General features: G+C 38.0%; 1 protein-coding gene, 2 long non-coding RNA genes and 1 pseudogene across 5 annotated transcripts; 3 read left to right on the top strand and 1 right to left on the bottom strand.

The window, feature by feature from the left end:
- The first annotated feature begins 2,506 nt into the window (after nucleotides 1-2,506).
- On the top strand, nucleotides 2,507-11,331 carry LOC144379216 (uncharacterized). The gene is made up of 2 exons (XR_013441721.1): nucleotides 2,507-3,935; nucleotides 9,236-11,331. It is a non-coding gene; the product is annotated as an uncharacterized LOC144379216 (long non-coding RNA).
- Nucleotides 11,332-15,920: 4,589 nt separating this feature from the next.
- LOC118525436 (uncharacterized) lies at nucleotides 15,921-20,939 on the top strand. The gene is made up of 2 exons (XR_004912160.2): nucleotides 15,921-20,221; nucleotides 20,576-20,939. It is a non-coding gene; the product is annotated as an uncharacterized LOC118525436 (long non-coding RNA).
- A 1,475-nt stretch (nucleotides 20,940-22,414) lies between these two features.
- CHMP3 (charged multivesicular body protein 3) lies at nucleotides 22,415-82,731 on the bottom strand. 3 transcript variants are annotated; one of them, XM_036076176.2, is made up of 6 exons: nucleotides 82,539-82,725; nucleotides 59,807-59,867; nucleotides 41,473-41,652; nucleotides 26,953-27,074; nucleotides 24,142-24,256; nucleotides 22,415-23,022 (listed from the first exon to the last, which is right to left on the bottom strand). In XM_036076176.2, the coding sequence occupies exons 1-6, from the start codon at nucleotides 82,581-82,583 to the stop codon at nucleotides 22,880-22,882; spliced, it is 666 nt and encodes a 221-aa protein (XP_035932069.1). In that variant the 5' UTR covers nucleotides 82,584-82,725; the 3' UTR covers nucleotides 22,415-22,879. The 3 variants fall into 3 exon arrangements, with proteins under 3 accessions (XP_035932069.1, XP_035932068.1, XP_077912458.1); XM_036076175.2 differs by lacking the exon at nucleotides 59,807-59,867 and having other exon boundaries at nucleotides 82,539-82,731; XM_078056332.1 differs by lacking the exons at nucleotides 41,473-41,652; nucleotides 59,807-59,867 and having other exon boundaries at nucleotides 82,539-82,731.
- LOC118525423 (small ribosomal subunit protein uS9 pseudogene) lies at nucleotides 61,141-61,521 on the top strand (annotated as a pseudogene).
- Nucleotides 82,732-110,253: the final 27,522 nt, after the last annotated feature.

Here is a 110,253-nt window from a genome sequence, read left to right as displayed (position 1 = left end):
TTTAGAAAAAAAAATTTTTTTCTTTTAGAAATTTTTTAAATTTGCTTATAGTTGACCCAATGTTACATCAGTTTCGGGTGTACAACATGATGATCGGACAACTCTCTACGTTATATGTGCTCACCACCAGTGTAGCTGTGTCCGTCACCATGCAGCGCTATTACAGCATCAGTGACTACATTCCCTGTGTTATCCCTTTTATTCCTGTGACTTAATCATTCTACAGCTTGGAAGCCTGTATCTCCCCCTCCCCTTCACCCATTTTGCCCATCCCCCACCTCCCTCTCCTCTGAGGATCATCAGTTTATTCTCTGTATTTATAGGTCTGGTTCTTTTTGTTTTATTCATTTGTTTTTTAGATTCCACATATGCGTGAAGTCGTAAGGTATTTGTCTTGAGAGAAAAAGTTTTAGCAATCATAAAAGGGTCAACTCAGTGGGAAGATACTGGGTACACACCTAATAGCAGAGCTTCAAAATAAAATGAAGCAAAATTTGACAGAATTAAAGGGGAAAAGAGTTGGTGATTCTCCCTCTTTCTGTAGTTGCTATAATCAGACATAAAACCAGTGTAAGTACAAAATAATTGAACCTATCAACCAAATCAACATTTATTAGAACACTAAAGCCAGTGCTATAAATAACACATTTCTTTCAAGTGCATGTTGATTCTTCACCCAGGAAGACCATACACTGTAAATAGATTTCAAAGGACTATGTAAATTGAAATTGTATAGAGTATGTTCTTAATGTGATGATAATGGAATTTAACTAAAAATCAGTAAAAAGATTTACTTTTTTAATCAGCAAAATTCCCAAATGCTGAGAAAATAGGCAGCTTACTTCTAAGTAACCCATTGATCAAAGAAGAAATCAGAATAGAGATTAAATATTTGGAACTGAATAATAAAAATACAACACTTAAAAAATAGTGGGATTCAGTCACAGCAGTGCTTAGGAATGTATAGTTTTCAGTGTATATATTAGAAAAAGAAGCCTTAAATTACACATAAGTAATATAGAATATTTTGGAGATTTTTGCATCTTTGTTAATGTAAGGGTATCGGTCTAACATTTTGAAATGTCCTTGTAATGTCAGGTTATGATATCAAAGTTGTGATCATCTAAAACAAGTTGGGAAATGTTTTTAGCTACTCTCTGAAAAAAATATATATAGTTGGCCCTTGAACAACAACAGCCTTTGAACTGCACATGCCCACTTACACATGGGTTTATTTCAATAATTATATTGGAAAATTTTTTGGAGATTTGCAACACTTTTAAAAACTCAGATAAACCCTGTAGACTAGAAATATAAAAAAAATTAAAAAGGTCTGTCATAAATGCATAAAATATATGTAGGTACTAGTCTATTTTTTCATTTATTACCATAAAATATACACAAATCTATTATGAAAAGTTAAAACTAAAAAAAAAAAAAAAAAAAAAAAAAAAAAAAAAAAAAAAAGTTAAAACTGAGGCACATAGACACAGACTGTATGTGCTGCCATTCCCAGTCAAGAAAAGTAAACATAAAGATGCAGTATGAAACTAACTGCACAAAATTAGTTGTAGGTATTGTACTACTTTAATAATTTTGTAACTGCCTCCTCTTGCTGTTGAGGTGAGCTCACCTAAAACACCACGTGACACTGGTCTTCTCTGCATGAGCAGTTCACGTCTTCAGTAAATTGTATATTGTATTACAAAGTGCTCTCAGAGTTGCCACGTATTTTTGTGTTTAGCGCAATACCATAAACAGTAACACCAGGGGACCCATATGAAGTGCCACTAATGATGTTGGAGGTGCTCCCAAGAAGCAAAGTCATGACATTACAAGGAAAAGTTGAATTGCTTGCTATGTACTGTAGACTGAGATCTGCTGCAGATGCCCACCATTTCAAGATAAACGACTCAAGCTTAGGGACTGTTGTTTTTTTTTGTTTGTTTTTTGTTTTTTTGTTTTTTTTTTTTAATTTTTTTATTGTTATGTTAATCCCCATACATTACATCATTAGTTTTAGATATAGTGTTCCATGATTCATTGTTTGTGCATAACACCCAGTGCTCCATGCAGAACGTGCCCTCCTCAATACCCATCACCAGGCTAACCCATCCTCCCACCCCCCTCCCCTCTAGAACCCTCAGTTTGTTTTTCAGAGTCCATTATCTCTCATGGTTCTTCTGGGACTGTTGTTAGAAAGAAAAGGAAATTCATGAAGTCATGGTTGTGCTACACCAGCTTGTGCAAAACATTTTTTGTGAAATACCTTTTTAGCTTACTGAAAATAAGCATTTATGTGGGTGCAGGATTGCTATAAGAAAGGCATACCTATAGACTAATATCATTTGACGACAAAAGGAAGCAAAAGGAAGGCAAAGGATTTAAAGCTGGAGACTTTAGTGCCAGCAAAGGATGGTTTTAGTTTTAGAAAGGTTTGGCCTTAAGAATTCTAGAGGGGAGGGGGGTGGGGGATGGGTTAGCCTAGTGATGGGTATTAAGGAGGGCACGTTCTGCATGGAGCACTGGGTGTTACACGCAAACAATGAATCATGGAACACTACATCAAAACTAATGATGTATGGTGATTAACACAACATAATAAAATTAAAAAAATATATATCAAGATAAAAGCAGTTTCTACTGACCAAGAGGCAGTAGAGGAGTTCCCAGGAGTCATTGAGAAGATCATTGAGAGAGGATATCTGCCTGAGCAGGTTTTTAGTGTAGACCAATGGCACTATTCTGGGGGGAAAAGTCACAAAGGACATTTATTAGGAAGAGAAGGACCAGGATTTACGGCAGGAAGGGATAGATAGGCTAACTCTACTGTTACGTGCAAATGTGGTTGGATTTCTGATCAGGACTGCCCTTACCTTTAAAGCTCCTAACATCCAAGCATTGAAGGGAAAAGATAAATACCAACTACCAGTCTTTTGGTTGTACAAGAAGGTCTGGACAAATGAGAACCCTTTTTCTGGATTGGTTAATTCATACTTTGCCCCTGAAGTCAGGAAGTACCTTGCCATCAAGGGACTGGGTTTTCAAGTTCTTTTGATACTGGGCAATGCCCCTGGCCTCTCAGAACTCTGCAAGTTTAACACTGAAGGCACTGAAGTGTCTACTTGCCCCCAAACCCAACGTCTCTAATTCAGCCTGTAGATCAGGGAGGTATAGACATTTATGGCTCATTACACATGGCACTCTATGGAAAGGATTGTCAATGCTATGGAAGAGAACCCTGATCGAACATCATAAAGTCTGGAAGGATTACACCATTGAAGATACCATCGTTGTTACCGAAAAAGCTGTGAAAGCCATCAAGCCTGAAATAATGACTTCTTGCTGGAGTAAACTGTTCAGATGTTGTACATGACTTAATGGGATTTATGCCAGCCAATCAAGGAAATTATAAAAGAGATTGTGAATATGGCAAACATGGTAGGGGTTGAAGGGTGTCAAGATAAGGGTGTTGGAGAAATTCAAGAGCTAATAGATCCTGCATCAGAGAAATTATTGAAGACTTGATAGGAATTAACAGTGCCAGACATTGAGGAAAAAGATGCAGACAAAGCAATGCCAGAAAACAAATTGACATTAGACAATTTGCCGGAAGGGTTCTGATTATTCAAGACTAATTTTGCCGCCTTCTGTGACATGGACCCTTTGATGATACAGGCACTGGAACTAAAGCAAATGGGGGAAGAAGGATTGGTACCAAAGAGAAACATTTAGAGAAATGAAATAAGTTAGACATTGTGATGTATACCCATAAAGTCACTCTGAGTGTGCCTGCCTCCCCTGCCTCCCCTTCCCCCTCGTCCCCCTCTGCTTCCCCGAGACAGCAACAGCACCTCCTCTTCCTCCTCCTCAGACGACTCAGCATGAAGAAGAAGATGAAGACATTTATGATGATCCACTTCACTTCGTCAGTAGTAAGTAAGCATGCCACACAGTTAATAAGCTTATCTGTTGTGTCTGTGTCTGTATTCGAGAATATAATAACCTCATGCCAAGAATGGTATTAGGCGTTCTTGAGTCATCATCATCAAGTACGCATTGCGTAGAATGTCATGTGTAAGACTTGTATGGAAGTGGACAGCCTCTCCTTACATAGGCATAAGGTGAGTAATATTTAATATGAAATTAATGTGTTAGTTTTTTTACTGTTCTATAACTGCTTTCAAAGACTTACATTACTGTATAGTATGCCTGTAATCTGAGAAACTGTGTATCAGCCCATCATCACAGGTAAATGGTTTTAATGTAACATTCCCAATACTATGAATATGACTATAATACTCTATGTCATGAAAATTTTATAGTGATTCCTTCATTAGTGCGTAAGCTAGGGTATTGTGAAGCATTTGTATCAATTACACTAGGCGACCATAAAGCAATCATATTGCTGCTTCATTATCAATGCATGAATTGTTATACTTGTAAATATATATGAATTTTTCACAGCGTTTCATTTTTTATATCTAAAGTTAGTAATATGTATAACATTTACAGTGTTGTGTATCATATGAAAGAATATTGATGTAAGTACTGACAAATGATCCCATCTTGTAAACAGATGACAAGTTTACAGTATCCATAAATACTGTATGGTACTGTAAGTGTATTTTTTCTTAATGATGTTCTTGACATTTTCTTTTCTCTTACTTTATTCTAAGAATGTAGTATATAATACAAATAACATACAAAATCTGTATTAATCAACTGTTGACATTATAAGGCTTCTAGTCAACAGTAAGCTATTAGTTTTTGGAGAGTTGAAAGTTACATGCAGATTTTTGACTGTACTAGTAATATTTCTTTCTTGAATATTTAGTAGAAGCACTTCATTAGTGAAGATATGGGGTAGGAAGACTTTTTAACTATGGATTAAATTTAACAGATTTAGGACTATTCAGGTTTCATATTTTATAGTGTTTTATTTTAGCTACTGGCTTGTCATATATGGCTTTTATTGTGTTGAGGTATATTCTCCGTATACGCACTTGCTTGAGAGTTTTTAATCATACATAGATGTTGAATTTTATCACATGCCTTTTCTGCATCTATTGACATAATCATCTGATTTTTAAGCTTCATTTTGTTAATGTGTATCACGTCAATTTGCAGAGGTTGAATCACCCTTGTACCCTTAGGATAAATCCCATTTGATCATGGTGTATGATCCTTTTAATGTACTGTTGAATTCGGTTTGCTAATATTTTTAAGATTTTATTTGTTTATTTGAGAGAGCTCAGGCACAAGCAGAGGGAATGGCAGAGGGAGAGGGAGAAGCAGGCTCCCACTGAGCAGGGAGCCTGACGCTGGGCTCGATCCCAGGACCCTGCGATCATGACCTGAGCTGAAGGCAGACGCTTAACCAACTGAGCCACCCAGGTGCCCTGGTTTGCTAATATTTTATTGAGATTTTTGCATCTATGATCATCAGGAATATTGGCCTGTAATTTTCTGTGGTGTCTTGTCTGTTTTTGATATCAATGTAATGATGGCCTTGTAAAATAAGTTTGGAAGTGTTCCCTCCTCTTCTATTTTTTTGGAAGAGTTCGGAAAGGATAATGTTTCCAAAGGATAATCCTTTGGAAAGGATTATTAATTCTTCTTTGAATATTTGGTAGAATTCACCAGGGAACCCATCTGGTCCTGGACTTGGTGGTGTTGGGTGGTTTTTGATTATTAATTCAATGTCCTTACTAGTATTCAGTCTGTTTTGATTTCGTGATGTCTATTTCTCCATGATTCAGTCTTGGCAGGTTGTATGTTTCTAGGAATTTATCCATTCTAGGTTGTAAAATTTGTTGGTGAATAGTTGTTCATGGTAGTCTCTTATGATCCTTTGCATTTCTGTGGTATCAGTTGTAACATTTTCTCTTTTATTTTGGATTTTTATTTATTTGAGTCTTCTCTTTTTACTTGGTGAGTTTAGCTAAAGAAAGGTTTATCAATTTTGTTTGTCTTTTGAAAGAACCAGCTCGTAGTTTCATTGATTTTGCTCTATTGTCTTTTTAGTCTTTATTTCATTGATTTCCACTCATCTTTATTATTTCCTTCCTTCTACTAACTTTGGGCTTTATTTGTTGTTCTTTTTCTAGTTCCTTAAGGTATAAAGGTAATGTTAGGTTGTTTGAGATTTTTCTTGTTTCTTGATGTAGGCATTTATTGCCATGAAATTCCCTCTTAGAACTGCTTTTGCTGCATCCCATAAGTTCTGGTAGGATTTATTTCCATTTTCATTTGTCTCAGTTATTTTTTGATTTATCTTTTGATTTCTTCTTTGACACATTGTTCATAGCACGTTGTTTAATCTCCACATTTGTGAATTTTCTAGTTTTTTTCTTGCAGTCGATTTCTAGTTTCATACCATTGTCACTGGAAAAGAAGCTTATGATTTCAATCATCTTAAATTTATTAAGCCTTGTGACCTGACATATCTATTCTGGACAAGTTCCATGTACACTGAGATGAATGTGTATTCTTCTGCTTTTGGGTGGAAAGTTTCTGGTATATATCTGTTAAGTCCATCTGGTCTAATGTGTTGTTGAACACTGATGTGTTCCTTATTGATTTTTTTGTCTGGATGATATATCTATTGGTGTAAGTTGGGTATTAAGGTCCCCTTCTACTATTGTATTGCTGCCTATTTCTCCCTTGAGATCTGTTAATATTTGCTTTATATATTTAGGTGCTCCTGTGTTGAGTGCATAAATATTTACGAATGTATATCCTCTTGTTGGATTGACCCCTTTATCAATATGTAATGCCCTTTTTGTCTCTTATTACAGTATTTTTATTGTGTAATATATTATATAATTATTAATATAATATATATTAATTATATCTATGTGTGTATTACATATAGATATATTTAAAGGGTAATATGACCATGTGCAGTTTATCCCATGGGTGCAAGACTAGTTTAATGTTTGAAAATCAGTGCATTAGCAGAAGAAAGCGGAAAAACTATTGTCAGTAGATCAGAAAAAGCTTTTGATAAAATTCAGCCTTTTTTGATAAAAATTCTCAGTAAACTAGATATGATAAAGGGCATTTATTAAAGACTACAGCTAAAATGATACATAATGATAAAATATTTTGCACTTTCTCCCAAGGGCAGGAATAAATCAGTTATATTCTCATTCTAACCATATGCACTCAGTATGGTACTAGAGATCCTAATCAGTTCAATGAGGGAAGAAAAATATTTGAAAGTAAGGAAGTAAAATTGTCTTTATTCACAGATGGCATGACTGTGTACACAAAAAATCCAAAAGAAACTATAAACTACAATAAATTAATTTAGAAGTCATAATAACAATATATAAAAATCAGTTGTATTTCTAAATATTAACAATAAACAAGTTTAAGATGAAATTTTTTTTTTTTAAGATTTTATTTATTCATTTGAGACACAGAGAGAGAGAGAGAGAGCATGAGCAGTGGGAGAGGCAGAAGCAGGCTTCCCGCTGAGCCAGGAGCCCGATGTGGGGCTCGATCCCAGGACCCCAGGATCATGACCTGACCCGAAGGCAGACGCCCAACCATCTGAGCTACCCAGGCACCCCTGAGATGAAATTTTTAAATGACATTTACAATAGCAGCAAAAGAAAAGTAAAATTCCTCAGAAGAAATATAATGAAAGACATGCCAGATTTTTACATTGAAGACTATAAGTATGACTAAAATTAGAGACTTACGTAGAAGGAAAAGTATACCATGCTCCTGGGTTAGAAGACTCAGTGTTGTTCAGATGTCAGTTTCCCCCAACATTGTTAGAAGACAACACTTTCTGGTTCTCTCATGTTTCTGCATACACTGTGAGTGAGGCACTGACTGCCTTTGGGACTATCTTCTCAAAGCTGTTTGATAGTAAACAGCCTTATGAGAGAGACTGCATCCCTCTGGAAGAAAACTGCCCATTATAAAAGATTTGGATTCCCTAAGCTCAGTATCCCTCTCCTATTAAACAAAACAAAAACAAAAAAAGCTCTGTATATGGAGGTATCATCTGGCCCTCTTGACATCACTGTGGGAATTGGGACTTGCACTGCCCACCCCCCCCCCCAAAAAGTGAATATTGAGTCTCAAATCCTTTACTAGCATCCATGAAAATGTGACAGGCTTACTTGTTAGTGTGTACATAGGGTAAGATACTTGTAGAATGCAGCTGAATAATTACACAGAAGGAAAATATGTCACTTTAAAAGCACTTACTAGAAAACAAAAAGGACAGTAAAAAAGAAGAGTTAAACATTTAACTCAATAAACTAGAAAAATAAGGTAATCTCACAGTACACAAAAGGAAGAGGTTAATACAAGCAGAAGTTAAGAAATAGAATGAACGACAAAATTGAAGCTGAATTTGAGAAAAATTAGTAAAATAGACAAACTTCTGGCAAGACTGATGAAGAAAAAGTACAAGTGAACAATACTAAGAATGAAAATGAAAATATAACTACAAATATGGAGATTTAAAAAATCTTAAGTGAATTATTGTTAATATTTTAATTTAAAACAAATGAAATAGTATTCTAAAAAAATTACCAAAATTGACTCTGAAAATCTGGATAAATAGTATTAAAATAACAGAATTGTTAATTAAAAATTTTGCACCATCCATATGCCCAAAAGGCAGCAGGCACAGAGAGTTTTACAAGGGAGTTTGTACCAAGCTTAAAAAACAATCCTTATTTTATGTAAAATAGCCTAGAGGATAGAAAATGGAGAACACTACTTAGTGGATTTTATAAGGCTAGTATACCTGATACCAAAATCTGACAAGAGTGGTAAAAGAAAAGGAAATTACAGGCCAATATTACTTATAAACATACTGGAAAAAATCCTAGATAAATTATTGGCAAGTTCAAATCTAGCATGTATAAAAAATGGTGTGTCATTACCAAAAAAAAAAGATTAAGGAATAAAAGTCTAGTTTAACATCAGAATATTTAGATATTTACCACATTTAACAGAAGAAGGCAAAAATCCATGTGATCATCTCAAATACACAAAAAAAAATTTAGTAAAATTCAACATAGATTTATATTTAATTGTACAGTTGAGTGGCATTCACAGATCTCTGTAACCAGCACCATTTTCTATTTCCAAAATATTTCATCACCCCAAACAGAAACTCTGTACCCATTAAGCAATAACCCTTTTCTCCCTTACCTCCAGCCCTTGGTAGCCTCTAATCAATTTCTTTTTCTTTTTTTTAAAGATTTTTATTTATTTGACAGAGACACAGCGAGAGAGGGAACACAAGCAGGGGGGGAGTTGGAGAGGGAGAAGCAGGCTTCCCACCGAGCAGGGAGCCCGATGCGGAGCTCGATCCCAGGACCCCGGGATCATGACCTGAGCCGAAGGCAGACGCTTAACGACTGAGCCACCCAGGCGCCCCAACCCTCTAATCAATTTCTATCTATGAATTTGTATGTTTTAGATATTTCTTATAAATGGAACCATATAATATCTATGCTTTTGTGTGTAGCTTATTTTACTTCAGCATAATGTTTCAAGATGCATCCATATTGTAACATGTTTCCGAACTTCATACTTTTGTATAGCTGAATAATCCATTGCATAACAGTTGTTTCCACCTTTTGGCTATTGTGAATAATGCTGCTGTGAACACGTATGTACAAGTATCTGAGTCCGTGTTCTCAATCCTTTGGAGACTATAACCTGTGAGTGGAATTTCTGAATCAAATGGTAATTATATATTCACCTTATTGAGGTACCACCAAACTGTTTTCCACAGTGGCAGTACCATTTTACATTCCCACCAGCAGTACATGATGGTTCTTTTTTTTTTTTTTTTATCACCAACATGTGCTATTTTCCATTTTCTCAAAGTGTAGCCATCTTCATAGGTGTAAAATGTCCTCTCATTGTTCGATTTGCTCCTCCCTAATGATGTTGAGTATATTTTTGTGTGCATATTGGCCACTTGAATATCTTCTTTGGAGAAATGTCTACTTAGGTCCGTTGCCCATTTTTTAACTGGGTTGTCTTTTTGTGGTTATGAGTTCTTTATGTATTCTGGATATTAAACCATTAACAGTTAAGACATGCCATTTGCAAAAATTTTCTCCCATTCTGTGGGTTGTCTTTTCATTCTCTTGCTAGTGTCCTTTGATGCAAACAGAAGAATAGGTCTGACTTACCTATTTCTTACTTTTTTGGCTGTGCTTTTGGTGTTATATTTAGGAAAACATTGCCAAATTCAGGGTCATAACATTTGCTCTTACGTTTTCTTCTAGGAATTTTATAGTTTAACTCTTAATTTAGGTTTGATCTATTTTGAGTAAAGTAAGGTTCAAAGTTCATTCTTTTGAATATGGATATTTCAGTTTTCTAGCACCATTTGTTGAAGAGATTGTTCTTTCCCCATTGAATGGTCTTGACACCCCATTCAGAAAACAGTTGACCATAGATGTGAGGGTTTACTACTAAGCTTCCAGTATATTCTATTAGACTATATATCCTTATGCCAGTGGTGCACTGTTTTGATTCTTGTAGCTGTGTAGTAAGTATTAAAATCAAGAACCATAAATCCTCTAACTCTGTTGTTCTTTAAGATTTTTTTTTTTTTTTTAATTCAGGGTCCCTTTAAGTTCCACATGAATGTTGAGTTAGGTCTTTCCATCTCTAAAAAATAAAACCTGTCTGAGTTTTGAAAGCGATTACACTGAAACTACATATATTGGTTTGAGTAGTATTATCTTAACAATGTTAAGCCTTGCAATCATCAACATGAGATGTCTTTCAATTTGTTGGTGTCTTCTTTTCCCTCCCAGCTTTTTTGAGACATAATTGATATATTGTGTAAGTTTAAGATGTGTGAGGTGTTGATCTGTTTACATATTCCTAAGTGATTACCTAGTGGTGTCTTTAACTTTTTTCAGCACTGTTTTCTAGTTTTCAGTGTACAAGTCTTATGCTTCCTTGGTTAATTTAATTCCTACGTATTTTATTCTACTTGATGTTATTAAAAGTGGAATTGTTTTAGTAATTTTCTTTTCGGATCATTCCTTGATAGTATATAGAAATGCAACTGATTTTTCTTTCTACCAATTTTAGCATGATTTTGTGTCCTGCAACTTTGCTGAATTTATCAGTTCTGACTGTGTGTGTGTGTGTGTGTGTGTGTGTGTGTGTGTAGAATACTTAGAGTTTTCTACATATAAGATCATATGAGCAAAGATAATTTTACATCTTCCTTTTCAATCTTGGTACCTTTACTTTCTTTTTCTTACCTATTTGCTCTTGTTAGAACTTCCAGTTCTGAGTTGAATAAAAGTACTTCAAAGCAGGCGTTCCTTGTCTTGTGATCCTTTTTTGCTTCCCTGCTCATGCTCTTATATCCAAATAAATCCAAACAGCTCTCCCCTTGCTCTTTTCCCTGTATTTTTGTGGCACACTTTCTTACCTATTTCAGACAGTTAGGAAGGCTGTTTCCCTGGAGGATTAACTCTGGACTCCATTTTGCACTTAACTTTGTAATCCCATAGTTTTTGTTTTTTTTCCTCCCAGACTTACAGTTTCCTTTTTTTTTTTTAATTGTTTAAATTTATTTTTTGACAGAGAGAGGGAACACAAGCAGGGGGAGTGGGAGAGGGAGAAGCAGACCTCCCACTGAGTGGGGAGCCCGCTTGGGGCTCGATCCCAGTACCCTGGGATCATGACCCGAGCCGAAAGCAGACGCTTAATGACTGAGCCACTCAGGTGCCCCTAGACTTGCAGTTTCCCATCTTATCATCTTGATTTTCAGTGTCTGGTTAAACAATTTTCTTTCTCTAGGACCTGAGGCTGGGAAATTATTTTACTTTTTTCTCTAAAGGGAAAACTAAGTTTGATCACTTAACAAGTGTGCTATGTGTGGAAGATGCAAGAGGAGTAACCTAGTTCAGATACTAAGATACTAGTTCATATACTAAGTGTGCTGAGTGAAATCAATAGCAAGGTTTTTTTAAAACCCCTCATCACTTGTTTTATTAATTTTTGTTTTGTTCCTTTTACTTGTGATGTCAGATTCAAAAAAAAAAAAATCCTCGCCAAGACCTATGCCAAGTGGCTTACCACCTATGTTCTCTTCTAAACATTTTATGGCTTCTGGTCTTATGTTCAAATCTTTAATCCATTTTGAGTTAATTTTTGTGTATGGTGTAAGACAGTGGTCCAGTCTGATTCGTTTGCCTATGGCTGTCAAGTTTTCATAACACCATTTATTATATATTCATTTTTCATCCTTTTAATGACTTGGTTTTATTATTATTTTTTTAATATAAGCTCTATACCCAACATGGGGCTTGAACTCTCACAACCCCAAGATCAAGAGTCACATGCTCTACAATTGAGCCAGCCAGGCACCCCAAATTAAAATTTCAGTCTGATAATAATATAGGTACCCCATAGTGTATCACATTTGAGTACTATTCATATGGATTATCTTTTTTCCATTTTTTGCCTTTTTTTAACATTTGTACTGTTCAACACAACACTGAGTTTTTTTCTTTTATTCCACTATAGTTAACATACAATGTTATATTCATTTCAGGTTTACAATATAGTGACCCAACAATTCCATCCATCACCCAGTGCTCATCGTAGGTGTACTTCTTAATTCCCATCACCTATTTTACCCATCCTGGTAACCATCAGTTCTCTATAGCTAAGAGTCTGTTTCTTGGTTTGTCTCTTTTTTCCCCTTTGTTCATTTTGTTTCATAAATTCCATATATGAATGAAATCATATGGTATTTGTGTCTCTCATTGACTTATTTTGCTTAGCATTATACCCTCTAACTCCATCCATGTCATTGCAAATGGCAAGATTTTATTCTTTATTATGGCTGAGTTAATATTCCATTGTGTGTGTGTGTGTGTGTGTGTATGTGTATATATATGGCACATCTTTATCCATTCATCTTATTGATGAACACTTGGACTGCTTCCGTTATTTGATATTGTAAATAACACTGCTATAATCACAGGGGTGCATGTATCTTTTTAAATTAGTGTTTTTGTATTTTTTGGATAAATACCCAGTGGTGCAATTACTGGATCATAAGGTAGTCCTATTTTTAACTTTTTGAGGAACCTCCATTCTGTTTTACAGAGTGGCCGCACCAGTTTGCATTTCCAAAGTGCAAGACGGTTTCTTTTTCTCCACATCCTCACCAACACTTACTTGTTTCTTGTGTTTTTGATTTTAGGCATTCTGACAGGTGTGAGTGATATCTCATAGTTTTGATTTGCATTTCCCTGAATGATGAGCATCTTTTCATGTGTCTGTTGACCATCATCTGGATATCTTCTTTGGAGAAATGTCTGTTCATGCCATCCCATTTTTTAACTGGATTATTTGTTTTGTAGGTGTTGAGTTGTATAAGCTCTTTAAAGACTTTGGATACTGGGGTGCCTGGATGGCTCAGTCGGTTCAGCGTCTGCCTTCAGCTCAGGTCGTGATCCCAGGGTCCTGGGATTGAGCCCCGCCATCGGGCTCCCTGCTTGGTGGGGAGCCTGCTTCTCCCTTTCCTTCTGCCTGCTGCTCCCCCTGCTTGTGCTCTAAGTGAATAAATAAAATCTTTAAAAATACATACATACATACATACATACTTTGGATGCTAACCCTTTATCTGATATGTCATTTGCAAATATCTTCTCCCATTCAGTAGGTTGCCTTTTAGTTTTGTTGATTGTTTCCTTCATAAAGCAGAAGCTTTATGTGCAGAAGCTTTTTATTTTTATGTAATCCCAATAGTTTATTTTTTGCTTTTATTTCCCTTGCCTCAGGAGATATATCCAAAAAAATGTTGCTATGTCCAATGTCAGAGAAATTACTGTCTGTACCCTCTTCTAGGATTTTCATGGTTTCACATTACTTCTTTAAACCCATTTTGAGTTTATTTTTGTGTATGGTGAAAGAAAGTGGTCCAGTTTCATTGTTTTGCATGTAGCTGTCCAGTTTCCCCAACACCATTTGTTGGAGAGACTTTTTCCCGCTGGATATTCTTTTCTGCTTTGTCAAAGATTAATTGACCATATAATTGTGGGTTTATTTCTGGGTTTTCTATTCAGTTCCATTGATCTATGTGTGTGTTTTTGTGTCGGCACCATACTGTTTTGATTACTACAGCTTTGTAATATAACTTGAGGTCTGGAATTGTGATACCTCCAGCTTTGCTTTTCTTTTTCTTTTTTCTTTTTTAAAGATTTTAATTTATTTGACACAGAGAGAGAGATAGCGAGAGCAGGAACACAAGCAGGGGGGAGTGGGAGAGGGAGAAGCAGGCTTCCCGTGGAGCAGGGAGCCCGATGCAGGGCTCAATCCCAGCACCGTGGGACCATGACCTGAGCCGAAGGCAGATGCTTAACGACTGAGCCACCCAGGCACCCCTGCTTTTCTTTTTCAAAATTGCTTTGGCTATTTGGGGTCTTTTGTTGTTCCATATAAATTTTAGGATTTTTTTCCTAGTTCTTCTAGATCTGTGAAAAATGCTGTTGGTATTTTGATAGGGATTGCATTAAATCTGTAGATTGCTTCTGGTAGTATAGATATTTTAACAATATTTGTTCTTCCAATCCATGAGCATGGAATGTCTTTCCATTTCTTTGTGTCATTTAGTTTCTTTCATCAATGTTTTATAGTTTTCAGAGTACAGGTCTTTTGCTTCTTTGGTTAGGTTTACTCCTAGGTATCTTATTATTTTTGGTGCAATTGTAAATGGGCTTGTTTTCTTAATTTCTCTTTTGGCTACTTCATTGTTAGTGTATAGAAATGCAATATATTTCTGTATGTTGATTGTATCCTGTGACCTTACTGAATTCATTTATCAGTTCTATTTTTTTGTGTGGAATTTTTAGGGTTTTCAATACATTGTATGTCATCTGCAAATAGTGAAAGTTTTACTTCTTCCTTACCAATTTGGATGCCTTTTATTTCTTTTTGTTGTCTAATTGCTGTGGCTAGGACTGCTAGCACTATGTTGAGTAAAAGTGGTGAGAGTGGACATCCTTGTCTTGTTCCAGACTTTAGGGTGAAAGCTCTGTTTTCCCCCATTTGAGTATGATGTTTGATGGGGCTTTTCATATATGGCCTTTATTATGTTCAGGTATGTTCCCTCTAAACCTACTTTAGTTGAGGGTTTTTATCATGAATGGATGTTGTACTTTGACAAATGCATTTTTCTGCATTTATTGAGACGGTCATATGGTTTTTTATCCTCTTAATGCTGTGATGTATCACACTGATTTGCAAATATTGAACCACCTTTGCATCCTGGGAATAAATCCCACTTGATCGTGGTGAAATTTGTTTTAATGTATTGTTGTATTTGGTTTGCTCATATTGAGAATTTTTGCATCCATGTTCATCAGGGATATTGGCCTGTCGTTCTCCTTTTTTGTGGTGTCTTTATCTGTTTTTGGTATTGGGGTGATACTTGCCTATGAATGAATTTGGAAGTTTTCCTTCTTCTATTTTCTGGAATAGTTTGAGTAGAATAGGTATTAATTCTTCTTTAAATGTTTGGTAGAATTCACCTGTGAAGCTGCTGGTCCTGGCCTTTTGTTTGTTGGGAGTTTTTTTGATTACTGATTCAATTTCATTGCTGGTAATCAGTCTGTTTAAATTTTCTTTCTTCCTGTTTCAGTTTTGGGAAGTTACAGGTTTGTAGGAATTTGTCCATTTCTTCAAAGTTGTCTAATTTGTTGGCATATAGTTCTTCATATTGTTTGTATTTCTATGGTGGTGGTTATTTCTCCTCTTTCATTGGTGGTTTTGCTCATTTGAGTCCTCTCTTTTTCTCTCTCTCAATGAGTCTGGCTAGAGGTTTATCATTTTGTTGATTTTTTTCAAAGAACCAGCTCCTGGTTTTATTGATCTATTCTTTTGTTTTTTTGTTTTGTTTTGTTTTTTGGTATTTTTGTTGTTTCCTTATCATTTATGTCTGCTCTAATCTTTGTTATTCCCTTATTTCTGCTGGTTTTGGGTGGTGTTTGCTCTTTTTCTAGGTCCTTTAGGTGTCAGGTTAGGTTATTTGAGCTTTTTCCTGCTTCTTCAGATAGGCCTATATTGCTATAAACTTCCCTCTTAGAACCACTTTTGGACCATTGTGTCTTCATTTTTGTTTCCATGTACTTTTTGATTTCTTCTTTGATTTCTTGATTGACCCATTCATTGTTTAGTAGCATGTTATTTAACCTTCATGTATTTGTGGTCTTTCCAGATTCTTTTTTGTGGTAGATTTCTAATTTCATAGCATTGTGATCAGAAAAGATGCATGGTATGACTTTGATCTTTTTCAATTTGTTGAGGCTTGTTTTGTGGCCTAATAGGTGATCTGTTCTGGAGAATGTTCTGTGTGCACTTGAAAAGAACGTGTGTGTATTCTGCTTTTTTAAGGGTAGAATGTTCAGAATATATGTGTTAGATCCATCTGGTCCAATGTGTCATTCAAAGCCAGTTTCCTTTTTGTTTATGGATGATCTAGCCATTGATGTAAGTGGGGTGTTAAAGTCCCCTACTATTATTGTATTACTATTGATTAGTTCCTTTGTTATTAACTGTTTTATGTATTTGGGTGCTCCCATGTTGGGTGCATATATGTATTTACAATTGTTACATCTTCTTGATGGATTGTCCCCTTTATTATTATATAGTGTCCTTCTTTGTCTATTACAGGCTTTGTTCTGACATGTGTTTTGTCTGATAGAACACACTCTGAAATCAGTATAAAAGATCTCACTCCCGTTGTGGAAGCTATCACTTCTACATTGCCTCTTGTTGGGCTGTTGTCTCTTTCACTGGGCTGGGACCCCCAGCTGTCATTCACTCTCCCAGCTTACCCAGGGCTGAGTTGGCTGACTTTTAAAGTTCCAGGCTCCAAGTCACACTGGTTATACCAACTCCTGGCATTCAGCCCCTCTGGTTTTCAAGGCCAGTCATTATGGGGATTCCTTTTCCCTGTGTGGGCTCCCTGGTGCTTTCTCCTGTGACTGCAGCTCTCTCCCTGCTGTGGGCAGCTCCCAACCACCATTTTCTGCCCTTCCTAACCTTTCTGATGGGGCTTCTTCTCTAGCTTTAGTTATGGAGTTTATTCTGCCAGTCTTCAAATCACACTCTGGTTTATTGACTTGGATGTGAGTGATAATATAGTTGTAATTGTGGGACAGTGTGGGCTTAGCGTCCTCCTACTCCAACATCTTCCCTGGCAGCACCCCCTCCATTTTTTACTTTTAATCTTTTCTTTGTATCTAAAATGAGTCAGCATATAGATGTTTTTTATCCGTTCTCCCAAACTCTGCCTTTTAGTTGGAGAGTTTCATCCCTTTATATTTAATTACTCATAAAGGACTTACTTCTCCTGTGTAGCTGTTTTCTGTGTATGTAATTCAATTCCTTTTTTTCATACTTATCTGAAACTTTGTACTGTGCCATTTTTATTCCCTTGTTCTGTATTAGGTATAGTCTAAGTAGTTACTTTTGTGATTACAATTAACATCTTATAACTATCTAGTTTGAATAATGCCAGTTACATTTCAATAGTATCCAAAAACTCCTTCTATATCTCTGTCCCTCTATATTGTTATTGTCACAGCTTACATCTCTATCCATTGTGTGCTCATTAACATGGATTTATAATTATTTCATATGTATTTGCCTTTAACTCATACGAAAAAAGAAAAGTTACAAACCAAAAGTATAAAGCTGGCTTTTATTTTTCAATGAAGTTGCCTTTACTGGTGTTCTTTATTCATATGGCTTTAAGTTATTGTCTATTGTCTTTTCATTGCAGCCTGAAGGACTCCTGTTATCAGGGAATACCTTAATTTCTCCTTCATTCTGGAAGGATAATTTTGCTGGATATAGAATTCTTCATTTACACTTTTTTTTCTTTCAGAACCTTAAACAGGTCATCTCATTGCCTCTGACTTCCATGGTTTCTGATGAGAAATTAATCTTACTGAGGCTCCCCTAGCACATGAGGAGTTGGTTCTCTTCTGCTGCTTTCATTATTCATTGTCTCTACTGTTAAACAACTTGATTATGTGTCTCAGTGTGGATCCCTTAATTTTATTGTTTGTAATTTGTTGAGATTCTTGGATGTGTAGATTGATATATTTCAGATATGGAAGGTTTTAACCATTCTTCCTTTAAATATTGTTTCTTTCTCTCTTCTCCTAGAACTCCCATAATGCGTATGTTGGTGGGCTTGATGGTCTCACAGGTCCTTTAGGCTGTTCGCTTTTCTTTCTCCTCCTCAAACTAGATTTCAACTGTTCTATCTTCAAGTTCACCAATTCTTTCTTCTGCCTACTCAAATCTGTTGAATCCCTCTAGTGTATTTTTTGCACTTTAGTTACTGTACTCTTCAGGTCCAGAATTTCTATGTGGTTTCCTTTTTATTTTTATTTTTGAAGATTTTATTTATTTGACAGAGAGAGACACATCGAGAGAGGGAACACAAGCAGGGGGAGTGGGAGAGGGAGAAGCAGGCTTCCTGAGGAGCAGGGAGCCCAATGCGGGGCTAGGCAGACGCTTAACGACTGAGCCACCCAGGTGCCCCTGTGGTTTCCTTTTTAATAACTTCTAATTAATATTCTTTTGTTCATTGTCTTACTGGTTTTCTTTACCTCTGGAGTATTTTTAAGGCAGTTGGTTTAAAGTTTTTGTCTAGGAAGTGCCGTGTCTGGGCTTCCTTGAGGATGGTTTCTAATTAATTTTTTCTTTTGAAGGGGCCATACTTTCCAATTTCCTTGTATGCTTTGTGATTTTTGCTGAAAACTGGACGTCTGAATATTCTGGAATAATTCTGGAAATCAGAATCTCCCCCTTTCCCAGGGTTTGTACTTCTTAATTTAAGGCTTTGCTGTGTTCAGTCAGTATTTTGACAGAGATCTCTTTGAATGCCAGGACCTGAAAAAACAAACCAACAAAGACACCTGTCCCAGTCTTTATGGACTGGCCCTGTGCTGGGACACACTTAACACTTAGCCAGACTATTGACAGTTCTGTCTCAGCCTTCAGTTCCTGTTTGCACCAAGCCTGCAGATCAGCCAGTGGTGAAAGTTTGGGGTCTTCTCAGATCTTTTCTGATATTTCCTGTGCTGGACATGCATGTGGCTTTCTACATGCTTTTGAATGTCCTAATATCCCAAAGAAATCCTCTCTCTGGCTTTTCCTCCCAGGTTTTAAGCAACCTATTGTATGTCTCAACTGTAATATGTTGCCCCAGGTGGTTTCACTTTTTAAAAATTGTTTCCTTAACATGTTTTCAAGCAGTGCTTGCTGCTTTTCCACCCTGAGTAAGTTACAAGATAGGCAAACCAGAGATGAGCACCTTGTGTTAGCCCTTCAGGATGGCCCATAGGTAAGGGAATTCAGATAATTTGTGACTAAGTCTACTCTGTTTCACTGGAACTAGGGACCAGAATCATACACTGAGAAAGTGAGCTCCTATCTGTCTTATCTTCAAGACAGCTACCAAGTTGGGAGAGGGATTTGGCAAGGGCAAGTAAAATGCCACAAGGCTTTCTTACTGTTTTTAAGTTTCTTTTTTCTAATACAGTGTTCACTTGGTTGAGGTAAACCCTTGCTTTCTAGTTCTGACAAAGTTGGTTGGTTCTGACAGTTTCTAGTACTTTTTAAAAATGTTTCTCTGGGTATGGGTGTACGGAGCTGTCTACTCCACCATTTTGCTGATGTCACTCTATATTTTTTAAAACTATAATTAATTACATGTAGAAGAGAAATTCATTAGCTTAAAAAAAGGTATTTCCCTACTGTGGTTTAGATTTGCATTTCTGAAAAGGTTTCAGTGGCTAAGAAAATGCTGTTTGGCATCTCAAAAGAAAACTGTTTTGGTCGAATAAATTTGGGAAAAGCACATGAAAGGCTCTGAAAAGTTGTAAAGAAACCTGCTTTATGTTTATTTGAACCCAAAATTTCCCATTTATTTCATTTAAGAGCCTTTCCTATTGACAATTAGCATCTGACGAATATCTGTGTCACTACAGTAGGACAAGAAAAGTGGTCCTAGTTCTTCAGCTGGGAGTTGGGTGGCAGGAAGAGGTCCAGAGGCAGGCATGGTTAATACTATTTAGGAATAAATATAAGTCATAACCCCTTCTCTCCAGAAGTTCTGAGACAGACACGGAAATATATGACAAGGAGGCCTAAGGTCATGTGAGCTGTAGAAGTGGTAAGTGCTCAGGAAGGCATGACAGACAACATGGGGAGAGTGGGGAGGGATGGGGAAAGGGAGGTCACAACCTGTCTAGAGGGAAATGGTGAGTGATCATCACAAGCTGGATGGTTATTTTTAGAGTAAGCTATATTTCCAAACAAAAAAAAAAACAAATGGATTGGTGGTGTGGGATGTTATTTTGGGTACTTTTGACACTGATTATTTTTTTTAGGGCACCAAGTAGATTCAGTCTGCAGTTGGGGTGGAAAGAGTGGTAGCTGGTGCTGCTAGTGCTGGACCTAAGTTGAGAGGCTGAGGATAGAGGAGAACTTTTACTGCAGGTATTTACACCATTATTTCCCTTCCTAGATTGTGGACCTTCCAGGGCCAGGACAGTATCTAACTCTCCTCGTTTCCAATGATGCCCAAAAGAATACTGAGGGAAAATGGACTACAGGACATGATAATCAGCCAACAATGCTCTTTCCTTAACCTGAAAGCAGGAATGGAGAAAACAGGACCTCGTCAAACAATGAAAACAAACCAACCCTACATTTAGATCATTTTATTTGAATGGCTGGAAGAGTGGTTGTAAATATTCTGTCCATCCATCCACCTGAATAAATTTTGATTATCCACATAAGACAAAAATGCTCAGGGATTATGAGCATCCCTTAATTCCATTATCATTCTGTGAATAAACTAGCCAGATAAATGCAATCATGAAACTATATCCTGTCAATATGTCAGTTTGTCTCAAGTTGATTTATAGATTCAAAGCAATCCCAATCAAAATCACAGCAAGTTAGTTAGTTTGTGGATATTGACAAATGAATTCTAAAATTTATATGGATAGGCAAAAGACCCAAAATAGCCAACACAATACTGAAGAACAAAGTTGAAGGACTGATGCTCTCTGACTTCAAGACTTACTATAAAGGTACAGCAATTAAGACAGTGTGGTATTGGTGAAAAAAGAGGCAAACACATCAATGGAACAGAACTGACAGCCTGAAACAGGCTCACATAAATACAGTCAACTGATCTTTGAAAAAGGAGTAAGCACAATACAATGCAACAAAGACAGTCTTTTCAGCAAATTGTGCTGGAACATGCAAAAAATAATAATCCAGACACAGACCTTAAGCACTTTACAAGAATTAAATCAAAATGGATCAAAACCTAAATGTAAAACACAAAATTCCTAGGAGATAACACAGGAGAAAATCTAGGTGACCATGGGTATGACCATGACTTAAGATCTAACACCAAAGGCATGATCATGAAAGAAATCACTGGGAAGCTGGACTTCATTTAAATTGAAAACTGCTCTGTGAAAGATAATGTGAAAGAGAAGACAAGCCACAAGTGGGAGAAAAATCTTCATAAAAGACATATCTGAGAACTATTACCAAAGTATGCAAAGAGCTCTTCAAACTCAACAATAAGAAAATGAACCATCCAATGAAAAATGGGCAAAAGACCTAAACAAACACCTCACCAAAACAGATATACAGATGACAAAAAAAGCACATGAAAAAATGTTCAGCATCATAAATCACTAGGGAATTGCAAATTAAAACAACGGTGAGATACTACTACATACCTGTTAGAATGGTCAAAATCCAAAACACTGATAACCAACTACTTGCAAGGATGTGGAGGATTAGGAACTCTCAGTCATGGCTGGTGGGAAAGCAAAATGGCACAGCTACTTTGGAAGACAGTTTGGCAGTTTCTTACAAAAGCAGACATAGTCTTACCAGTGATCCAGCAACTGTGCTCCTTGGTATTTACCCAAATGAGCTGAACAACAACAGCAGCAACAGCAGAGAAAAGCAATCAGAGGATGAGAGAATCCTAATCTCACAGCTGTCTGCTCTGGGTCCAACTTGCATTGGGAAGGAGGGCAAGGAAAACTACATACACACACCTGTTAGGACATAATACAGCCATCCAGACAACAGGACAAGGAGTCATAATTCTCGAGGATCCTTTTGCTTAAACAGATGACAAAGAAGAAGTGTGGCTCCCACACCACATCTGTGAAGGCTGGGGAACAGCATCCTCGGAGCAGAAGCCTCTTGTGCTGAGCGTCCACATCCCGTACGACTGGCTATAGCACCTCCTCTCCTTCCAAGGTCAACATATAATTTGAAACTGCAAAACACCTTGAAAATTCACTGCACATGACAATCTACAATGAGACCAAGTGTTAAAGCAGAAATTTATTAAAATCCATTTTATATAATAGTGTTTTAGGGACAAAAAAAGGTAGAGTCCTCAACATTCAGGCAGTCAACTCTATCCTCAGAAGTGCTTCGGGAGAAGACAGATTCCTCTGCCCTTTCCTCCAAAAGATACTTCTGTTTATATTCCTGAAAATGATGCATTGTGAGAAGACAGATTCCTTTGCCCTCCCCCCCAAAAGATACTTCTATTTATACCCCTGAAAATGATGCATTTATAACCCCACCTCTCAAGGACAATCCTGTTGAGATCCCAAAACCTCTGCAAAGAGTGAAAAGATAGGAGCAGAGAACCTTCTCAGAATGCAGTGCCTCATTTAGAGGTGTAGTGCAAGAGGTACATAAAATGCTGCTGCTTCAGAGGGGTGTACCCGCTCCTGGCAGGTGGGCTGGGAAAGAGCCCGAGGGCCCAGCGGGGCGGCCCCTAGCTGCGGAGTGTGGCCAGACGGGACTGCATGGCCTCCAGGGCCTCTTCCTCCTCCTCATCTTCTGATGCCGCCATCGCTCCTGGAGGTTCAGGCTCTGGAAGGGCGTCGGTCACTTTACTAGGTGCTTTGCCCAAGGCCCCTGAAAAGAAACAGCAAATAAATTAACCAAGTATCATTTTAAAGAAGTGGTCCCTCATCCTCTCTGCCTTTCGTGCCTGGGTCCAACAAGAAACAGTAAAGGGGCAATAAAACGAGCTGTTTGCATGAGGTTTTGCTCACTATGACAAATATGCAAACACCAGCTTGTGATGAGACCAAGGTTACAGTAACTGAGGATTCTGGTTTTTAGAATTTTGGTTCTGACACTCTTAGTCTAAATTCCTAAACACTACTGAATACTTAATTTTCAAGATGTTAAGTGTTAAGATGAAGATGTTAAATGTCTCTCAGTAAAACTAAATTGTTTCTAAACCTTCACAAAATGTTTTCCTGAAGCAACTAGTCTTTCTCCCAATAGTTTTAAAACAAAGAAACAATTTTAAAACAAACATAAAAATTAAATGTCACCATTTTTTTTATTAAGCCTAAGACCCAATATCCAGAAGTAAAAATAAAGTTTAAAACCTCATTAACTTTCAGAGATAACTACTATTTTTTGTTTATTCCCTTTCCAGACTTTTTCTATAGGCCTGGTTTTTACACAAGAGTATGGATTGCAGTAACAAGGCTTTTCTCACACATTATATTGTGGACATCTTTCCATGTCAATGAATGTACTTCCACATTACCACACCTATAAAGTATTCCATTAAAACAGATATAACACAATACAACCAATACTCTATTATTAGGCATTTAGCTTGTTTCAAACTTTTCAGTATGATAAATAATACTACAGACATCCTTGAATTAAATCTTTCATCACATCCTTAATTACAGAATAAACTCCCGGAAATCAATCTGTTAGGTCCAGGGCTTTTGACAGCTATCGCCAAACTGCTTTCAAGAAAGTCTATACCAATGTAAGCTCCCAACGGCAGTGTTGTGAGAGCAGTGCTTCTCCTTACCATTTTGAAAACTCTAGGAATTTTTAAAAAGATGTGATGGATATTGTGTTTATTTTTCAAGAACTAACTTTATAATCTAAAAAATGTAGAAGTAAGAGAGTCCAAAAGAAAAAGCTACTAGATAACTTAGTGACTGCAAGAAGAATGACCACAAAAGGAGGGGAGAAAGAGGAAGAATCTCAGGGCCATACCTGCTGTGATTTCAAACAGAATTTTGTCAATTTCCATTTCTGCTGCTTCTTCCATTTCTTCCTGATCATCCATGCTTTCAAAAGTGTCCTCTAACATTTCTTCTATGATGCCAGCCTAAAGACAGAACAGATCACATCAAATCTGTTCCCCAGAGACTCCTCTGTGGGTCCAGTTCCACCCGAGCCCTAGTGTCTCCAAGTCTAGACCACCCTTCTGAGGGCTAGTACCTAGACAGATGGCCACTAGAAACACTGATGCTGTCTCTCCTCTCTGAAGAAAAGCAAAGGCCACAGGGAAATTGTTCTCCATATTCAGTACCAGGGCTGGTGGGGGCCCTCTCTCAGCAGAGCCTCACATAGTAACCCAGACTGTAATGACAGCACTTGGGAAACAACCTACTGAAAATGAGTGTGCTCTGAGCTCTCTTAGGAAGCATGCACCCTGGGGCACCTGGGTGGCTCAGTCAGATAGGCGTCTGCCTTCGGCTCAGGTCATGATCCCAGGGTCCTGAGACTGAGCCCCCGTCAGGCTCTCTGCTTAGCAGGGAGCCTGCTTCTCCCTCTCCCACTGCCCCTCCTCCTGCTTGTGCTCTCTCTCTCTCTGTCAAATAAATAAATTAAATCTTAAAAAAAAAAAAAAATGGAGTGGAGTCTTCATGGACACTATGATTAACAAGTACTAAGAGCAGATGGGGTTCTATGGACCCCTGAAAAGGCCTGAAGAGTACTTAGCGTGTCCAGGTTACACCTGCCGGTACAGGGCCAGTCCAAGGGGTTCTGGCAAGGATCAAACAATTCACCAAAGACTGATCCTCCATTCCTGAGAGAACTGATAAGAAGGTTTCTGGACCCAACAAGGTAACGCCCAGACTTTACTGCAAGCCCCGTGCCTGGCAGCCTGAAGCCAGCCACTCAGCCTCCTGTGTCCTCAGTATGGGGCACAAGAAAACCATTCTCAAACACTGCCCAACACAAGCCGGACCCACTGTCTTCCCAAGTAAGACCCTACTGACTGTTTTTTGTTTGGTTTTGAAGCAAAAGGTCCTAACAGCACCCTCCAGTGACAGAAAGAGGCTCCTGGTATCCCTGAGTAGAAGAGATGGGAAGGGACTGAGAGGCAGAAGCAAAGTATGGGTTCAGGCTTCTGAGAAGCTGCCAGAAGAGAAAAATCCTAATTGCTTTGCCACTTGCAAGAGCTGAGCCCCTTGCTTTGTACCTTGACCCAGGGGTTCAAGGAGCAGAGGGGCACTTGTGGCAGCTCTGGCCCAGGCTCCCCCGCACTTAGCAGGGCACTTAGCAGGGCACGGCGCTCGCTGACCATGCTGATGGCATCAGATGTAAAGCAAGCCCTCTCTCCTGCCTGCCTTTCATGTCTTAATGACATGAATCAGACTAATAACCATATTCTACCCACTCTCAGATCTTTTCCTCCCAACCTAAATTTACAAATAAACAAATTCAATTCACACAGGTGGAGCCTTCTGACCTGAATGAATGGATGTCATCTTACTGTTGGAGGCTACCGTAGAGGAGGTTCAGGACATGCTCTGTAACTGGCTAAAAGAGCCTACTGGAATCCTGACTGTAATAGCCTTCCACATCCTGGAGGTAGAAGTCATTCACTCATTTATTCACTTATTCAGTCAGCAACCATTCATCAAATGCCTGCTCTGTGCCACACAACAGGCCAGGGTCTGGGAACAAATGGAATGACTAACATCATGTCCCTGCCCTCAAGGAGCTGGGCCCCTACCAGAGGCTTCAGTTTGTACTTGGGGATGTATCCTGGAATGAGTTCAGTAAATATTTATTATGTATTACATGCAAGCCTTCCTCCCAATCTATATTACTTTCAGCATTCAGAAACCACTGTGGAAAAGACCCCAGATTCTAAAAGGGTCTTCCCCTCAGATTCTGGTGGCTACATAAGTTAGAATGAGCAGGCCTAAAGTCATTCTAAGAATTACCTTTTTATCCAGTTCTACATGGACAGTCATCACAACTTGGGAAAAAAGATCCACACACCACTTTTAAAGGACACACGCTCCTGACCCCATTTCCTCCCTACTACTGCCCAAGCACTTCTCATTCCAAAGACCTGGGTTCTGGGCATTATGTTGTCGTTCCATCAATTTTTTCTCGTTCCTCTCTCCCACGCCCTAGAGCCCCACACAGAATTCAAGTTCATAAATGAAATTCCCCAGGAGGAAGAAAGGCAATTTCTATACATAAGCTAATATATAAGAATCTGAGGTGTACAATGTTGGCTCTCAGGTCACAAGTCCAAAGTGAGAAACACACCTGTCTGAGGAACTTACTGTCACCACCTCTAACACAGCTCAGGCAATAAGGTCAGACGTGTGCTCCAACCCCAGATCTGTCACTTACTGCCAAGGTCACTTAGGTAAATTACCTGGCAACTTGAAGACTCGACTTCCTCCTGTGTAAAATGGAGTAAAAAACCAGCTCCCCCACAGGGTCACCGGGAGGACTCTCTAGGACAGCACGTGTGACATAGCACGGGCTGCAGGGGCTCAGTAACGGTGTTCTCCTGAGCCTTATCCCTGTCTGAAGGCCACCAGCAGAAGACCTTTCTAGGCCCTGATCCTGGGACACTGGCAATCTGACCCAGCCTCTGCTCTCGTCAGCTCAGATGGTTTCAACCAGTGTTAAGAGCTGCTCCTCTGTCTTCAAAATCATTTCTGTCTGGCAACAGTGGTCCGTTCATTCCTGCCCACCCCTGGCCCTAGCCGCCTACCATCTGCTGGGAGTGACTGCTAGGAATGGGATGCAGGGGTGGCCCCAGGTCACCTTCATCATTTCTTTGGATAGTTCCCTCATGCTGGCCTGGATTTCTGGGATCTTCACAAGACTCTGCATGGCCTTCATCACTTCTGTGCTCTTCTGCAGGGAACCAGCCACTCGCAAAACCGCTGAGAGGGAAAAGTAACAGGACTCTTTAACAGAATGTGACGCAGAATTGGTATAAAGAGTAACAGTCATAAGGTATTCTTATAAAAGAGATCAGTAATAGGTGGACCCCCAAAGCTATTTATGAACTGGCAGACTACATTACTCTGCTAGTTGACCAAGAGACTGACTTTTCCAAATTGTATGTGACTTTGGCTACAATAGGTACACATTCTCTGAGCATGCACACAAACCGGCTGATCTAGAAAGCTGCCTGAAGGCATGCATCTGATCTTGAAGGAAGAAGTCAGCTAGGAATGACTGTGACACCCAAGACAAGTCACACATGGGAGGAACAACTCTAGACCTTGCCAGGCCACAGTGGAAAATTCAATACTTCAGGATACCCAACATGGTGCTCCCCATAGACCAGCTTATGGATGGCGACTGCTCTGTGAGAGACCTGTCACTGGTCCTCAGGAAAATGAGAGAAATCAGGATAAGATACACAGTGAGTCTATGTGTTGCAATATGGTGGTTACTGTTCCTTGTTAAGGAAACATTTTTGTTAGTCTGATCATATCCATACTATATATTCTATCTAAGAAATCACAATAATAGCAACTGATCATCCCTCTGCCCTGCCCCCCGGCCACACACACATCTTTAACATGTCAAAACAGAGATTTAGCACCCCTCCAAATCTGTTCTGGAATTTCATGAGACTTAAAGTTCTGAGCTGTTCAACAACAGCTTTCACATCTAAAGGAAGATGAGAGGCAAGGAAATAAGAGTGACCAGGAAATGACTGTCTAACATACACACAATTTTATGATTTTTCCAAAGGAGTCAGGAAGTTTGCTAGTTGCAGAGAATACTTCATTTCCCTTAACATTAGAATGGAAAACTAAAATATTGATCTATTTATTAAGATTATTGGGGTGCCTGGGTGGCTCAGTCATTGAGCGTCTGCCTTCAGCTCAGGTCATGATCCTGGGGTCCTGGGATCGAGCCCCGCATCGGGCTCCCTGCTCTGCAGGAAACCTGCTTCTCCCTCTCCCACTCCCCCTGCTTGTGTTCCCTCTCTCACTGTCTCTCTGTCAAAAAGTAAAATCTTTAAAAAAAAAAGATTAAGATTATTATAATTATAGCAGAAATACCAAGAATCTGTATGGTTGAAATAATTATATATGCCATTATAATGGTACAAAAAAGTTCTAAAATATTAAAGTTACTATTGATTATTGTAAAAAGGCAAGTGATGGGAAGAAGGGCAAAAGTAAAGCTAATTCCATATAGTTCTTTTTGAACTATAATGTTTGATGTCTACACAGGCCCATGTTTTATCCTAATTTGGATCCTGAGTCTATACCAGAGTGTGTGCCTGAATGTGACATGTGTTCAATAAACTTTTTTGAGCTGAGTTAGTAAAAACAAAAAGATGGGAGACAGAAAAAAATGGTGTGACAAGTGTTAAAATACTAAAACATTTGTACTTTGAAAGAGGTATAAATTTCTAATTGTTGAACAAGAAAGGGAAGAGTCAATATAGTGGGGAAAAGAAGAAGCAAAAATAAACTTAGAAATAAAACTAATTCCAAAAAATTTAATTTGATAACCAATCAAGACTGGGGTAAGTGGATTTTTAAAAGGCCAAAAATATATGTATGTGCTACAATGGAAACTCAAAGAAGATACATATACAGAGAAAAATAAAAGACTAGACTAAGATGTACTTTCTATGTTCCACAAGGAAAGAAGCAGGTGGGGCAGATAAAAATTATTTTATAATAAAAATAGTCACGCCTACAAGAGAATGAGAAGACAAGCCATAAGTTGGAAGAAAATATTTGCAAAAGACATATCTGAGAAAGGACTGTTATCCAAAGTATGCAAAGAACTCTTAAAACTCAACAATAAGAAAATGAACAACCCAATTAAAAATAGGCAAAAGACCTAAACAGATACCTCACCAAAAAGATATACAGATGGCAAAAAACAAAAACAAAAAAAGAGCAAACCAAAACACAACCACCAAAACCCACATGAAAAGATAATCAACATGTCATCAGGGAACTGCAAATTAAAACAAAGAAATACCACTACACATGTATTAAAATTGTCAAAATCCAAAAACACTGACAACACTCAATGCTGGCGAGGATGTCGAACTATATAGCTCTACTTCTTTGCTGGTGGGAATGCAAAATGGTAGTACAGCCACTCCGGAAGACAATTTGGCAATTTCTTACAAAACTAGACATATTCTTACTATATGATCCAACAATTGTACTCCTTGGTATTTACCCAAATGAGCTAAAACACATGTCTACACAAAAACCTGCAGATTAGAAGCTTTCTTCGTAACTGCCAAAACTTAGAAGCAACCAAGATGTTGCCTGAAAGTGAACAATAATGGATAAAGTGTGGTACATACAGACAATGGAATATTCAGCACTAAAAAGAAATGAACTCGCAAGCCATTAAAAAATGAAGGAAACTTACATGCATATTACTAAATGAAAGAAGCCAATCTGAAAGGCTTACACACGGGGCGCCTGGGTGGCTCAGTTGTTAAGCGTCTGCCTTTGGCTCAGGTCATGATCCCAGGGTCCTGGGATCGAGCCCCGCATCGGGCTCCCTGCTCGGCGGGAAGCCTGCTTCTCCCTCTCCCACTCCCCCTGCTTGTGTTCCCTCTCTCGCTGTGTCTCTCTCTGTCAAATAAATAAAATCAATCTTAAAAAATAAATAAAAGGCTTACACACTGTATGATTCCAACCATATGACATTCTGGAAAAGGCAAAACTAGGGAGACAGTAAAAAGATCAGTGGTTGCCAGGGGTTGGAGGAGGAAGGGGTGAAGAGGCAGAACACAGAGGATTTTTAGCTATGTATATTTCACAATAACAAAAGAATCTCTGGGGCACCTGGGTGGCTCAGTTAAGCAGGGGAGCATGAAGCCTGCTTAAGATTCTCTCTCTCTCCCTCTCCCCTCTGCCCCCCACCCCACTCACATGCACTTACGCGCGCATGCTCTCTAAAGAAGAAAAACAACTCCAAAAGGTTAAAACAATACAGAAAACATTAATAAGCTAGCATTATAAAAACTAGCTGACATCTAAAATTATAAAGATCAAAGTCACACAGAAGGGATCATGAAGTAAGCAGCATTTCCTGGTTGTAGCTCTTTCTGCTAGCCTCTCCCCAACCCACTGCGAGGCCTTCCACTGCTCTTCCAGTGTTCCAGGCTCCTCCCACTGTGGGGTCTCTGCACATGCTCCTCCCTCAATGTGCAGTGCAGGCCCCTGCTAATAGCTCTCTAGAGTGGGGACTTGATGGATAGATTTCTTTCTTTTTTTTTTAGTGGTATGCTACATGAATTTGTATGTCATCCTTATGCAAGGATCATCGAATCTTCTTCTCATTAAGGTTATCATTCTGGTAATATGTGCTTGCCCAAGAGAGGACAAGATTTCTTTTTTTATTTGAAATGGACTCATGATTTTACTCCCAGGGCCTAGCATTGTGCCTGACACAGCTGACACTCAAATATTTGTTGAAGAAAGCAACAAATGAACTCAGAAGACACAAGGAAAACTATAATATTCAAATACGACTTCAAAAAAATAAACATATTCATGTCTTAATAGCAAACAACACTGAGGTGGTTAAAAAAGACTCAAGTGCTTCTTTTTATATATATATATATATTTTTTTTTTTTTTTTAAAGATTTTATTTATTTGACAGAGAGAGACACAGCGAGAGAGGGAACACAAGCAGGGCGAGTGGGAGAGGGAGAAGCAGGCTTCCCGCAGAGCGGGGAGCCCGATGTGGGGCTCGATCCCAGGACCCTGGGATCATGACCTGAGCCAAAGGCAGACGCTTAACAACTGAGCCACCCAGGCACCCCAAAAGACTCAAGTGTTTCTACATATAATGACATATTTAAGTCAGAAATGTGTTTCCTTTTTTGTACTGACCATAAAAATTCCAGAACATTTTTTTATAGAAATAAAATCAATTTCATATGGCAAAAAGAAGGGGAGGGATTTCAACAACAGAAAGTAGTTCTCCCCAAGTTTTCAATTACAGACATAGAATGGCTACATATTAGTGACAATAACAGACCAAATGATCTCAGAAAAGAAACTAAAACCCAGAAATAAACACAAAAATGAAAAAAAGCATTTAAAACCCAGAAATAAACATAAAAAACATTGAAGTATTTAAAGGATTAATCTTTTAGCATTTCACTGTGGAAATTTCTAACATACACAAAAGTGGAGAAGTGTCATTTCACCAAAGAGGAGATATGGCTGGCAAGTAAGCACATGAAAAAAATATTCCTACTCATCTACCACTAGGGAAATGCAAATTAAAACCACGATCAGCTCCACACCCCCATCAGAACTGCCAAAATAAAAAATAGTGACACTACCAAATGTTGTGGAGGATGCAGAAAAACTGGATCACTCATACACTGGCATGTGGGAATTTAAAATGTACCGCCACTCTGGACAACAGTTCCTTATATACAACCATAAAACCCAGCAATTGCTCTATTGGGCTTCTAGCTCGGAGGAAAGATTTATGTTCTTGCAAAAACCTGTATACTTTTAGAGCAGCTTTACTCAAAATATCTGATAACTGGAAACAACCCAGAAGTCCCTCAACAGGTGAATGGTTAAACTGTGGTACAGCCATACCATGGAATACTACTCAGCAATAAAAAAGGAATGAACTGCTGATACAGGCAAACCCTGAGTTAATTTCCAGAGAATTACACTAAGTGGGAAAAAAAATCAATCCCAAGAGGTTACATACTGTCTGATTCCATTTATATAACATTCCTGAAATGATAAAATTATAAAATGGAGAACAGATTAGTGGTTGCCAGAGATGGGCTGGGAGGGAGATGCCAGAGATTAGGTGGGTAGGTGTGGTTATAAAAGGACAACATGAGGGATCCTATCCTTGTAGAGATGGAAACTGAAAACATTCTTCAGCTTGACTATATCAATGCCAATATCCTGGTTGGGATATTGTACTATAATTGGGGAAAACTGGCAAAGGGTACACAGATCTCTGTATATTACTTCTCATAACTGCGTGTATGTGAATCTACAATTATCTCAAAATAAAAACCTTAATTAAAAACTCTCATGGGGCACCTGGGTGGCTCAGTCATTAAGCGTCTACCTTCGGCTCAGGTCATGATCCCAGGGTCCTGGGATTGAGCCCTGCATCGGGCTCCCTGCTCAGTGGGGAGCCTCCTTCTCCCTCTCCCTCTGCCATTCCCCCTGCTTGTGCTCTCTGGCTCTCTCTCTGTCCAATAAATAAAATCTTAAAAAAAAAAAAAAAACCCTTGGAAAACAATATAGGTAGGGGGCGCCTGGGTGGCTCAGTCGGTTAAGCATCTGCCTTCAGCTCAGGTCATGATCCCAAGGTCCTGGGATCAAGCCCCTCGTTGGGCTCCCTGCTCAGTGGGGAGTCTACTTCTCCCTCTCCCTCTGCCCCTGTTCATGTTCTCTCTCTCTCTCACACGCTCTCTTAAATAAATAAAACATTAAAGAATATATAAAAATAAAGCAATAATATATTCCCATGCCTGCCTACTAAAAAAGATATACACAAAAAATACAAGTTCTGCTATGAATACTACTATAATAACCAAAGACGGAAACAAAAGTAGCTAAATACAGGCTTCACTTCATAATCAGCAATGCAAAAACTAATGTAGATATTCTGAAAAGAATTTGACACCAATAATAAAAGCAACAAAAGCACAAAACTCTACGTATCATAGGTTCTTGTGGAAATTACAGTTAAATTTAAAAAACAGAAAAGGAAATTAAAATAAATATAAAAAAATGGCATCAACACCAAAATTCTGCAGCTCCTTGATATCGAGGGCCCAGGGAAGCAAGACACTCACAAACTGGACTGACTGTGATTTTTAAAAGCCAATTCAAACATGGCAATCACAAACAGAATGAATACAATTTTGAGAAAATATGGAATCTTACAATATTTCACAATAACGACAAGTGAAAGCTCAGAGAAGTGACAAAAACATTCAAGCCTCAAAAATAAAGTATCTTTGAAGAGAGTAAGATACTCCTTCCTTATAATAGGGTTCAGAAAAAGAGTTAAAAGATAAATGATTTATAAGAAACATCCGATACATAATAAGAAATAAAGAACAGAAAGATAAAAATTAAAAGGAAAAGGAGACAGTACACATTCTATAACATGGGAAACTCAACCAAAGGCCATGAAAGAGAATTACAGTCATTAAAAATTATTGGCACCATGCACCTTTGGGAAACTTTTAAAATTTAAAATCAAGTTAGTTTATAATTTATATGCTACCACTTGAAAAAATAATTTGAAACGGTTTATTACAAAGACATTGCATTAGCAGGTATGATAAAATAAATAGAGAAAGCAGGACTCCTGGGTGGCTCAGTCGGTTAAGCGTCTGCCTTCGGCTCAGGTCATGGTCCCAGGGTCCTGGGGTGGAGCCCCGCATCCATCGGGCTCCCTGCTCAGCAGGAAGCCTGCTTCTCCCTCTCCTCCCCGCTTGTGCTCTCTCTCACTATCCCTGTTGCTAACTCTGTCTCTCTCTCTCAAATAAATAAATCTTAAAAAAAATAAATAGAAAAGCTAAAAAGGGTGAGTTGACTCCACAAATGTACGCCTAAGTTTCTCAATAGTGGCACTGCTGAATGGTTTGGGCTGGACAATTCTGCTGTAGGTGGCTGTTTTATGCATTCTAAGTGTTTAGCAGCATCCCTGGCTTCCACCCACCACATGCCAGTAGCATTTCCCCCATCCTCCAGTTGTGACAACCAAAAATGTCTCCAAACACTGCCAAATGTCCCCTGAAGGGCAAAACTGCCCTCTGTTGGGGATCAGTGACCTAGGCTGGCAGAGCTACTGCAACTGAGAATAAATTTAGCTTTAGCATCTCAACAGCTGGGGCACAAAGGCTAACCGTGTTCTGAGCCTTGGTAAGGAGGCTGGTAGAAGCATATTGTCTCGCTGGGAAAGATCATTTTTTTCCAGCACTGGGTTCTAACAGAAATTTCATACCCCAATCTTTACTGACTATACCAGTAATTGTATAGAAGTTATAGAAATAGTCTTCATATAGCTGTCTCTTTTCCATCAAAAAAACAAGCAAAGGAATACTATGCAAATATAGCTCAGGAAAGGCATTTCTGTGGGAAGCAAAGCTAAGAGGGATGAAAATGTGGCTTTCTGATGATCCAGCTTGCTCCAGACAGGACCTGGAAAATTCTAGGACAACTATGTCGTGTCATTCACTTAATGTCAATTATATATTCTTGTACACTCACAGCTCAGTAAAAGAAGTATTCATATCAACAATAACTAAAATTAAAAAGGAAACAAACAGAAGCAATTTGTTAGGGAGGTATGCTTTTACCCTTTTAAAAATTTCTATTACTGTATTTTGTGCAAAGGAAAAATATTTCATCTGAAAAAGACAATTTGCTCTATAGATTTTGAATTTGTGAAAGTTTTGAAGGAAAACATTTAAAACCACTGAATAAACACATGGACAATACATAACACAGATACATATTTTAGAAGATTATTATTGTTCAGCAAATCTTATAGAAATTGAATTTTTATCTTGTATATGCTAGATCACATTTTAAACGCCAAATAAAGGGAAAAATCTGTTCCTATGTGTTTATTTATGGGCTTGGACTTGGAGACCTGGGTAAGAAATATGTATGTATGCATATCTATTACTGTATTGCTCATTGTATGTAATACGTGTAATTATATGCTTATGTAAGAACAGTATGTCATTATATATACATGTCATTTATATATAAAATGACACACTATTAGAGTAAACAAAGCAAACTGCCCGCCACTCCAGATGGCGCTGTAACAGTAGTTATTGGTGGAGAGAGCTGAGGCCAAAACAAGGGAATTGGTGAACACTTACTTTTTATTTTATATATTTATGCAGTATTTTTTTTTTTTACAGTAAGCCTGCGTAACTTTTAAAAATTTTTGATTCAACATCAGTTTAAATTTCACAAACGTTATGTTTCACTTCAAAGATCTATACTTTGCAAACTCACTTTCAAGTGCTCCTATCAAAGCAAGGAAAACACGCCACAGAAGGAGATCGGAACAGGTCCCTAGGTAGAGGGGCTGCCCTAGCCTGACCCTCTCTTTTCATTGCCTTTCTTGCTCCTCTGGCCACTCTGCCCCAACTACCCACGGGCTCAGAGCTCCCTTTCAGTCCCTGCCTCCAGGACTCCACGATGGTTCAGCATCCAGGCCTGGCCCACCTTTATTTTTACTGTGACAAAATATGCATAACATAAAATTTACTGTTTTAACCATTTTTAAGTATCATATTCACACTGTTGTGCAATTGTCACCACCATCTCTAGAACTTTTTTCATCTTCCCAAACTGAAATTCTATCTCCATTAAACGCTCAATGTCCCATGTCCCCTCCTTCCAACTCCGGGCAACCACCACTGTACTGTCTCTCTCTACGCATCTGACTGTTCTAGGTACCCCACCCAAGCGACATCATACAGTTGTTACCTGTCCTTTTGTGACAGGCCTATTACACTTAGCATAATGCCTTCAGGGTTCATCCACATTGTAACAACGTGTCAGCATTTCCTTCCTTTTTAAGTTAAGGCTGAATAATATTCCATTGCGTGTACACACATTTTGTTTATCCATTCATCCTTCAATGGACACTTGGGTTAACCTTTACCTTTTGCCTACTGTCAGTAAAGTGACAATGAACATGGATGTACAAATATCTGTTTGAGTCCCTGCTTTCGATTCTTTTAGGTATACACCCAGAGACGGAATTTCTGGATCGCACGGCAATTCTATTTCCTGCCCCACCTTTGAACCTCTCTGTTAATTTACTCCCCCAATTAAAGCATACTCATCATCTGTCTTATTCTGCAAGAAGCTGCTGTCAGAAAGCGATCACTTGGAAAGCATCTAACCATGACAATGTATTAATAGCTGACAAGGTTTAACATATTACCCTTCCCAAGGACATCTGCATTTTAACTGAAGAAACATCTTAAGGAAAATGACTTCATCAAATGGTGGCTTTTCCAAGCAGCAGCAGGCTGGGGGAGGGAGGGGGGGCGGACATCGAGGGCAAGACCCTAATCTCTCAGGAACTCCCAGTACAGTATTCCTAATTTCCTCTTTTCTATTCCAAAATGTAGACTTCTCCCTCCTGCCCTGTCCTTGATGCCACCTTCAGTTACCTTCTCCGCTGTATTTATTAATTTGCCAACAGGAACATCCTACTATAGACCCTCTCAACAACCCTCCCTGGGGGTTCCTCCTACCAGGCATTGTGCTTAGGTGCTAGGGAAGCAGGGCGATCCTGCTGGAGTCAATCTGGTCAGCCCCAAACAGAATCTCCATTCTCTCTTCAAAGCCTCCTCCTTCGCCTGGGTTTCCAGTGTCTTTTAATGGCCCTGCATTCTTCAGGCTAGGGCTTAGAGCATTTCCAGCTTATTTATACCTTCACTACGTCCATTTAGTCTGCATCCAGACTGGGTCTTCCTAGCGTCCTCTCTTCCACTGCATCCCGTCGGACTGAGCTACTCAGGCCCTGCCTGCCGTGGGGGCTCAGGTCCCCCTGCCCACCATCCCGCTGTGCCAGGCCCTCGCGCACTGCAGTCTGGGCTCGCAGGCGGCCGCGGCGCTCCACTGCCTACAAGATGAATGACAGCTCCTCAGTTTAACTTATCAAACTGACTCCAAATTACCTTTGGAGCTTTACCTCCCACTGCCCCCCTTAATGTGCTCTTGTCAAACGGAATCAAGTGCTGTCTGCTGAACACAGCCTGAAATATTTCACCTGTGCCTTTGTACACCCTAACCAATCAACTGAGAGGACTCCGATTCTCCCCAAAATACTTTTCCTCTGAACTCCCCTTGCATATTATCTGCGCCATCACCACCGCCTGTCTCAACCGGAACTTGTCTCTGAAAACCCTTGCTCTCCTAACAGCTGTAAAAACCGTCTTCTTCACCTTCCTGCTCAGCCTCTCTGGCCATCCCTCCCCCTTGCTCTCAGGCACCCCAACCGCCCAGAACTTCCTTCAGTGCTTTAAGTGCACAGTTCTTTTTGACCCCAGGGCTTTCCGGCAGTCTGGTTGGCCCCGCCCCCATCCGCCACAACCCACGTCCTCCAGCAGGTACCATCAGTCCCTGAAAGGAGCCATCGCTGACTGCAGTTCCCTTGATCACATGAACAGTCCCCTGGTGCTTATTGCAAATTTGCAGGGCATCCACTCTTAAATTTATTATTTTTTAGGTATTTTTATTTTTGTTAAATTTATCTGATTATTTGCTTTCCACCCCATACTCTAGAGGGCAATGACTGTGCCTGTAATGTTGATTATTTCATCCCCTGTGCCCAGCAATATATCCGGCACATAACAGGGGCTAAAAAAAAATGCATTTATTAAATGTATTATCATTTCGCTCTTTGTAGCTTAGTCTATCTGCCTGAGAAGACTGGGGAAGGTCCTGACGCAGCCTACACTTAATCCAGCCCCCCCACCGTCTTCTCCCTCTCCCTTTCTTCCTTAAAAAAAGAGGAGACAGAGGGAAGAAAGGGGTGGAGAGAAGGAGCTCCGAGAAACAGTTCAAGGAACACTAGAACATTTCAGAAAGAAGACTGTCGATATGAGGAAAAAATTGTGTTCACGAAATAAGAATAGGATGATTTAAAAAAAAAAAAAAAGATCAGAGAGGGGCGCCTGGGTGGCTCAGTGGTTAAGCGTCTGCCTTCGGCTCAGGTCATGATCCCAGGGTCCTGGGATTGAGCCCCGCATGGGGCTCCCCACTCTGCGGGAAGCCTGCTTCTCCCTCTCCCACTCCCCCTGCTTGTGTTCCCTCTCTCGCTGTGTCTCTCTCTGTCAAATAAATAAATAAAATCTTAAAAAAAAAAAAAAGATCAGAGAACCCTTTTCTGTAAATAAAATTAAGACAGCCAAAATAAAGCATTCAAGAAAAGAACGGAAAATAAAGTAGAGGAAATTTCTCAGAAAGGAAAACGCAGTGACAAAATCAGTGACAGTGATATTCTGAACCCACATATAAAGCACTCACCACGTGCCAGGCGGTGAACAAGCCTCACACCTCCCCTATGAGGAAGGTGCTATTATGATTTTCAAAATGGAAAACAGGAAAGGTAAGAAAATTTAAGGGGGGCACCTGGGTGGCTCAGTCGGTTAAGCGGCTGCCTTCGGCTCAGGTCATGATCCCAGGGTCCTGGGATCGAGCCCCACGTCGGGCTCCCTGCTCGGTGGAGAGTCTGCTTCTCCCTCTCCCTCTGCCTGCCTCTCTGCCTACTTGTGCTCTCTCTCTCTCTGTCAAATAAATAAATAAAATCTTTAAAAAAAAAAGAAAATTTAAGGATCAGTCTGGGAAATCTGACAACTAAAATCTTTTGCTTCCAGAAAGAAACAGAAAACAAAATGACAAGGAAGTGATCACATGAACACATCCAAGAACTAAGAGAGCAAGGAACAGAAGGGACAGAACCCCTGTCTTTTAGGAATCCATGTGGAATTACTCACAGACGAAAGCGTGTGAGGTCTTGGGCTCCCAGGGGAAGATGCAGGCAGGAAGTGCGCGTACAGCTGAGGTCCGACCCGCCAAGATTTCTGCGCAGGCGCGGCAACTGTGCCATGCCCACTAAGAAGGGGAGATGCCACCCATACGCTAGGTGACAAAGTTGGGCTTGCACATGAAAATGTGGAAAGCAACATTTGGAGGAACAAGGTTAGGTGAGGTCACCTGGGGGACAGAGAACATGGAAAACAGCAGGGGATCTAGAACAGAGCTTTGGAGCACTTTGAAATTTAAAGACCAAACAGCAGATATTTTACTTTTCCATTGTGATAAAACCACAAACAATATATATTTGAAACCAATGATAAGATATATTATTATGGGTGGATAAAGGATAACAAGCTTCTGACTTCTCTCCAGTACATACGAGAGCTTTTGTTAGCTTTACTACTGAAAGAACATGCTACAGAAGAAGGGATTTTTCAGGCATATTGCTTGTGAGCTGTAGCCGTTTGAAAAGGTTTTTAGGACTCAGTATACAGAAAGAAAAGGTGAACAGAAGACCCTGATCAAGTACACTAGTTCCCTGAGAAATGTTATCTGCTATTAACAAGGTAACATTTCTCAAAAATTACAAAGTCTGACAAAGGTTGGTGAAGAGGTATGGAAAAAAGAACTCTCATCCGCTGCTGGTGGGAATGTAAATTAGTAAAGCCTCTTTGGATAGCAATTTTGCAATTCTACCAAAATTTAAACACAGTTATTTTTAACCCAACAATTCCACTTCTGAGTATATAACTGTCCTAAAGAAACCTTAATGCACGTGCGAAAGTGAAAAGACGTTCACGGCTGCACTGTAATAGCAAAAAATTAAAAACAGCCTAAATGTCCATTAATGAGAGAAGGAAAAAAATGTGACACATCAGTCGGATGGAACACCATCCAGTAGTTTAAAAATATATCATTATCGGTATACTTCAAAAACACAATGATAAATGGAAAAAAACAATGCAGAATTGTATATATAGTATAAAAGCATTTCTACACATTTTAAGATTCATGACAGCAGTTACCCATGGGGAGGTTGAGAGAGAAGGGACTGGAACTGGGAAGGCATATTAAAGGAGCTTCAACTTTAGTAATACGGCTTCTTCTATAATATAAAACTGAAGCAAATATAATAAGATGTCAAATTTTATTGCTTCTGGGTGACAGGTACCTAAGCATCTACTATATTATCCAGTGTACTTTTATCTTTGCAACTGGGGAAACGAAAGAGGCTGTGCATACGGTGCTTTATTCATGGGAGAAGTGGGGGAGCAGAGTAAGCTAGATGTTTTCTAATGTTGATTCAGTAAAGGAAATACTGAAAAATTTTAAAGTAAGTTCACCGTGGTCAACTGAACATGTATCTTACCCTTACAGCATGTTGCAGAAAGAATAAGAAGTAAATATAAAACCTTCCTTGCTGGCTATGAAAGGCAAGAGTATACTTAAGCTTTCAAACTGGCAGGTTAAGATTAGATTATTTCTTCCCGGTACTCTATGGTACTCTGGCTTCTTCAAAGGCATGTATCTAGATTACACAGCCAGTATTTAAATTTAAAGAGTGGGTATATATATGTATGTATGTATGTATGTATGTATGTATGTATGTATGTGTGTGTGTGTGTGTGTGTAATTACTTAGAGCTGAAATAACAGATTTTAAAAGTTAAGATGATGTGGTATGGTTGGGTTTTTTGGTTTTTTTTTTGGTCCTTCCCAATCCATTATTAGTGTCTTCAGTATCTGGAGAAAGAAACTGATGATATATTCATTACTAGGCATTTTTAACAACTACATCTAAATGTTAACATTGAACACAAAGGAGTACCTTCAGAGCCAAACACAACCAAATAATGGATTAGGTACTCATTTGGCACCAGCCTCTAAACTGAAATATTCAAGCCTCCTCGCTTTTGAGTGTGATATATCATCAGTGTCGTATCTGACAGAGAGCTGAAAACATTACTTAGTGAAAAATTTCACTGTAATTCCTGAGTCAGTACTCAAGTCTAAATATCTGACAGTCACTTGCTGCCATTCTCAAGGAATGATACTTTTGAGTTAGGACTTCTTAATTTAAAACCAGAAACCAACTGGTTGTAAAATTTAACCTATGACTCAAGCTGCCACTGACCTGAAGACTGATTCATGTAAAAGATCACAATAGTATTATACTGGACAATAAAAGAAAACTTAATTATGTTTATTTTAAATATTATAAAAATTTTTAGAAATTAAACTGATAATTCACATGTGTGCTGAATACCCATTACATAGTCTACAGATTCCTAAGATGTAAGGAAGCATTAGGTAGGCAGCCAGAGATAAGGCAGAAAAGGAGGTGGTGTGAAAGCCAAAGGCAAATATGGACTATTTTAAAATTCTGCCTAGGGTGGTCTGTACCCAGGTGAGGTGAACACTCTTCCTCCTCCTCTAACGCACTTCTTAACTCCCATGATTCAACGCTCAGGTCACTTTACAACACTGTTCACACGAGGGAAAATATTCTAAGTAAAGGAGATTAATATGCATATTTTGCCATTATTATAACAACTCTGGCAAAAGAAAATGAATCCTAATATGATAGTGATAATTATATTTTGCATTTGTGTAACACCCCAATGAAGACAATATAAAGAACAAAAACCAGAGCTGAGACTGTTTCTCCTACTCGAGGAAACCAGCCAGTACTGATAACAAGAGCAAGAGCATCAGCATTAATGAGGAAGCTATAAGGTAACTGCTCTCTTACCCAGCTGGTTCTTCATCCCCATGAGCACAGAGTTCATGTGAGCTTTGGAAGCATAGAGCTTGCTCACAGCCTTCCTTGACCTGATCATCTCCTTGGCTAGAACCACACAGACGTCCTTCTGACCCTTCTTGGCAGCATCTTTCACTGACCGTTTCACTTTTTCTTCTTCTCTTTGGATATCTAAATTTAGATCATAACACAAAACACCAAAAATTAAAGGTAAACCAGGAAATGTATTGGCACTCAAATCTGTTCTTATGGTGACCTAACTGTGTCTATTAAAAGGAAAACAGGGGCAGCTGGCTGGCTCAGTCAGTGGAGCGTGCAACTTTGGATCTCAGGTTTGTGAGTTCGAGCCCCATGTTAGGTGTAGAGAGTTCTTAAAAATAAAATCTTTAAAAAAATTAAAAATACAAGGAAAACAGAGAGGAAGATATAAACAAAATTAAAATAATTAATGTAATAGGTTTTCATTTTTTCCAGAAACAACATTAAAGTAACTTAAAAGTAAATCCTACTATAGCAATATTTCAAAACTGCTTTGGTAAGGGCATCTGTTGGTACTGGTACTAAGGAACTTTAAAAATACTGTAAATGAATATATTCCAGAGCTTGCTCTAATAATAGTGTTCCCACGATTATGGGAGTATAATCTCTACATTCATTAATGATTTATAAAATCCTGCAACTTAAGGAAAACCCAAACATATTAAAAGTATCAAAACATCATCAACTAGAGGTAAGATAGGTCTATATTATGTGTTTGATGAACAGGAGAGAGATTTTTATTGTGGTAAACACACATAACATAAATTTTCCATCTTAACCATTTTTAAGTGCACAGCTCAGTGGTATTAAGTACATTCATATTATTGTGAACCATCACCACCATCGCTCTCCAGAACTCTTTATAACCTTCAAAACTGAAACTCAGGCAATGTGCCCAGGGTGGCGGGGATCTGTCTCTTGCTCCAACAGTGTGCGGACAGAACAGCCTCCAACCACCTTTCTAGTTGCAATCTTTGGAATCGTCTCTCAGCCATCCTCCACCTAGGGGACCAGTCAACATCATTATTTCGATCTTAGCTCTTTACTGCCATCAACCGTGAGGGCCTAGATTGGTCAGAATTATTCCACTGAGGGTCTGTGATTCATAAGAATTATTCCGCCGTCAACCTCCTGGTCAACATTCACCTGCAGGCCTCCCATACCTACCTCTCTCCTCAGCTTCTATTTCAACCACTATGATGTGGCTCAGCAGGGAGGGGGCCACTTCCTCCACAAGTGGGCACCAAGCATCTCTTGAAGATGCAGAACCAGTGCCCTCTTCCAGGAGGTACAGAAGCCACCCCAAGATGAGTGGGGCAAAGTCCTGGATACCACAGAAAACACCATGCCCCTGGAGAAAAACCTGAACCACGCCCTTTGGCATCTGCAAGCCCCGGCTTCTGCCCATGCAGACCTCCACTTCTGGGAGAACCACTTCCTAGATAAGGAGGTGACACTCATCAAGAAGATGGCAACCACCTGACTCACCTCCGCAGGCTGGCCAGCCACCAGGCTGGGTGAGGATCTCTCATGTAAGACTAAGAGCCTGCAGCGCCTAGCAGCCTTTGAGGGGCCCTTCTTGCCCCCTCTGGTGTCTGGGGTTCTGCCTGAGCCTCTCCCTACAGGCACCTGGAGCCCTTGCCCAAGCCCTGGACCATGTGGAAACACTTTTCGTGGCAAAAACAAGACACCTGAAACTCACACCCATTAAACAATAACACGCCATTCCCTCCTCTCACCAGCCCCTGGTAACCATCATTCTACTTTCTGCCTTTATGAATGACTACTCTAGGTACCTTATATAAATAGAATCATAGACTATTTGTCTTTTTGTGACTAGCTTATTTCACTTAGCAGAACATCCTTAAGGTTCATCCATATTGTTGCATGTATCAGAATTTCTTTTCTTTCTAAAACTGAATAATACTCCATTGTGTGTATATACCAAATACCAAATTTTGTTTATCCATTCATCCATCAACAGACATTTGGGTTGCTTTGAACTGAGCTATTGTGAATAATGATGCTATGAACATAAGTGTACAAATATCTCTTGGAAGCCCTTTCAAATCTTTTGTGTACCTACCTATATTACCATAGACTGGGTGCCTTAAACAACATAAATTTATTTCTGACAGTTCTGGAGGCTGGAAGGTCTAAGATCAAGGTGCCAACAACCAATCTGGTTCCTGCTGAGAGCCTGTTTCCTGGTTTGCAGATGGATACCTTCTTGCTGTATCCTCACATGGCCAAGAGATACTAACATTCAGTCCATAGCATTCTGCCTCCACCCAAATTTATGTCCTTCTAAATGCAAAATGTATTCATTCCATCCCAACCACCTCAAAAGTGTTAACTCGTTCCAGCATCAACTTTAACTTCTAAAGTCCGAAGTCTCATCTAAATATCATCTAAACCTTACACCTGAAACTAATGTAACATTGTGTCAACTATACTAGAAAAATAATCAATCAATAAACATCTAAATCAGGTATGGGTGAGACTCAAGGTATGACTGATCCTGAGGCAAAATTCCTCTCCAGCTATGAACACATGACTGGCATAAGATAGACATTTTCATTCCAAAAGGGAGAAAAAGGAAAGAAGGAAGAGGTGACAGTCCCAAGCAATTCCAAAACCTAGCAAGGCAAACGCCACAAGATCTTAAGATTTAAGAATAATCCTCTTTGACTCAATGCTCTGCCTTCCAGACCCACTGAGGTGGCAATATCACCCCCATGTTTTGGTGGGGCACCACCATGCTGTGGCTTTCTGTGGAGGCCCCACCCAACCTGAGGGTCTGCCAGGCAGGGGGTCACACCCCCAGGGCCCTGCCAGCAGTCCTACTCTATGGCTTTGACTGGAGGCAGTCTGGATTACTAGAACCAAGATGGCAGCCCTGATGATCTCTGAATCAGCTTTTGGAACATTCTTTCCTTTCCTTGAAAAATAGTGCAGGTTCAAAGGCTAATGGTTTGTTTATCGTCCTGTCCTGTAGAATCTAAGTCTGACAGCCTTCCTTCATTCCAACCTGTATCCATTTCCTTCAGTTCAAATTGGCAGTGATCTTGCTGGGGTCGCTGAAGAAGTCCACGGTTAACACACGTTCTAATCTCCTTACCAAACAGTTGGTCATCCATACCCTTGTTGTCTTCTTCCAAACATGCTTTCTCATTTTCTGCAATATGTACAGATTGAGGCTATGCCAAATCTTTAAGTTCTGGTTCCTTTTTGCTTAACAATTCCTTCTTTGAAATAATAAATGAATTCAGTAACATTGCAGGATATAGTACGCAGAAATTGGCTGCATTTCTATACATTAATAACAAAATAACAGAGAAAGTAAGAAAACAATTCCATTTACACTTGTACCAGAAAAAATAAATACCTAGGAATAAACTTAACCAAGGAGGTGAAAGACCTGTATTCTGAAAACTATAAAACACTGATGAAATCAATGAAGATGACACAAACAAATGAAAAGATATCCCATGCTCATGGATTGGAAGAATTAATATTGTTAAAATGTCTATACTACTCAAAGCAATCTATAGATTCATTGCAATCCTTATCAAAGTACCAAAAGCATTTTTCACAGAACTAGAACAAATAGTACTAAAACTTCTATGCAACCACAAAAGACCCTGAATAGCCAAAGCAACTTTGAGAAAGAACAAAGTTGGAAGTATCACAATCCCAGATTTCAAGATCTATTACAAAGCTATAGTAATCAAAAGACTATGGTACTGGCCACACACAAAAAAGACATACAGATCAACAGAACAGAATACAGAGCCCAGAAATAAACCCATACTTATATAGTCAATCTATGACAAAGGAGACAAGAATATACAATGCAGAAAAGACACGATTTTCAGTAAATGGTGCTGGAAAGTTGGACAGCTACTTGCAAAAAATGAGACTACACCACTTATACCATACACAAAAATAAACTAAAAATGGATTAAAGACCTAAATGTTAAGACCTGAAACCATAAAACTCCTAGAAGAAAACACAGGCAGTAATGTCTTGGACATTGGCCTTAGCAACATTTTTCTAGATAGGACTCCTCAGGCAAGGGAAACAAAAGCAAAAATAAATTATTAAAACTACACCAAAATGAAAGCTTTTGCAAAGTGAAGGAAACCATCAATAAAACAAAAAGACAACTTACTGAATGGGAGAAGATATCTGCAAATAATATATCCAAATAGGGGTTAATACCCAAAATATATAAAGAACTTATATAACTCAATGCCAAAAAATCCCAAGCAAACACAAACAAAAAACCACCCCAAACAATGATTAAAAAATGGGCAGAAGATCTGAATAGATATTTCTCCAAATACATACAGATGGCCAACAGACCCATGAAAAGATGCTCAACATTACTAATCATCAGGGAAATGTAAATTAAAACCACAATGAGGTATCACCTTACACCTGTCAGAATGGCTAGAATAAGAAAGACAAGAAATGACAATTGTTGGCAAAGATGTGGAGAAAAGGAAACCCTCATGTACTCTTGGTGGGAATGTAAATTGGTGAAAATGGAGAAAAATAGTATGGTCCCTCAAAAACTTAAAAATAGAAATACTATATGATCCAGTAATTCCACTACTATTTACTCAAAGAATACAGAAAGACTAATTCGAGGAGATATATGCACCCCTATGTTTATTGCAGCATTCTTTACAATAGCCAAGATTTGGAAGCAGCCCAAGTATCCATTGATACACGAATGGATAAAGATGGGGTATAGACACACAATGGAATATTACTCAGCCATAAAAAGGAATGAAATCTTGTCATTTGTGACAACATGGATGAACCTAAAGGTTATTATGTTAAGTGAATTAAGTCAGACAAAGACAAATACTGTATTATTTCACTTATATCTGGAATCTAAAAAGTAAAACAAATGAACAAACAAAAAGAAACAGATCCATAGAGAACAAACTTATGGTTGTCAGAGGGGTGGGGGGGAGGTTGGAGGGTGGGCAAAAATGGGTGAAGGGGAGTGGTAGATACAGGCTTCCAGTTATGGAATGAATAAATCACTGGGATAAAAGGTACAGTGTAGGGTATTTTAATAGTGTTGTATGGTAACAGATGGTAGTTACACTCAAGGTGAGCATAGCATAATGCATAGAGAAGCTGAATCACTAAGTTGTAAACCTGAAACTAATGTAACATCATGTGTCAACTATACTTCAATAAAAGAAAGAAAAACAATTAATTCTTCAGTTCCTTTAAACAGGAAGAACCAAGCCTCCCCTCCAATACTTCGCTTAGAAATCACTTGAGCTAAATATATAATTTCATTGCTTGCAAGTTCTAACTTCCACAAAACACTAGACCCCAAACACAGTTCAGCCAAATTCTTTGCCATTTTATAAACAAACGCCTTTTCTCCATTGTCCAGTAACATATTCCCCATTTCCAGCTGAGACCTCATCAGAATGGCCTTTAACATCCATATCTTTACCAATATTATGTACACAGTAGTGTTCTCTAACAAGATGGAGGCTTTCTCTCCAGCTTTTTTTTTTTTTCCTAAGCCCTCCCCGGAATTGCCGTTGAAGTTCCATTCCTGGCAAAGTAGGCTTTTCTTAGCTTGCAACTCAACACTCTTCTAGCCTCTACCCGTTACCCAGTTCCAAAGCTGCTTCCACATTTTTACATGTTTGGTACAGCAGCACCCCACTTCGTGGTATGAGTATCTTATTAGGTCAGGCTGCTATAACAAATACCACAGATTTGGTGAATTAAACAACAGAACTCATTTCAAACCATTCTGGGGACTGGGAAGTCCGAGATGAAGGTGCTGGCTAATTCAATTCCTGATGAGAGCCCTCTTTCTAGTTTGCAGATAGACACCTTCTTGCTGTATCCTCACATCATGGACAGAGATTATCTTTCTTGTGTCTCTTCTGAAAAGGGCACTAATCCCATCCATAAGGGCTCCGCCTTCATGATCTAATTATTCCCAAACCCCCACCACCTCCATATTATCACACTGGGGATTAGGACTTCAACATATGAATTTTGGGAGCAAAACAAACATTCAGTCCATAGTAATACTCAAAAGTGTAATTGTGGAATCACATGGCAATTCTATTTTTAACTTTTTGAGGAACAGCCATACTGTTTTCCACAGCTGCTGTCCTCATTTTACATTCCCACCAACAGTGATCACTGGTTCCAGTTTCTCTATATCCTTGCCAACACTTATTTTGTTTTGATTAATAGCAGCCATCCCAATGGGTGTGAGGTGTTATCTCATTGTGGTTTTGATGTGCATTTCCCTAATGATTAGTAATTCTGAACATCTTTTCATGTGCTTATTGACCACTTGTATATCTTCTTTGGAGAAATATTCTAAAAGGCTTGAAAGTCTATTTGAGTCCTTTGTCCATTTTTGAATAGGACTGTTTTTTCAGTTGAGCCCTAAGAATTTTATATATATATATTCTGGATATTAATCCCTTATCAGATATATGATTTACAAATATTTTCTTCCATTTGGTGGGTTATCTTTTTATTCTATTTATTCTTTTTACTATGTTTTGCGATTCGTAAAGCTTTTTAATTTTCATGAAGTCCAATTTGTTCTATTTTTGTAACAACAAACAAAACCTGTGGCTTTGAGGTCATATCCAAGAAATCACTTCCAAATCCAATGTCATGATGCTTTTGCCCTATGTTTTCTTCTAGTTTTATTTACAGTTTTAGCTTTTACATTTAGGTCTTTGATCCATTTTGACTTAATTTTTATATATGGTGTTAGGTAAGAGTCCAACCTCATTCTTTTGCTGTGGATATCCAGTTCTCTCAGCACCATCTGTTGAAAAGACTCTTTTCCCCACCTTGGCACCCTTGTCAAAAATCATTTGGCCATATATGTAAGGGTTTATTTCTAGGCTCTCTATTCTATTTCATTGGTCTTTATGACTGTCTTCATGCAGGTAGTACACTGGTTTTATTTCTATAGCTTTATAGTAAGTTTTGAAATAAGAGGGTGTGAATCCTTTTTTTTTTTTTTTTCAAAACTGTTTTAGCTCTTCCTTGAGATTCTATACGAATTTTTAAATGGATTTTTCTATTTCTAAAAAAAAGTCATTGGGATTTTGATAGAGATTGCATTGAATATGCAGATCAGATTGGGTGCTATTGATATCTTAACAATATTAATTATCCCAATCCATAGACACAGAATGTATTTCCATTCATTTATACCTTTAATTTCTTTCAGTAATGTTTTTATAGTTTTCACTGTACAAGTCTTTCACCTCCTTGGCTAAGTAAATTCCTAAGGATTTCATTCTTTTTGTTGCTACTGTAAATAGGATTATCTTCATATTTCCTTTTCAGATTGTTCACTGTTAGTGTACAGAAATGCAACTGACTTTTGTGTGTTTTGTATCCTGCTAATTTGCTGAATTCATTTATTAGTTCTAACAGTTTTGTTAGAACTAATAGATTTGTTTGGAATCTTTAGGGTTTATACACATAAGATCATATTATCTACAAAGAGGTAATTTTACTTCTTCCTTTCCAATTTGGATGCCTTTTATTTTTTACTTAATTGCTTTGGTTAGATCTTCCAGTACTCTGTTGGGGAGAAGTAGCCAAAGGCAGACATCCCTGCATCGTTCCTGATCATAGAGAAAAACCTTTCTATCTTTCACCACTGAGTGTAATGTTTGCTGTGGATTTTTCACATATGGCTTTTATTACATTGAGGCAACTTCCTTCTATTCCTAGTTTGTTGAATGTTACCATAAAAGGGTGTCAAATTCGGTCTACATCAATTGAGATGATCATGTGTTTTTTTTCCTTTATTTTGTTGATATACTATATTACATTGGTTGATTTACATATATTGAACTATCCTTGCATTCCAGGAATCCCACTTGGTCATGGAGTATAACCCTTTTGAATTGTCTGCATTTTTTTTTTAATTTATGCATCAGTGTTCATAACGGATATTGGTCTATGGTTCTCTACTCCATTTTTTTTTTAAGATTTTATTTATTTGACATAGAGAGACACAGCGAGAGAGGGAACACAAGCAGGGGGAGTGGGAGAGGGAGAAGCAGGCTTCCCGCAGAGCAGGGAGTCCGACGTGGGGCTTGATCCCAGGACCCTGGGATCATGACCTGAGCCAAAGGCAGACACATAATGACTGAGCCACCCAGGCATCCTGGTTCTTTATTTCTGTAGTGTATCAAGGTAATGATGGCTTTATAAAACAACTAAGGAAGTGTTTTTTCCTCAATTTTTTGGAAAAGTTTGAGAAGAACTGGGGTTAGTTCTTTAAATATTTGGTAGAAATCACCAGTGAATACATAAGGTCAAGAACTTTTCTTTGTCAGGAGATTTTTTATTACTGATCCAATCAAGTCTGTTCAGATTTGCTCTTTATTTCAGTCTTGGTAGGTTTTGTGATTCTAGGAATTTGTCCATTTCAAAATGTGTTATCCAATTCATTGGTACACAACTGTTCATAGTACCCTTATATATATTTTTTAATTTCCGTAGAATCATAGTAACGCTCCCACTTTCACTTCAGATTTTAGGGACTTGAGTCCTCTCTCTCTCTGTCCTCCCACTTTTAGTCAATCTAGCCAAAGACTGGTTAATTTTCAAAGAAAATTAATTTTCAAAGAACTCACTTTTGGTTTCTTGTTCTCTACTGTTTTTCTATTCTCTATTTTATTTATCTCTGCTCTAATCCTTATTATTTCATTCTGCTAGTTTAGGTAAGTTTCTTGTTCTTCTAAATCTGTGAGATGTAAAGTTAGAGGTGGTTGATTTCAGATCTTTCTTCTTTCTTAATGTTAGCATTTTTATAGCTATAACTTCCCTCTGAGCACTGCTTTTGCTACATACCACAAGTTTTTTTTTTTTTTTTTAAGATTTTATTTATTTGAGAGAGAGAGAATGAGAGAGAGGGCACACGAGAGGGGGGAGGGTCAGAGGGAGAAGCAGACTCCCTGCCAAGCAGGGAGCCCGATGCAGGACTTGATCCAGGGACTCCAGGATCATGACCTGAGCCGAAGGCAGTCACTTAACCAACTGAGCCACCCAGGCGCCCCATACCACAAGTTTTGATATATTGTGTTGTGGTTTTCACTCATCTCTAAATACTTCGTAGTTTCCCTTGTGAATTTTTTTGACAAATCTGTTGTTTTAAGAGTGTGTTATTTTCCCAATATTTGTGAATTTTCCAGTGCTTCTTCTACTGATTTCTAATCAACCCTTGTAGTCAGAGAAGATACTTTACATATTTTTTAAACTGATCGAGACTTGCTTTTTGAGTCAAGATACATATGGTCCATTCTGAAGAATGTCCCGTGATCACTTGAGAAAAATGTGTATTCTGTTGTTGGGTATTCTATAGATGTCTATTAGATCTAGTTGATTTATTGTGTTGTTCAAGTACTCTTATTTCCTTATTTATCTTCTGTCCAGTTGTTATATTCACATTTTTAAAAAGACTTATTTATTTAGAGACTGTGCACATGAGCAGGGGGGAGGAGTAGAGGGAGAGGGAGAAAGAGAATCTCAAGCAGACTCCACACTCAGTGTGGAGACCCACTCGGGGCTTGATCTCACAACCCCGAATCATGACCTGAGCCAAAATCAAGGCTTAACCAACTGAGCCACTCAGGTGCCCCTGGCTTTATACTCACCTTTGAGAGTAGGTTATTGAAATCTCCAACTATTATTGTAGAATTATTTCCCCCTTTAATTTTGTCAGTTTTTGCTTCACATATTTTGACAATCTTTTTAGGTGCACAGATGTGTATAATTAATTATTATATCCTCTTATTCTACTGAAACCATTAGTAATATAGCATGTCTTTTTGACTTGTAATCTTTTTGATTTAAAGTTTGTTTTATATTAGTATAGTAACTTCCACTCTCTTTCGGTTACCATTTCCACAGGACATCTTTTTCTGTCCTTTCACCCTCAACCAATTTCTACTTTTGGATCTAAAGTGAGTGACTTATAGATAGCATAGAGTAGGATCATTTTTAAAAATCAATTTTTCCAAGCTCTGTCTTTCAACTGAAGAGTTTAATCCATTTACATTTAATTACCGACAAAGAGGTGCCTACTTCTGCCATTTTGCCAATTTTTCTGTAAGCCTTACAGCTTTTTTGTCTTTCATTTCCTGCATTAATATCTTCTTTTCTGTTTACTTTTCTTCATAGTGAAACTTTTCAAATCCTATTTCATTAGCTTTTTTGTATAATCAATAGCTATTTTCTTTGTGGTTACCATAGGGATTACAGTTAATACACTAAAGTTATAACACTAATTTGAATTTATATGAGCTTAACTTCAATAGCATATAAAAACTTTATTTCTACATAGCTCTGTCCCTACCCCCATTCAGTTACTGATGTCACAAAAATACATCTTTCTGTAGTGTGAGTTCAAAAACATAGCCTAATGTATTTCTTCAAATGCCCAAGTCTCCTAAATCATGTAGAAAACAAAAAAAGGAGTTACAAACTGAAGTTACAAAAATACTAGCTTTTATAATTGCCCATGTATTTACCTTTAACAGAGATATTTATTTTTTCATATGGCTTCAAGTTACTATCACACTTTAATTTCAACCAGGACACCCTACAGGGGTGACACCCTGACTTCCTGGCAGGCTGGTCTAGTGGTAACAAACTCCCTCAGCTTTTATTTATCTAGGAATGCCTTGATTTCTCCCTTGTTTTGCTGAATATAAGATTCTTGGTTGATAGTTCTTCTTTCAGCATTTGAATATATCAACCCACTGCCTTCTGGCCCTCAACACTTCTGGTGAGGAACCTGCTGAAAATCTTACTGAGGTTCCTTATATATGGTAAGTCCTTACTCACTGCTTTAAACATTATCTATCTAAAGTTTGACATTATAATGGGGCATTATAATGTGCATTGGCATGGGTCTCTTTGAGTGTACATTATTTGGAGTATGTGGAACTTCTTGGATTATATTCATGTCTTTCATAAAATCTGAGTTGTTTACAAAGTATCTGTTGAGTAAAATTGATCATCTCAAATGATCAAAATGATCTAAAAGTCACTGTCTTTTAAATCATCTCCCTGCCCCTTTCTCTATTTTCCTTCTGGGACTCCCACAAAGTGTACGCTGGTCCACTTCATGATGTCCTACAGATCCATCAGGCTCAATTTACTTCAATTTTTTCCCCTTCTCTTCAGACTTGATAATTCCAACTATACTATTTTCAAGTTCACGGACTCTTCTGCCTGCTCAAATCTGCTTCCAAGTAACTCTAATGAATTTTTCGTTTCATTTATTGTACTCTTCAGCAGCAGAATTTCTTTTTGGTTTCTTTTCATATTTTCTCTTTTTATTGATATTTCCACTTTATTCATGTTTCATTTTCTTGCCTTTGTCCACATTTTACTTTGGCTCTTTGTGCATCTTTAAAATAGTTGTTTACAAAGTATCTGTTGAGTAAAATAGTCATCTGGTCTTTCTCAGGGACATTTTCTGTTCATTTGTTTTCCTTTGGATGGGCCATATTTTCCTGTTTGTACATCTTGTGATTTTGTTGTTGAAAATGAGACCTTTGAATCTTACAACTCTGAGGTCAGATTCTCCCCCTTCACCAGGGTTTGCTATTTTTTTGTTTTTATTGCTGCAGGGTATCTCTGTGTTGGGGACCAATCTACATTGTAAACTTAAAGTCTTCTCAGGTCTTTGCAGAGCAGTAGCTTGCCCTGGGTGTGCATAGTGACCTTTTCTATTCCGCCATATATGTGGTTGCTTTTGAATGTCTTTTGATATTAGGAATGTAAGATGGTACAGTGTGCTATGGAAAGCACTATGGTGTTTCCTCAAAAATTAAATATAGAATTACCATTTGACCCAGCAATTCCACTACAGAGTATATGGTACAAAAAAAAAAAAAAAGATGAGAGCAGGGATTCAAACAGATACTTGTACACTCATGTTAATAACAGCATTATTCACAATAACCCAAATGTAGAACAACCCAAATGTCTGTATAAAGATGAATAAACAATGAAGCATGCATACAATGAAGTACTGTTCAATCTTAAAAAGGAAGTTAACTCTGATTCATGCTATATAACATGGATGAATGTTGAAAACATTATGGTAAGTAAAATAAGCCAGGCACAACGGGACAAATATTCATGATTCCACTTATATGAGGTACTTAGAATAGTGAAATTATACACAGAGACAGAAAATAGAATAGTGGTTACCAGGGGACTTGGGTGTCGGTTGCAGGGGTGGGGTAGTGGGGGCAGACACAGAGTCATTATTTAATGGGTACAGAGTTTCAGTATGGGATGAAGGAAAAGTTTGGAGATGGACAGTGGTAATGGTTGCACAGCAATGTGAATGTACTTAATGTCACTGTATACTTAAAACTGGTTAGTTTTAGGTTATGTATACTTTACTATAATAAGAAATAAATCAATGTGGGGCACCTGGTTGGCTTAGTTGGTTAAATGTCTGCCTTCGGCTCAGGTCATGATCCCAGGGTCCTGGGATCGAGCCCCACGTCGGGCTCCCTGCTTAGTGGTGAGCCTGCTTCTCCCTCTCCCCACTGCTTGTGCTTTCACTTGCTCTCTTTCTCAAATAAATAAATAATCTTAAAAAAAAAGAAATCAATGAAACAGCAACTAGAGAAGTATGAGCCATTCATAAGTAAGTGTGTGTGTATAAATAGAAGTACAAACAGACCTATCTGAAGGGATGATTACCAAAATATTTATGGTATTATCTTTGAGTGGTAGAATTTCAGGGTGATTTTAACTTTCTTATTTATATTTTTCTGCATCGATATGTATATTATTACCTTTATACTCATGAGGGAGGGATGTAGAAATGAAGCTATTTTTATCTGAAGAGAGGGGCAATATAAATGATCAAAATTCATACTAATATTGCCCATCATGAGTGCTCTAAATGTGTTTCACATCTAACCGAAAGCTAAAAATGTGGAATATCTTGAGTCCTTCATGAGAAGATGAGAACTACCTGTAGTTATACTTTGGTTTATTGAAGTTACTATTTTCTCTTTAAACTTTTTATTTAAGTATAGCATACACACAGAAAAGCATACTGTAGAGCTAAATGAATTTTCACAAAGTAAACACACGCATGTAACCAGGAACCAGATCAAGAAACAAAGTATCACAAAGTATCTCTTTATGTCCGCCTTAATTCACCATGCCCCAAAGGGTAACCAATATCCAGACTTAAAGATCATAGGTTAATTTTGCAGGTTCTAGTTTTTACACTGGTATTTCTTTAAAAAAATCTATTCACCTTGACTGCTAATATAAAACCAAATGAAAGATAATAAAAGTTTCTATGATAAATCTTCAAATGGAAGTAATATTTAAAGCAATCACATTACTTCAAAGTCAGACTTTGTCTAAAGCAACCCCCCCCCCTTTTTTTTTTTGGTATCACCATCAGTGTAGTAAACCCTACTTTATGCCAGGTACTAGCATAAATTTACTTTACATACATTTGCAAATTTAAATGTCATAATAATTCTATGAGATTCAAAGAATTTTAATAGGGATAGATGGCTAATTGACAGCAAACATGGGGTTTAAACTTGGTAGTGTTGACTCCAAAACCCATGATCTTTTTCTGATACCATGTTAGAGTTAGTTAACTAATGAACTGCTACAAATGAAAAATAATAGGAAATATCATGAAAGAGATAGGGCTTAAAGATAATTTCATAAATAAGAATGTATAAAATGAGCAAATAATAAAGTAAAATAAAATGAGCAAAGCACAAAACAGGAATAAACAAGGCTTGTGAGACACTACCTGCATTTACAAGGTTTCTAAAGATGACACTGCAATTGTTTGTTCTACTATACATTTTATTTCTACCTGTTCCAAGCCTCACGTTATTTTTACTTAAAACAGTAAATAATGTTTAAAGGAAACTTTAAAAAGAAAAAAAATATTTACTTACATACCTAATATTTCCAGCATGCTTCATGCCTCTGGGTAGATCCCAGTTTGTATTGGTTATAATTTTCTTTCAGCTTACAACTTCCTTTACCATTTCTTGTACTGCAGATTTCCTGGCAGCAAATTCTCTTGGCTTTTGTTTAAAAATCTTTATCTCACCTTCACCTTTGAATGCTATTTTCATTGGATATAGAATTCTAGGATAATGTTGAGTTCTTTTCTTTCATCATATTAAAGATGTTTTGGTTTACACTGCTTCTGAAAGAAATTTTTCATCATCCTTACCATTTTCTGTATTTAACGTGTCTTTTTTTCTCAGACTGTTTTCTCTCTTCATTGTTAACTTTCAGTAATTTGAATATGATATGCCTTGGTATGCTTTTGTTTGTGTTATCCTCTTTGAAGCTGAGTTCTCTTTGGGTCCGTGGGTTTACAGTTTTCATCAGCTACTATTTCATGTGGTCTTTTCTAGACTCCTCTCCTTCAGAGAGACTCAAATGAATGAGATGACTTGATATTGTTCTGCAGGTCACTGATGCTGTATTCATATCCATTTTTTTCCCCTCTGTATTACAGTTTAGATAGTTTGTACTACTCAATTTCACTGATCTTATTTTTTATACTGTCTTATCTGCTTGTTAAACTCATTCAGTGAAGTGTTCATTTTATTTCACTTTATTTGGTTTATTTCATTTTATTTCTAAATTCTATAAGTTTCATGTTATTCTTTTCTGCATCTTCTATTTATCTCATTATGTTCACGTTTTCCTTTAACTTCTTCAACACATTGATAATAGCTGTTTAAATCCTGTCTGCTTATTCAATCATCTCTGTTTTTTCTGGGTCTAATTTATATTGCCTAATTCTTCTCCTGATTTTGGGTCAGACTTTCTTGCTTCTTTCTAGTCACTTTTCACTGGATGTTGGACACTCTGAATGTTCCATTTTTGAGTGTCTGAATTTTTGGGTCTTCCTTTTTTTTTTTACTTTCAGTGTATTTTATTTTTTTATTAAGTTCAATTTAGCCAACATATAGTACATCATTAGTTTTTGATGTAGTGTTCAATGATTCATCAGTTGCATGTAACACCCAGTGCTCATCAGATCACATGCCCTCCTTAATACCCATCACCCAGTTACCCCATCCCCCCACCACCCTCCCTTCTGCAACCCTCAATTTGTTTCCCAGAGTCTCTCATGGTTCGTCTCCCTCTCTGATTTCTTCCCATTCAGGTTTCCCTCCTTTCCCTCCCTCCTATTGTTCTCTGCCCTATTCCTTATATTCCACATATTAGTGAAACCATATGATAACTGTCTTTCCATGCTTGACTTATTTCACTTAGCATAATGCCCTCCAGCTCCATCCATGTCAATGCAAATGGTAGGTATCCATCCTTTCTGATGGCTGAGTAATATGCCATTGTATATATGAACCACATCTTCTTTATCCATTCTTCTGTTGAAGAACATCTCGGCTCCTTCCACAGTTTGGCTATTGTGGACACTGCTATTATGAACACTGGGGTGCACATGCCCCTTCTTTTCACTATGTCTGTATCTTTGGGGTAAATACCCAGTAGTGCAATTGCTGGGTCATAGGGTAGCTCTATTTTCAACTTTTTGAGGAACCTCACACTGTTTTCCAGAGTGGCTGTACCAGCTTGCATTCCCAACAACAGTGTAAGAGGGCTCCCTTTTCTCCACATCCTTGCCAACATTTGTTGTTCCCTGTCTTGTTAATTCTGGCCATTATAACTGGTTTAAGGTGGTATCTCATTGTGGTTTTGATTTGCACTTCCCTGATGGCAAGTGATGTGGAGCATTTTTTCATGTGTCTGTTAGCGATTTGTATATCTTCTTTGGAGAAGTGTCTGTTCATGTCTTCTCCCCATTTCTTGACTGGAGTATTTGTTTTTTGGGTGTTGAGTTTGAGAAGTTCTTTATAGATCTTAGATATTAGTCCTTTATCTGTTATGTCATTTGCAACTATCTTCTTCCATTCCGTAGACTGTCTTTTAGTTTTGTTGACTGTTTCCTTTGCTGTGTAGATTTTTACCTTGATGAAGTCCCAAGAGTTCATTTTTAGTTTCCCTTGCCTTTAGAGACATGTCTTGCAAGAAGTTCCTGTGGCCAAGGTCGAAGAGGTTACTGCCTGTGTTTTCCTCTAGGATTTTGATGGATTCCTGTCTCACATTTAGGTCTTTATCCATTTTGAGTCTATCTTTGTGTATGATGTGAGAGAATGGTCCAGCTTCATTCTTCTGCATGTGGCTGTCCAATTTTCCCAGCACCATTTATTGAAGAAACTGTCTTTTTTCCATTGGATATTCTTTCCTGCTTTGTCGAAGATTAGTTGACCATAGAGTTGAGGGTCCATTTCTAGGCTGCTCTGTTCCATTAATCTATGTGTCTGTTTTGTGCCAGTACCATGCTGTCTTGATGATCACAGCTTTGTAATATAGCTTGAAGTCAGGCATTGTGATGCCTCCAGATTTGGTTTTCTTTTTCAACATTCCCCTGGTGATTCAGGGTCTTTTCCTGGGTCTTCCTTTTTTAAAGAGGGTCAGCTTTATTTTGACAGGCAGTTAAGCTGTCTGCAGATCAGTGTTCAAGAACTATTTTTAAGCTTTGTTGGTGAGGGTTTAGGCAGCCTAGGCCTACCTTAGCCTTAATAGTAAAGGCATGATCTTTCTGGGTTCTCTAATGTCCAAAATGTTCAACAATGTCTCTTTCCTGTGTCTGATCAGAACTCTACCATCTCTCAATTCTTTGTTAGCTCTAAGAATTGTTTAGTTTATAGTGTCCTGGTATTTGTTCTGTCCCCAGTAATCATTCTTTGCCTAACCTCTTGAAATCTCATTCTAAGTATGCACAGCTTAGTATTCAGCTAAGAGTCAATGGTACACTATGTAGACATTTAGAGCTCTTTCTCTGGGTACTGCCCTTCTCTCTGTTATGATGCCCCACAAATTCCAGTGACTATAGCCTTCCTGAACCCTGATCTCTGTCTCCTCAACACCATGCTCTGCTTAGAAACTCCTTCCATGTGCTATGATCCAGAAAGTTTCTCCAGGCTGAAAATCAGGACCATACCCTCTTCCTGGTGATCAAAATCCTTCACTGTCAGTTGTCCAAGGTTTGAAAGCCAATGTTTCACAGATTTTGTCCAGTTTTTTATTTATGCTGGGAGTGCAAGTACAAGTTCAAAAACATTATCCCATCATGGCTGGGAATAGAATTGCCCTCTCCAATTCCTTTCTTAAGGTAGTGATGCTGAAATATCCTTATGGTATTAATTTTTCTCCAATCATTAAAGTGTTAAAAATCATAAAAGTTTTAAACATTACTATCTCTGTGCAAGTCATCTTAATTTTAAATTGTATTTCCTAATAATCAACTCTATTTAGAAATGTATTTTCTTCAATTTATAGCCATGCTAAGATAAACAGAGTCGTGAAAATGGAATTGCATTCCTTATGTACACTTTATTTAATTTGAATTTCATAAAACATTTCTTCTAAGTAGGAAGAGGTTTCTTTAGTTCTTTTTTTTTACAATGGCTTACAACACAACTGATTCTTTTACAATTCTGATGGTCAGAAGTCTAAAATCAAGGTGTTGCAAGGGCTGTTTTCTAGAGTCTTCAGGAAGGAATCAATTTCTTGCCTTCTCTAGCTTCTAGAGGACAACTGCATTCCTTGGCTCATGGCCTCTTCCTCCATCTTCAAAGGACATTTCCCTAACATCTGGTTCCATGGTCACATCTCCTTTTCTCTCACTTTTTCTCAACATATTATTTCCTTCTTGTAAAGACCCTTGTGATTACATTGGGCCCACCCAGACAACCTAGCATAGTCTCCCCACCTGAAGATCCCTAATTTAATCACATCTGCAAAGTCCCTTTTGCCACATAAGGTAACATATTCACAGATTCTTGAGATTGGAATGGGGACATCTTTGGAAGGCCACTATTCTGCCTATCACAGTATGTGACCACCTGCTTTGTTTCCAACACTAACCTGATCTCTAGGAAATCAGAGATAAAAAAACATGGCCCCTCCCCGTTGCAGAGCTGAATTGCAAGCCAGAGGAAAGATTTAGTTCTTATAAAATGTAAACGTTTTTCTTAAAATGATTAAAAAGCAAAATAATTAGGACAACTATAAATAATTAATGTAATAATAAACTATGTCTTACAATGGGTAGATGCAGTTTATTTTTATGAATACAAAATTATCAAGAGGGTAAAGAATAGGAGACATAAAATTATAATTTACCTCTTATTTGCCTGTCAACAACTCTCATTTCCTTTCTTATCTTCAATGACCATTCATTGACCTGGGAAAAATTTTAGAAAATAATTATAAGAAAAGCCAACACTCCTAATGCACCAAATGTTAAAGTATTTTGTATGAATTCTACATTTATTCCAGATAAAAAATAAATATATCCATTTTCAAACAAAAGCTTTAAGGCCAAATTCTTCTTTTTTTTTTCATCTTTTTATTCACAGTACAGCAGTCCCAATCTATTTTAAGATTCTTATCTGAAGGCAGGCAGTAAGAAGTACTTTATACAAGACCTCAGAGAGAGTTCAGGACCCTGCAGGTACGTAAACATTTTTCCAGAGGTGCACAGGCATAGTAGAAAATTATGTTTAAAAGCTGAAAATCAGGGCACTTGGGTGGCTCAGTCGTTAAGCGTCTGCCTCTGCCTCCGGCTCAGGTCATGATCCCAGGGTCCTGAGATCGAGCCCTGCATTGGGCTCCCTGTTCTATGGGAAGCCTGCTTCTCCCTCTCCCACTCCCTCTGCTTGTGTTCCCTCTCTCCCTGTGTCTCTCTCTGTCAAATAAACAAATAAAATCTTTAAAAAAGTAAATAAATAACAGTTGAAAATCTTGGGGCGCCTGGGTGGCTCAGATGGTTAAGCGTCTGCCTTCGGCTTGGTCATGATCTCAGGGTTCTGGAAGGAAGCCCTGCGTCAGGCTCCCTGCTCAGCAGGAAGCCTGCTTCTCCTTCTCCCTCTACTGCTCCCCCTGCTTGTACTCTCTCACTCTCTCTGTCGAATAAATAAATAAAATCTTTAAAAAAAAAAAAAAGTTGAAAATCTTTTGAAACCTATTTCAAAACCTATTCTGCCTGTGTCAAGAGTTCACCTTTTCCTTCCCCTTTTTACACAACAATGCTTTTTCATTTTACAAGGGACAGAAATTCTTCTGACCTATGTCTATTACCATGATATATTTCCCTCAGAGGCAAAAACCTCTAAAGCACTAAACATAGGGCCAAATGGAAATATCAGTGTAGGTGTTGAGAAAGCACTGAACTACTCTAATGACTATCAAATTCGTATGCAACTAAAGTGTTTTCTAATTCTTCAGTTTCAAAAGAAATTGAAGGAAAATCTGAGTTGTCAGCTGATAATCATTAAAACTAAATTTACATTAAATAACTATATGCTCTTTGCCATATGACACAGAATTTCAAAGAACTGAGTGACAATGACATAATAAAACTTCCATTACCTTCTACTTATTTATATTAATGTTTCTCGGCACTGGAGTCTAATAAAACATAAAACAGGGCTTTCTTCCAGTTGCAGCACCTTGTGATGAGGAGCTCTTGTGTGTGCCCACAGCCATGCAGTCCACAGACTCTGCAGCTGGTGCAGGTCTCTGGAGGCAGGAAGATGGTCACAGCTGTGGCACACTGCAAATGGGGCAACAGCCTCATGAGGTGAATGGGTGATCCCTGGAGATGATCCAACTATGTACGCTGCAATACAAGCTACTGAAACCTGTTCTGCTTCTGGGCAAGGTGTGATTAGCTGGCACGGACCCCTCAGTCTGTATGAAGGGTGGTCATCATAAGGCACAGATTCACACATTCAGTCTACCTCCAAGCCATGGTGGCCTGTTACCAGAAATAGGTGGTTGGGCTTCCAAGAAGATTAAAGACATCTTCATCTGGTATGACTACACGATGCTGGTAGCTGACTCCCATCACTGCAAATCCCAAAAGTTTGCCTGTGATCACTACCAGAAATCCAACCAATAAGCCCATCCTGAGGATCAGGATTCACCTTTATAAGAAACAATGATTGCGGGATTTAAAATTAAAAATAATAAAACAGGAATAGAATTGATGCTGAACCTTGTAGAATTCATCCATGGGCACATGAACTAAATAGCATTAAAAAATCTATACAATTGGGACACCTGGATAGCTCAGTAGGTTAAGCATCTGCCTTCGGCTCAGGTCACGATCCCAGGGTCCTAGGATCGAGTCCCACATTGGGCTCCATGCTCAGTGAGGAGTCTGCTTCTTCCTCTGCTTGACACTCACCCCACTTGTGCATGTGCATGCACTCTCTCTCTCTGACAGATAAATAAAATCTTTAAAAAAAAAACTATATAATTAAGAGAAAGTATACTTCCAATAAATTTCACTTCTTAATGATTTCATTAAAATCATTATTTAACAAAACCTATAAAAAACTTATTTTGCAACAGCTGTAATAACTTCAACCAGAAGAAATATTAAGGTACTTAAAATCATATGGATATACAATTTAAAAAATTTTAACATTAGATTTATATACTTTTTTAATGTAAAATTCACATAACATAAAAATAGCCATTTTGAAATATACAATTCAATGGCATTTAATGCCTTCACAATGTCGTGCAATCGTCAACTCTCTTTAGTCTCAAAATCTTATTAACATGTCAGAAGAACACACTATACTCTTTAAATAATCTCTCCCTATTTCCCCTCCCCATTCCCTGGCAACCACTAATTTCTCTCTTTTGATCTGCTTATTTTTACTATTTCATATAAAAGGGATCATACAATATGTGGTCTTTTGTGTTTATTTAGTATAGTGTTTTGGGGGTTCATCCATGTTGTAGCATGTATCAATACGTCAGTCCTTTTCGTGGCTGAATAATATTCGTTGTATGTATACAACACAACTTGTTCATTCATACATCCTTTGATGGACCTCTGGGTTGTTTCCATCTTTCAATTACTGTGAATAGTGCTGCTATAAACATTTGTATACAAGTATTTATTTGAATTCCTATTTTTAATTCTTTGGAATATGTATCTAGTAGGAGTAGAACTGCTGGGTCATATGACGATTCTGTTTATCTTTTCAAGGAACTCCAGAACTATTTTACAAAGAAGTCTCACCATTTTACATTCCCTCCAGGAATGTTCAAGGGTTCTTATTTCTCCACATCTTTGCCAATACTTGTTATCCTCCAATTTTTTAATAATTGTCAATCTGTTGGACCAACTGAAGCAGTATTTCATTATGGTTTTGATTTGCATTTCCTTAAAGACCAACGAAGTTAAATATCTTTTCATGTGCTTGTTGGCCACTGGAAAATAATTTTTGGAGAAATGTCTATTCATGTCTATCTATTTTTAATTGTCTTTTTGTTGCTGGCTGTATGAGTTCTTTATACATTCTGATAGTAGAACCTTATTAGATACATCATTTACAAATAAATCCTCTGATTCTATAAGTTATCTTTTCACTTTCTTGATCACGTTCTTGATGCACAAAAGCTTTAATTTTGATAATTTTCCATTTGCCTATTTTTCCTTTTGGTGCTTGTGCTTCTGGTGTCATAGTTAAGAATCCATTGCCAGATAGGAGGTCATGAAGATTTACCCCTATGTTTTTATCCGAGAGTTTTATGGTTTAATAAGAGTTTTAATTTCTGTACATGGAATGATGTAGGGGTCCAGCTTCACTCCTCTACATGTGAATACCCACTTGTCCCAGCACTATTTGTTGAAAAGACTATCCTTCCACTATTAAATGATCTTAGCACCCTTGCAGAAAATCAACTGGCCATACATATATGGGTTTACTTCTGAACACAATTCTATTCCACTGGTCTATATATCCTTACGCCAATACCATACTGTTAACATTACCATAGCTTCACAGTAACTTTTGAAATCAGGAACTGTGAGTCCTCCAAATTTGTTTTTCTTTTTCAGGATTGTTTTGGCTATTCAGGGCCAGTTGTATTCCATATGAATTTGAAGGTCAACTACTTCTTTTGGAATTTTGATAGGCATTGTACCGAATCTGCAGACAGCTTTGGGTGGTACTGCCATCATAACAGCATTAAGTTTCACAATCCATGAATTTGAAATTTCTTCCAGCAATATTTTGTAATTTTCAGTGTACAAGTGACTTGCTTCCTTGGTTAAATTCTTTCCTCAGTATTTTGTTCTTCTAGATACCTTTGTAAATGATTTTCTTAATTTCCCTTTTAGATTTTTCATTGCAGGTATAAAAAACACAACTAATTATTTTATGCTTGTCTTAAAACCTGTCAATTTGCTGAATTCACTTATAAGTATTTTGTACATGAGGATTCTTTGTGGAGTTTTCTATATATGGAATCATGCCATCTGCAAAGAGATAGTTTTACTTTTTCCTTTTCAATGTGGGTATCTTTTATTTCTTTTTCTTGCCCAAGTGCTCTGGCTAGAACTTCTAGTACAATGTTGAATCACAGTGGCAAAAGCAGGTATCTTTGTCTTGTTCCTGATCTTAGAAAAAAAGCCTTAGTCTTTCACAATTTATTATAAAACTAGCTGTAGTTTTTCATAAATGCCCTTTATCGTGTTAAGAAAGTTCCCTTCTATCCCTAGTTTGCTGAGTGTTTTAATCACAAAAGGTATGTACATATTTTGTTCCAAGTATAATAGGATGATTATTAAATTATTTAAAGCATAAAAGTGCTACATTAGGAGAAAGCCATATGGTCAAAATAGAATGGAAGTAAATGGCATTTCTCCTTTCAAGAAGAAAGAGAATAATTAAAAATGTCTGACTATAAATAAGAATGTGTGCATGTATGTTTTAAATGAATACTGATGGGGATCAAATTGCTATGATACTTTTAAAAGAGTGATGTAACCATTTTACAATATTTACATTATGTCAAAAATTACATCCTGTGCAACTGTACTTAAAATTATGATAAAAAATATTAAATGTTGATTTATAACTGTTCAAAAGGGTACATGAGTAGTCAAAATTATTTCAGGAGATATATGAAAAAATTTGAAGACACTGTTATAATCTAACCAGAACTTTCAGAACCAGCAGGAAAGGAAATTCAAGACTCATACAATTCAAATATTTACTGGGCATCTGCTCAATGTGCTAGTGATGCAGCAGGAAACAAAGACTCCACCTTATGAACTTACATTCTAATGAAACAAAGTAAGTAAATAAACAAGTAAATACTCTGTCACAAAATGAGTGCTAGGGAGAAAATGAAGCAAGGAAAATAGGATGAGGGCAGGCGGTGGGGGGGGAGGTTTGCTATTTTATACAGGGTTGTGGAAGAAAGCTCAACTGCTAAGGTGACTTTTGAGCAGACTTCAAAAAGTCTACAAGGTGGGGCACCTGGGTGGCTCAGTCGTTAAGCGTCTGCCTTCGGCTCAGGTCATGATCCCAGGGTCCTGGGATCAAGCCCCACATCAGGCTCCCTGCTTGGCGGGAAGCCTGCTTCTCCCTCTCCCACTCCCCCTCCTTGTGTTCCCTCTCTCGTTGTGTCTCTGTCAAATAAATAAATAAAATCTTCAAAAAACAAAATAGACAAAAAGTCTGCAAGGGAACCATGTGACTATCCACTACGGTGGGTGGTGGCAGGGAAGAGGGGACTGTAACATTTTAATCAGAGTGAAAACAAACACCACTAAGGGACCTAAACAAAAGAGTGTCCTTCCCTATATACAGACCAAAGGGATGCACAAATGGGGTACAAAAATGAATTTGGTTAAATAATTTCTGTTTGAACTAGCAACATTGATGGGTAAAGCTATTTGATTCAGGTTTATAGAAAAAATACTGGGACGCCTGGGTGACTCAGTCAGTTAAGCATCTGACTCTTGATTTCAGCTCAGGTCATGATCTCAGGGTTGTAAGACTGAGCCCTGCGTCCAGCTCCACACTGAGCATGGAACCTGTTTAATATTCTCTCTCCCTCTCCCTCTCCCGCTCCCCCTCCCCCAACGTGCCCTCTCTCTAAAAGAAAGCAAAAAAAGAAAAAATATTTATCATCTTTTATATCATAGCAATGAGTCTTATAAGGCAACAAGTTACTCCTAATCCTGTTTATAATAAAGCTAAACATAAATTTTAGATTTTTATTCTCATGGGTCAAAATACTGATTAGCTCCTATTATTTTTAATGCTTTCAACTGCTAATCCCTGAGGATAGCCAATCAGCTGGAAGCAATGCACCCATGAGGAGTACAACCCTGTAGCAGTCACTAGAATTCCAGGAACCACATGTAAGACAAGTTTCACAATTCAAATTCAAACCTTAAAGCGAGGCAGAATGAAACAGTGCAGTGATTTTTAAACTTGTTTTTAGTGACAGAATCTTTCAAATAAATCTAACATGGAACTCCACAAATACAAGGAGTATTATGCCAACACACACGTAGAATCAGATTGAAAATTTTTACTACTATAAAGTAAATAAATGATAATAGCTAATCTGTCTTGATGAAGGATAAAATTTTAAATGAGTTGTTACAGTGTTATACCCACCTTAGCATCCAATTTATTTCCATATTTTGTTCACATGTCCAGTATTGAGAAAATTGTAGTTCAAAAAGATAAGAAGCTATCTATTTATTATTACAGCTATTTAACAGTTTGTCTTTCAACTTAAGGTTATCCATTGCTTAAATAAATCCAGAAGCTCGAAATAAAAGTCATTAAAAACTGGTTGTTTCAGGGCGCCGACGCGGCATAGTTGGTTAAACATCTGACTCTTGGTTTCTGCTCAGGTCGTGATCTCAGGGTCGTGAGATCAAGCCCCACAATGGATTCTAAGCTCAGCGCAAAGTCCGCTTGCGTTTGTCTCTCCTTTTCCCTCTGCCCCTTCCCCCCAACATGTGTGCGCACTCTTTCTCTCTAAAATAAATAAATCTTTTATTAAAAAAACCTGGTTGTTTCAGAGTTTCTCATTACAGCGCTTAACTGCTCATATTCCCTTTTTTTTTTAATTTTTAAAAGATTTTGTTTATTTATTTGACACAGAGAGAGCACAGCAGGGGGGGCAGAGGGAGAGGGAGAAGCAGGTGGCTCCCCACTGAGCAGAGAGTCCGACAACATGAGGCTCAATCCCAGGACCCTGGGATCATGACCCGAGCCGAAAGCAGACACTTAACCAACTGAGCCGCCCAGGCGCCCCAACTGCTCATATTCCTTAAGAGGTGAGTATGCAATCTAATACCTTAGATGGCAATGGTGAAATGATTTTTGTAAAAATGCATTGTTGCACTGTTCATAGTAGCAAAAGACTACAAAATAACCTGACATATATCAATAGAACACTAAACAAATTAGAGAATTTCCATAAACTGACATTATACTCTAACTAAAAAGAAAAAAGCAATGCAATGAGGACTACCCATGGAATTAATTCCCAAAATATAAATGAAAATAGCAATGTAAAGGACATTTACAGTATGACATATATGTTAGAGAAAGAAGGATAGAGAGGAGAAAGAGAAGGAAGGAACAGAGAGGAAAGAAAAAGAAAGGTGGAAAAAGGGAAAGACAGAGATATTTATATGTTCATATGTTCTAGAATATCAATGGGAGAACCCATAAGAAATTAGGCTGCTTTCAAGGATGGAAACTGAATAATTCGTGAACAAGAGTGAAAGATTTAGTTTTTAGTATACATAAAGATACACTTTGCTGCCTTTTGAATTTTATAATATGTGCAAATATAATCTATTTCAAGAAATATTTTTTAAAAATAAGACATAAGATAAAAAAGAGTAAGGAAAAATATCGGGTTCTGGATTGGAAGAATACTGTTAAAATGACCATACTACCCAAAGTAATCTACAAATTCAATGCAATCCCTATCAAAATACCAACATCCATTTTTCACAGAACAAGAACTAATACTAAAATTTGTATGCAACCACAAAAGACCCTGAATAGCCAAAGCAAACTCAAAAAAGAAGAAAGCTCAAGGTATCATAATCCCATATTTAAAAATATACCACAAAGCTATAGTAACAAAACAATATGGCACTGGTAGAAAAACAGACACATAGATCAGTGGAACAGAAGTGAGAGGTCAAAAATAAACCCAAGCATATATGGTCAGTTAATCTTGACAAAGGAGGTAAGAATATACAATGCAGAAAAGACAATCTCTTCAATAAATGTTGCTGGGAAAACTGGACAGCTACATGCCAAAGAATGAAACTGGACTACTTCTTTACACCATACACAAAAATAAACCCAAAATGGATTAAAGACCTAAATGTGAGACCTGAAACCATGAAACTCCTAAAAGAAAATTTTAGGCAGTAATCTCTTGGATATCAACTACAGCAACATTTTTCTCAGGCAAGGGAAACAAAAGCAAAAATAAATAATTAGGATGATATTGAACTAGAAAGCTTTTGCACAATGAAGAAAACCATCAGTAAGTTGGAAAGGCAACCAACTGAGTGGGAGAAAATATTTGCAAATGATATATCCAATAAGGGTTAATATTCAAAATATATAAGGAACTCCTATAACTCAACACCAGAGACACAAATAATCTGATTAACAAATGGGCACGAGACTTAAATAGAATTTTTCCAAAGAAGACATACAGATGGCCAAAAAACCCATGAAAAGATGCTCAATATGACTAATCATTAGGGAAACGCAAATCGAAACCCCAATGAGATATTATCTCACACTAGTCAGAATGGATAACATCAAAAAGACAAGAAACAAGTATTGGAGAGGATGTGGAGAAAAGGAAGTCCTCAAGCATTCTGGTGGGAATGTAAACTGGTGCAACTGCTATGGAAAACAGTATGGAGGTTCCTCAAAAAATTAAAAATAGATCTACCATACAACCCAGTAATTCTACTTCTGGGTATTTACACAAAGAAAATGAAAACCCTAATTCAGAAAGATATATACACCCCATGTTTATTCCAGCATTCTTTACAATAGTGAAGATATAGAAGCAACCTAAGTGTCCATCTATAAATAAATGAATAAAGATTACACACACACACACACACAAACACACACAGAATATTACTCAGCTGTAAAGAGGAATGAAATCTTGTCATTCGTGACAACATGGATAGACCTAGAGAGTATTCTGCTAAATGAAATAAGCTGAAGAAAAACAAGTATCACATGATTTCACTTATATATAGGATCAAAAAAACAAAACAAATAACAAAAAAGAGAGAAACAGACTCATAAATATAGAGTACTGGTAGTTGCCAAAGGGAAGAGGAGTGGGTGGATGGGCAAAATGGGTGAAGGGGATTAAGAGGTACAAACTTCCAATTATAAAATAAATAAGTCATGGGAATGAAAAGTTCAACAGAGAATTCAGTCAATAATATTGTAAAACATTTATCATGGATATTCATAATGTTGTATATGATCACTGGATCTCTATGTTGTATACCTAAAACTAATTTAATATTGTATATCAACTATTTTTCAATTAAAATTTTAAAATGTAAGACTTATGGATTTTTTTAAAAACCCAGTTTATAAATGCTTTAAATCATTTTTGTTTGGAAGGAATACTTTAAAATTCTATCTCATAATATTAGGAAGACTCACTGAATCTCTTTTTTAAAAAATTGTTTTAGGGGTGTCTGGGCGGCTCAGCTGGTTAAGCGACTGCCTTCGGCTCCGGTCATGATCCTGGAGTCTCGGGATTGAGCCCCGCATCAGGCTCCCTGCTCAGCAGGGAGTCTGCTTCTCCCTCTGACCCTCCTCCCTCTCATGCTCTCTCTATCTCATTCTCTCTCTCAAATAAATAAATAAAATCTTTAAAAAAAAATTGTTTTAGATACCACACTCCCTTCTGTTATACAATCACCCAAAACTTCAAAATAGTTAAACCCAAATTTTGTTTCAGTTTCATAACTGACATTTAATCAGCTTCTTCTAAAATAAAAAGTTGAAAAAAGTAAAATGCATGACAAATGATAACTGAAGATTAAAGTCAATCTGTCTTCATTACAGGGAAAAATAACAATTGATGGATTACCTACACTTATTTCCAAACCAGAGCAAAATAAAGTCACAAGTTTTTTGACTTAGTGAAAAATAGATTTTCATCTCTAAAAAAGACCTCAGTGTTGGGGCACCAGGGTGTCTCAGTCGTTAAGCATCTGCCTTCGGCTCAGGTCATCATGATCCCAGGGTGCTGGGATCAAGCCCCACGTCGGGCTCCCTGCTCAGCGGGAAGCCTGCTTCTCTCCCTCTCCCTCTGCCTCTGCTTGTGTTCCCTCTCTTGCTGTCTCTCTCTGTGTCAAATAAATAAATAAAATATATATAAAAAAAAAGACCTCAATGTCGTAAGGACCAATATATAGGGTAGCAATAGGAAAACAATACCAAGAAAGAAAATTGCGCAAATGGCTGCAAAATGGAGAAGGATATAATATACACTTGTTGAAAAAATAAAAAACTTAAAGACACTTAAGAAACAGGTCTAGGGTGCTTTTGGGTGACTCAGTTAAGTGTCCAACTCTTGATTTTGGATAAGCTCATGATCTCAGGGTCATGAGATTGAGCCCCACATCAGGCTCTACACTGAGCATGGAGCCTGCTTAAGATTCTCTCTTTCCCTCTCTCTCTGCCCTCTCCCCTTGCTAGTGCATGCTCTCTATAAATAAATAAATAAATAAATAAATAAATAAATAAATAAATAAATAAATAAATAAAATTTTTAGAAAATAAATAGGTCTAATTTAATGAGGGAAATTTTCAAAAAGAATTCGAGAATTCCATCTCTGCCTAGATAGAGAAAGCTGGGAAGACTCAATAAGACAAGCTGGAAGAACTAAAAAATAACTTTTCCTAAACCTGTCAAAAACCGGTCACAAAGCAACAAAGTAGAATGAAATAAAAACAAAGACTCACTTCCAAGAAGAGAGGGAACAACAAACATAAATTATCTGTGGCCCTACATGGGATGGCAGGCACCTTGGAAGCAATTAAGGAAAATTCAGTTAAAATTTTTAATAAATTGATGAAGTCCGAATATGGACAGCACAGAACCTCAGAAGCCACAGGCACAATGGGAGTTCATATCCACTTTCAGTCTTAACTGAAAATGGTAGAAAAAATTTTAAACACATACAAAGAATGTCTTCATTGGCATATCAAACACAGCTGAGGAAAGAATCAACAAACCTGAAGTCAATAAAGGCTACCCAAACTAAAAAATAAAGAATAAAATAAAACAATGTATGCAAGAGCTATAAGTGATAACAAATGGTCTAACATATGTGTAAGTGGTACTCCAGCAGGAGATGAGAGAGAAAACAGAAGTACTTATGGAGAGAATGGCTGAAAAATTTCCAAAAATAATGAAACATATCAAACCACAGATCCAAGAAGGTTAAGAGAATCCACAGCAAGGAAAATATAAAAAACAAACAGAATGTAACACAACACCACACACCTAAACACATTATACTTTAAATGCTGAAAATCAGGGGTGCCTGAGTGGCTCAGTCGGTTAAGCCTCCAGTTCTTGGTTTCAGGTCAGGTCGTGAGATCAAGCCCCACGTCAGGCTCCACACTCAGTGGGGAGTCTGCATGAGATTCTCTCTCTCCCTCTGCCTCCTCCCCTCCCTTCCCTGCTCACACACGCTCTCTCCCACTCTCTAAAATAAATAAATCTTTTAAAAAATAAAATGTTGGGGCGCCTGGGTGGCTCAGTCGGTTAAGCGGCTGCCTTCGCTCAGGTCATGATCCCAGGGTCCTGGGATCGAGTCCCGTGTCCGGCTCCCCGCTCAGCGGGGAGCCTTCTTCTCCCTCTCCCTCTGCCTGCCACTCTGTCTACTTGTGCTTTCTCTCTCTCTGTCAAATAAATAAATTAAATCTTAAAAAAAAAAATCTTTAAAAAATAAAATGTTGAAAATCAGAGATAAAATTTTCAACCAGCTAGAGAGAAAAAATACACACTAATTACAAAGGAACAAAAATAAGAATTACATCAGACTTCTCAAAAGAAACTACGCAAATTATAAGACAATTGAGTGTCTTTAAAATACTGCAAAAAAAATTCTCTCAATCCCAAATTTTATACCAGTGAAAATATTATTCAAAAATGAAGACAAATTTCAGATTCAGCTCTGACATATACAGAGCTCAGAAGCCATCATTCCTGTCCTACGACCAAAAAAAAAATAAATAAAAAATCATCAATTTTCTTGGACTCATCAGAAAACCAAGGTTACAGGGCAAACTACTATCCTGAAATGTGGAGAGGTGAATACAGAGAATCACAGTTAAGATATGCTTACCTGGAACACTGGAAGGAATATTTAAGTGGTAATTTTGACTAGTTGCTACAGGAGGAGTATAGATCACCATGAGAATGAAACTCCTAGAGGACACCACAATTTCATGGGTTTTACCTCCAAGAATTCCAGAAGTTTTTCATGTTGAAAAGGAAAGAAAGATCCCCCCCACCCTTGTGTTTCTGATAGAAGGAGGGGGAAAGTAACCATTCTGAAATATGCATAGACTGGTCTCCATAACAAAGGCCTATTCTTCAGTGAAATAAACCCTACTAGAGCCTTGTCCCACTTTGGGAAAGGGCATTTACCAGACTCTGCTCTTTTTTTAGTCTTCTTGTGTCACCAGAAGTGGGCAAGAAATTACGAAATACTTGGGGATGTCACAGTCCAGGGACACACGCCACTAAAACACAGACTTAATAAGATTGTAGAATGCTTCCAGTCCCCCACATCTTCCTTCCCACCACACCAATAGGGCTCCAGTATAACAATGAATTAGAGCTAAAAGAGATGCGAAGTGGGTTTTATCTATCTAAAAAGGAGTTTTTATGGGTATCCAAGATAACAAAGGAGATAAAAACAAGGACACTAGAATAACCTTAAGCCTATGGCACCTATAGCTAGAGCAAACAGTAACAAAGCCAAACTCCTAGCCTGATTAACATAAAACCTCATACTGAAGACCAGTTTACCTCAGTTCCTATTAATCTGTATATCATGTTCGGTCTTCAACATAAAATTTCAAAGCATTCTAAAAGGCAAGAAAAAGCACAGTCTGAAGAGACAAAGAAAGCATCAGAACCAGGATTAGATGTGACATAAAGTCTGACATTTTGTGGCTCTTGTGAAAAAAAGTAGATATTATCCAAGAAGAGATGGATAATGAAGGCAAGTACAGGGATGGAAACACTAAGAATCAAAAGGAAATGCTAGAAATTTAAGACAAAACATCATAACAGAAACGAAGAATACCTTTGATAGGTTCATCAGTAGACAGGACATAGCCAAGAAATGAATCAATGAATTTAAAGCCACTGAAATTTAAAAAAGAAAAAGATGAAAACAAAAAGAAAAGAATGTCTAAGAATATATAATTGGACTACCTGAAGGAGATAAAAGAGGAAACGGAACAGAAAAAATACTTGAAATAATGATGGTTGAGAACCATCCAAAATTAATGACAGACACCAAACCAAAGATCCAGGAAGCGGAGAGAACACAAACTAGAATAACAGTCCAAAAAATGACAACTAGTGATACCATATTTAAACTGTAGAACACCAAAGCAGAGAGAAAATCCTGGAGGAAGACAGAGCAAAAAAACACTTTACCTATAGGAGAACAAGGTTAAGAATTAAAAAGGACTTCTTGTTAAAGACTGTGCAAGCACAAAGAGGATGGAGATATTTAAAGTGTTGAAAAAAAATCACCAACCTAGAATTCTGTGCCCAACAAAATGATCTTTCAAAAGAGAAGGAGAAATAAAGAGTCTCAAACAAATAAAAATTGAGGGAATTCCTCACAGCAGATCTGGTTTACCAGAAATGTTTAAACACAGTTCTTCAGGGAGAAGAAAAATTATATAGTTAGAAACTTGCATCTACATAAAGAAAGAGTATCAGAAAAATAAATGAAGGCAAAATTTTTACTTTTCTTATTCTTAAGTGATTTAAAGATAACTGTTTAATAACAATAAACGTGTATTGGATGAAGACAGCATACAGATAAGTGAAATGAATGAGAACAAGGTCATACTGGACAGGAGGGAGGACTGGGAGTACAATGTTAGAAGGTACCTGCACTTCATGTGAAACATGAAACAGTATAATGTTATTAGAAGTTAAGTTAGTTAATTGCAAACATGTATTTCAAAATCTGGGATAATCACTAAAATCTTCTTAAAGATGTATAATTGATATGCAAAAATATGAGATAAAATGAATTATATAAAATGCTCAATTAAAACCACACAAGGCAAAAAAAAAAATGTTTTTAAGATGGGAAAAAGTAACAAAGAAGTATAATAGACACCAGTTACAACACTGTAGATGACGATGCAGCTGTATCAATAGTAGTTTTAAATGTGAACGGTCTAAATAAACCAACTAAAAGTGTGTCAGAGTGGGGGAGAGGGGAATAAAAAGCAAGACCTAACTATATGTTGCCTACCAAAAACCCACTTAAATATAAAGACTAAGATTAAAGGTTCAGGCATACAGAAATATACCATGCAAACACTAAACAAAAGCAAGCTGTGGGTGCCTGGGTGGCTCAGTCGGTTAACTGTCTGCCTTCGACTCAGGTCATAATCTCAGGGTCCTGAGATTGAGCCCCATGTCAGGCTCCCTGATCAGCGGGGAGTCTGCTTCTCCCTCTCCCTCTGCCCCTCCCCCCTCATTCTCTCTGTCTCAAACCAATAAAATCTTAAAAAAAAAAAAAAAAAAAAGCAAGCTGTACTCCTACCTCCAATATATAAAAATTAACATGAGTCAAAGACCTAGCTATGGAAGCTAAATCTATAAAACTCTCAAAGTATCAAATTTAGCAATGGATAATTAGAAATGTCCCAAAAGCATGAACAAAAACAGAAAAAATACACAAACTGAACCTCATTAAAATGAAAAAACAACTGGGGCACCTGGGTGGCTCAGTTGGTTAAGCCTCCACTCTTGGTTTAGGCTCAGGTCATGATCTCAGGGTCCTGGGATTGAGCTGTGTCAGGCTCTGCGCTCAGTGGGAAGTTTGCTTCTCTGCCTCTCTCTCTCCCTCTACCCCTCCCCATGCTCATGCTCTTTCTCTCAAATAAATAAATCTATTAAAAACAATTGTGTAAAGCATATTATCAAGAAAGTAAAAAGATAACCTATAAAATGGGAGAAAATATTTGCAAATCATGTATCTGATAAAAGCTTACTATAAGTATGTAATGAAGTCCGACAATTCAACAACAAAGTCAGCCCAATTAAAAATTGTACAAAGGACATAAATAGACATTTCTCCAAAAAAGATATACAAATGGCCAACAAGCACATGAAAAGATATTCTACTTCATTGGTCACTAAAAAAATGCAAATCAAAACCATGAGATACCGCTTCACCCCCAGCAGATGGCTATCAAAAAAAACCCCAAAACCAAAAAACAACCCAAAAACAAAAACAAAAAACATTGTTGGCAAGGATGTAGAGACAAACAGACACATAGATCAATGGAACAGAACAGAGGCCTAGAATTTGACCCACACAAATATACTCAACTATATACATGAAAGTAAATACTTTTTTATAATTCACTGAAGCAAACTCATTTTTAAATGGTCTAAATTCAAATCTTCCAGATAATGTTGATTAAGCTCAATTTTCATTTTATTAACATCTTAATATGATAAATTATACCTTCTATTTATACTTGAAGTATTTCGACAACTAGAAGCACTGAGGCATGAATTGGAGCAATTTAATAACTATGTTGAAGGTGGCAACTAGGGACGCCTGGGTGGTGCAGTCAGTTAAGTGTATGCCTTCAGCTCAGGTCATGATCCCAGGGTCCTGGGATTCAGTCCCACACTGGGCTCCTTGCTCAGCGGGGAGCCTGCTTCTCCCTCTGCCTGCTGCTTCCCCTGCTTGTGCTCTCTGACAAAGATCTTAAAAAAAAAAAAAGAAGGTGGCAACTAGCTGATAGAACAATTTCATATGACCAGCAGGAAATATTTCTTTCACCAAATGTCAGCAGTAGTCAGAAAAAATAGTTAAAGAACATGTTTTCTGAACGTGTTCTTCAAGTCTCAGCTTAAATGATACTTTGAGGAGGCCTTCCTTGACCTCTAGGATGGATTAAACCCCTTGCAATATAATTACACACAATGCTATACCTCCCCTCTTTTATAAACCATATTATACTTATAAATTACTTATAGACTGTCCACTCCAGAGGTCAAAGATCTTTTCTTATTCATTTAGCCTTTGCACAATGTCTGGCACAAAGCAGATGCTCAATAACATGTTGAATTCAACTGCATGGAATATGCGTTGTGAAGGGGCATAAAATTTGAGCCATTAGTAACAATGAAAAATCTAAAAAAACTTTCTATATTTCTTTTTAAATGTCAAAGAGAAAGTTTCATAAAATCTTGTCAAAAAGAAAAAAAATTAACTTCAAAAATCAAAAGAGATTTTGCAAAAGAAAAACATACTTAGGAGAAATGGGAACAACCAAAATTATCCAGCCATGTCCCAGGTTCTCAACCTGACTGTACATAGAATTCACCTCTGTACATAGAAGTCTCCCCCTGCTTGCGCTTCCTCTCTCACGCATGCTCTCTCTCTGACAAATAATCTTTTAAAAAGACAAAAATCGAGAGCATAAAGGAAAAGACTGATATTTTTAACTACACTGAAATTAAGAATTTCTATTCATCATAAGACACCATTTAAAGAAAGGGGAAAGGCCACAAATTTGGAGATCTTGAGATCTAAAGATATAAATGGTAACAAATAAAAAGCACTTATAAAGAGTTGGTATCCAGAATACATAAAGACATATTCAGAACAGAGATTTCCTAGGAGTCAATTTTTTTCCCCTGAATTCTGAATACTGTATATGAAAAATCCACAGGATAATTTGTCTCTGGATAATGTTATCTCCTTCCAGAGAAGACTTACATTTGCTTTTGGCAAACACCTAGCCTAAGGGCACTGTCGATTGGTTTTTAATTAAGCTTAATGAATGCAATCAGGGATCTGAAACTGGACTTCAATATTTGTGAAAGCCAGTTTACTCCCAGATCACTGCCACTGCTGAAGTGTATCCTTTCAGAGTCCCAACCAAGAGCCTTAGAAATTTACCTGAATCCCTTACCATTGGTATGCCCTGAACTCTAATCTCTGAACTATCAAACCATAGGGTCTGTGAAGAACTCCACTCAAATTCTCAGTTTCTTAACCACTGCGTTAGGAATTAGAGGATCTCTTTAGTGGGAAAGTGGTCCCAAATGACTGGACTCATGTAACTGAACTTTCCTTTTCTCTGGGATTTTGATTTTGCAATTCTTCACTGCCTAGATAGTTTTAAGTGATTACATATAGTTATGCTTTTTATCTAGCTCTTCTAGTTATTTTTGGCAGAAGGGCTGGTTCAAAGCAACCTAGTCTCTAATCACCTCATGATTTTTTTAAAGAATGATTTCTTAGTTCTGTTCAATTAAAAGGCCTAGAAGGAAGAACACTCCAGTAGCAATAAGCACCATGAGCACCTAAATTTTGGTTTCTAAATAGCAATCCCACTAAAAGAAACCAGTGCTCCTTAGAGAAATGGCTGATTCCAGGTCCCACGCTGGGAGATTCTAATCACACTGCTATAGACAGAATGTATATGTCCCCCCAAAATTCCTATGTTAAAACCTAATCCCCAATGTATAGTATTTGGATGTGGGGTGTTAGGGAAGTGACTGGGTCATGACTGCAGAGCCCTCATGAATGAGTTCAGTGACCTTACAAAAAAGACCCCAGAAAACTGGATTCCTCCTTCTACCATGTGAGGACACAGTGTAAAGCCAGCCATCTATAATTAGGAATCACGTCCTCACCAGACACTCAATCTGTAGGTACCTTGATCTTATACTTCTTAATCTCCAGAACTGTGAGAAATAAATTTCTATTGGGTGTAAGCTACCTAATCTATAGTATTTTGTTACAGCAGCCTGAGTAAACTACAACAGGCATATACATAGTGAAAACTAAGTTCCCCTCCCACTTTTGACTCTCAGCTACCTAGCACCTCTCCCTAAAGGCAATCTCTGTAAACTGGGATTTTGTGTATCCTTCAAGATTTAAAACATACATAAAACTAGAAATTCAGCAAAAGGAACAAATAACTGAAATAAGGTCAAAATGTGCCCATTATGATCACAGTCAGATGGATATACAAAGAGGGACAAGTAGGTTATACTTCAAATATGTAACTGTTCTCTCACTACCTCTACTTTTGTTCATCAAGCAAATATCTGATAGGCACCTTATTCTTACTAAGGGAGTTCAACACTATGCTGACTCAATGAATGATAAAGAAAAACATGATCCTTGCTCTCAAGAAGCTTACAATTTTGCTGAGTGGACAAAGTAGAAAAATATTCTCCCAGGATAATCTTTTCTCTAATGTTTTCCTTGATCTCCTGAATTCTGTCCAAAACTGAACTCTGTGGTTCCTTCCCCTCCACCATCAGTATCCCATCAAACCTGCTGTTGTCCTGAATTCTCTCATTTTCAGTTCATGGGTACCAAACTGAGGGGAATGATAGGTTTCTGTTTAACCTCACCTCCAGTCAACCCTAAGAATCAGCTTTACACTCTTATTCCACACCCAGATCAGCAAATTCCGACCATATCTCCTAAATATTTCAAAAATTCATCCTATCCTCTCTATTCCCATATTTCCACAATTAAGACCAGCATCATCTCTCACCTGGGCCACAAACTGGCCCCCATACCTAATTCTCTTCCCTTCAATTCTTGCTCCAAACCACTATTCTGAATGCTCTCATCCTTAGCGGGCATGACACACTGGGCTTTGCTAATCTACCCTCTATCTACCTCTGCAATTTTATATCTGACACTGCCATCACTTCCGCCTGCATCCCACTCAGATTTCACAGTATTTCATCCTCTAACCACGTCTGAGTTTTTTCTGGTCCCTCCAATCTATGCTCCACACTTCCATACCTTGCACATACAGTTTACTGTGCTTGGGATGCCCCCTCTTTCCTAATCTTATACCACATCATCCATCTGACTAATGCCCCTTGTGATAAGATCTAGATACCCTACCTGATCAGGTCTTCTTCCCCACTCTGAACAGTTAACCACTCCTTCCACTGTGACATCACAGATCTTGTATATACTTACATCACTGCCCTTATTTACTCTAATATGAGTATTTATTCACATGCCAGAGTCCCCCAGTAAGCTTGGTATTCTTTGATGTTGTCATCCAGTGTCTTATTTTTTGAAAACCTGGTGTCCAACCCAATACACACTAAAATATCTCAGTAAATGTTTATTGTATGAACTAAGTAAATGAAACTTTCTCTTTTTCTCCATCTCCCTGTCTCATTTTCTTTTTTTCTTATAGCAACCCACAACCATGAGACATGACTTAGTTTAAGGATATAAGTTAGTCGTATGATTTAGGAATTCTGGTGCCATGATTGTACTACCCTATCCAAAGGCTAAATCTGCGAAATCCCTATGTAAGGACAGCACAATTTTCCAGCAGTACCTCAATCCAACAGAAGAATCTCTTTCCAACACAATCTCACGTCCTCTTGATTCCCATCACGACACAGTCACAGGGTTCTAAGTAAATTACAAGGCTTCTTCATCCTTAGCAGGCCCAATCTACTCTTCACGTGGGCACTTTAAGGTAGAACAAGTTTCACCACTAAAATGTCTCCGGCAATGCATCAGAGATGCCTGGGAGCAATAGCTTTAGTCTGTAAGGCCCCTTAAGTAGCTATAACGTTTCCCTGGAGTATCCTTTGAAACACTGTTCATCTTAGGACTATTTGGCTTCAGGAATATTTGACTTTATTCTGACCATTATTCAATTTACCATTATTCATTCATACTCAACATTTATTTAGCACCTACTCTGTGCTGCATACTGTACCAAAGCTGTGGGAACACCACCCCTAATGTATTTTACTTGCCTGAATGACTTGTGACGATGGCCTAAATGACAACCAGGATGGTGTGGCACAGCTGCACCTGCCTTTTGCACCTATGCTGGGACCATGACCCACATGCCCTCATCTTCCAGCCCCCAGTGGAAGGCATACTATAAATTTATCCTAAGTCAACAGTTGCCCAGCTGAGACTCTGGCATTTTGTCAATTCTCTCCTCTCTTCTTCCTTGCCAATGTTATCTTTTGTTTTAATTTCCTTTACTTAACTTCTTTTATAAAGTTAAACACTTAATTTTTCTCCTTCTCTCTCTTAAAAAAATGCCAAACTAAGACTAAAATACCTGACATTACATGTCTTATTCAGATATGTTTCCCAATACTTTATCTGTGTGTCAGCAGCTCCACAGAGAAAAAACGGTATTTCTCATTCCTGCTTTATTGGCACTTTCTGGAATTACAAACTCAATACTAAATAATTGTGGAAGGTGACAAAACACTTTCCTTGGTCATAAATCACAAGGTATAAAGGGAACTTGGTAGAAGCTGAACCCAAAGCAAACAGAAACACTGTCTGACAAATTAGAACGAGATATAATCAGAACTCAAAGGTTAGCTTGAAGTACTCTGAAAGGGAACTTAAAGAAAATCTTGAGCAGGGTATCTCCAGCACCAATTAAAATAAATAATACTAAAAATCCCACTAAACAGTCAAGAACCAATTCACAGGAAGGAGATGTGTGGAAAACATGACAGTAAAGGGCCAAATCATTTCTGATCACCCCAGCCTGGGGGTGATCACTCCAACCTCTGCGCTCCTGTAACTTTATATAGTACCCAATCCAGACTTGTTCTTGAAATGCTTATTTTACTTGCTAGATGATACATTCCTTGGCTGTTTATTTCATCACTATGATATCCCACTGGCAGGCATACATATACATATATGTATTTTTTTTTTTTTTTGACAGAGAGAGATACAGCAAGAGAGGGAATACAAGCAGGGGGAATGGGAGAGGGAGAAGCAGGCTTCCCGCGGAGCAGGGAGCCCGACGTGGGGCTCGATCCCAGGACGCTGGGATCATGACCTGAGCTGAAGGCAGACGCTTAATGACTGAGCCACCCAGGCGCCCCAGGCATATATATTTTTTAAAGATGTATTTATTTATGAGAGAGAGAGAGAGTAGAGGGAGAGAGAAACCCAAGCACAGAAACCCAAGGCGACTGCACTGAGAGCAGAGTCCCGCATGAGGCTTGATTTCATGATCCATGAGATCATGACCTGAGCCGAAACCAAGAGCTGGATGGCAAACTGACTGTGCCAACCAGGCACCCCCTGGCAGGCATATTTTAAAAACCAATCTCATGCATTAACCCTAAAATTTTCTGGTGTTGATTCACTTTCCTAGGTAGGTTACCCTACTGGAAGAGTATTCTGACATCATGTTCTTAGCAATTATATTTATCACTTAAAACTACTCTAAGTGTTACGCAAGTAACACATATACAAGAGATCAGTTTAAATAGTAATAAGACTGTTTTCCCAGAACCTTATCCCATTTTATGAATGGCAAAGCTAAGGTCAAACACTGAAGGAAAATAATCTTTCCCTAACATCAAAAATACACTTCTACAATAACAAGCATCCTTGAATACATACACACCACAAAATGTGCATCTATATAATGCTCTACAGCTTACAAAGTAATGTCACACCGTCTTACCTCATTTAAGCTCCACAATTTTTATTCTACCAGGGAGTAAAACTGAGTAAGTTGCCTACAGAAACTAATATTTATAGTTTATATGTAGTGTTCTAGGACCTATGGTTAACAAATATAACCAACATTAACACACACATTATGTGTCAGCAACTTCATAATGTAGAACATTGGTTTTTAAAAACATGCCTGCAAAAGCTGAACAGGTGAGATCATTTATTAAATGAAGGATTTCAGGGTGGTTTTTTTTTTCATTATGGGTAAATTTGTACTGGGTGTTGTAAAGCAATGCTTCTCAAACTTTAATGTTCACACAAATCACTGAAGATCTTGTTAGAATTCAAATTATGATTAAAAAGGTCTTGGGTAGGGCCTCAGATTTCGAAGTAGCTACCAGGTGATGCCGACGAGGCTGGTCTGCACTTGGGTGGCCAGGTTGTAGAATATATAAAGAATTAACCCTAACTAGCATTACTAAAAAACTTAACAGTCTTTCATCTTCCATGACTCTGAAGTGAAACTATTATCATTCCTACCTGACAAGACTAAGGCACAGAGAAATGAACTTTCTTAGATCACAATGTCTGGTCTATGGGGAACCAGGATTCAAACTTAGGAAGACTGACTCTGCAGGGCACTCAAACGCTACACATTATCCCATTATCTCTGTTCACAGGTAGATCCAGATGATTCGAAGCCAGGTCCTGAGTTCTCAGTACCATTCCCACGAGTCGGGTCCCTTCTATAATTAACGTGTCTGCAGTCAACATAATGTTGTAGGACAGGGAAAGAGGAAAGAGACCCTCCCACTTACTACAGCGGGTTAGGTGCAAGGGGCGGCGGTGGCGGGGCTTCCAGGGCACCACTCTCGGGGCAGGGGCAGGTCCGCCAGTTGTCCGGAGGCGGGCGTTAGGGGCGGGGCGTCGGCCAGGGAAAGGTTCCAGGTGGGACGTACCAACGCGCGCAGGGGAGAGGCTTTCCAGAGGCCAAGAGCGCCTTGCTACCTCGGCGCCGGGGCTGAGAAACTCTTTATCTGGCCCTCGGCCCCCTTATGGAGTTCTGACGTAGCAGGGCTCTCTTTAGCCACAGCCACCTCCTTAGAGATTCTTTCTCTGGTCCCTCGGTCGAGTGGAAGACCCCGGAAATGGGGGCCGACGGCACCTGGCCGGCCGGGAGGGACAGTGACCAGTCGCTTACGAACTCCACTACGCCCCACGCAAATCCCCCGACTCTTTTGCCATCACCGTAGCCCTTACCAGCTCTTTGGGCGGCTTCTCCTGGGTTTTCCCAAACAGCCCCATGGCGAACTGAACTCGTCTTGCCCCTTCCGGCTTTCCGTTCCCTGCGCCCAGGCAGGTCACGGGCAGCCGCCTGGGCGGGACAGGCGATAGGAAAGGAGCCCAGACTCCCAGAGAAGGGAGCGGCCGCAGTGAAGGTGGTGCGCATGCGTCCGGCGCATGCGCAAAATTGGGCGGGGCGGAGTTTCGTCGGAAAGATTGTTGCAATCGCGCACCTTCTGGGAGGGAATTTGTAGATCCTTTGGACGAATTAGGCTTGTTTCAGTTAGGCGTGGAAGTGATTCCTTTGGAAGTTAGGAATTTATTAACTGCACGTAGTGATCACAGCTGCTCCTGATACTTCCACTAAACCTGTATGTTTTTGCACGGAAATCTTTATCTCCACCTAGACGAAGTCCATTTACAACCACTTTCCGAATAGCGTGTATCGCCTAGGCACGTCGCATGCAGCAAAGCCAGAAATGACCCCTTCTTCCTCCCTCTAGACCCACTCCTCCCCTGTCTTGTCGCCACCATCACCTAATCATTCTAACCTGGGCATCATCTTCTCTCCCCCTCTTACCAAGTCCCAACAATGGTAACTTTTCAATGTGTTTGGACTCCAGCCCTCTTCTTTCCGCCCAAGTGTCACAGTGTTCATCGTCATTTCCAACGTGGATGATTCCTACCTGGCATTTGTGTGTGTGTCGTCCTATACGCCACATGGACCATGACCTTAATCAAATTCTCAACGGCATCTGTGATTAAAAAGGACTAGACGCATTTTAGCCTGGCAATCTGATTAAACCTACGCAGTGAGCTGATGGTCGCTGTCATTACCAAACGTCTTGGTGAAGAGACCACTCATTTAGTGCCACAACCCCATACTCCATCTCTTGTGGGAACGTAAAATGGTACAACCACTTTGAAAATGTTTTGGTAATTTCTTAAAATGCTAAACATACACCTAACTTATGCCATTCCACTGCTAGCTAGTGGAGATTAAAGCATATGTCTTTACAAACACTTGTAAATGGATGTTCATAGCACCCTTTTTTGTAATAGCCAAAAACTGGAACTAGTCCAAAGGCCCATCAAAAGATGAATGGATAAATCAATTGTATAGATCCTTGCAATAGAATACTACTCAGCAATAAAAATGAACAAACTATTGATACATGCAACAACATGGATGAATCTTAAAATAATTATGCTGAAAGAAGCCAGAAAAAAAGGAGTATGTACTGTATGATTACATATATATAGCATTCTAAAAAATGCAAACTAGTCTATAGTGACAGAAAGTAGCTCAGTGGTTGCTAGGGGACGGGTTAGTTTAGGAAGAGGCAGGAAGGAGAGACTACAGAGACACATGAGTAAGCTTTTGGGGGTGATGGATATTCTCTTGATTGTTGTGATGGTTTCACAGATGTATACAATGTCAAAACAAATGGATACTTTAAATATGTGCACTATATGTCAATCATACTTCAATAAAGTTCTTTTAAAAATAGCAGTACAGATTCATTGTAAAAATTAAAATCCCATTCTTAGTTCCTCAGGGGAAAAGATCTCAAAGGACCTTGTAATTAAATTATTATAATTATAAGGGCACCTGGGTGGCTCAGTGGGTTAAGTGTCTGCCTTCGGCTCAGGTCATGATCCCTGGGTCCTGGGATCAAGCCTGGCGATGTGCTCCCCACTCAGCGGGGAGTCTGCTTCTCTCTATGCCCTTCCCCTGCTCATGTCCTCTCGCTCACTCTCTCTCAAATAAATAAATAAAATCTTTCAAAAAAAAATTTTTTTTTTAAGCAGGTGTTTTTTTTTTTTAAAGATTTTATTTATTTATTTGTCAGAGAGAGACAGCGAGAGAGGGAACACAAGCAGGGGGAGTGCAGAGGGAGAAGCAGGCTTCCGCAGAGCAGGGAGTCTGATGCGGGGCTCGATCCCAGGACCCTGGGATCATGACCTGAGCCGAAGGCAGACGCTTAACGACTGAGCCACCCAGGCGCCCCTCAAAAATTATTATAATTATACATAGTGAGAATCGTTTGAGATCTTTTCCTTTGGAGAATATGCTTTTATATATTTTTACTTAGTTGGGATCATATTATACGTATTGTTTTGCAATCTCCTTTTAAAAAAAATTTGACATAGATTTTCATTGATGTTAATATTTATAGCTAAGGGATTCTGTGGCAGGAATGCACTAAATTTTTTTAGCCATTTCCCTATTGTGTGAGGTCAAATGGTTTCCAGTTTTTCCTATTAAATAATAAATATAGAGTTTTAATTTTAAAAATACTACCAATGTTCTTCATACAGATTGCACTAGTTTTGAACAACCAACAGTGTATGAGAGCATCCTATTCCCTAAGTCCTTGCTAGCAATGAATGTTATCAAAACTTTGCAATTTTACCAATCTGAGGGTATAAAATATTGTTCTTAATTTCCATTTCTAGGATTACTAGTCTAGATGAGCATCTTTTTGTATATTTATTGGCTATTTGAATTTCTTCTGTGAATTACTTCTTTTATCCTTTGCCCATTTTCCACTGAATTGTTTTCCTTCTTTCCTTTCTTGCTTTCTTTAATGTGAAGGAACTTTGAAAACGAGAAATCTGTGGAAATGTTTTTAAGGTTTTCTTCACCATATCCCTCCTCTTCTTTTTCTTTCTTTTTGGATGAACTATAAGGCAGCAATTTTTCATATAGGAAGACACTGAACTTAGAATTAGTCAACAATATTTCTCAAACGCCTACTATGGGTCAGGCATTCTATAGGGTCTGGGAAAACTATAGTGAACAAAAAAGAACCTCATACAATCTGGTGAGGACAGGTATTAAACAATGGTGATCCATAAAGTTAAGTGAATTACTACAAATGTGCAAAATTCTGACCATAAGAAGAACATGGTGATGAGTGAATCCTCCCTGAAGGTGATATATAAGTGAGCCTTGAAGGGTGAGCCAGCAGAGATATGAGGAGTATCCCGTACAAAAGAAACAGCATGTGCCTAAGACCCTTCCCAGTTTCTGGGTGTGGGTTTTGGGCCACAGGCACTTCAATTCCTAAAGCTGCACTTGTTTTAAAGCTGGTTATCAAGGGCAGAGAGGCCAGAGAGAGTGTGAAGGAAGGTTGGATTGGGCATGTGGCATCTAACTGAAATACAGAGCCCATAGCTACTGACAGAACCCTATAAACACAGCAGTGCAGTTTTCCTCGGTGACTAAAAGGGCACTGTGCATCCTCCACACATTCTCCAGGCTTCACCCCCAGAGCAACATATCCTCTATTTATGTCCTGATACTGGTTTGGCACTAGACAAAACTGTGGCTGCAGCTACAGTTTGTCCTTCATCCATGGACCTCAGGAAGCATGCACCAGATCCTCCCACTTGCTAAGACTCACATCTGAGGGGGTGGGAAGAACTAAGTGAGCAGGCATTCTAGTTCTTTGCTCCTGCCAAACACAGCAAGTGTTTAACAGGATCACACTCCCTTGCCATATGTTCACAAAGACATTTATTCACACACAATTTCAAAGGTTTTATGTGTGTTCTCCTGATCCCTGAAAAATATTATAAATAGATGCATGTCCTTCACTTGAAAGGTATTACAATGCCCGATGCTTTAAATATTTCCCTGAATTTGAAGTGAAAAATAGAAAGGACTCTTTTTCCTCCATTCCCCAGTTTGTCCCTGCTCATTTCTGTAATATCTCCCATCTTAGGGAGCATTGTAGCTCACAACTGCTCCCCATTCACCAGATAGACTGTTAAATGAAATGCTTTGGGAAAGAAAAAATCACAACCCAATTCCTAGCAGGAATTTTGGCCTAATAAAACCAAGATACACTTTGTTTTATACAAAAGATGAACTCCGAAAATGTTAGACATAAACTGACCTTTGGAAAATTGAATTCCCTCCCATGCCTTATATAATAATTTGGGGATGGATTTATCTGCATTTCTGACTAACCTTCAGATCTCAGGGGCTTCTAGCCACCGCTTATGACTTGAGAGAAGGCAGAGAAAGACCTTGAGTCATCTGCCCATTTCCAGCATTCCTCCACCAACCTTACCATTACCCTGTACTAGTTTCCGAGGGCTGCTGTAACTAAGTACAACAAAACAGGTGGTTTAAAACAACAGAAATTTATTCTCCCACTGTCCTGGAGACTAGAACTCCAAAATCAAGGTGTCAGCAGAGCCACGCTTCCTCTGAGACTGTGGGTAGAATCCTTCTGTTCCTTTCCCTAGGTTCTGCCGATGGCTGTCAATCATTGGCATTTCTAGGCTGGCAGCTGCATTACTCCAATATCTGCTTCTGTCATTACGTGGTGTTTGTACGAGTCAGCTTGTGCTGCCATAACAAGATACCAAAAATTGGCTTAAACAACAGAAATTTATTTTCTCACAGTTCTGGAGGCTGGAAGTCCGAGATAAGTGCCAGCAAGGTCAGGCTCTAGAGAGAGCTTTCTTCCTGGTTTGGACTTCTTGCTGCATCCTCACGTGGTAGAGAGAGCAAGCTGTGGTGTCTTTTTCTCTTATAAGGGTACTAAGCCCATCATGAGGTCTCTACCCTCATAACCTCATCTAAACCCAATTATCTCCCACAGGTTCCATCTCCAAATACCAACACATTGGGGGTTAGGGCTTCACATATGCATTTTGGGGGTGACACAATTCAGTCAATAACAATGTTCCCTCTGTGTCTTTCTTCCTCTTCTTATAAGCACACCAGTCACATTAAGGGCCCACCCTAATCCACCATGACCTTGTCCTAACTAATTATATCTACAATGATCCTATTTCCAAATAAGATCACCTTCTGAGGTAACGGGGGTTAGGACTTCAACATATCTTTTGAAAGGGTACAATTTAAACTACAATTCTCATTTATACATGAGTCCTCCACTTTAGAGAAGAGAGAAGGTGATAGAGGATGGAGGGAGACTGGTTAGCTGAATTGTTTCAAAATAAACAGACTTCTATCCTCCATGAGTGGCCCCAAAGTAGGGACAGTTTCCACTTGGAAGGGGTAAGTAGATATCCGAGGCCTGACTCTAGCTTGAAGGATGACCTTTCCCTGGGAAATCACAGTAATCACTACAGCCATCACATATTGCCCTCTAAAGCACCATTTCCACCATTAAAACTCTGATGGGAGATTCACATCACTTTTCTTATTTCTGCACAGCATAGCAGAGACAAAGCCTGGACTTTGACGAATCCAGCTGGAACATGTAAGCAATACTTTACTAAAGTTGCCAAAAATAGTATCAGAATATCAGAATTGGAAGAGTAGCATGTGACTCACACATTCAACATGGATGTTAGGCTGAATATTCTGAAAAAGTCACTACAAACACATAGAGAGTCTTGATAAAATATAACAAGAACTATTTTTTGTGCATGGTTGATCTCAAAAAATGTAAGAGAATTTAGTAATATCTGCCAATAACAGAAACTTAGAACTTTGTTGGGTTTTTTTTTAATTATATATAGCTTATAGATGGTAAAGTGCACAGGTCTTAAGTGTATGAGCTGATGAATTTTTACATATGTATCTATCTGCAAAACCACTTGTAGATCAACATTTAAAACATTTCCAAAATCGGGGCACCTGGGTGGCTCAGTCATTAAGCGACTGCCTGCAGTTCAGGTCGTGATCCCAGGGTCCTGGGATCGAGCCCTGCATCAAGCCCTGCATCGAGCCCTGCATCGGGCTCCCTGCTCCGTGGGAAACCTGCTTCTCCCTCTCCCACTCCCCCTGCTGGTGTTTGCTCTCTCGCTGTGTCTCTCTCTGTCAAATAAATAAAATCTTAAAAAAAAAAAAAGTTTCCAAAATCTTAGAAGGCTCTATGATGCCTATTTCCAGTCGATACCCACCAAACATAATCATTATTCTGACTTGTATCTCCATAGATTAGTTTTATCTCTTCTTGAACGTCACACAAGTGAGATCACATAGTATGCTTGGTTTTAATGATTGGGCAGAAGAACAGGAGGCAAGGCTTTTAAAGGCCGGGAAAATGGTGAAGCAAAATTGAGACCCCCTGAATATAAGATCCTTGAAGACTTCACCCTCAGTGAAAGGACAGACTAGGGAGAGAAATCTATCTGCTAACAAAGAGGGCTAAGAAGAAAATGTTTGTTTCAGGCCACATATCTGGTGAAAAAATAAAATTAGAAGGCTTCCTTAAGAAACCATAATTATAAGGTTGCCTTCCTGTGGGTTTAAATTTATACTACTTCCTTTGTGTTGCAAATCCTAGGCCTAGATATTCAATTAAACTGTTCCTAATTTAAACTGTTGAGAACTTCATGGGGACCTGAGCGAGGTGGGGGAACCAAACTGTTAACTTGTAATTGTATACCCTGCTAAATTATCATTCCAAAAGGAGGGCAAAATAAAGACATCTTCAGGAGTAAAAATGACTAACAACAGACAAAAAAAAAATCCACAAACTGATAGATTAACACTAAACAAAAGTCTAAAGAATATGTTTTACAAATAATAGTGACGATCTTAAAAGGAAGGCCTTAGATACACAAAGAAATGATAACAAATAATTTAGTGAATACTGTGGTCAATCTGAAAAGAATTGATTGAATAAATGATAATAATATTGAATTTGGGGAGATTAAAAGGGTAAAACTAAGACATTCCACAACAGTAATATGAAAAAATGGGTGGGAAGTCATTGGAATTAAAATGATCACAGGGGAATCACACATCTTCCTTTATTTCCCCACAACAATGAGATACTGAAAACAAGATATACTTTAATATTCTTTGGGAAGGAGTAAAGATATTGAATAATTTTAGATATTAAGTAAATTTGTTAGAATTTTAAGGATAATCACTAAAAAGCAGTACTTCCAGAATAGTAGAGGAAAAAATGGAATTAAGAATATTAATCTAGGGGTGTCTGGGTGGCTCAGTCAGTTAAGCAGCCTTCGGCTCCGGTCATGATCCCAGGGTTCTGGGATCAAGACCCATGGCAGGCTCCCTGCTCAGCAGGGAGTATGCTTCTCCTCTCCCTCTGCCTTTCCCCCCACTCGTGCTCTCTCTCTCTCTCTCTCAAATAAATAAAAAAATCTTTAAAAAAGAATATTAATCTAAATAAGGTAGAGGGGTGCCTGGGTGGCTCAGTCGGTTAAGTGTCTGACTACAGCTCACGTCATGATCTCGGGGTCCTGGTATTGAGCTCTGCATCAGGCTCCCTTCTCCCTCTCCCTCTGCCCTTCCCCCCACTCGTGCTTTCTCAGCCTCTCTCTCAGATAAATAATTAAAATTATTTTAAATAAATAAGGTAAAAAAAGAGAAAAGTCAGGAAAAGTAGGAGACACAAAAGACAATGATAGAAATAAAGATATATCAGTATTCATAATGAAATGCACTAAACTCACCATTGAAAAGAGATTCCAGACTAGGTTTTTTTACATTTAGTTTTAAGCTACTTAAAAGGGACACAACTACAACATAAAATACAAAAAAAAAAAAAAAAAAAAAAATTGGAAGAAAGACCTGCACAAACATATTTACCAGGCAATTATTAACCAAAACAAAACTGTTATAGCTATATTATTATCAGACAAAATAGATTTTATGGCAAAATAGTTTTTTATGTATAAAGAAGTTTATTTATAATGTGCAAATTTCAATCTACCAGGAAGCTAATCATATAGTCTAAAAAAAAAAAAAGAAGAAGCAGCAAGAACTGACAATTTCTTTTTTTTTTTTTTTTTAAGATTTTATTCATTTATTTGACAGAGAGAGAGCACAAGTGGTGGGGAGGGGTATAGGGAGAAGCAGACTCTCCACTGAGCAAGGAGCCCAACACAGGGCTCAATCCCAGGACCCTGGGATCATGACCCAAGCCAAAGGCAGACACCCAACCGACTGAGCCACATAGTCACCCCAAGAACTGAAAATTTCAAAGAGAAATACATAAACCCACTATCATAGGGGGAAATCTGAACTTTTCTTTCACTAATTGATAGATCAAGAAGACAAACATTTGATAAAGACAGAGAAGACATGAAAACAAGACATGAAGACAAGACATGAAAACATTTAATCTAATTGTCATATTTTGTGCACAACAGACAGAATAAGTTATTCTTATTACATATCAAAGGTTTACCAAAATTGACTATGTACTAAAATATAAGGCAAGTGAAGAAACCATTTTGATACACATCCCACTAAATGAGACCACATTTCAACTGGGTTAAAAATCAATGACAGAAAAGAAAACTTAAATTATTTTTGAAATGTGAAAACATATTTCCAAGTAACTCATAAGTCAAATAATAAATCTTAATGGAAATTGGGGAGCCTGAACTCCCACCACACCTGGTAGTCACAAGGCAACCCTCCCTCTCCCCACTGGAGTGGTGTTAGAGGAGACCTAATGGAGACTCAGGACTTTCATCACCACCCAGTGATACTGAGACCACCCCCCCATAGTGTCAGTGGAGAACTGAAACTCTCATATCTACCTAGCATTAAAGAGGAACTCCTCTCAGGGTTCCTGGTTGGCTCAGATGGAAGAGTATGCAACTCTTGGTCTCAGGCTCATGAGTTCAAGCCCCATGTGGGGTGTAGAGATTCCTTAAATAAATAAAAACTTAATAAAAAAAAAAAGAACTAAAAAAAGAGGAACTCCTCTCATGAGGAGTCTCACTGAATGAAGGTTAAGTAAGGAACTTGGACTCCTACGTTCATTTGTAAGTAATGAGGTGGTACCTCCACCTTTCCTACCAAAGCAGTGTCAGAAAAAAAAAAAACAGCAGAAACAGGTTTAAATAAGATGCAGAATCTCAGAACATAATATGAAATGTCCAGGTTTCAAATGAAAATCACTCATCTTACCAAGAACCAGGAAGTTCTCAAACTAAATGAAAAAAATATAATCAATATATGCTTTACTACGTTGAACAGGGTCTCCCAAAAATCCATGTCCACTGGAACCTTTGAATGTCACCTTATTTGAAAATAGGGTCTTTGCCCATAAATTAAATTGAGTAGAGATCATATGGGATTAAGGTTGGTCCTAAATCCAATAAAACTGGTGTCCTTTAAGAAGAGGGAAATTTGGACACAGACACATAATAGAGAAAACCATATGGAGACAGAGGCAGAGATTGGAGTGTGTACCTGCAAGTCAAGAAACACCGAAGACTGAACTATCAAAAGCTAGAAGAGGCAAGGAAGGATTATTTCCTAGAGCCATCAGAGAAGTATGGCTCTGCCAAAAACCTTGATTTCAGCCTTGATTTCACCTTAATTTCTAGCCTCAAGAACTGTGAGAGAATAAATGTCTGTTGTTTTAAGCCACCTAGTTTGTGGTCGTTTGTTGTGGCAGCCCCAGTAAACTTAATATAGATGCTAAGAATGAGATAACAAAAATGTTAAAATTATCTAATAAAGATTTTTAAATTCCATGATTTTTAATCTTTTTTTTTTTTTTTAAGATTTTATTTATTTGACAGAGAGACACAGCGAGAGAGGGAACACAAGCAGGGGAAGTAGGAGAGGGAGAAGCAGGCTTCCCTGTGGAGCAGGGAGCCCGATGCGGGGCTCGATCCCAGGACGCTGGGATCTTGACCTGAGCGGAAGGCAGAGGCTTAACGACTGAGCCACCCAGGTGCCCCTAAATTCCATGATTTTTAAAATGCTTCAATAAACGATTTGTAACATGATTGAAACAAATAAAAAAAATCTCAGGAAAAAGGAACATACAAAGAAGAACCAAAGGGAAATTTTAGAATTAAAAAACACAATAACCAAAATAAAAAGCTCACTGAATAGGCTCAACAATACAATGGAGAAGACAGAAGAAAGAATCAGTGAAATGGAAAATAGAACAATAAGACAGTACCCAATCTGAATGACAGAAAATAGACTGAAAAAGAATGAACAGAACCTCAAAGACCTGTGGAACTTTAACAAAAGATGTAGCATTTGTGTCAGCAGATTCATGGAAGGAGAGAAATCTAGCAGGACAGAAAAAGTACTTAAAGAAATAATGGCCAGAGGCGCCTGGGTGGCTCAGTTGGTTAAGTGTCTGCCTTTGGCTCAGGTCATGATCCCAGGGTCGTGGGATCAAGTCCCACATCGGGCTCCATGCTTAGCGGGAAGCCTGCTTCTCCCTCCCCTTCCCGCTCATGCTCTCTCACTATCTTTGTCTCTCTCAAATAAATAAATAAAATATTTTTAAAAAAGAAAGAATGGCCAAAGAAAAGAAAAGAAATAATGATTGAAAACTTCTCCAAATTGGCAAGGGACATAAACCTGCACATTCAAGAGACTGAGCAAACCCCAAAAAAGATACAGCCAAAGAAATACACCCCAAGATGCATGGTTAATTCAACTTTTGAAAACTAAAAACATCTCAAAAGTAGCCAGAGAAAAATGACATCTTATCTATTGGGGAAAAACAACTCAAATGGCAATGGATCTCTTATCAGAACCATGGGAGACAGAAGGAAATAGCACAATATTTTTCAAGTACTAGAAGAAAAGAACTGTCAACCCAGAATCTTATATGCCAAGATAATATTCTTCAGAATGAAGGGGAAATAAAGACATTTTCAGTTGAAGGAAAATTAAGAGAATGTGTTTCCAGAAAACTACCTTAAGAGAATAGTTTCTTTTTTAAGATCTTATTTATTTGAGAGAGAGAGAGAGAGAAAGTGAGCACACGAGTGAGGAGTGGGGGTTAGAGAGGGAGGGAGAAGCAGGCTGGACGCGGGGCTGGATGCGGGGCTGGACGCAGGGCTCGATCTCAGGACTCTGAGATCATGACCTGAGCTGAAGGCAGACGCTTAACTGACTGAGCCACCCAGGTGCCTCAAGAAAAGAGATTTTCTAAACAGGAAGTTCTCTAAACAGAAAGGGAACAATAAAAGAAGGAATTTAGGAATACTAGGGAGCAAAAAAAAGAACAGACTAGGCAAAAGTATGGATTAAATGCAATGGGCTTTTACTCTCCTTTTGAGTTTTCTAAACTGTGTCCAATGGTTGAAGCAAAAATTATAATATTGCCTAATAAGATTCTAAATATAGATAGAGGAAATACTTAAGATAATTATATTATAAATGGGGGGAGGAAGAGACCTAAAGAGAAGTAAGGTTTCTATACTTCACTTGAACTGGTGAAATGATAACACTGGTAGACTGTGATAAGTTATATACATATAATGTAATACTTAGAGCAACCACTAAAAAACTATACAAAGAAGTACACTAAAAACTACCATAGAGATATTGGCCACCAGGGAAATGAAAATCAAAACCACAATGAGATGACTTCACACACACTCTGATGGCTATAATAAAAAAAAGACAAGACAGTAAATGTTCCTGAGGATACAAAGAACTGGAACTCTCATATCATACACTGACAGTGGGGATGTAAAATGATGCAGTAACTTTGGAAGGCAGTTGGGCAGTTCCTCAAGAAGTTAAATATGATACCATATGATTCAGCAATTCCACTCTAGAAACATACAAATCAAAATGAAAATATATGTCCACACAAGAACTTGTACACAGATATTCATAGCGGCATTATTCATAATAGTAAAAAAGTAGAATGAACCTAAATGTCCATCAACTGATAAATAGATACATAAAATACATTATCCATGTAATCAAATCTTATTTGTTCATAAAAAGGAATGAAATACTGATTCATGCTACAATGTGGATGAAAAATTGAAAACACTATGCCAAGGGAAAGAAACCAAATCCAAGGACACATAATTTTGTATAGAATCGGCAAATCCATAGTGAGAGAACATAGATTAGTGGTTTCCAGGAGATGGGAAAAATGCAGAATGGAATGTGATTGCTAATATGTATAGGCTTTCTTTCTGGGGTAATGAAAATGTTCTGGAATTATATAATGGTGATGGTTGCACAATTTGTGAATATACTAAAAGTCATTGAATTGTACATATGGAGATGAAAAGTACAGCATAGGAAATATAGCAAATAATATTGTAATAAGTTGTATAGTGACAAATGGTAACTACACTTATTGTGGTGAGCAGTAAGTACTGTAAAAATTTTTAAGTGAATGAATCATATAATATGTGAATTATATTTCAATAAAGCAGTTTTAAAAAACACTATAGATATGTAAAAATGGAATTCTAAAAAATGTTCAAGTAATCCATAGGAAGAAAGGAAAAGAAAACAGAGAGAACAAACAGAAAATAAAATATAAACAATCTATGTTCTCAGGCTCAGATGGTTAAACTGGAAAATTCTATCAAATGTTTAAAGAATAATTAATGCAGAGATTGATGCATAAACACAGAGAGCAAACTGATAGTTGCCAAGGGGTGAAGAGGAATGGGAGGTTCAGGCTTCCAGTTGTAGAATGAATAATTCATGGGGATGAAAGGTACAGCATAGGGAATATAGTCAGTGGTACTGTAATAGTGATGTAAGGTGAGAGGTGGTAGCTACACTTGTGGTGAGCATAAGATAATCAATAGAGTTGTGGAATCACTATGTTGTATGCCTGAAACTAATGTAACATTGTGTGTCAACTATACTTCAATTAAAAAAAGGAAACAAGAAAGAAGAAAGAAGAAAGAAAGAAACAAAGAAAGAACAATTAACACCAACTATACAAAATCTCTCCTAGAAAATAGAAGAGGGGCAAACTCTCCTAGAAAATAGCAAATCTCTCCTAGAAAATAAAAGAGGAGCAAATGCCCCAATTCACTTTATGCAGGTAATATTACCCTGATACCAAAACCAGACCAAAAAAAAAAAAAAAGTATAAAATAAGAAAACTATGGACCAATATCCCTCATGAATATAGACACAAAAACTCTTAACAAAATATAGCAAAGAAAATTCAGTAATATGTGGGGCGCCTGGGTGGCTCAGTCATTAAACGTCTGCCTTCCGCTCAGGTCATGGTCCCGGGGTCCTGGGATCAAGCCCCACATGGGGCTCTCTGCTCGGCGGAAAGCCTGCTTCTCCCTCTCCCACTCCCCCCTGCTTGTGTTCCCTCTCTCGCTGTATCTCTCTCTCTGTCAAATAAACAAAATCTTAAAAAAAAAAAAAAGAATTCAGTAATATGTAAGAGGAATTAAACACCATGACCAAGGGGTTTATTCCAAGGATGTGGGACTGGCTCAATATTTGAAAATTAATCAGTATAATCCAATGTAACAGGCTAAAGAAGAAAAATCACATGACCATATCACTCAATGCAGAAAAAAATTTTGACAAAGTTCAATATCCATTTGTGATTAAATAAATAAATAAACTCTCAAAAAATAGTAACAAGGGAAGTTCCTCAACTTGATAAAAATCATCTACAAAAAACCCTACAGCTAACATTAAATTTATTTTTTAAAAGATTTCATTTATTTATTTGAGAGAGAGAGCATGAGCAGGGGTAGGGGTAGGGAAGAGGGACAAGCACACTCCCAGCTGAGCATGGAGCTTGACATGGGGTTCGATCCCAGGACCCTGAGATCATGACCTGAGCTGAAGTGTATATATATACCACATCTTCTTTATCCATTCATCTGTCGATGGACATCTTGGCTCTTTCCATAGTTTGGCTATTGTGGACATTGCTGCTATAAACATCGGGGTGCACGTACCCCTTCGGATCCCTACATTTGTATCTTTGGGGTAAATACCCAGTAGTGCAATTGCTGGGTCATACGGTAGCTCTATTTTCAACTTTTTGAGGAACCTCCATACTGTTTTCCAGAGTGGCTGCACCAGCTTGCATTCCCACCAGCAGCGTAGGAGGGTTCCCCTTTCTCCGCATCCCTGCCAACATCTGTCGTTTCCTGACTTGTTAATTTTAGCCTTTCTGACTGGTGTGAGGTGGTATCTCATTGAGGTTTTGATTTGGATTTCCCTGATGCCGAGCAATGTTGAGCACTTTTTCATGTGTCTGTTGGCCATTTGGATGTCTTCTTTGGAAAAATGTCTGTTCATGTCTTCTGCCCATTTCTTGGTTGAATCATTTGTTCTTTGGGTGTTGAGTTTGGTAAGTTCTTTATAGATTTTGGATACTAGCCCTTTATCTGATATGTCATTTACAAATATCTTCTTCCATTCTGTCGGTTGTCTTTTGGTTTTGTTGACTGCTTTTTTGCTGTGCAAAGCTTTTTATCTTGATGAAGTCCCAATAGTTCATTTTTGCCCTTGCTTCCCTTGCCTTTGGTGATGTTTCCAGGAAGAAGTTGTTGCAGCTGAGGTCGAAGAGGTTATACAAAGCTGTAATCATCAAGACAGTATGGTACTGGCACAAAAACAGACACATAGATCAATGGAACAGAATAGAGAGCCCAGAAATGGACCCTCAACTCTATGGTCAACTCATCTTTGACAAAGCAGGAAAGAATGTCCAATGGAAAAAAGAGAGTCTCTTCAACAAATGGTGTTGGGAAAATTGGACAGCCACATGCAGAAGAATGAAACTGGACCATTTCCTTACACCACACACAAAAATAGACTCAAAATGGTTGAAAGACCTAAATGTGAGACAGGAGTCCATCAAAATCCTAAAGGAGAACACAGGCAGCAACCTCTGTGATATCCACTTTCACCACTCTTACTCAACTTAGTGCTGAAAGTTTTACCCACTGCAATAAGATAAGAAAAGGAAATAAGAGACATACAAATCAGAAAGGAAGAAATTAAATTGTTATTTACAGATGACATAATTATCTATGTAGAAATTTCGAGAAATCTACCAAAAACCTCCTAGAACTGAAAGTGATTTCAGTGAGGTCACAGAATAAAAGACAAATGTACAAAAAATATTTTACATGATATTTCTATATATATAGCAATGAACATGTGGACACCAAAATTAAAAATACAATGCCCTTTACAATCACTCAAAAAATGAAATACTTAGGTATAAATCTAACAAAACATGTATAGGACTTGCATGCTGAAAATTACATAACACTGACAGAATCATGAAAGAATCAAAGATCTAAATAAAATGGAGACGCATACAATGTTCACAGATTGGAAACCCAACATAATGAAGATATCAGTGTTCCGCATATAAATATACAGGTTTGACACAATTCTTGCTTAAAAAAAGCTATCTACAAAAACACATTCTCTCTATATACAATCAACAACTAAAAAATAAAAGTTGTTGGCCATAGCAACTTCTTACTAGATAGGTCTCCCGGAGCAAGGAAAACAAAAACAAAAATAAACTGTTGAGATTATATCAAAATAAAAAGCTTATGCACAGGGGCACCTGGGTGGCTCAGATGGTTAAGCATCTGTCTTCAGCTCAGGTCATGATCTCCAAGTCCTGGGATTGAGCTCCATGTTGTGCTCCCAGCTCAGCGGGGAGTCTGCTTCTCCCTCTCCCTCTGCCTTGCCCCCTGCTTGTGCTCTGTCTCTGTCTCTCTCTCTCAAATGAATAAATAAAATCTAAAAAAAAAAAAAAAAGGTTCTGCACAGCAAAGGAAAGAATCAACAAAACTAAAAGGCAACCTACAGAATGGGAGAAGATATTTTCAAATGATATATCTGATAAAGGGTTAGTATTCAAAATATATAAAGTCATAAAACTCAACACCTAAAAAGTAAATAATCCAGTTAGAAAATGGGCAGAAAACATGAATAAACATTTTTCCAAAGAAGACATACAGATGGCTAACAGACACATGAAAAGATGCTCAACATCACTCATCAGGAAAATACAAATCAAAACTACAATGAGATATCACCTCACACCTGTCAGAATGTCTAAAGTCAACAACACAAGAAGCAGCAGATGTTGGTGAGGATGTGGAGAAAGGAGAACCTTCCTGCACTGTTGGTGGGAATGCAAACTGGTGCAGCCATTCTGGAAAACAATGTGGAGTCTCCTTGAAAAGTTAAAAATAGAACTACCCTACAATCCAGTAATTGCACTACTAGGTATTTACCCAAAGAATACAGAAATACCAATTCAAAGGGATACATGCACCCCAATGTTTATAGCAGCATTATCTACAATAGCCAAATTATGGAAAGAGCCTAAATGCCCATTGACTGATGAATGGATAAAGAAGATGTGGTATATAAATACAACGGAATATTACTTAGCCATAAAAAAGAATGAAATCTTGCCATTCACAATGACGTGGATGGAGCAAGAGAGTATTATGCTAAATGAAATAAGCAGAAAAAGACAAATACCATATGACTTCATTCACATGTGGAATTTAAGAAAAACAAATGAGCATAGGGAAAAAAAAGAGAGAGAGGCAAACCAACTCTTAACTATAGAGAGCACACTGATGGTTACCGGAGGGGAGGTCAGTGGGGGGTTGGGTTAAATAGGTGATGGGGATTAAGGAGTGCACTTGTGATGAGCACCAGGTGTTGTATGTAAGTGTTGAATCACTAAATTATACACCTGAAGCTAATATACTGTATGTTAACTAACTGGAATTTAAATAAAAACTTAAAAATAAAATAAATAAACTGAAAATAAAATAAAGAAAATGACACTATTATTGATAATGCCATAAAAGTCAATCAATTAGGAATAAATTGAATGAAAATATACAAAACTCCTTTATAGACAACTACAAAACACTGCTTATAGAAATTAAAGAATATCTAAATAAATGGAGAGATATACCATATTCATGAAATGGAACTCAGTACTGTAAAGACATCAATTCACCGCTAAAGTGACCTATAGATTTAATGCAATCCCAACACCTAGAAGGGTTTTCTGAGGTGAATTTTGATAAGCTAATTTGAAAATTTTATTTGGAAACGCAAAATACTAACATTGGAAGATTTATGCTACCTGATATCAACAGTATTATAAAATTCTAATAACTAATGTTGTGTGGTGTTGGTGTGAAATTATTATAGAGACTAATGGAACAGAATAGAGAACCCAGTAGCAGAACCTGGTTTATAACAAATACCACCACAATTCAGTGGAGAAAATGATATTCTTTCCATTAAATTCCACAAGGTCAATTTAGATACCCATAAGAAAAAAAAAAAGAACTTTGATCCCTACCTCACACTAAATTCATTTGAGATGGAGCATAGACTAAAATATGATAGGTAAAAAAGCAAAGCTGCTAGAACAAAACATAGGAAAATATCTTCATGACTTTGGGGTAGGCAAAGATGACTTAAACAGAACACAAATTTTAAACAGCTATAAAACAATCATTAAATTGGACTTCTTTAACATTTAGAATTTTTATTCATCAAAAGATGAGGGTGAAAAGGGAAACCAAAAACTGCTTTATATTTTCAAAATAAAAACACTCATATCTAGTATATATAAAGGACTTTTTCATATTAATAACAATAGGCCCACCCCAATTTTTTAATGAGCAAAATACCTGAATAGACACTTCACAAGAGAGAACCTTCAAATTGCTATTGAGAACATGAAAAGATGATCCACTTCATGATTCATCGGAGAGGTAAAAATTAAAACCGTAAGTAAATACTACTACATCCCCACAAGAATGGTTAATATTAAAAGCACTGACAATATCAAGTGCTGGAAAAAATATGGGGACTCATATACTGCTGGTTAGAGTATATGTTGTTACAACTAGTTTGGAAAATTCTTCAGCAGTAGCTACTAAAGCTAACTATATGTGTTAACTTTATGATACAACAATTCCATCCTTTATTATATACTCAACATAAGTGTTTGTCCATTAAAAGACATGTATAATATTCAAAGCAGCTTTATTCATAATGGCAAAAACTGGAAACAAATGTCCATCAGCAATCAAATGAATATATAAATTATGATATATTCATATAATAATATACTAATTAATACAGCAATACAAAAAATGAACTGTAGATACATACAACATCGTAGTTGAATCTCAGTGGAACTTCTCACTGTGCTTTGTTTGGACTTGAATTCTGTGTACTGCAGTCAAGAAATTGCCCTAGGCAGAGAGCTGAGTAATCATGGGGTTTTTCCCTGTCAGTTTCCCTCCTCTCAGCAATCTCAGCTTTATATTGCCTGTTGTCCACTTCCTGAAAATAATTGCTCATGTATTTTTGTCTGGACTTATAGTTATGGCAAGAAGACCAGTCCAGTACCAGTTACTCCATCATGGTCAGAAGTAGAAATCCAGAGTTATTTTAAGAAGTAGTAGGAACTGCATTTAGGAAAACTGGTTGAGACAGGAACACTGACTAGGTAACTGCAGGAGCTTTTATTCATAATGGACCTATAGACATAGGATATTTAGGTGAAAGGATAATCAGCAAATTTTGGATACGATGTGATTGACATGTTGTCATAGTTAAAGGTTAATCTGCTATCATAGAGAGGCCTCAAAATGCAATGACTTAAATTAAATGGAAGTTTGTTTTGTGGAAGAGTCTAGTAATCTCCATAGCCAGGTAGCTCTGTTTGAGGTCATTCAGGGACCCAGGCTGGTAAGGCATTTCTGTGCACTTATTTCACCCAACTTCTAAGGTTGCATCAGTTATCACCATTATCTGGCAGGCTGGAAGTAGAGAAGAGAAAGTGATAAAATGTTTTAAGTCAAGATCCCAAAGTGGCACGTATCACTTTTGCTTACATCGTACTGTCAAGATTTAGTCACATTGGTCACACCTAACTACAATGTGGGCTGAGAAATATGGTTGATAGCTGGGACTTTATTCAGCTAAAATTCTAGTGTAACAGAAGAATGGGAGAATAGATAGCAGGGTAGGGGGAGAACAATAGTCAGCAAGTCTACCATGGATGCTTATGGGTCATCCAAGTGAAATGCCCAGCAGATAGCTCTATAAAGGGACCTGGTATTGAATAGAGTGTTCTGAACTGGAGATGTGGATTCAGAAGCCATCAGCATATAAGTAGGAGTCAAGGACATGAGTATTGATGAAATCACCCAAATGAATTGAGAACTGGAACAGAACTCTAGAGGAACAATAACTCTGAAAAAGCAAGGGAGGAAGATCCCAGGAAGGAAATTATTTTTTAAAAAGGATCAAAGAAGTAGGAGGAAAACCAGGTAGAGTAGTACCAAAGAACTACCTCAGTAGTTCCCAAACTGAGGGAAAGGAATTTCAAGGAGGGAGTGGTCAATAAAGTCACCATATGCAGAAAGCACAGGTACTATAAGCACAAAAATGCATTCATTAATTATTAATTCAACTGGGGTTGTGTGGGTGGCTCAGACAGTTAAGTCCCGGACTCGTGATTTCTGCTCAGGTCATGATTTCGGAGTTGTGGGATCGAGCCCCTCGTGGGGCTCCATGCTTAGCGTGGAATTTGCTTGTCCCTCTCCCTTTGCTCCACCCTCCCACCACCACCGTGCTTGCTCGTGCTCTCTCAAATAAATAAAATCTTTAAAAAAAATTCAACTGGAATTAATCCAAATATATGTGAATAATAAACAAATGAATGTTGAATAAAGAAATAAAGGCCTAAAAGGTTAATAATGAAAACAAAAGGAGAGATTAGGGCAATGCAAGAGAGTGATTTTATTGGGGATAATAGCTGAAATTGATTGGCCAGGAGTTGAGACTTGTTGAAATTGGCTACATGGGAATTCATTGTATGAATCTCTCCACTTTTGCATGTGATTTAAAAAAAATTTTTTTTAGTAGGCTCCATGCCCCGCATGAAGCCCAACACGGGGCTTGAACTCACAAACCCAAGATCAAGACCTGAGCTGAGACCAAGAGTTGGATGTCTAACCGACTGAGCCACCCAGGCACCCCTGGGATTAAAATTTTCTGAGGAAAAAAATGGTTTATGGGCACCTGGGTAGCTCAGTTGGTTAAGCGTCTGCCTTTGGCTCAGGTCATGATCTCAGCGTCCTAGGATCGAGCCCTGCAACCCTGCTTAGCAGGGAGCCTGCTTCTCCCTCTCCCTCTGCCCCTCCTCCTTGCTCACGCACTTGCTCTCTCTCAAATAAATAAATAAAGTCTTAAAAAAAAACACAACAGTTTTAAAAAATCCCTCTCTTCTTCCCAAAAGGAAAGACACAGACTGAGAGAAAATATCTGCAATACATATATTTGACAAAGGACTTATATCCAGAATATATGAGGAACTCCTATAATTCAACAAAAAAAGACAAACAGCAACCCAATAGAAAAATGGGCAAAAGATTTCACAAAAGAGGTAATTCAAATGGCCAGTAAACATAGGACAAGGGTCTCAGCCTCATTAGTTGTTGGAGAAAGGCAAATTAAAATCACAAACAAATATCTCTATACACCCACCAGAATTTCAGAAATGAAAAAAATTATAACGTCAAATTTTAGCAAGAATGTAGAACAACTGGGACTCTCATATACTGCTGGGGAGGATACAAATTGATACAACTACTTTAGAAAACTGCCAGTGTCTACCAAAACTGAACATAGGCATACTAATTCAGAAATTCTACCCTCAACAAAAATGTGAACCGAAGTCACATACAAGAATGCTCATAGCGGTACTATTTGCAATGGTCAGAAACTGGAAATAAGCTAAATGTCTATTTTAGTATATGTGCTGCCGAAGCGAGCACAAGCTAAATGTCTATTTTGATAGAATGGATAAACTGTGGTATGTTCAGATGATAGAACACTATGCAGTAATGAAAATGAACGAAGTACTGCTATACATAAGAGATTACACTCACAAATACAATTTTAAATGAAAGAAGCTATACACAAAATAAATATACTATAGGATTCCATTCACATATCATTCAAGAATAAGCAAAACTACCCCAGGATTTAAGAAGTTGTCATAGAGATTAAATTTGGGAAGGATGGTGAAAGTCGTGACAAGGAGGAAACCAGGGAAGGTTTCTAGGATGTGACAGTTACTCTGTTTCTTGATATGGGTGATGGGTTATGTGAGTGTTGAGTTTATGAGAAATTAATAACCTGCACATTTAATATTTATATACTTTTATGGAGATATATTGCCTTTCAGTAAAAACTTTAACTAAATGGAGAAAGGAATGTATTTTCCCTGAATGACTGGAAGTGGTTAAAGAAGGAATAGATGGAGAAGGTACTGTCCATTTGTTCCATCCTTCTCTTGTCCTACTTCTCCCTTTTTTAATCAATAAAGTTATGAGACATCAAAAGCCTTTTTTGATTTCTACCTATGGTTCACCATTTGGGAATATTATTTCAGAAACACTAGTCCCGCACTCAAACTATGTACTAATTCTCAGATAAACAAGCATCTTATAGCTAACACCACATTCTCCTGGACCAAGAACTCCAAGCTGTTTGAATAAACTCTAGGTCTGATTACCAGATTCTAAATAAAATGCATGTATTTTCCCAGAATGGGTTAATTACATATATTCCTCCTTAGCATTAAAGGAATATAACTGAATTAATTCCTGTAGTCTTTTTTAGCTGTCAGAAAACTCTGAAATGACGGGTCCTTTCTCCAATTTCTATATAACCCAGTCTGGTGCATATTATGCCGTAAGCGGTCTTTTACCTCTCAACCATTCCCCAGTCATGAAAATACAGTAGTCTGTGTAGATCTGCCCTGATTCAGTAACAGCAGAGAATGTGCTCAGTGGAAGTAGAAAAAATCTGATCTCATGTCTCCCCTGTTCCCTGTTTTGGAGATAATTCAGGGTAACTGGATGAGTTGGTCGCTGAACTCATGAGGCTGGGCTTTAATACCTTACAGTTCACAGGTTTCCCTCTAAGTAAAAATCATGGTTAAATATGTGCCATTTTGATGAATAGATGTAGATATCATATTATATTTCAGAGTGAGGTTATATTAGAACTAGCTTTTTTTTAACAGATGAACTCCTGATTTCATTCTTCTTCCCATGGTGACGTGGGATGTATCCAAATCTGGGCATTCAGCACCTGTTATGGCTATATTGCCAGGTAACTGCATGATTTTCTGTGAATCCTGGCAGGTGGACTGTTTGTAGGTTTTTGCAAATGTAGCATGCCTTTTGTTAGATGATGAGTGTGCCAATTTATTCATGACAGGGACATCCACAACCTAAATTAAGGCAGAAGATTGGACAAAACACATTTGCTTCTGACACTCAGATTATATTATTTTAAACAGGAAAACAAACAGGAAAACTGTTAAGAATGACACACTTCTTTCTTTTTTCCTTCTCATCAGACAAGATAAAGTGCTTTTAAAGCAAAGCAATATACATCAAGTTTGGTCACCGTCCACCATGTTGATACTAACAAATAATTTGAACAATACTGCTTTAAAAGCCCAAAATATTGCTGTGTTTGGCAAGAGGGGTCTCTTACCCAAGCCTCTGGCAACAAAGCTGGGAGTCAGCTTGAGGCATTTTGTTCCAGAAACCTACTGTTTTAGCCACTTGACTCAGGAATTAAGTAAAACTAAATGGGGAGCATTTAAACAATAAAGACAAAAGCAGCCCTGAAAATACCAGAATTCTAACTTCTGTTTTGCTGGCCTGAAACCCAACTACTTTGTTTTTGTGAAAGGACTTCATAAAACCCCAAATAAGTTACCCATGTGGAAATATATCACCAGACCCTGCTTTATCAACAAATATGTGATGGTCTCAAAGTACATTCCCAAATGAGAAGAGCTCATAGAATTTTACCAACAGTAGTGAGGGTGACTAAATATACATTGTACATGAACATCATCTTTCTATTCTACAACTGGCAGCATGTTATGGATAATTGGTGAGACTGCCAGGAGTTAACCTTTTATAAGGGAGGCAAGGAACAAGATTTCTCTCTTTCCCACCCCATCTCCCTAAATGGGTTTTCTAGGAAACAGAAACTTTTTACTTTGTTGAAACGTTTTAAGGTTTCAGAACATTTTAAAATTTAATAGTTTTAAAACTATTTTGAATATAATAAAATGAATTTTTCTGACTTCTTGTGCAAATGGCACTGGTAAAATGTTTTTCTGGACGAACACAAAATCGGTTGGTAAGATAGTGATATTCTCTCAGGAGACACTGTACTTACTGGCCACAAACTACTGTTTTGTTTTTGGGTCTTTTTTTTTTTTTCTTAATACCTTTTACCTCTAACTGTCAAACTACTGTAACTATGACTTCTTTGCCTGCCCTGCCTCTAATAGGGTCTACCTCTTACTTCAAACTCTCTGTGTAGTTTCTATTCTATAGATTGGGAAGCTAAATCACCAAGCTCATTCAAGTTCTATGTAAAGTAAGAATAAATTCTGAGTAAGCATCTGTGTGATTCTTCATTCATTCAGTAGATGCTTATAAGAAAACACTAAGTGTCCATCAACAGATACATGGATAAAAATATGGTATATATTCCACTGTATTTGTACCACCGCATTGTATATACCACATATATGCAATGGAATATTATTCAGCCACAAGAAACAAGGAAATCTTGCCATCATTGACAACATGGATGGGTCTTGAGGGCATTATGCTAAGTAAGTTAGACAAAGACAAAAACTATACGATATCACTTATATGCGGAATCTACAAAAAAAAAAAAAAAAAAAGAACAAAAAAGCCAAACTCATAGTAACAGAAAGTAGAATGGTGGTTACCAGGGACTGGAGGGTGGGGGAAATGGGGAGATGTTTGTCAAAGAGTATAAACTTCCAGTGAGAAGATGAGTAAGTTTTGGGGATCTAATGCACAGCATTGTGATTAAAGTTAAAATATTGTATTTATTTACTTGAAAGTTGCTAAGAGAGTGGATCTTAAATGTTATTACAAATCATGTGATGTGATGGAGGTATTAGCTAATGCTACCATGGTCATCAAACTGCAATATATATCTATCAAGTCAACACATTGTACACCTTAAACTTACACAATATTATATGTCAATTTTATCTCAATAAAGTTGGAAAAAATAAATTAAAAAAAAAGAAAACCCTCAGGTAGTACCTGACCTTTGACCTCTGTTTGGGTGCCTCTCTACTTTTAAGCTTATTTTTGTTCTTATTAGGTAAATATGTTATAAATTCAGTTAGGTATTGTCAATTCTAAGAGTGTGTTTTAAAACAGACTATAAATGAGAATATTCAAGCACCATTTGTTCAGCATATAATATAAAGAACCTATCATTCCATCATCACATAAACTAAGAGAACTTGACAGTAACAAGTACACCATTTAGCATCAGCATAAAGGATAATGTAATTTTGACAAAAGACTATTCCTATTGTCTTTTCCACAAATGCACTTATTTCTAAGTGAAAATATGGTAGAGAGACTTGAACAAGATAGAATCTTATCCAGAGGTTTTAAAGAATCCACCACAGCTTTGACTTGCTGACATCATCTTTTAAGAAAGTATTTGGGTACGTTTAGGTGGAGCAAACACACTGTTACCCCCACCACTCCTCCTTAAGCCTGTTTCACTGGGCCCTGAAGACGTTCAGATTTGGAAGCTGTGTCCTAGTCATATCTTTAACTACCTTGGTTGTCCTGAATTTCGATCACCTATTAAGTGGGGATTCCTTCTTGTCCACCTGTTGCACAGGGATGATTTATTATATACGAATCAATAAAAACTTTGGGTGAGAAGATGGCACAAAAAATTAAGCAAAGAGATTGCCTAAATTGAACATTAATCAGTATACTTAAATTTTGGCAACAAGAACAAGAATAGAATGGTTAAAAGATGATTCAAAATGTCATTTTAACAATTAAATTTCCATTCTTTCTTCTCTAAATTTTAATCAAATCCAATAGCAAAAAGGACCCAACACTTCTGCTACCTTTTGTCCCTTGGATAGTTTTTTTTTTTTTTAAAGATTTTATTTACTTATTTGACAGAGAGAGACACAGCGAGAGAGGGAACAGAAGCAGCGGGAGTAGGAGAGGGAGAAGCAGGCTTCCCGCTGAGCAGGGAACCCCGCCCCGCTGAGCAGGGAACCCGATGCGGGGCTTGATCTCAGGACTCTGGGATCATGACCTGAGCCAAAGGCAGATGCCTAACGACTGAGCCACCCAGGCTCCCCTGTCCCTTGGATAGTTTTAAGTAATAATAAAATGGTCAAGGGGAAAAAACGTGGGAGCAAAGAGAAAGACTACATGAATAATCTTCCAGGCTCCCAAATAATCTGGAGATGAAAAGAGGTATGGGACTACACACACAAAAATAATAAAATAATAATAATAATAATAATAATAATAATATTTTTGTCTTGGAGCAGGCCATAAATACCAAGGTCTTTGTCAGTACTAATGGGTACTAAAAATATAATTTATCTTTTCTACCTACATTAGATGGGTGGTAAAAAGTTTGGTAAAGGGCAAAATTAAAATAGATTTTTAAAATTCAAGCCAATAATTACTTACTGAATGTTGACTCTGGGTCTAATATGTTAAGGATATAACAGTAGATTATAGCATTAATCCTGCCCTCAGGGATCTCTTATCCTTAAAGAAAGACTTACACAAAAACATGAGAGAAGACTGTAGAAAAACTTTTGAACAGAACACAATCATGTATCCTACTATTACAGTTAACCAGCGTTCAGTAACTACAAAGCCCACATACTTGGAAAATTTAGTTCATTAAATTCAATAGGTTGCTCTACGAATTCGAACTTTCTTTTTAAACACAGTTCAAGTTTAGAGTCTGTCAACCTTGAATATTTCCTTCAATTCTCCACCTCCAGGAAAATCTGACAAAACTATTATTTGCTATGCTTAACAATTAAGGGATGAGTCAAGCTTCCCTGGAGACCTGACCCTCTGGCAATTATTTCCTCCCCAATTTCATTTACATAATAGTAAAAATATTATTTTTACTAGGTTTCTAACATTCAAAATGTATATCTATTTTATGCCCTGCACTGTGGATATTTAGATGACTAGTGCACAGGTGCTACCTTAAGGTAGTTCACCCAATGGGGTGCCTGGGTGGCTCAGTTGGTTAAGCGACTGCCTTCGGCTCGGGTCATGATTCCAGGGTCCTGGGATCGAGCCCCGCATCGGGCTCCCTGCTCAGCTGGAAGCCTGCTTCTCCCTCTCCCACTCCCCCTACTTGTGTTCCCCCTCACGCTCTCTCTCTCTGTCAATTAAATAAATAAATAAAATCTTAAAAAAAAAAAAAAAAAGTAGTTCACCCAAAAGACGCACATGCATGGTTTCAATACAATGCAGTTAAGTATGACAGACATGTGCAAGGTATCAGTGGGATGTAAGAAGGGCATGTATCAAGAAAGGGCAAGATATCACTAAGATTAGAAGAAGGGCACATATCAATCTGCTCCATTGTTGGTGATACTAAGTTTGCTCACTTGAGTAAGATGACAGCTGCCTGAGCTTTCAGTATAGGTATCTTTGTCTCCTTATAAGCCTGGTGGGGAAGGAAAAGATGGGTAGGAGGGTGTAGAATTTCTGGATGAAGTGGGATCTAGCCAGACAAACCAGAGAAGGGATGAGAACACTAGGTAGAGGTGAGAGCACCAAGCTGAGAAAAACTAGAGCATGGGCCTGGAGAGATAAGCAGTCCAGAGTGTGATGATGTCTCTAAGAAGTCACCCAGGAAGATTATGAAGGGCCTTGAAAGCTGGTTGTAAGGAGATTGTGGGTTATCTTCTAGGGTAGTAGTCTCCAAAGTGTGATGTGTGTGCCCTAGGATGGAGAAATTTTAATTGTCTTTTAAAATGTCTATACTTTTGTGTACATTTCATAATGGGACAATATTATGGGTCTATGACCCATTGACTGAAATCAGGACCCTAAGAGGACTGGGGCTAGGGGAGAAAATGAAAAGCTGTTTTACTAAATACTGAAATGCACCCAGGAGAAGCTGTTCAGCAGATGGCTGAATATAAAACTGGAGACCTGGGGAGGGGACTTTGGCCATGTAGACTGGGGACATCCACTGAAAACATGAAAGAGCAGTGAACCAACGGCAGAACTCTAGGACATGATTACCTTTTTTCAAAAGGAAAATTAAAAGCACAAGGAGCAGTGTTTGCATTTTTATTTAAAAATTTAAAAGAGCTCTCAAATATTAATAGCTGGTCCTTAATATTTTCATTAATGTATGAAAATGAGGCTCCGTCTACCATGAAACAAAAAAAAAGAAAGTTTCTGCTAGTAACCCAGCAGTAATTCAGAGTAAGAAAATTATATTTTCTTACCATTTTGGGAGGCAGTCAAGAAAAGATTTTAAAAGTGCACCATGAAACTCAGACCTGATTACAGTGCTGGGCCAGAGAAAATACAAAGTCAGCTTGGAACACCTTGTGTCAAAAAGCAAGCGCTTCAAGATTGAAAGGGATATATCAATAGCACAGAAGAGCCTAGAGGGGCTCCCACTTACCAAATTTGGGATTCAGGAATCAAAAAGAATAATGAATTTTAACACATTGAATATAAAAAGACAGTAAGTCCAGTAATATTCAAAGTATGTGAGAAAGAAAAATGGAAAAATAGCTGTTCTTCACACACAAACACACACACACACACACACACACACACACAAATGCCAGCTAAAAAATGTAGAATGAAGGATGCAATTAGAGAATCCCCACGTTATGGGGCGCCTGGGTGGCTCAGTCGGTTGAGCATCTGACTCTTGATTTCAGCTCAGGTCATGATCTCAGGGTCGTGGGACTGAGCCCTGAGTCAGGCTCCACGCTCAGCGGGGAGTCTGCTTGAGATTCCCTCTCTCCCTCTCCCTCTGCCCCTACTGACCCCACCCCATCCCTGCCCC

This window comes from Halichoerus grypus, chromosome 10 (genome assembly GCF_964656455.1).
Source record: "Halichoerus grypus chromosome 10, mHalGry1.hap1.1, whole genome shotgun sequence".
Taxonomy (NCBI): domain Eukaryota; kingdom Metazoa; phylum Chordata; class Mammalia; order Carnivora; family Phocidae; genus Halichoerus; species Halichoerus grypus.
Note: the sequence above shows the minus strand (reverse complement) of the source record. Positions and strands in the feature narration are given on the sequence as shown.

Bases quoted from the DNA above. Each gene is read 5' to 3' on its own strand.
- CHMP3 (XM_036076175.2), bottom strand. From the start codon at position 82,728: ATGCGCACCACCTTCACTGCGGCCGCTCCCTTCTCTGGGAGTCTGGGC. The intron at 27,075-41,472 runs GTAAGAGAGCAG...TTTCCCTCTCAG, and splicing joins GGGGATGAAGAACCAGCTGG to CGGTTTTGCGAGTGGCTGGT. The intron at 23,023-24,141 runs GTATGGCCCTGA...GTTTCTTTTCAG, and splicing joins TCTGTTTGAAATCACAGCAG to GGGCCTTGGGCAAAGCACCT.